The 144179-nt window shown below is 38.7% G+C and overlaps 2 protein-coding genes across 8 annotated transcripts; both read right to left on the bottom strand.

The window, feature by feature from the left end:
• Nucleotides 1–34788: 34788 nt before the first annotated feature.
• Nucleotides 34789–96686, bottom strand: LOC149201117 (uncharacterized). 7 transcript variants are annotated; one of them, XR_016253860.1, is made up of 6 exons: nucleotides 96161–96681; nucleotides 73672–73878; nucleotides 72999–73146; nucleotides 40524–40809; nucleotides 35595–35737; nucleotides 35286–35449 (listed from the first exon to the last, which is right to left on the bottom strand). XR_016253860.1 is itself a non-coding variant. In XM_089402881.1 (4 exons), exons 1-3 carry the CDS (start codon nucleotides 96659–96661, stop codon nucleotides 73003–73005), a joined length of 852 nt encoding a protein of 283 aa, XP_089259007.1. In that variant the 5' UTR covers nucleotides 96662–96686; the 3' UTR covers nucleotides 34789–35231; nucleotides 72999–73002. The 7 variants fall into 7 exon arrangements, 4 of the variants coding, with proteins under 4 accessions (XP_089259007.1, XP_089259006.1, XP_089259005.1 ...); XR_016253859.1 differs by having other exon boundaries at nucleotides 35286–35737; XR_016253858.1 differs by lacking the exons at nucleotides 35286–35449; nucleotides 35595–35737 and adding an exon at nucleotides 40200–40398.
• Nucleotides 96687–112311: 15625 nt separating this feature from the next.
• LOC149201116 (uncharacterized) lies at nucleotides 112312–113130 on the bottom strand. Its single transcript, XM_089401205.1, has one exon. It carries the CDS (start codon nucleotides 113128–113130, stop codon nucleotides 112312–112314), a length of 819 nt encoding a protein of 272 aa, XP_089257331.1.
• Between the last annotated feature and the right edge of the window lie 31049 nt (nucleotides 113131–144179).

The following is a 144179-nucleotide window of genomic DNA, read 5'->3' as shown; positions in this document are numbered from 1 at the left end:
TTCTTTACCTCGTGCACTAGTCGACACCGTTGGAATGGCTTTTATATTTTCTAGTATATTTATTCTAACTAATCTATATATTGGTTCCATTTTCTAATATATATTAGTCTAACAAATTTCTAACATATATGACCTATCAATTCACAACAATTTGTGATTATGATGACAATTTAATTACATATGTGTGTAATGTCCATGATGGGATGTATGAATCATCATCCCCAAATTTCCCGTCAATGATTATAACCTTCAATGGGCTAGCACTCATCTCTCTCATCATCTCAAAATGACCCAGAAAATGAAAAATTACCATGTTTGTCATCATCACTTCACACTGTCTCATAGATAACCCCTTCTATAGATTATATGCATGAATTTATGGTAGACCATCCCCTCTACCTAGCCTATGATTTATTTTGAGAATAGGTGAACAAAGTACAATTTATTAGTGGATCTTGTCAACAAAGATCCATCAATTGTCCTTTATTCACTTGTTGTCACAATCAATCATAGGATAGGTAGAGGGGATGGCCTTCCATAAATTCATGCATATAATCTGTAGAAAGCGTCATTCATGAGATAGTGTGAAGTGATGATGATATAAATTGTAACTTTTCATTTGTTGGGTCATTTTGAGATAATGAGATAGACCAGTGCTAGTTCATTTACGGTTATAATCATTGATGGGAAATTTGGGGATGATAATTCATACATCCCATCATAGACATTACACACATTTACTTAAATTGTCATCATAATCACATATTGTTGCAATTAGGCGTTGAAGCAGGAGTAGCTAATGCATAAACTAGGAGTGTGCTAGTGTGTGGTGGAGTGGGATAGGCATACAAATTAGTATATGCTTGAATTATCATGGGCACAGATTGTGTAAAGTCTTAGTTTAACACTAAAATCTGATTATAGGTTCTTGGTGTTCGTAACGGAGTTAATTGACTTATACCATGAATTTATCAAGTATATGGTATTCTACACCCTCATTGTATCACAAAAAATATGTTTACATAATATGAAACAAAATCGTTATAGTTTTTTGCAATGGAAAAAATACAACTTTATATAAAGATAGTATAAATCTACATGTGCACATGTCATGAGGCATTCAACCACACAATAAATGTGGTACTCAAAAAAACGAGCTCTAAATAAACAAGTGCATTTAACATGCTAAGCTGGATCTGTCTCTTCAACTTGTCCTGACGATGAACCACACTAGTTGGTTCGAAACGCGTTGATAAATGATTTATCTTGTGATTTACGCCGAAGAATTTCTCTTAAACAAGTGCATTCATATTTTATCACATTTCTTTCTCTTTTTTAATACGAAGTTAGCGAGGATGTCTTGATCTTGGCCCCCTTAAGTTGATGTGGTCTCTATTGAAATATTTCTTGTTGTTGGCCTAGTCCTATGACTATGCTGCTACAAATGGGGCCGAGCATCAACTGCAATAAGAAATAAAAGTTAAATGCATGTTTATAGTTATTATTATTACAAATTTTATATTAATAAAAAGAGTAGTAGAGTGTTCTTTACCTGCTTTCGGTAATAGAGGGAAGTAGAATACTTTCGGATGTGGCTATATGTTCCTCCTCTTCTCTGGCCACATCGTGTACATGATCTGGTGTAGAAAAAAAAAGTTATAATTAATACACCATTTGCATTTAAAATTATCAATTGAATTCCATTCTACAATTTTTTTATAGCACATGAAATACCTCTAATACTGAGCTAAACATTTGTCCCAAGATCAGTCACTCCACCGTCAATAGGCTCATTTGTTGTATCTACATTGCTTGCCTTCCTTTTACAATCAAGCACGTTACTTGATGGCCAAAAATAATAACCAATAGATTGTACAAGTAATTATTTATAAATGTTATTCGTTTCTTTTATTTTCTTGAGTGTTATGTTGGGTGGTGGAAGACTGTGAACAAGCCAAGCTTGTCTTCCTTCAACCATGGATTGATAGTCATACTTGAAAGCAAGCTTTAGGTATTCCTCCATGGGAACCTCTTTGAATTGTGCCCCCTACAATTTTGCATTAGAACATGATTTTTTCTTCTTATGTTATATTAAATTAAAATTGTTAACAATTTATAATTTGGATGTAATTTATTTTTTTATATACTTACAATTTTTATGGCTAGTTTCGGCTAACCACTTGGGCCAAGATGTTGTTGCACATGTTTGGCTATTCTAGCATGTGTGTATTTGGAAGTATCTGGGATCCTATATTTAAAACATTAAAAACTTGTTTATATGTTGCAATGATGATAAAGCATTATAATTACATTATTAAAAGCGCCTCATACCTTCCTGGTCTAGGTGGAGTCTTCCCTGATTTTCGAAGTTCCTTCTCATGTGCATCTACCACAAGCGCTCTCCAATCCATCTTTGGAATTCATGGAGGGCGCTCATGCGACCTGTCCCTTTCCAATTGAGACCTATATTGGTCCCGCAAATATTTTAAATGTAGGCCTGCCTTTGAGGTAACTCCAAATTTGTTGAAGGTATCATCACCAAACAGATGAACCATCATGTTAATAAGTTCATCTTTTAACTTGGAACTTTGGGATTTCCAATTTGTGTGAATGGTCAGCCCAAATATTTCCAAGATTATGTCATACAAACACTTATAAAATACATCATTTCCTGCAAAACAATATTATCATTAGTTTAAAATAATCACATACTATACGTTAATTTCATTTAGGTTGTACTTAATATTTAAAACACTTCTTAAATACCTGAAAGTTTCTCTATTTTCATAGGTACATTGTCATCATATACCAAAAACATGATCAACAGTGATCCCATGCTAGTAACATGGGAAGATCTAGGAAAACTCATTTCAAATTATGCAATTGTATCATGCTCTACATCCATATCATCATGTGTAGATCCTGACGTATGTTGTTCAGGAGATGCAGATCCTATTATGGGTGGTTGAGTGTTTGTATCGATCTTAATGACAGGTGACTCACTCACAAGTGGAGCATCGACACTACTACCAACATCGGCTCGACCCATAGTCATAGAATGAGAATTGTGCTCTGTCAAACACTCTTGCAAAATAAAGAGTTGTTTTTATAAAGGATGAGATAACTAAATCATAAACAAATAAATGGGATAATTGAATGAGTTTCTCACCCCATACTAATGAACTTGTTGCGGCAAGGTTCTAATTTTTCCTTTTATCTCATCTGTTTGAGGCTCAATCACCATGTTTATCAAATGTGTAATTTACAATTCATCCACAATTAATCATCATTATATTAATAAGAAATAGACTATTAACATATGTTTAAATTTATATAGATCCTTCACGTAGTAAATGAAAATCATAACATACAATAGACATTGGTTACAAGTTGGGTAAATTTGAATACATACTACCCCCATAATAGCAATAATTGAATTTATTCTAATCAAATTGTAATCAATGAGAAACTCTTTCCCTGTAGCTATTGATTTGATGGCACATATGAATACATAGTTTCCTTCATGTCCCTCTAATATGCAAATGGGTTGCTTATTTGTGGTGACGGCCCATGTACTATTTATAAACCCTGCAATATTCCTTGTTTCTTTTGGCCTTCCATCAATATACCTACTTGCGCCTTTATTTTCATCATTGTCTTTTAGTTGTATATAATTTGTGGCCACTCCATATCTTCGCATATTGTTGGTATATTATACTAGTTGCACCCAATCATTATAGTTGTAACAAGGTCTGACATACTCCATCAATTCAGTTAATCCTCCATAACATGCCTTTATTCCATCCATGGAAAATAACCCCAAACCTAGTAATGACAATGGGGCAATGCGCTATATCCTTTCATTAACAAAAATTTCAATATTTATTTCAAGAAGATCCTTGAGTGCCCATTATTTCACTAGATATTTGTACCTAAAGGGAAATTTGATGTTATCTATGCTTTCAATATCATAAGAGCATGAACCCCATTTAGCAAGAAAAAATTATATGCATCTATGGAATTTACTTCTAACCTTTTCACCTCTAGTTGATCTTCTCCTGCTAGATGACATAACAGATGTTTGGTCAATTTCTTCTATCCTACCTGAATTTCCATCACATAATAAAGATAGATCTAACAAATACCTATTTGGTTGAACGTCCTATAACACTCCAGCAAATGAGAGAAATTTTTGGCAAGTGTCATAACGGTTGTTGAGAAACGCCTTGATGAAACCACAAGAACATTATATTAGTACAAGTGACCTATAAGGAATTTCTTTGTGTTTAAAATATTCAAGTAATATTTAAAAACTTGAGAACCTATTCATCCTAACTAATGAACTCACTCGATAACTTGAGAACTCAACATAATCTGATAGCATTTAATCTTCCATTACAAAAAATTACCCACATACTTCGATATGTTGAAGAATGTAACTAGTTTCAGTCTTCATAATTGTCATTTGACTCATGTCATGATGTAATTCTTATGTATCTATCAAAAGAAGAAAGAAAATTATTTTTGTAAAGCATGGGTTTCATGCTCAAGTCACTTTGTCATTAGGTCAAGCATCCATTGAATGCTCCTAGGGTTTGTCATGAGTCAAGAGTCCTTGTCATATTGTAAAAGACCCTTTCAAGAATTTGTATTAAGGAAAGAAAAATTATTTTGAAATTAGAAATGTCTAGAAGGCTCCCAAGGCCAAGTCGGTTAGCCAAGGAAAATTTGGCCTAGAGAGGGCTAATGGAGCCTCTTGGAAAGGCTATATAAATATGGATATTCAACCTATTGAGAGACACATCAAGATTTTGAAAGTTTGTAATTTGTCTTCTAATGTTCACACATGTGAATACCCTAGGGTTTCTAGGGTTTCCTCAGGTCCAAAATTGCAGGAGGTGTTGTAGGTTTCCTTGGTGAGCATGAAAGGCTAAAAGAGCCATCATCTTCAAGAGATATTATTTTGTTGCCCATAGAGATGTTATTTCATTGCAATTGGAGGACTGGACAATCTCATCATGAACCATATTTCTCTTGTTGTCATTGTGTATCAAATGAAACTTTGTCCCAAACTGAGTGAGAAAATCAAAATGGAAACATAATTGGTGGTGCTCTTATGGATTTGTTGAATCAACATGATCTTGTCTATTGGAAATGTAACTAGTTTATGTCTTCATAATTTTCATTTGTCTCATGTCATGATGTAATTATTATAGATTGATAAAAAGAAGAAAAAAAAATTTATAAAGCATGGGTTTCATGCTTGAGTCTTTGGTTAATATGCCAAGCATCGATTGCATGCCTATAATATCATCTTGAGTCAAAAGTTCACTGTCATTATGTAAATACCCATTTGGGAACTTGTATCAAAGAAAGAAAATCATTTTATATTTTGGAAAAATGTTTATAGTGCTCCCAAAAACATGTCACTGTAGCTAGCTGAAGTTAGCCTCACATTGGGCTTAAAGAGCCCTTGGAAGGCAATATAAAGTAGACATTAGACCTCCTTTGAGATACATCACACATGAACTTCATTGCAGAGCAAGTCTGTGGATAAGAGGAAATGTGAAGTACTAAAGAAGGAGACACAAGTTTATTTGAGGAGTAATCTACCCTAGAAGGCATTGAAGTTCTATAACATGTGAAGTTCCTATTAAAAGTTGTAAATAGTATTGGTATTCCTAATTGTATTTAGCTTATGACATGATGTATCTCTTATGTACTTATCAAAGGAAAAGGAAAATTATTTTAAAAGCCAATTTATTTACTAAAGTGTGGGTTTCATGCTCAAAGTGTTTGGTTCCTAGGTCTAAGCACACATTGAGTTCTCTAGGGTTTTTGTCTTGAGTCAAAGTTTATTTCATGATGTAATAGATCTAATTGGTATCTTGTATCAAGACTGTAAATATTATTTTGATGTTAAGAAATTCTAGAAAGACCTCATGACTAAGTCAACCATCCATGATAAAGCCGGCCTAGAGACTCCCACTGTAGCCCTTGTGAAGACTATAAATAAGAGGACTTCAACCTCCTCTAGTGACACACATCTTGGCATTTGATTTGAAATAGAAAAGTAGTGTGAGGAAGATAGAAGACAAGAGATCACCTTAGCGGAGAAAAGAAGAATCTCAGCAAAAGAAAGAAGTTTGATATCCCACTATTATCAGCCCACTCGTGCGAGTTTATGTGATTCTTGGGTTACTGCAGGTTCGATTTTTTGGAAGCCGAAGTTGCAGACCTGATTGATGAAGTCGAAATTTAGAGAAGTTACATTCTTGGTAAGGTCAACCTTGTTGACTCGTTGGAGATCTTGTTTTTGTTGAAGTAAGATTGTTTGGTGGTTGACTTAGTCTTGAAAAGTCTTTGCCTGACTTGTTTGGTGGTTGGCTGGTCTTGGGAATTCTTTGTCTGAATTGTTTGGTGGCATTAATTTTATGACTACTTGGTATAGAAATTCAACCATTATTAAAAAAAAGATGTTGGAATTAAATTGTGTTTTGTTGGAATTAAATGTTCCTTTTACAAACATTTGGGCATTGTAAAATTAATTTGTTGTTTATGTGTAACCTGACAAAGCATAAGATGATATTCAAGTGTAACCCATCAGTTATTATGGCCATGTCATAGCATGTTACTACTGCCTCAAACAAAATTGTTTAGATTGAAACTCTAGAATATGAATTGGTCAAAGACATAAAGAGAACTATAACTAATATTTCTTTGTATGAACGATCAAAACTTACTTAACAGAAAGGGAAAAAAATATTTTAAGAAAAATGGATCAGATTCTTCCTATCTTCTTGGAGGAACATTTGGTTTTAACCTATGGCAAAATATGATACAAGATGTAGAATCTTTTCACATTGATGAAACAGAACGAACAGGTTGGTTCAATTTTTTCCATATCCTGAAACTCCATTGAATTGATCCATTATTTTTTTTTACGAAAACGGAATTGAAGCAAAAAAATATCAATTGACAGTTAGGGGTTACATACTGTTAAAATTGGAAACTAGGGCCAAACTCCATGTGGGTCATTTTATTCATGGCTGATAATATTTTTATTAGATTCCTCTCGTCGAGAGGTGTAGGATTGATCTAAAGATCATCCAATTCCGATAAGTATTTATGGAGATATGAATTTATTTTGATTATGGAATAATTATCAAGCCAACCAGCAACTCATGTAGGCTCAAAAGCCCAACAGCTGCATTTATTCAACATCAACAGTTGTGTATGAATACAGGGGGTCTTTTCCTAATTTAGACTCACTCAACTCATCACATCTCTCTCTCTCCTGCGCAGAAAAGAGGCTCTTCTCCTACTGAACAGAAAGAGACTCTTCTCTCACACGTGTGGAAGGAAGGTGCAGAATTTAGGGCTGCAACTGCAGATCAGAAGTTTGACCAGAATTTACCATCATTCTCCCTCCTCAGAATTGCATTGTAGGTGAATTTGGATCTCCTCTAAAGGCCACATTTTTTGGTGAAGGAATCAAGCCAATCTGACAGTCGGTTTGCAAGATACTGACTGCCCTAGTTTTGATGCTGATGTCGTTGATCTAGGGTTTGTTGCTGCTGATATAAATCAGGTTTTTGTACTATTTCACTCTGCTGAATTATTGAAGATAAAAAGATTTGATCAAAGGGTTTCCCCATATTGGGGTTTGTGGTTTGTCCCTGCTAGCCACCACATCTTGTGTCTCTTGTCTTGGCTTGTTTTTTGTTGATGATTTAATGTTCTATCTGCACTTTACTTATGTACATGTGATTTCTAATCTCTGGATAATAATAAGAGAGATAAGTAAACTGCTCTAAGCATAGAAAATACCATAATTTAACATGGAATCAAAGCTGAGGTGAAGACGAAGCTCAAGCAATAGCAAGAGCAAGAGCAATCACCGAAGAGAAGATTGGCTAGGCTATCCTAAATAACTATGGGGTCCTCAACACTCTTCCCTGCCGAAGACAAGCTCCGTGAGAAAGCTGACTATCACGGATGGAAGATGTCTATTGATCTAACCTTAGAAGATCAAGGAGTGTTGGACCATGTAAGAGGCAATATTGTTGAGCCTCCATCAAATGCACCCGTTGCTGCCAGGAACAAATGGAAAATCGAACAAGTCAAATCAAAGAAGATCATCTGGGACTCTATCGAAAAGTGCTTGGTGGCCTACATCTCCAACCTGAATAGCTCCAAGGAAATCTACGATAGACTGGTGAGTTTATTTAAAGTTAATGTTGCAAATCAAGTTTTGTTTCTTAGAAATAAGCTGAAGGAAATTAAGAAGGGAAAAGATGAGAGTATGCAAATATACTTCTTAAGAATCACCGAGATCAGGAACGATCTCCTATCTATTGGGGAGACTATTACTGATAGGGAAATGGCACTCGCAACTCTTGGAGGATTACCATCTGAATGGTACGTGTTTAGGACTACTCTTCTGAACAATAATGTAATTCCTGGTTTCGAGGAATTAATGGCTAGATGCATTCACGAAGAAACAAGAGTATAAGAGCAAGAAATGCCCATGCCTAAAGGTCCTCCTGATGCCTTTTCTTCTCATGCTAAGAAAAGAAATAATTCCAGAACTAAATCAAAAAGAGAGGTTGGACCTAAGGGTGGAAGAAAAGGATGATGTTACATTTGTGATAAAGCAGGTCACTATGCGAGGGAGTGCCCTGATAGAAAGGACTCACACCGACACAATGATCAAAATCCCTCTCATGGAAATCAAAGGAATGGCAATTTTAATAGCAAAGGTAAAAGGAGTGCTGGTAATCAAGGAAGAGGAAAACCATTCAAGAAGGCTAGAAATTCCAGGTATGAATCCAACATTGTTGAAAATAAGCAGGATGAATATTATCTACTACTTGCTTTGTCTAGCTCAGCTCCTTTGGAGTCAATGGGAATTTGGCTCATTGATAGTGGTGCCTCAAGGCATTTCACTGGTTACAAAGAAGTTCTCCATAATCTAATAGAGAAAGAAACTATCCTGGAAATTGTCCTTGGAGATAATACGAAATATCCCATGAAAGGTGTAGGCAATGTCTCTCTTAAATTGAATCAAGGTAATACGATCCACTTACAGGATGTGTTATATGTACCTGACCTCAAGAAGAACCTAGTGTCCATCTCGACAATGGAAGATAAAGGCTACAAGGTGACCTTTAGCGATGGCAAGGTACGTGTATGGAAAAATAATGTTAAAGATGCCTTCACTCTTGGGTTTCGAGTTGATTCATTATATCAGGTCAGTGGAAGTCCGCTAGGTGTCATGTCTTGTGACACATCTCTTCAGTCTAAACTTTGGCATCGAAGGTTTGCCCACCTTCATTATAAAGCTCTACCCGATGTAAGACAAATGGTAACAGGGATTCCCGAATTCCAAGTAGAGAAAGAAGGTGTATGTCTAGGATGTGCCGAGGTAAAGCTCAAAAGGGGACCATTCCCCTCAAGCCAAAGCAAGACCTCTGATATATTACAACTGGTTCACTCAGACATAACTTGTATGATGCCTGTGAACTCCTTGGGAGGATATTTATATTACCTTACTTTTACAGATGACTATTCTCGAAAGACTTAGATATAATTCTTGAAAAATAAGGATGAAATGTTCTCTTGGTTTCAACACTTCAAAGCCCTGATCGAGAATCAAACCGAAAAGAATATCAAGATCTTAAGGACTGATAATGGGACTGAATATGAGCCTAACGAGTTTCATGACTTTTGTAAATAGGTTGGTATCAAGAGGGAGACTACTACACCATATACTCTTGAACAGAATGGTGTGGCAAAAACGAAGAACTGTACGATTGTGGAAGTTGTCTGTGCCATGCTCCATGATCAAAGACTTCCGAAGTTTCAATGGGCCGAAGCTGCAAACACCACCGCATATGTACAAAACGGATGCCCTCATCAAGCATTGGGTTCCATGACTCCTAAATATATGTTCACCGGTAAGAAACCTAACATATCTCATTTTAAAATTTTTGGAAGCCCTGTATATTTTCATGTGCTGAAAGAGAAAAGGAATAAATTGGGTGCATCTGGAAAGAAAGGAATCTTCGTGGGATATGGTGAAAATACTAAGGGCTATAGAATCTATGTTGCCAGTCAAAGGGAAGTCATGATTAGTCATGATGTCACCTTTGACGAAGATATGGCCCTCAGCAAGGTGGACAATATTCTAACTTTGAGGAGCTCTCAAGAAGCCAACACCAAGAAACCGAAAGAAAAGGATGATGAAACAATGCTTGATGTGGTAGAACCCATGGATCCTATTGATCCACCTGAGCCCTCCTCTTCCAGGAAGAGGCCCTCTTAGATTAGGGGGCTACTCGATGATGCTAAAGGACACACTACACCACGAGGAACCTTCTGTGAAAGTAAGAAACCCAACAAGTATCAGGGATACCTGACCATCATGAGCACGAAAATGAGCCTTCATCATTCTCAGATGTCGTCAAGCATCAAGTATGGAAGGATGCTATGACCGAAAAATATGAGTCTATTATGAAGAATGATGTCTGGAAAGTAGTTCCTAGACCACAGGACAAGACAGTTGTCACTTCTAAATGGCTTTACAAGATAAAGCATGCAGCAGATGGAAGTACGAAAAAATATAAGGCTCATTTTGTCGCTCGTGGCTTCTCCTAGAAGGAAGGTATAGAATATGACGAGATATTTGCACCTGTTGCCAAATATACCACCATTCGCTCAATCATAGCCCTTGCGGCTTCACAAGGATGGAACCTACATCAGATGGATGTCAAAACAGCGTTCTTGCATGGTTCGTTCAAAGAAGAGGTCTACGTGGAGTAGCCCAAAGGATTTGAGATTCATGATCGAAAATCTCATGTATGCAGGTTGAAGAAGGCTCTCTATGGGCTGAAGCAAGCACCCCGAGCATGGTATGAGAGGATCGATAGCTACTTGATGAAACTGGGATTCACTAGGAGTGAATCCGACCCTAACCTCTACTTTAAGATTGAAGATGACAAACCTCTCATACTGGTGTTGTATGTGGATGACCTCTTCCTAACAGGTGCAAACCCTCTCATTCACCAATATAAGAGGGATTTGGCTTGTGAATTTGAAATGAAGGACCTAGGACTGATGCATTATTTCCTAGGACTTGAAGTCTGGCAAAAGCCAAGGGAAATTTTCTTATCTCAAGGAAAATATGTGGTGAAGATATTGGAAAGATTCGGTATGGTGAACTGCAAGCCTGTAACTACCCCGATGGAGCTTTACTTTAAGAAGCTAAGCAGTAGCGTTGTTGGACCTGTTTTAGAAATGCCACCAAGTATCATCAACTCGTCGAAGCAGTGATGTTCTCAGTGAACTCCCATCCTGATATGCTTCACAATCAACACGTTGAGTCAACATATGGTTGAACCTCACCACATACATTAGATTGGTGCCAAAAATCTGTTGAGATATCTTCGCGGCACAATTACTTATGGGTTAAGATACACTACAGGAGATGTGAGACTACTTAGATACACTGACGTTGATTGGGCAGGCAGTGTAGTGGATCGTAAGAGCACTTCCGGGTGTTGTTTCTCCTTGGGATCTGCTTTGATATCATGGATGAGCAGGAAGCAGAAGTTGGTGGCCTTGAGCACCCCCAAGGCAGAGTATATTGCTGCTAGCATGGCCTCCTATGAGGCAGTCTAGTTGTGGAAGCTCTTCAATGAGCTATTTTTATTTACACTGGATACCACTGTGAGATCCTATGTGACAACCAGAGTGGGATTCGTTTGTCAGAGAATCCCATATTTCATGATCGCTTCAAGCATATCAATATCAGGTACCACTATATTCGAGATATGGTGCAGCGGGGAGCTATAAGGTTCCAACATATCGGTATAGATGAACAGGTGACCGACATTCTGACAAAGCCCCTAGGAAAGGTCAAATTTTTTACTTTCCGAGAAAGACTTGGTGTCATTCAGAAACCCTCTGATGAGGGTCTTGTATGATGTATGGAGCTCTTGTAGCTCCGGGGGGGTGTGAGGTACTTCTTGGAGTGACATATGACAACAGGGTAAAAGAATAAAAACTTTCCCTGTAACACCCCATGGAGACTATATATCAAGATGATTAGTTCTCCTGTGAGGTCTAGATGATGTGTTATCCATGACGATTGTGTAACATGATGATTAGTTCTCCAGTGAGGAAAGGATTGATTAGTTCTCCTATCGAGGCATCCTACCCATGCAATATGGGACTCATGGGAAGTACCTCTCATCTAATCAATGAGCAAGGAAATGAGGATAGGGACCATAGTAGTACCGATGGACGCATCGTTGTATCTACCATACTCCCTATGCTAGGATGACCTTCATCGATTTGGGATCAATGATACTGGTATGGGACCAGTGGTAGGAGTTTTACCCACTATGACACTGACTTCGGGTCGGTTGAGACTGGTCTGGAACCAGTGGTAGGAGTGGTACATACTATGACGCTAACTTCGGGTCGGTTGAGATTGGTCTGCGACCAGTGGTACGCACTCTGAGACTGACTTTGAGTCAGTGGAGGATGATACTGGTCTGGGACTAGTGGTAGGAGTTGTACCCACTATGATGCTAACTTCGTTCAGTTGAGACTGGTCTGGGACCAGTGGTACATACTCTGAGACTGACTTTGAGTCAGTACGATACATCCTTGATCATTTCTTCTTCTTCATAATTCGAACAAAGCAGAGCAGAAGAGAACAGAGCAGAGCAGAGCAGATTAGTACAGGGAAGAACAGAATAGACCAGACCAAAATAGAATAGAGCAGAGCAGAGTAGGGGTCAAGCTGTATAGGGCAGTACATTTGATGGATGAATAGTAGCAACCAATAGACAGATTTCAGATGGAGTTCTACCTAGTTGAGAGGGAGTGTTAAAATTGGCAACTAGGGCCAAACTCCATGTGGGTCATCTTATTCATGGCTGATAATCTTTTTATTAGATTCCTCTCATTGAGAGGTGTAGGATTGATCTAAAGATCATCCTATTCCGATAAGTATCTATGGAGATATGAATTTATCTTGATTATGGAATTATTATGAAGCCAACCAGCAACTGATGTAGGCTCAGAAGCCCAACAATCGCATCTATTCAATCATCAACAGTTGTGTATAAATATAGGAGGTCTTTTCCTCATTTGGACTCACTCAATTCATCACATCTCTCTCTCTCCTGCACAGAAAAGAGGCTCTTCTCCTACTACGTAGAAAGAGACTCTTCTCTCACACAGGTGGAAGGAAGGTGTAGAATTTAGGGCTGCAACTGCAGATCAGAAGTTTGACAAGCACTGGCCATCAGACTCCCTCCTCAGAACTGTGTTGTAGTTGAATCTGGATCTCCTCTGAAGGCCACATTTTTTGGTGAAGGAATCAAGCCAATCCGACGGTCGGTTTGCAAGATATTGACTGCCCTAGTTTTGATGTTGATGTCGTTGATCTAGGGTTTGCTGCGGCTGATATAAATCAGATTTTTGTACTATTTCTCTCTGTTGAATTATTGAAGATAAAAGAATATTTGATCAAAGGGTTTCACCATATTGGGGTTTGTCCCTGGCTAGCCGCCACATCTTGTGTCTCTTGTCTTGGCTTGTTTTCTGTTGATCGTTTAATGTTCTATCTGCACTTTACTTATGTACATGTGATTGCTAATCTATGGATAATAATAAGAAAGATAAGTAAATTGCTCTAAGCATAGAACATACCATAATTTAACACATACGTATTCTCAACATCACGGATTGAATCCCATAATTTGTATTGAACCAATATCTATTCATGCAAATAATATCCTCTAATCAATAACTAGGCCAAAGAAAATGTTTAATTATTTGTGTTGTATCTACACTAAGATGTTGGCCTCTTCCCATGAGTTCTTCATCATTTTGTATGTATTTTCCATTGTAAAATCCTACATGATCATTCTCCAGATCAAACTGATTCAAGATTCGAAATTATCTAGGACATTTTGGAAGCAAAACATCTTCTAAATTGCGGGAACTAAAAATCCTTTTTTCATCCCCCAGAATTTTCCCACGTTGCACAAATCCATCATAAATATCTCCATCTATCCATTCCCTAGCTCTTTTTTTAAACTTAAATGAAATACTTCTGATTTTATACATCGGGAATTGGCCATCCACTATGCTTGATAAACAATATGGTCGGAAGACCATTATTTTTTTATCTTCCCTTATTTCATTGTCATTGCATACCTTTCCCGGAACATCCCTCTAAAGAACAAGTTCTTTTGATATTTTATTTGCATTGCTATTCCTCTGAAGAGCAATGCAAAAGGTCAATATTTCCCTCTTGGATTCGAAGATATGTTCACGGATCCTTCATTCTGGACATAACCCTGCAAATCTCCGCCATATGGAAGAAACAGTCTTTCCCTAGAACGTCTACTACTTTCATTGAAAAATAGCTTAATGATTTTTTTCTTTCCATCAGTTTTTTGATCTTCTACTTGACCATTTTGTTGATCTTCTACTTTTTTGTTCTGAACATCTGATCTAATACCTATTCTTTGTTCTAGAACATTTGTTGTTTCCTTCCGTTCTTCTTCCTCTATCTTTTTCCACTCTCGTTCTTACCGTAAAAAGTGAATTTCCTAGTATGAATTTCGATTTAGTTTCATAATATATGCTCTTTTTTCTTGAAAGTTCATGGAATAACCAAAAATTGAGATCTAATCGAGATCTTGTCTCCTCGATTTTCAGAGAATCCATAATGCCAACATTGTCTCTTCGCGTCTCGTCAATCCCCTGTTGATTCGTAATAAGATCAGTCTTTTTCCTTTGCCTCTCAATACTTGTTGTATGATCGTAAGCACAAGCATGTATGGAATTATAAATATCAACAGTAGAATGAGGACCATTCATTATATTGAAATCGATACCCTTCCAATCCTCCTTGATAATATCATGAAGAAACTTTTCCCTGAGAATTCCTTCACGATCAGTAATATCCCGCTCATTTGGTATAGCAGGTTGTACTGGTGGTCTAGGAATATTTGTCAAATTGAGAATATATGAATCTTTTGTAGAATTGAGATAACTATATGATAAGAGAGCGTATCTGTAACGTTTGTTCATTTTCCAAGGTAGTCCCAAAGAAGGTTCCATCACAATTGCAAATATAGAATCTTCTTGTTGTTCATAAGGAACGAATCGTTCTTCATAGCACGTACATTGCTTATTTACTCTATTTCTCCATTTCTTTGGGTTTATCCTAGACCATATCTGTGGGGATAAATTGTACCGGTCAAAACATCTCAACCATTGTTTCCAGTCATTCTCTTTCAGATCTTGTGGTTTTTCGTGATCCAATATTCTTTGTATATCTAAAAATTCTTTGATATTCTTCTTGATCAAGGGATATGATGTTTGGGCTCGATATTTAAAAAATTACTTTGAATAGGACCTGTCCATTGCCCTTATCTGCCATATCTTGTGAAACATATATGCTTGGGACATTGAGATGTTTCAAACAGGACGAATTTCAAAATCTTGTTATTTTTTGTTGATTGAATATTAGTTGGTAATTTTACCTCTATTTATTCTTGAAATATCATTATTGATAATGAATATTCATCCGTAAATTGTTGCTATATTCCTCATGGTTTAAATCCAATCGGATCGAATCCAAAATTTGATATTTGACTCAATGAAATGAATAACACTTGGTAAGAGATCTTGGTCCATTCTTTTGATAAAAAGTTTCATTAAATAGAACCTTTTTCGGATTAATTGGACACTTTTATTTCGAAATCGACCAGGTATTAGCCAAATCTGAACCAATCATTTTTTTAATGTTGATCCCAATATGTTAAAACTTCCCTTCGATTCGGTATGAATCTCTGAATCCACCAGAGACATTCCAGTTATAGGAGAGCTATTTATGATTGTGATAGATTTGATCCGCTCTTTCATTGTGGTCGTCCAATCATCTTGATCTTTCACACTAATTGTTTGGGTTTCATATCCAAATTTATCATTAACTTCGGATGAATCGCTTGCACTACCCATAGGGTTAGTCTCACGTACTAATTTATTTTGTATCTGGTCATTAAGTTCACTCTTGTCTATATATCTAACTCGCGGAATGCGTCTTATTCCTATATATCCCATCAATCGTCTCTTCACTTTTTGAATAGAATCAATTCTCTCTTCAATCATTTCTTCAATTTTTCGAATATAGGTTTAAAATATTTGGAAAGAAGTCCTAGCTTTGCGTTTGGATCACCGAAAGGTCTGTTAGTTTCTAATCCAAGTGTCGTTAAATAACTCCAACACAATATTTTTGCAAATTGGGGTTTGGATCTATGCCAAGGCTTCAAACAAAAAGGAAATAGAAGCTTTATCTACATACCTTTTTCATCCAAAAATGGATGTTAAATTAAGGAGAAAAGGTATTGCAGACTCATGTGCAGGAATGCCTATATCATTTGGTGCAACAAATTGAAAAAATTGTGAATAATATAGACAATAAGGAATTAGAAAACATAACAGTCACGCAGCAACACAAGCAAAATAATGAAGGAGTTCACCAGACCCCCCTAGCTACGTCTCCTGGTCCAAGATTTCAGTGTCGAACTCTACATTATGTCTTCAAGAGTAGATGATTACAAGTGTGAGCTCAAATAGAGTCTCAACACAACAGTGAAAAAACACAGGGATTCCGTCGAAATCCTCAAGTCTACAAGAGTACACAGCTTCTCCCTCTTGCTCTCTGTCTTCTACTTTCTCTTTCGCTCTCCTCTGACTTTGATTGTCTCTATTCTGTCATTGAATGACTTTTTAAGCCTAACAACGTTGCCGGTTCAATCCCCTTCTTGGGCTCTCTGGCTCCCGGCGTTGTCCCTTCATCTCCCTGCTGAGCGTTTAAACAATCAATGCTAAATGCTTAAACCACACAGAACTCCTTCTAGAAACGGAAGGATCGGTGGGCGCGGTGAAACCAACCGTTCGGTCTTCCTCCACACAAATCCTCAATATAATGCATATTTGGTCTATATACAATATTATCGGAATACAAAGAAATACATAGAAATCCCGACAACAAAACTGATTATCGAAACTCAAAATTTATGAAACTATGTATATAATCCTTTCGGGTCCACTTTATCACATGTCGCATGTCGCATAGTGCCGCTCCTTTGTATTGCCGCGATGTGCTGCTGCGATGCGATATTGCGATGCGATATCGCTATCAGCGATCGCATATCGCAAGTCCTCGAGCCCTCAGTAATTCCTCCCTTCGGCAATATTGTGATGTGATATTGCGATGCAATCTCCACCATTGATCTGCGATCTCCAATCCGAAAGAAAACAGACATTTCGTATGGCCCACTTACATGGAGATTACCCACCCGAAAAAAAATAAAAAAATAAAAATAAAAAATGAAAAAATAAAAATAAAAAAATCTCTCTCCTGCGGCGGGCTACATGTCGGCCAGTGTATGGAATCGGGCGAAGCCTCTCCAATATTGCTTACCACCTGAAACACTGCTTACCACGGAACTCAAATCCTTCGTTGTTTTATTTCATAACTCCTTCAAGTCCACCTGTGTTAAGTCCTCCCTTTGGTTCCATGTGATGCGATATTGGTAGTTGATCTGGACCATTGACCTGTGCGCTCAATCAACGGTTCACGTTGTTTCGCTTGTATTTCTATCACATTTCTCTTAAGGCTAAGGCCCGTTAACGCTACTTGCTTTCTCCGATGCGATTTTCCGCTCTTCTCCCTTTATAACTCTATTGGGTCTTTAACATTATGGAAGCCTTAGACTTAGAGGTTTTACTCAAGATCCATTTTGGATCATACCTTCCCACTAAAAAGCTTTTGGACCACCAAAATTTGGTTTTAGGCATCGATCAAGTGAGGATATAGTTCCCTCATTTGTCTAATTTCTATCCATCGTGCCTTGCTTGGATTTGAACCTTTGAGTCCTACTCTCAGGTACTCAACATCCCCTTGACGCGTAGTGCTTACCTTCCTATCCAGAACTGTGTCCTCCTGTAACTCATTGAGATATTCAAGCAACAACCCCCAATAGAAGGCAACTGACTTTGCTCTTCAGGGTCTTCAATCAATGAAGGTTCATACAATCTCAAGTTTTTTGCATTAACCATTGAATAGATCTACATATAAGCTGGTAAAGCAAGGCAAAAATCATTTTCACCAATTTTATCAAGTATCTTGAAAGGTCCATACCTTATTGGTTTTAGCTTCTTACCTTCACCCTGCATTCTGTCTTTGCTAATGTATAGCCAAACTTGATCACCCACTTGAAAACTATGCTCAACTTGATTCTTGTCATTTCTTGCCTTGTACTTGGCTTGACTTCTTTCCAGTTGTTCCTATACTACCTGGTGAATTCCTTAGATTTGTTCAATGAACTTGGCTACTTTGTCCACATCACTACGTCCATCAACTTCTATGTCTTTACCAAAGACAAAATCCAAGGGAGACTTTGGTATAAAACCAAAACAAGTCTCAAAAGGAGATCTCTGAGTAGAAGAGTGTTTGCCACGATTGTAAGCATGATGCACATAACACAAATGCTCATCCCAAAGCTTGGGATGCTTGCTGCAATAACCTCTAAGCAATTGGATCACTGTCCTGTTGACCACTTCTGTCTAACCATCAGATTGTGGATGAAATGATGTGCTCTTCTTCAACCTGGTGTCCATCAACTCCCATAGATTTGACCAAAACTTCCCAACAAATCGAGAATCTCGATCAGATACAATAGAAGTGGGTAACCCAAAATGAACCCATACGTTCTGAAAGAACAACTTTTTTGTTTGTTCAGCTGTAACCTGCTTGTTACATGGTATCAAAATACACATTTTACTGAACCTACCCACAACAGCATACAAATAACCATGACCTTTCCTAGATTTTCGCAATCCACCAATAAAATCCATGGAAACACTTTCCCAAGGACGAGAAGGAATTGGAAGTGGAGTGTACAAGCCTAATTTCCAATTATTGGGCTTGCTTGTAGCACACATAGTACACCCTTTGATATATCTAGAAACGGTCTCATGCATTCTTGGCCAATAACAGAACCTTTGCAATTGTGCCACTGTTTTACTTACACCAAAATGACCTGATATGAGAGAAGTATGTGCTTCTCGGATTATGTTAACTCTTTCAGTTTTTGGAATGCATAACTTTCCCAAATGATATAAGAGTTGGTCCTTCACATAATAATCCAATTCTTCTACATGATTGCCATGACTTAAAGTTGCATATACATCTTTAAAATCTACATCTTGAGCATATTGTTCAATGTAACTTTCATGCAGTATTGAGTTATGCTTAAGTATAGTAGATGCATTTATTATTGGTCTTGATAACATCTCTGCAACCTTATTATGTATTCCCTTCTTATATCTGATGACAAGATGAAATTGTTGTAGAAAACCCATCCACCTATAATGTCTTGATTGCTGCAATTTAGTTTGTGAGTGCAAATATTGAAGTGGTTGATGATTTGTATGTATGATTGTTTCTTTACCCATTAGGTAATGTTTCCACTTTTTCACACTTTGTACTAATGCATACAATTCTTTATCATATGTGGGATAATTAACTACTACATAAGTAAATGTCTCAAAATGATAGCATATGGGTTTTCCGTGTTGCATCAACACTGCTCCCATGGCATAGTCAATGGCATTTGTCTCAATCTCAAATGGATGTTGAAGATCTGGCAGTGCTAGTATTGGTGTTGTATTGATTTTCTCTTTTAAGGTGTCGAAGGCTTTCTGTTGTTTGCCTCCCCACTGAAACACCTATTTCAATCTTGTTAAAACATGTAATGGAGCTGCAATTAAAGAAAAGTTAGCAATAAACTTTCTCCAGTATTGTGCTACCCCTAGGAAACTCCTAACCTCTGTCGCAGATTTGGGTTTAAGCCAATTCACAATGACTTCAACCTTAGAGGGATCTATCTTCAATTCACCGCCCCCTACAATAGAACCCAAATAATTTAAAGATGTTCTGCCAAATTCACATTTTGACACTTTTACATAGAGATTTTCTCTTTTTAAAACATCTAAAGTCTACTTCACATGCTTTACATTGTCTTTCCATGTCTTATTAAAACCAAGAATGTCATCTAAATTAACAATTACAAAGTCATCAATAAATGGTCTGAGTACATCATTCATAACTCTCATAAATGTAGCAGGAGCATTAGTTAATCCAAAAGGCATAACCAACCATTCATAAAGTCCTTGCTTTGTCTTGAAAGCGGTCTTCCATGCATCATGTTCTGCAACTCTGACCTGATGATAACCACTTCGCAAGTCTAACTTAGAAAATTAAACTGCTTCTTTCAATTAATCTAATAAATCATCAATACGAGGAAGAGGATAACGATTCTTGATTGTTATTTTATTTAGTGCTCTATAATCAATGCACATTCTCCACGAACCATCTTTCTCCCTCACCAGCACAATTCGAGATCCACATGGTGATGTGCTTGGTCATATACCCTTTATCGAGCAACTCATGTACCTGCTTCTTTATCTCTGCATTCTCTAAAGCTGACAACCTGTACATTCCAATGTTAGGTAATGGAGCATCTTGCTGCAAATAAATATCACGTACTATTTCTCACTTGGGTAGCAGACCTTTAGGTTCTTGAAATAGAACATCATACTCTGAAACAACTTTAACAAAATTAACTTTCTGTTTAGAATCACAGCCTTCAAATGCATTGGATTTTTCAGGATCCTTTGCCTTTACAACCATTAGTAAAAATTGTTTACTTGAATTCACAATTCTTTTCATCTGTCCTGAATTTATGAGAGAATAGTTACCTTTGAGTTTATGAGCTCTTACAATATATTCTACTCCATCTTAAGTGAGTTGATACTTATTCTCAGCTCTATAGAAAATAGCTTTCCTATCATACAAGTATGGACTTCCCAAAACAATACCACATATATCCAATGGAACTATATCTAACTCAACCTCATCTACAAATGTTGATCCAATAGCAAACCTAAGTTTACATTGTCTCGTTACTTGTAGCTCTGTTTTATCACACACCCAACCTAATGGATATGGCTTCTCATGAGGTTTTGTTTGTAATCCCAAGTTCTTTACAATTGTTTTAGAAATCAAATTTACTTGTGATCCACTATCAAACAAAGTATCAATCTTATTGTGCTCGGAAATTACTCTAATACGAAAAAGCTCATTTTTACTTCCATTATCAATAGATTGTGCAAAATTACTTGTGGATGCTTCAGAATCTTTACCTTTAATACATGTGGTTGTAACTATTGTTTCATCACCCGAATCTGATCCCAAGTCCTGTTGAATAGCAGTATCATTCTTTTTCTTCTTACCACTGAACTTCTTAGGTTTCCGTTCTGGATGCAAAAACCAGCAGTGTGCCTCATCGTGTCCTTCTTTCTTGCAATGAGTGCATGAAGGTTTATCCTTCTTTACAGTGTTTGATTTCCTCTCATTCCATTTCAATTTATTCTTTTCTTTGCTCTTGCTTACAGAATATTTAGATGATCCCCCAACCTCTAGGTTTACATTCTTACCTCTAGCTTCTAGATGTGTGGCCTGAACTGATACATATCTAAGCTAGTGGGATTAAACATGAGAATAGTATGCTTTAAATAGCTATGAAGACCACTTATATACTTCAATAAAGTCACAGGTGAGTTTAATGATATACCTAGAGTTAAAGCTCTCTTTCTGAATTCCTGAGTATAACTTTGTACACTTTGACCCTTCAACTAACGAAGAGTTTTCCAACTCACCATTGCTTGTTGCATGTAAGCTAAAGGATAGAATTGCTTTTATATAGCAGAAACAAATTCATCCCAGGTACAAATGATTTTACCATGTTTTTGCATATCAGCTTGTGTCTTGCCTTCCCACCATACTATTGCAGTTCCTCCATGTCGAAGGCTAGCCAGCTGAATCTTCTTCCTTTCTAAATCAACGTTCTATACCCTACAATATAGATCAATTTGTCTTATTCAATTATCTAGCTTTTCTGAATTGAGTTCTCCATCATAAATTGGCAAATCAAACTTCACATTTAATTTGATTAAGGAAGTTCTCTTCTTCTTCTTAGAAGAGCTAGAAGATGATGAAGGTGATGATGGAGGAGATGGTGGAGGAGGCATTTCCCCTTTCCCTTTGCCTTCTAGAGGGGCAACTAGAAAAGGTTCCTCTACTCCTTTGTCTAGTTTGGGTGTTGAAGTGCTTTCACCTCGACCCTTCTTAAACTCCAGATACATCTCTTCCACCATAGCTCGGATTGTCATAAAACTTTCTATAAACTGAGATTCTGATCCCAATGGAGCTTCTTCTTCCATTCTCCTCTGAGAATAGACTCTTCCAATCTCTGGATTAGCCTCAACAAGTTCTCCTTCTCCTAGTCTAAGCTTTAATCTAGTTAACATTCAAAATTCAGCACAAGCTTGTCTAACCCTAACAAAACCAAAACCAAATGCTCTGATACCACTTGATCCAAAAATGCATGTTAAATTACGGAGAAAAGGTATTACAGACTCATGTGTAGGAATGCCTATATAATTTAGTGCAACAGATCGAAAAGATTGTGAATAATATAGACAATGAAGAATTAAAAAACATAACAATCACACAGCGACACAATCAAAATAATGAAGGAGTTCAACAAACCCCCTTGGCTACGTCTCCTGGTCCAAGCTTTCAGTGTCAACCTCTATATTATGTATTCAAGAGCAGATGATTACAAGTGTGAGCTTGAATAGAGTCTCAACACAACAGTGACAAAACACAGGGATTCCCTCAAAATCCTCAAGTCTACAAGAGTACACAGCTACTCCCTCTTGCTCTCTATATTCTGCTTTCTCTTCCGCTCTCCTCTGACTCTGATTGTCTCTGTTTTGTCATTGAATGGCTTTTTAAGCCTAACAACGTTGTCAATTCAATCCCCTTTTTGGGCTCTCTGGCTCCCGGCGTTGTCCCTTCATCTCCCTGTTGAGCGTTTAAGCAATCATTGCCAAACGCTCAAAGCACAAAGAACTCCTTTTAGAAACGGAGGGATCAGCAAGTGCGGTGAAATTGAGCGTTCGGTCTTCCTCCGCACAAATCCCCGATATAATGCATATTTTGTCTATATACAATATTATCGGAATACAAAGAAATACATAGAAATCACGACAACAAAATTGATTATCTGAACTCAAAATTTATGAAACTATGTATATAATCCTTTCGTGTCCGCTTTATCACATGTCGCATAGTGCTGCTCCTTTGTATTTCTGCGATGTGTTGTTGTGATGCAATATTGCGATGCGATATCGCTATCGGCGATCACATATTGCAATTCCTCGAGCCATTAATAAGTCCTCCATTCAGTGATATTGCAATGCAATCTCCGTCGTTGATCTGCGATCTCCAATCCGACGGATGACAGTCATTTTGGATGGCCCACTTGCACGGATATTACCCGCCCGAAAAAAGAGGTTTTCTCTCTCCTACGGCATGCTACGTGTTGGCCAATGTATGGAATCGGGTGGAGCCTCTCCAATACTGCTTACCGCCTGAAGCCCGCCCGAAATACCGCTTACCACGAAACTCAAATCCTTCGCTGTTTTATTTCATAACTCCTTTGGGTCCGCCTGTGTTAAGTCCTCCCTTTGGTTCCATGTGATGCGATATTGGTAGTTGATCTGGACCGTTGATCTACGCACTCGATCAACAGTTCACATTGTTTCGCTTGTATTGCTATCGCATTTCTCTTAAGGCTAAGGCCCGTTAAAACTGCTTGCTTTCTTCGATGCGATTTTCCGCTCTTCTCCCTTTATAACTCCGTCGGGTCTTTAACATTATGGAAGCCTTAGACTTAGAGGTTTTACTCAAGATCCATTTTGGATCACTTGTATTTCCCATTTGTCTGGGAATGTCGTTGTTGTTTCAGACAATTTGGTACCATTAGGAGCACATGTGACATGCATTTCTCTCCTCATTTCTTCCCAATCTTTGGAAAATTCAGGGACTTGAAATAATAATATACGACCCATATTTTTGGCTATTATAAGTGATGGTAATATTATCCTTTTTCTAATATTTGATTGAGCCACTAATAATAAACCTCTGTAATAGTGCAATTTTGGCCATGATAAACATAAGGACTTAGCAATTGTCTGGTGGGAGAATGTATCTTCGACTCTCTGGATTTTCTCCCTAACTTCTTCCTCGATTTTTTCCTTGTCCACTCTACCAGAATCAGACGTGTCATAATAATCTTTAGGATAAGCGAGTATTTCCATTCTTCTCAAAAAGAAAAGGGAATGTACATTCGGTTGTATCCTCTTCCATATCATAATTTTCCATCTTGTATCACATATGGATCCTCTGATTAAGCTTCAACGATAATCTGACTTGGCAGAATAACGTTTTTGAACTACTCCTATTTGTTTTTGCCCAATATCAGAGGTCGTTGTACCTTTGACCTTTCTTGAATGAATCTTATTCAATGGGAATAGAATTGGGTCTACATCATCGTATTCACCTATCATCAAACCAGATGACCATCGAGGCACATGTTTCCAAATTTCTCTAATTTGGAGAGGTTCATTTAAAAGTTCTTCCCTACTTATGACTCTAGTTAAACCAAATATGTGACGTAAGGCCATTACTTCCCTAAGCTCTATAATGGACAAGATATTTAACCCACCTTGATTTCAATCAAAGAGGTGAGAGTAAAAAACATTAACTCCATGGGTTTGATGTTAACCCAATTAGAGGGTTTGTAACTACAAAGCACAATTGGGTGAACTAAACCCAGTGTCCTTTCTCTCCGGTTATGCCTTTTTAAGGTTCAAATCCCAAATTATGTGGGTCTTAAGACCTTGCTTAACATTGTAAGGGTTGTGTCCTATCCTTTGACCCTTCTTTACCCAAGTATGTAGTCCACACAAACCAGTCCACTTCACTCCCATGGATTGGTCGGTATATATATTGTTTTTTATTACTTTTCTTAACTAGAGTGTGAAGTTCTTGATCATACATACTATTGATAATCGTCATAAATGTTACTTTGATGAATATTGTTATATTGGTGAATATGTTATTAGATGATAATATTTATTAGATGTTGAAATAAATTGTTGTGTAAAATAGGCATTTAATTTACATCATTTTATTTTCTTCAAATACTTAATAGATTGAGTACTGGCCTTTTGAAATATGTGATTTTTATAATTATGTAAATCAAAGATCGATGTCGACCCATGTTTTCTCTATACGAAATATCACTTCAACATTGTGAATAAACTTCAATTTTTTTATTTTTTAAAGAAAAGAAAACCATAATTAAATTATATAAATAAAAGTTAATTAAAAGAGAAAAAGAACAGAGCCATCTTTTTTTGTTTATAGAGAATGGAGCTATATTTTTGTTTATAGGCAAAAAATTTGAACATAATCTTAACAAAATATGACAAGGCTTATAAAAAGAACTCATATTAAAAAGAAGGCATTCTAGTAAGGTTAGGAAAGCTCATTTAAAAAGGCTAAAAATGCTAAGCTAGTACAATGAGGTAGAATTCCATTAGGAGTACGAAAAAAAGAGGAATTAGAGAAACTATAATTACATGTAAAAATGGAATTGAAAAGGATTCCCATAGAACCTATTGTTGATATAACATTAAGTTTAAAGGATTTGGTAGAGGGTTATTTCAGCAATTATGATGCTTCAAGGAGCAAAAGATGGTATTTTGTCCTCACTGTTGATGAATGTATTTCGCCCAACACTCGTACGTTTCACTCTACCTCTAGGTTTTATAGACCTAGTCCCAATGAAGTAGGCAAAGTATTACTAAAAAGGCACAATCCTTTGATGCTTCCATCAAAGGATCCTTTATGTCATGAGGGTTTACACATCCTTCCCTTAAGGACCACCACCATGCATTATAATCTCTAAGAGGCACCTCTTCACTCTTTTGGACCTCATCTAAGTCATATTCTCTTGTTCTTCCTATCTTAGTTTGTGGTATTGCTCATTACCCTGCATCCAAACCCTCATCGAGAGGTACAAAATCTTAACTACTAGTCACTTAAAATCAAGCAACTTTGAAATCACAATTAGAAAGCAAGAATCCCTCCTTGGGCCCTTAAGACCAGATTACCCACTTTCTAGTTCCAAATGAAAATTGTCCTTAAGTTATAGTGTATTGCCAACACCTCACACTTATGGCAATCAAAATAGTAAATGTTCATTCGCCCAACCCCCTCCCACCCCCATAATACTCTCACATGAAACCATAGATCCTTTGATTAGGTCTTTGCAATCCTTCCATCTTGAGAATTTAGTTCCCTAGATGCTACTAAACACTCTCGAGGTATTCTTATGGGATGGGTAAGAAATTGTTTCTAGATCAAGGATTGTAGTAGAACTACAAACTCCCAATTTGAACATTAACTTCATGTGCCTAAATATTTGACACATTAGGAGATATTTTGGGACTCAATTTTCTGATCTCCTAGCTTCACCATCATTAGAAGGGATTTTATCTTCTCTTTGGAAACTCGTAAATCTTAGGGTAGGGGTTTGCCCTAATCCTCTTTCTGACCATGTCGAAAACCATTTTATTGGTACTTTTGTGATGGACACTTTGACAAATGTATTGTTCTGTGAGGACATCATATATTAATGATCATGTATTTGAACTATGATGATGACAACATTTGACACACATATTATTGATTATCAACATAGACGTTACTTAACGAATATGTTACTAAACGATGATATTTATTTAATGTTGAAATAAATTGTCATGTGTAAAATATGACAAAACTAATTTACATCATTTTTTTCAAATACTCAAAAGACTTTGTACTTGCACCTTTTGAAATATGTGATTTTGTATATTTTATCTTTTCCAACTTTGTAAATATTGAATCGATGACAACCCATGCTTTCCATGTGATTTTGTATATTTTATCTTTTCTAACTTTGTAAATATTGAATTGATGACACCATGCTTTCCATGTGATTTTGTATATTTTATCTTTTCTAACTTTGTAAATATTGAATTGATGACAGCCCATGCTTTACCTATATGAAATAAGAAAACTCCAACTATTAAATTCTTCCAAAAAAGACGACATAAGTCAGTCTAATTAAAAGAACAAAACCGCAGATCCAACTCTTTTGTTTGTGGAGATATATTTCTTTTATAGGCAAAAAAGTAGAAAGTGATCTTAAGAAAAGCTGGCAAGGCTTCTAAAAAAACTCTTAGCAAGGTTACGAAAGCTCGTTCAAAACTATTAAGAATGATAAATTGCTACAGAAGGGTAAGGTTAAGAAAGCTCATTCAAAAACGCTAAGAATGATAAATTGCTACAGAAAAGTAGAATTTCATTAAAAAAGAATAAAAAATAAAAATAGCGAATAATAATAATAAAATTACGATTATATGAAACAAAAATTTGGATTGAAAAAGATTTCTATAAAACCTATTGGGTTATTTCAGTGGTGATGATTCGAGGAGCAACAGATGTCCTTACTGTTGATGAATTCATTTCTCCCAACAACACTCTTCACTCTTGTTTCACTCTAGCAAACTGTTTCCTTTATTATTATATTATTATTATTAGCAAACTGTTTCCTTTATTATTATATGATTATTATTATTAGCAGCTGCGGTTGCTTTCTTCAACACTTCTAAACTCAAGTTTCACTCAAAATATGTAAGGTAGAGTCATTAAGTTACCTGGACTATATTATTATTATTATTAGAAGCAGCTTTCTTAAACACTTCTAAACTCGAGTTCAGTCAAAAGTGGTGAGGTAGAGTCATTAAGTTTCCTGGAATATATCTTCAAACGTACTACTATAATAATAATATTATCATTATAAGCTTTCTTCAACACTTCTAAATTCAAGTTCACTCAAAAAAGGTTAGGTAGAGCCATTAAGTTTCATGCACTATATCTTCGAAAGTACTGATGACTCAAGTTCAGCCAGAGAGATGCGAGGTAAAGAGGTTAGGTAGAGCCATTAAGTTTCATGCACTATATATTCGAAAGTACTGATGACTCAAGTTCAGCCAGCGAGATGGGAGGTAAAGTCATCAAATTCTCTTGGGTCTCTCACATCTGGAAAAAGTTGAAGTCATCAGCTCCCTTGGTTCTTTCCACGATGAGATAGTTATCCCACTGCATATCATGTAAGTACTTTTACGTTCACATTTAGTTGGAGTAAAAACCATTCAACTTTTATTTTATTTTTTAAAGATTTCACCTTGCAAACAATATTATGGATTGAATACAGTGCAGTTGTTGGAGATAAAATCAGGCACCAGCATATCAGTTGTTTTCATACTTCTGCTAAAAGAAATCTTACCCTCTAAAAATCTTATGTTAATTAGTTGTAGATTACCTTCGAAAAGACCCTCTCTAGATGGCTGATTAGCATCTTGGATTGACAATCCAACACTCAAAAATGTTATATCACGTCATATAATAGCTGCTCTGGAGATAGGTTAGCTAGACATGCAAGTTTGTTTGAGAATCACCGATCTTGGACGCTTTCCCTCTTCAATGTGCTGATCAAAGTTGAATATATCTTGGGCACATTTCCTCGGCTTACAAAAAAATAAAACCTAAGATTGGTGATGGTTGAGCAAATTAACAGGTCGGAAACATGAGCATATTTTAATTGCGTTGTCTCACGTGAGACTTGTTTATACCGCTTGAAACTACCGATGTATGAGGAATTCAGGTGAATGATTCCCATATTGCAAAATTTGACGCTGGCCTTTAAGTTCCAGGTCAGTTGTTGATCTGATGGTTACTAAATAACTGCTCATCCTCTCGAGAGATCACCTAAGTTTCTGAACTGATGGCTCTCAAATAACTGTCCATCCCCTTACATGATTGTTCATCCTCTGCAATGTTGAAAAATGTAACTAGTGTCAATGTTCATGATTGTATTTGAGTCATGATTTGTCAAAAATATATATATATATATTATAAAATAAATTGACTTATTAAAACATGGGTTTCATGCTTGGATTAAAAACATTAATGTTTTTAGGTCAAAACGTCCATTATAGGCTTCTGGGGTTTATATTGTCCATATCATAATGTAAAAGGCCCTTTAAGTTTCATTTGTCAAAAAAAAGATTATTTTAATATAAAATAGGTAAATTAGGCTGCCTCCACCAAATAAGGTAGCAACTTGACCTTATTTGGTGCACTCACTCACCAAGTTCAATTTGCAGTTGTTTGGGGAGTAAAAAGTGTGATATTCAAGGAAGAAGGTGGAAAGAGCTAGCGAAGGAGAAGGAGATCTCTATCAAGAATAAGAAGTCGAAATTCTCGCCCTCTCACACGTGTGAATCCCCTGAGTTGCTAGAAGAACCGAAGTTACATTAATATAGCTAGGTGGAAATTTTAGATTTGTTGGGGACCAAAATTCTAGGTTGTTATTGCTCTGACGATGTTGGACAAGAAAAGACTACTGGAGTTTGTTAAAACATATTGGAACGCTGACTTGGTGGATGAAGGTCTTTTGGTCTAGGGTGTTGGTCTATCTCAACTTGAATTTGCTAGTGGAAAAGTTTCACTGGGTTCCCCCTTATAAAGGAGTTTTAGCCCAAGCAAAATGACTACATCTGGTATCTTGATCTTCGTGTTTTGCTTTTGATAATTGCTTGATAGAACAACGATAAAAGAAGAACATAAGAAAGTTTATAAGAACAAAAAGATATCACAAGTAATTATCAACATAAGAAAATATTTATGCCTCTCTGATTTTCTTATATGGTATCATAGCCAAGGTAAAGAAGGAAAAAAAAAAAAAGCACCTTGAAGATCTATTGAAGAAAAAGAGATCAAAGGAAGGTCTTTAAGAAAAAAGGATTATATAAAGAGAGAAGCCTATTATCTATAAGAACTATGTCAACTACAATGAAGGGAAAAAACAAGCTAGAAGGAGCCTCCAACTACAGGGCATGGAAAAAGAGGATAAATCTTATCCTTGCTGAACACAAAGTTTTGGATCTTGTTCAAGAAAAAGTCAATAAGCCCATAGATGATGCAAGCAAGTAGAGGTTCAAGGAAACCAAAATCTTGGTGATGAATCTGATAGTAGATGGAATAAAATACAACTTAATTGTATACATATGCAACATAGATTGCTCAAGAAATGTATGAAGCCCTCTCCAAATTATTCACCATCAAGAACATTGGTCAAATAACAAGTCTCAAGAATGAACTAAAGACAATAAGGATGACAAGAGATGACAATGTATCATCATATTTTGTAAGGATATCTACAATAAAAGATGAACTCAAAGCAATAGATGAAATTGTACTTGGAAAGGAGCTCGTAATTGTCGCTTTTCTAGGACTACCAAAATCATGGAGAGCTTTTGCATCAAGAATTAACAATCGAAAGGATACTCCGACATTCAAACAAATGTGGAATGCATGAACTCAAGAAGAAGTCTTATATCATTAGTAAACAACGAGGAAAATGAAAAATAACACATCTCTAATGTCTATCATGCTCATCACAAGAATAAGGGAACCTTCAAGAAGTTCAAAGGACCAAAGAAAAAAGTTGACCTATCCAAGGTTGAATGCTACAACTGTCATAAGATGGGTCATTACAAAAATCAATGTCTTGAGAATCCAAGGAATAAGAAGAGAGATAGGAATCAAGAAAATATTACTAATAAAGCTAAACCTAGAAAAAACAATACTAAAGAATCTAAAGCATAAGACTTATACTACTAAGTCTTCTCTTACATATCCTTTTTTAGTTTTGTATTGTTTTCCTTTGTTTTGATTTCTACAGTTTGTAAGTCTAACATGTCTTGTTAAAACATTTTTGAATTATGTTTTATAAATTGTAGGTATCCCTCAAGATTGAACATTCACCATTTACCAAGAGATAAGTATCTTGTTCCTTGTTTCCTCTCTTATGTTTGGCTTCCCTTTCATATCAAGATTTGTTTGTGTTATATGCCAATAACTTTTTCTCTGAATTTCTCTGGTAGGAAAGATTAAAGAATACACAAAGGTTATGGAAAAGACTTCAAAAGATAAACTTGAAGCATGGAAGAGATATGTTGAAAAATGAAACCCTTCAAAGAATTGAAGTCCTAAAAGGTTTGTTAAAGAACAATTCATGGTATGTCTTAAACTACAAGTTTTGTTACAAGGTTTTCTTTATAGAAAAGGTATGTTCATTCACTTTTAAAATTTGCTTTACCAACTAACATCGTTATGTCTAGGATTTTGAATCGTAAAAAATTGTGTTTGGGTGATTAATCATTAGATTGAATCTACTCTCATTATAATATCATTTTGATCATTCTTGTGAAACCCTAACTCTTAGGGCTCACTATAAAACCCGAGCATCTTGATGCTAAGGGTATGTCAATGTTAATAATGAAACCCTAGTCTTTTTAGGGTTTGTCTAGATCATATGATGAAAACTCTATTCTTTTGATGTTTGGGGTTTTGATATTGTTTTAGCAGAAACCCTAGTCTCTTAAAAAATGTTGTTTTTGTCCAAGTTATAAACCAAAACCTTAGATCTTCAAGTTTTTGATAAATTAGGGATTGTTGTTAATAAGTTGAAATCCTAGATTTTAAGGTGTGTATTCTTTTGCATAATTGTTGTATATCTAACTTTGATATATTGATGTTTGTATCTAGGGTTTACCAAAGTATTGATATAAGTTTCTAGTATATGATAATGCATCATATATATATACATGTTTGTGTGTGTGAACTTACTTATTGATGCTCATGTTTTAGTTTGTGAAATCTAGGAGTTGTAACAAAACCTTAGTAGAGATTGATATTTTAGGATATAATGATATTGTTTTCGATATGATAATAAAATCTAGGGTTTGCAACAAACCCTAATAGAGTAGTAGGATTCTTATTTGATTGAATTGCTAATATCTAAGACTTTGTATATCAAAGATGTATTCTAAGGTTTGTGATGTGACAAAACCCTAGCAAGAAGTTGAAGTCTAGTATGTAAAAAAATGTGACCCTTGTTGAACATGAACCTAAATAGGTTTAGGTATTAGATGTCTAAAGTTTGAATGTTTTGGTGCTTCCATTGTAATGACATGATTGACTTCATACTTTTGTATATTTGTATTTGGTTATACTTCTTGTTGAAGATTTGTAGGTCAAGATATTCATAAGTTGAAGATGATAATGATGAACATGATGAAGCTATAAGGATGATGATGATCAAGATGACCTTGATGCCATCAAAAAGAAATGAAGCCTTGAAAGAACAAAGTTTCTCTGATGTTATTTAGTTATTGATCTCCCCGAGTTGAGAGGGAGCCTGGATAGAATAAAGGGTATATCTCACCAGTTGAGAGGTAGGGTGTATTATGACAATCATAATGAATACCTTGGAGTAAGAATGACACTGAATGAATGAAAGTAGCACAGATGAATGTCTGTGATTCATGAAGTTATAAACAAGAGATTTAAGTATTGAGATTGTATTTGGTGTTGCTAAAGAAATGGAAAAAGTAAAACCTTTTATAAGATTGAAGATTATATAAGCAACATCTCAATGATTGAGGACCCCGAAGGTTTGTATTTACTTGTATATATACATTTGAAAGTTTATTACTGATTCGGGTTGTGATTGTGCAAGATCTCTCCATAAATTATTAAATGTTTGAAGCATGCTCTGATTAGTGGATATATCTAATTTAGTTGATTAGGAGAGATGAAGCATCTTATGGCAAGATGATTGGGAGGACATCTAGCTGGCCTATGTGTTGATGTCTAGATCCGAAGTAGGGAGGGTGGCATTGGTCATGGAGCTCCACCCTTGGACACGCACTTAGATCCCTAATTTGTGGGTTGTGATTGTGCAAGATCTCTCCATAAACAATTAAATGTTTGAAGCATGCTCTAATTAGTGGATATATCTAATTTAGTTGATTAGGAGAGAGATGAAGCATCTTATGGCAAGATGATTGGGAGGACATCTAGTCGGCCTATGTGTTGATGTCTAGATCCGAAGTAGGGAGGGTGGCATTGGTCATGGAGCTCCGCCCTTGGACACGCACTTAGATCCCTGGGTTGGTGGTAGCGCTTAAAAGCTTGATGGTACCTAGAGTGGCTAAAACTTGGGTCCATCTTAGTTCCACCCGATTAGAGTACCATGGTCAAGTATATACTCTGTAGCACTACGTGTTGTGACTTTTCATAGAACATATCATTTTGAGATCTTCCATGTAACTAGTATCAGTCTTCATAATTGTATGAGTTGTATGAGTCATGATGTAATGTATTTGCCAAAAAAAAAAGGAATTTTATTATTAAAGAAATTGATTTATTAAAGCATGAGTTTCATGTTTGGGTCAATGCTTTTAGGTCAAAGCCTCCATTGTAGGCTTCTAGGGTTTAAAAACAAGTGTCCTTGTCCATGTCATAATGTAAACCACGCTTCTTGGGCTTCATTTGTCAAAAAAGAGATTTATTTTAATATAAAATGTATCAACTAGGTCTCCTCCACCAAGTCAACCTAATTGAGAGACAAAATTTCCTATATCAACACAGCGACTCGACCTCATTCTCTGCACTCACTCACCAAAGTTCGATTTGGAGTTGTTGGGGGCAGTAAAAAGTGTGAAATTCAAAGGAAAAAGTGGAAGTGGCTAGCAAAGGAGGAAGAGGCCTCTATCAAGCACAAGTAGTCGAAACTCTCTCTCTCTCTCTCTCTCTCTCTCTCACACACACACGCCAAGTTGCTGACTACTAGAAGGGCCTAAGTTGTAGTAATATAGTTGGGTCAAAATTATGGATTTGTCGAGGGAAAAAATCTTGGGTTGTTGCTAGGTTGACACTGCTAAACAAGAAGAGACTACGAAAGCTTGTTGAATCGTATTGGAAGGCTGACTTGGTGGAGGAGGAAGATATTTTGGTCTAGTGTCTTTGATCTTCGTGTTTTGTTTTTGATAATTGCTTGATAAAACAAAGATAAAAGAAGAATATAAAAAAGTTAATAAGAACACAAAGATATCACATGTAATTATCAACGTAAGCAAAGAAAAATTGTGTTTCTGGTTTTCTAACATGCAGAAAAGGATCACCTAAATTTTAAATTTTAAATGATTCAATGATGATTAAATTTGATGTGTGCCATCTAAAATTTGGGAAACTATCTTTTAAGCCCTAGTTCCTACAAGATTCCATTGTACATATCCAACTTTACCTCAATATTTTTTCTTCACTTTTACACAGGAAGTTAAGAACAGGGCAGATGTTCTCACTTAAGCATGTCTACAACGGGAACCAGGAACACCGCATGTCCACGAATTCAAAAGGAGGATCAAAATTCTGGATATCTGCAACCATGTTTTTTCTGATCCGAGGATTATGATTTCTTTATTTTCTGTCACATCGCAGTATCTCCATCCATGTTTTTTCTCATATGGGGATTATATATCTTCGTCTATTTTTTTGATATATTGCATATGGAACCAGGTCTGTTTGTTCACCTACTTTTTGAGCTGTGGATTATATGTCCGGTTTTTTTGTGCCATATTGCATATGGAACCATAGAAAAGATCGGTTTGTTTGCATACTTTTTCAGCTCCGTGAGTGGAGTCCATTCATAAATTCTTAATGTTAAGATTTCAACGTCTGTCAATGGCAAACAATTGGTTTACAAGGGCCCTCCACAAGGCCTGTATCTCATTTCCATCTTTACATCAATTCGAGTGTAGCTCCGAAATGTAAGTCCATGATTTGCAGGTCAACAAAGAAATTACAGTAGGCAAGTCAATATTTCGTTTTTGCAGTCTTCCAATCTCATTGCCCAGTTTAGAAGGGTATATATTTCCTCAAGGTGACAGTAGCCGATATATTTGCAGCATTCAATCACCTTGTTCAATCAGCCGGTACACAAGCATAGGCTACGATACAGACCACGGACGAAGAGCAGAAAGAGTGGGACAATACGAATGGACTAACCCAACACGGCATATAAATAGAGGAAAGAGGAAAGGGCAACTGAAAATCTCCACGAACAAATCCATATGGCTCATCTAGAAGGGAAAGAATGTTATAAACCCAGACGCCATTGGGTCCTGCATCCATTCCAACAGAACCTTAATTTAATTCCATGGTTGTCAACTTGCGTAAAATCTCCATGTTTTACTTTCACCTGCCTCCAACCAAAAAGAAATAAATACTTTAGACCACAGAACTACGAAATTGATTCATTATCCAATATTTGCCTCAATCAAAATGTAGTAGTCCAATAGTTGAATTTTATCGAAATGTTAATAGTCCAATAACCGAATCCTTTCGTACATCTGGTCTACAGTTTCTGGATTTGTCCCTCTGGTACATTGTGATGGTGGTAGCATCTACAATTGCAGACTGAAAGATAATTTAATTAAGTATATGCACCTTGTACTGAAAAGTTAGTATTATGTTATATTATATGTCCAATGCTTATGATTTTTCAACCCTCTAAAAAGCTTAGCAGTAAAGCCCTGTCAATCTATACAGGTGATTTGCTTACTGTAAAGAGGGGCACTTAAACTGCACAGCTTGGCCAGCCGAAAAAAATATGTAAAAGCTTAGCAGAAAAGAGCAGGTGTAAAGCCCCAATCTATACAGGTGATCTGCTTACTGCGAGGCACTTAAACTGCACAGCTCGGCCAGCTGCAAGAAATATATCAATTAATGTAAATGTGAAATATAGCAAAAAGGTTATTCTTTTTATTATTTCACCTTCACTTCAAGTCAAACTTCAGAACCATGCAGCCAATGTTACATTTATTGCTATCAGAATTTTACTGTCAATTTAAATTATCTGCAATATCTGAGAAAATATCAAAAATATTAAAAAACATAATTTAAAAAAAAACAAACACACGGAAATAATCATTTTTTCCAATTGGCAACATCAAACAAACACATCGCTCCATAAATATGAAATAAATTTGATCTATAAGATGCATAAGATGTCAAGTAATAGTAAGTTGATATTTGTTACATTTATTGCTATCAGAATTTTACTGTCAATTTAAATTATCTGCAATATCTGAGAAAATATTAAAAAACATAACTTTAAAAAAAACAAACACACAAAAATAATCATTTTTTTCATTTGGCAACATCAAACAAACACATTGCTCCATAAATATGAAAATATATTTTTCATTTGGCAACATCAAACAAACACATTGCTCCATAAATATGAAAATAAATTTGATATATAACATGCATAAGATGTCAAGTAATAGTAAGTTGATATTTGTCCATAACATGAGACAAGATGATACAAAATCACATCAAAACAAGAAACAAAAAGTATCTCACCAAATGAATCAATGAAAACAACGGGTTTATTTGTCTCAACCCACAAGAACTGACAGGATGATACAAAATCACATCAAAACAAAAATAAATTAATCATAGCAATGAAATTAATGGATTTCTCCTTGTTCACTTAAAGGAAAATGGTCACAACATCATATCCTGATTCCTCACCAATATTACCCTCTAAACATTAAAATAAGATAGAAAATCCTTAGCATGCCTAATCAATGAATCAAAGTAATAAAAAACAAGTCTGCCTAATGGAAAATGCTCACAACATCATCCTCATCAATATAACCCTCTAATCATTAAAATAAGATAGAAAAAACTTAACATGCCTAATCAATGATTTTGCTTGACTGAAGGGTACATTTTTACTAGGATCATGAAAAAGGAGTTCAACTATCAATGCCACCAACATCGAGGTACATAAAGGCTTGATGCTCTTGATTAAACGTCAGTTCCATAACCTCATACATCATAGAATCCAATAAAACCATTGCAATCCTACCAATCTATCGATGCCATCAACATCGTGGTACATAGAGAGATCGGTGCTCTTGATTGAATGCAGTTCCATACCCTCATAGACTAGCCTAGTTCAAGTGCCAAGAGGGATCAAATCTCTCACAGTGCAAACCTCTTTTTTGAGTGCAAAACTTGAGGAAAGGTTTCCATCTGAGATTTTTTATCGTTCTCAGCACTTGATGGGTCTAAGCTGATTATATATATATATAGTTTTATTTTTTATATTTTTATTTTATTATGTAGTTTGACGGAGTCAAAATATTTAGATAACATAACATAACAGAACATTACAACATCTCTTCCACGCTGGGCTGGAGAGTGCCTCTCAGTGCAATCATAGAACCAAGTAGAACTGTTGCAATCCTACTAATCTCGAAAACCTTAAAACTGTTCAATCTGCTGAATTTTGAATAAGATCTAAAATTCTACATTCTCCATATAAAGTCGATTGAGGTTGGAACCACTCACACATCCTAAAACAATAAATGGGAATGTCAAAAATTCAAGTAAAACCGCCATTCTTTTTTTAATATTACCATTAACTAATAGGGAATTTATCTCATGAGATGAATCATGGAAAATGAAAAAAATATATTTCCTTTGTTTGCTTAATGGAAATTATCACAATATCCTCAAAACTCAATCCCCTAACTAACTTTTAATAAATAAGTTAGATTGCCAGAAATTTGGTTACAAGGTATAATGACAATGTTGGAGATATTAAATCCTACATGTCTTGTGCTATATATGTATTCCTTATCATAGAATGTATCGTTTATTACGTGATTTGTTTGCTTAGGTCATTTGTTACCTCCTAGATTAGTGTGTAGTGAGATATTCTCTCAACTAACTAGATTGTCTGGCTAAGATGGTCAATCTATCTTAAGGCCTAGATTCTTGAATAAATACATGATATTATGTGATAATAATATACGTAAAATAATTACCCCCTTGAGGGCACCTCAATTGGCAATCATCATGAAAATGAAGCGTTGCGTACCATGAGATTCCAGGTTCAAATCCCCCCGAGTTTACCCATGGCCACATGCTGGGGGCGGCATTGTTCACCTAGGGGTTATATTGATAGTGGTTGGAATCAACCATGTGTCACACGAGTATGAGACCAATCCAAATTGCCAATTCCTCTAGTCAAAATTATATATATATATATATATATATATATATATGAGAAAGTCTTGGTGTAATTCCCTTGCAATAGGGCCCAAGAATATGTGAGAGTAATCTGCCGTAGAAATAAATTAGAGTAGGAAATGGATTATTTTTTTGAGTGACTACTAAAGTGTGATTTCTGTGAAGATTTATGTGTTGTGTGGGTTGTTTGCTTGCCGTCAAATAAATCCATTGCAGAACTGAGCAGCCTCCAGTAAAAGAAGAAACTGCAGTACAAATTTCAGGGCCTGCACAGACCTGATTTATTTCTATCCATCACTTCTACTAGTTGACGGATTTTACGGCACAGAATAGGTCTGTAATTCGGGACAGAAAGTATTAAAAGCGAGCCAGAGCTTACTTGCATGATGAAATAGGGTGAAAGATGGAAATGTGAAGGTAAAATTGCTCACGCAAAAATCAGGTTCACTGTCAAGGCACGGAACTGATTTTCTGATGGTTGGCACCATGGACAGGGATCTCTTAAACAGGCTCTCTTTCGCGATGGCAATAGTCGTCATGGTACAATTAATGACAATATTTTTCCATTGGAGAAATGTTTCAAAGATATCATAGCATGGTGGTCCATGTGACTAAGCTTACAACACAGCTAATGGAATGTTGTTCAGCAATTGAATTCCAGAGATCCATGATTCAAGAGTTTGGTATGGTGGAATCCAGGAACTCGAAAATTCAACTTGGGAACTACAGCTTTACAAGGGTTAGGAGACAGCTTGATGGATTTCAGTCTACAAAAAATGATTAGAAATGCTGATGAAGACTTTCCCAGACAAAGATCAAGACAGGTACTCCTTAAGGGAGGATGTTGACGATATTAACTACTACTTGTCATGTGCTTAATTGGTGGTTGTTTGCTTAGAAGGTGGTTTGTTAGCTCCTAGATTAGTGTGTGGTTGAAACACTCTCTCACCAAACTGACTGTCTGGCTAAGATCGTCAATCTATCTGAAGGTCTAGCTTGTTATATAAATATGTGATAGCATGTGATAATAATATACGTAGACAAAGAGACAGACAAAGCAATAATTTCTAAATTATTGCAAATAATTACCTAAGTTATCACAATAAATTAAAATTATCATGATAATTTCGAAAGGGAAAATTTTCGCGATATATAATGGCAATATCATCGCCTAGGTTGGCTTTGGCAATATTATCACGGTAATTTTAATAATATCATGACAAGTCAAACATTGCATGCAGCTACGAAATTGTTTCTCAGAATCAAAGATTGCCTCAATCAAAAGGTGGTAGCCCAATAACAGAATTTTATTGCATATATGGTCCAGAGTCTATGGATTTGCCCCCGCTGGAATATGCAATTTGTACATGTAGTCATATAAATTATAGTAGTGCTAGCATACAATTGCAGACTGAAAGATAATATAACCAGGTATATGTACCTTCTAATAAGTTACTATCACATCAAAAACAATGTTCAATGGCAAGCTTTTCAATCCTCTCTGCAAAGACTAGCAGAAAAGAGCTGGTATAAACTACAAGCACTTTAACTACACAGCTTGGCCAGCTGGAAGAAAGACATGCATTAATGTACATGTGAAATGTAGTGAAAGGTTATTGTTTTCATTTTCTACTTTCACAAGCCTCAAACGAGTCATACCCTAGACTGTGCAGCTAAAAAATCATTCCTCACTATCCAAGATTACCTCAATCAAAATGTAGAAGGCCACTAATAAAATTATATTGTACATCTAGTCTACAATTTCTAGATTTGCCCGCTTTGGAACATGCATTTTGCACATGTACATTGTACTACTGCTAGCATCTACAGTTGCAGACAGAAAGATAATCAAGTATATGCACCTTGTATTCAAAAGTTACAATTATGTCAAAAACAAAATATCCAATGTTGGGTCTTTTCAATCCTCTCTGCAAAGCTTAGCAGAAAAGAGCTGGTATAAGACCCTATGACTCTATGCAGCTGATTTACTTACTGTGTGTAGGCACTTAAACTACACAGTTCGGCCAGCTGCAAGAAAAAAATGATTAATGTAATATGAAATGTAGCAAATGTCATTATTTTTATCTTTAACTAGATACTGCAAACAACAGAAAGTCCTGCCTTAGACTGCAGAGTTGAGAAATTGTATATGCACCTTGCATTCAAAAGTTACAATTATGTCAAAACCAAAATATCCAATGTTGGGTCTTTTCAATCCTCTCTGCAAAGCTTAGCAGAAAAGGGCTGATATAAGGCCCTATGACTCTATGCAGCTGATTTACTTACTGTGTGTAGGCACTTAAACTACACAGTTCGGCCAGCTGCAAGAAAAAAAACGATTAATGTAATATGAAATGTAGCAAACATTATTATTTTTATCTTTAACTAAATACTGCAAACAACAGAAAGTCCTGCCTTAGATTGCAGAGTTGAGAAGTTGTTTTACCATCCAAGAGGGACTTGATCAAAATGGAGAAGGCCAATAAGAGAATCTTATTGTACATCTCATCTACAGCTTCTGGATTTGGCCCATCTGGAATATGTATTTTATAATAGTGCTAGCCTGCACCTTGTACTGATAAGTTACAATTCATAAACAAACTGTCCAATCTCGGGTTTTTCCAATCCTCTCCGCAAAAGCTTACCAGAAAACAGCTGGTATACAGCCCTACTACTCTATGCAGCTGATTTACTTAGTATAAGTAGAAACTTGAACTACACAACTCAGCCAGCTGCAAGAAAGAAGTTGATTAATGTAAATATGAAATGTAGCAGAATTTATTTATTTTAAACACCTACCTGAAACAACAATAAGCCATGCCTTAGACTACAGAGATGAGATATTGTTTCTCACTATCTAAGATTGCCTCAATCAAAATGCTGTAGGTCAATAATAGAATCTATTGTACATCTCATCTATAGTTTCTAAATTTGCCCCCTATGGAATATGTATTTTTGTTAATTTTAGGATAACAATTGTATGTTCTATGCTTAGAGCAATTTTACTTCAATTTTCTTTATAAGCCCAATATCATATCCAGTATAGCAATCACATCAACATGAGAGTAAAATGCAGATAGAACATAAACAATTACAGTAGAAGACAAGCCAGCATAAGAGGACACAAGATATGGCACCAGTGAGGGATAAACCCCAATGTGGGGAAACCCTTGATCAATTCTTCTTATAATTCTTCAAAAGTTCAGAGAGAGTACAATTTACAATATTCACTTGCCCAAACAGATCAGTCAAAACAACAGAAACAGAAAGCCCTAACCAGAAAGTCAACACCGATCAACAAGGCTAAAATTGACCTCCAAAACAACTTGGTCAACCTTGGTCAACTCAGCCTCCAACACCAAGATAATGCAGCCCAAAACAGTCAGAAAATAACCAGCCAAATCTGGTCAACAAAAGTCACCACAGAAACCTGAATTAGGGCAGTCAACACTGGTCAACGCAGGGGTCAAACTGCCTCGGTTTTTCTGCCCAGAACAACAGCATGCCCTAACAGAAGTCTCCCTCACAAAACCGAAGTCAAGCAAGGTCAATGCTAGTCAAAGTCAGCCCCCTGAAATTTCGGTCAAATCTGGTCAACTCAGCAGCTAGAAATGACAGTCTTCCTTTCGCACGTGCGGAGAAGGAGAGGCCCAGAAATCCGTCCCCAATCAACATGAGAGAGAGAAAGATGAATGCTATGAGATGCCAAAATGAGGAGAAGGCACTTGTATTTATATGCAACGTTGAAGGTTGGAAGAGGCTAATTTGATGGCTGGCCGATCTTGACAATTTGTCCATAATCAAAATAAATTCACAACTTTTGTACATGTCAGAGTGGGATGATCTTTAAAACAATCCTACACCTTTTGGGAGAAATCCAAGAAAAATAGCAGCTGCCTCATAAGAGCTGTCCAAAGTGATGTTTGGCCTTAGTTGCCAAATTTAACACTCCCTCTCAACTAGAGAGAACATCACCTGTCAAGTTGTCTGACAATCTATACCATCCTTGTCACTGCTCTGCTCTCCTGAACCATGAAGAAAGAAAAAATGATCAAGAATATATCATACCATTCTCCACTGACCCGAAGTCAGTCTCCAACAACAAAGTGTGCCATACCACTCTTAACTGACCCGTAGTCAATTTCCATTGATCCCAGATCAATATCAACCTACACCTCTCGGAAAGAGGAATCCAAGAAAAATACCAGCTGCCTCATAAGCGTTGTCTAAACTGATGTTTGGCTCTAGTTGCCAAATTTAACATTCCCTCTCAACTATGGAGAACATCACCTGCCAAAATGTCTAACAATCTGTACCATCCTTGTCACTGCTTTGCTCTGTTGAACCATGAAGAAAGAAGAAATGATCAAGAATGTATCATACCATTCCTCCACTGACCCGAAGTCAATCTCCAACAACAGAGAGTGATCCCAAATCAATATCAACATCCTAACATAGGAAGTACGGTAATATGGTTCCTATCCTCATTTCCCTACTCATTGGCCAGATGAGAGGTACTTTCCATGAGTCCCAACTACATGGGTAGAATGTGCCGGAAGGAGAAGGTGAACCATTCATCTTGCTCTTATTCCATAAGGGAGGGTGAACCACTCGACCTATGCATATGCCACCGTGTGGTATCACAGAGGAAGGTGAACCATTCACCCTATACACAGGGCACCACTAGGGGAGGGTGAGTCACCCTATGGTACCCCAATAAGTACCCCAAGCTCTTATGTCATAGGGGAGGGTGAACCCACTCAACCTATGCATATGCCACCATGGGGTATCAGAGAGGAAGGTGAACCATTCACCCTATACACAGGGCACCACTAGGGGAGGGTGAGTCACCCTATGGTACCCCAATAAGTACCCCAAGCTCTTATGCCATAGGGGAGGGTAAACCACTCGACCTATGCATATGCCACCGTGGGGTATCAGAGAGGAAGGTGAACCATTCACCCTATACACAGGGCACCACTAGGGGAGGGTGAGTCACCCTATGGTACCCCAATAAGTACCCAAGCTCTTATGCCATAGGGGAGGGTGAACCACTCGACCTAAGCATATGCCACCGTGGGGTATCAGAGAGGAAGGTGAACCATTCACCCTATACACAGGGCACCACTAGGGGAGGGTGAGTCACCCTATGGTACCCCAAGAAGTACCCCAAGCTCTTATGCCATAGGGGAGGGTGAACCACTCGACCTATGCATATGCCACCGTGGGGTATCACAGAGAAAGGTGAACCACCACTCGACCTATGCATATGCCACCGTGGGGTATCAGAGAGGAAGGTGAACCATTCACCCTATACACAGGGCACCACTAGGGGAGGGTGAGTCACCCTATGGTACCCCAAGAAGTAAGGTGAACCATTCACCCTATACACAGGGCACCACTAGGGGAGGGTGAGTCACCCTATGGTACCCCAATAAGTACCCAAGCTCTTATGCCATAGGGGAGGGTGAACCACTCGACCTAAGCATATGCCACCGTGGGGTATCAGAGAGGAAGGTGAACCATTCACCCTATACACAGGGCACCACTAGGGGAGGGTGAGTCACCCTATGGTACCCCAAGAAGTACCCCAAGCTCTTATGCCATAGGGGAGGGTGAACCACTCGACCTATGCATATGCCACCGTGGGGTATCACAGAGAAAGGTGAACCATTCACCCTATACACAGGGCACCACTAGGGGAGGGTGAGTCACCCTATGGTACCCCAAGAAGTACCCCAAGCCCCCCTGAGCTCCCAGAGCTCACTATCCATCTCATATAGGACCCCTCATAAGAGGGTCTCTCCACGACTCCAAGTAGTTCACGAAAAGTTAAGAATTTGCCTTTCCCGAGGGGCTTCGTAAGAATATCGAGAACTTGCTCATCCATCCCAATATGATGGAGCTTGATTGCTCCCCATTGTACCATATCTCGGATAAAGTGGTACTTGATATCAATATGCTTGGAACGATCATGAAACACGAGATTTTCAGAAAGACAAATCCCACTCTGGTTGTCACAGAAGATCACGGTCGTATCTAGCACATGTCCAAACAGCTCACTAAAGAGCTTCCTCAACTAGACAACCTCATAGGAGGCCAAACTAGTGAGTTGTTTGGCTTCTTGCTCATCCATGATATTGAAGCAGAACCTAGAGAGAAGCAACATCCTGATGTGCTTTGGAATCCACCACACTGCCAGCATCAAAGTAACCATGGAGCCTCACATTCCCGGCAGTGTATCTCAGTCCATAAGTGATTGTGCCCCCGAGATATCTCAAGAGATTCTTGGCAGCAATCCAATGTATATGATGAGGCTCGACCATAAACTAACTCAATGTGTTCACTGCAAGACAAATGTTCGGATGGGAGTTCACCAAGAACATCAAGGCCCCGATGAGTTAACGATACTCAGAAAGATTTCCCAAATCGGGCCCGGCAACACTTCCGCATAACTTCTTGAAATTAAGTTCCATCAGCGTAGTCATGAATTTGCAATCCACCATCCCAAATCTTTCACGTAGCTTCACAACATATTTTCCTTGAGAAAGGAAAATCTCCCCTAGCTTTTGCCAAACCTCCAACCCTAGGAAGTAATGCATCAGTCCTAGGTCCTTCATATCAAATTTGGAAGCCAACTCTCTCATACATTGATGAATAAGAGGGTTTGTACTTGTCAGAAAGAAATTGTCCACAGAGTACCAAGATGAGAGGTCTATCATTCTCAACCTTAACGTAAATGTTCGGATCATCTTCACTTATTGTAAATCCCATCTTCATCAGGTAGCTATCAATCCTCTCATACCAAGCCCGAGGTGCTTGCTTCAACCTGTTGTTGCACAAAGTGTCCTAGACAAGAGGGGGGTAGTCCCTAGGGTAAATGAACAAGTCTAGGAGACATAAGGATGAACACCTTGATGATTATAAAACAAGTCCTGGTTAACCGAGATGGATAGATCAAACAATTAAAACGAATACAACCACAAAATAGAAATAATTTTATACCAATGTCTTAATATTCAGTTAACCATAAACCAAATGAAAACAAGTTATCGAGAGAAATTTGTAAATGTGATGAAAGTGACGATCATGAACAAGTAAATGCAAATGCTCAAAACTTTATCATGCAAGATTTTCTAGCAATTAAATACCATGAAGCGCTATGAAATTTAACTGCTAAGCAATGATTCTAGATTTACAATGATTTTCTTCAATAACCCGGATCTAGAATTTATCTTTTTTCCTATAGTCAATCTTTAGATAAGATTCTAAAACATTAATCGCGCTTGACAATAGAGAAATCAATACCACAAAATTCTCCCTTGAAAATTTTATACTTGACACAAAAAGACACCAAGGAACTTTAGATTATAATTTAATTATCCCTTATGTAAATTTTTAATGAAGCAAATTTAATGTGACAAATGCTTAATTAAATTTTTCAATGTGACCATAAAAAGAAATTCGAAAGGCTTTAATAAATTAAACTTTTTAATGGGCCACATGCCACATAAAAAATTAATTTCCTTTAAAATGTGAAAGTGTAGATCCTACTTTCAATTTAATTACTTTTAAATTTCAAAGTCACCAAATGAAAAATTTTTAAAATATATATATATATATATATATATTTTACTTTTTATTTTTTTTTAGTTTTCAGTTTTTGAAATTTCTTTTAAAACAAAAATCAAAATAACAACAAACAAGAAAACAAAAAAAATCAAAAACACAAATCTATGTCCTAGGTAAAATAAAATGTAAAACAAAATATCAAATCAAATCAAAATAAAAAATAAATCGAAAAAATAAAATGAATTAACATGAAGCCCATACCTAAGATAAAGTTTAAAAAAAAAATGAGATAAAAAAAAAAAGAAACAAAACCTAAGTCATAACAAAGAAAGGGAAAATAAAATTAAAAAATGAAGTCGAATTTTTTGTTTGGGTATGCAGGTTATGGCGGCGGCGGAGAGGAGAGGAGAGGAGACGAACATGGATGAGAGCGAGGGAGAGGACGCAAGTTTGCAAGTTCGACGAGGAAGAGTCAAAAACACAAATCTATGTCCTAGGTAAAATAAAATGTAAAACAAAATATCAAATCAAATCAAAATAAAAAATAAATCGAAAAAATAAAATGAATTAACATGAAGCCCATACCTAAGATAAAGTTTAAAAAAAAAATGAGATAAAAAGAAAAAAGAAACAAAACCTAAGTCATAACAAAGAAAGGGAAAATAAAATTAAAAAATGAAGTCGAATTTTTTGTTTGGGTATGCAGGTTATGGCGGCGGCGGAGAGGAGAGGAGAGGAGACGAACATGGATGAGAGCGAGGGAGAGGACGCAAGTTTGCAAGTTCGATGAGGAAGAGTTGCGGATGGCAGTGATGAGGACCATGCAAGTGATGAAGACGGTAGCGAGGAGCTACAGGTAAGGGAGAAAGGACGTGGTCTGAATAGATGTGGTGGCTACATGCCTCTAAACTGTGTTACAATGAAGATCGAAGGCCTATTTATTGTTGAGAAGCAATAGAAAACCCTTAACATCCCAAAATCTAACCCTAGAAGATGAAACACCAAATTGTGGGCCCCGTTTGGGTAAATCGGAACATCAATTTCTTGGGGTCGTAACTTTGGCACCTAATCTCCGTTTGACGCGTACAATAGCTCGTTAGAAAGATCTATACGAGAACTATAACTTTGGGAAGAGCAACTTCAGTCCATGGACCCATGTTGCTCCCAGATTTCCCAAAAAACGTCGTTTAAGGCCTCAAAACGGCTCCGGAAGTTCAGAGCCCGAAAACCTGCTAAAAATAGTAAATTGTGCTACAATTATGGAAACTGAAAAACTGAAAGAGACAGTCGTGGGGGTATAAATGGGATAGGTGGGTGGCCACCAACATCCACCTGGATAAACTTGTTCTGCAATCTCTTATGTGTCCAGTAATGGTGGGAAGCATGGTCGACGACGATCCACATTGAACACTTGGTGCAGCCAAAGGAATGGAGGAATGTTGTGTTCCAAATCATTGTTCCCCACAGCCTTGGTACTATTGTAAGGACCATGTCGGAGTGGTCTGAGCTTCTGATGGGCTCCTCTTGTAAGGCGTTCTTTCTGCAAATGTAACCAAACTTTGTCGCCCACCTGAAACTTGTGTGGTACCCTTATGGGTGAGGAGAAGTTGTTCTTGTGTTCTGTCATGACCGTATCCCTTTGTTGTTGTTGCTGCATGGAGAAACCCTTTGCGGAGGTCATGGATGTAGCAACGATCTTCCCCTTACTTTGGGAGCGAACCAGACAGAAAATAAATTTCCTAGTCTATCAGATGAGCTTGTTGCCTTTCTTAGCAGTGATCAAATAGGTGACGGTAGGTGGGGCTACCTCTGGTAACCTGTATAATGAATTATTCAAAGAAATAATGACAGCGTGAGGCCTTGACTCATACACAGCATGTCACCATCACAAGTATGGTTGGCCTAATAATACATCACAAACATCCAGAGGTGTAACATCACACAATACTTCGTGTGTAAAAACCCTTTGCGGGGGTCATGGATGCAGCAACGATCTTCCCCTTACTTTGGGAGCGAACCAGAGAGAAAATAAATTTCTCAATCTATGAGATGAGCTTGTTGCCTTTCTTAGCAGTGATCAAAGAGGTGGTGATAGGTGGGGCTACCTTTGGTATCCTGTATAATGAATTATTCAAAGAAATAATAACAGCGCGAGGCCTTGACTCATACACAGCATGTCACCTTCACAAGTATGGCTGGCCTAATAATACATCACAAACATCCAGAGGTGTAACATCACATAATACCTCGCCTGTGAAGAGCTTGATGCTATAGGGAAGGCAGCATTGTTGGCGAACTTTGAGATCTCATCCTTCATGAAGCCACCTGATACTGTACAGCTGCGGGTGTGGTGTAGTCCGTAGGCCCAACCGCTTCACGACCTCTGTTGAAATGAGGTTCTTTTGGTTGCCACTGTCGACAATGAATTGTAGCAGCGAACCCTTCACCCACATCTGTGAGTGGAAAAGACGTTCCCCCTCTGGATCTTTGGGCTCATTTTTCTGGATCTTGGCGATGGCAACAGTGGCGTTGGGATCCGCATCAATGATCTGCTTCCCTTTGCATTCCCCTTGTTGGGTTCTGGCTCAAGGTCGGAACATGCATCTGATTCAGAAGCCTTCAACTCGGCCACCAGCGACTGCTTGGTTCAACACTCACTTATGTTGTGAGTGGGGCTCTTGTGGAACTCACACCACTTTCCTGTGTCATTTTTCGACTTCGTGGTGTTGTTCTTTTCTTGCGGCTTCGACGGGTTGTCTTCAGTCACTCCGCCTTGGCTTTGTCCTTTGGTCTTCGGATTCGCTGATCCAAAGTCTCACTTCTTCTGTTTGAACTTTTTGCTCGATTTTGACAACGTATCGGTACATCGTGCCGAGCGAGGAGATATTCAGGAACTCCATCTCTTCTTGGATGTATCTATGTAGGCAGTCGCAGTATTTAAGTACCAGATGCAAATTAGAATCTTTGATACCCAACTGTGTGCGAAGGGTATGAAAATTGTTGGTGAACTTTGGCACATCTTGGTCCCTTCCCTTGCCGCAGTGTGGTCCATTTGATGTATTTGTCCTCATAGCTTTTGATAGAATAGTACTGCTCCTTGACGGCATCCCGGAATGAATCCCAAGTGGGTGCGGCTAAAAATAGTGAGCCTGTGCTTTCATTCTTCTACTCGCAGTAGGTTTCCCACCAGTCCTTGACGTGGGGGGCTGCTTTGAGAAGAGAGAAAACAACCGTTTCCTGACTCGAAAATTCATGAACAGAAAAATACCCTTCTAGCAGATTTAACCATTTATCCACAACATCCGCGTCTATTTAACCCTCAAATATGGGGATTTCGAAATTAACTTGTACCTTAAACGGTGTGGTGTTTCCAGAGTAGCTGTTGGAAGCCCATGCGTCGCCTCTGGGTAGCCGCTGAAGGATCTACGCAAAGTTGTCCATCATCGCATTCCTTTGTCGCTCGAGGGCTTCTTCAAACAAAGATTTTGATAGGATCTCCTACACCCTCGTCTTTCTTTCCGTTCGCCATGGGAGGGTGCGGCTAAAAATAGTGAGCCTGTGCTTTCATTCTTCTACTCGCAGTAGGTTTCCCACAGTCCTTGACGTGGGGGGCTGCTTTGAGAAGAGAGAAAACAACATTTTCCTGACTCGAAAATTCATGAACAGAAAAATACCCTTCTAGCAGATTTAACCATTTATCCACAGCATCCACGTCTATTTAACCGTCGGGATTTTCGAGGTTGGTCTTGCAAAGGTTCGACCAGTTCAAGTCCTAACTCTTTATATCTCGACCTCATTGGAGACATGCAAAGAAAAACAAAGAGAAAGCAGACCGCTCTAATACCACTGATCTAAATTTAAACGAGAACACAATAAATTACAAAGATAACCATAAATATAGATATGCAGCAGAAATAAAACTTCATTTCATTACTATAAAATACTGAAATATGCTTACAAACAGAAATGGAAAGAAACCAACTATGGCGATGGTAGCTTATCTCTAAGAAGAGATGTGGCGGCTACATGCCTGTGAACTATGTTACAATGAGGTTCCAAGGCCTATTTATTGTTGAGAAACAATGGAAAACCTTATCCCAAAACCTAACCCTAAAAGATGAAACGCCAAATTGTGGGCTCCGTTTGGGTAAATTGGCACATCAATTTCTCGGGGTCGTAACTTTGGCACCCGATCTCCGTTTGACACGTACAATAGCTGGTTAAAAAGATCTATCCGAAAACTATAACTTTGGGAAAAGCAACATCAGTCCATAGGCCCAAGTTGCTCTCAGATTCCCAAAAAACGTCGTTTAAGGCCTCAAAACGGCTCTAGAAGTTGAGGACCCAAAAACCTACTAAAAATAGTAAAATGTGCTACAATTATGGAAATTGAAAAATTGAAAGAGACAATCGTGGGGGTCCAAATGGGATAGGTAGGTGGCCACCAACATCCACCTGGTTCATTCCTCCCCCCTTAGGAAGCAATGGTCCCCATTGCATTGAGTTCCTCCATCTTCTAAACTTGTTCTGCAATTTCTGATGTGTCCAATAATGGTGGGAAGGATGGTCGACGACGGTCCACATTGAACACTTGGTGCAAGCGAAGGAAGGGAGGAATGTTGTGCTCCAAATCATTGTTCCCCACAGCCTTGGTACTGTAGTAAGGACCATGTCGAAGTGGTCTGAGCTTATGATGGGCTCTTGTAAGGCGTTCTTTCTACAAATGTAACCAATCTTTGTCGCGCACCTGAAACTTGTGTGGTACCCCTGTGGGTGAGGAGAAGTTGTTCTTGTGTTCTGTCATGACCCTATCACTTTGTTGTTGCTGCTACTGCGTGGAGGAACACTTTGCGGGGGTCATTGATGTAGCAACGATCTTTCCCTTTACTTTGGGAGCGAACCAGACAGAAAATAAATTTCCTAGTCTATGAGATGAGCTTGCTACCTTTCTTTACAGTGATCAAAGAGGTGGCGGTAGGTGGGGCTACCTCCGGTTCCTGCATAATGAATTATTCAAAGAAATAATGACAGCGCGAGGCCTTGACTCATACATAGCATGTCGCCTCCACAAGTATGGTTGGCCTAATAATACATCACAAACATCCAGAGGTGTAACATCACACAATACCTCGTTTGTGAAGGGCTTGATGCTGTAGAGAAGGCAGCATTGTTGGAGAACTTTGAGATCTCGTCCTTCATGAAGCCACCCGATACTGTACAGCTGCGGGTCTGATGTAGTCGATAGGCCCAACCGCTTCACAACCTCTGTTGAAATGAGGTTCTTTTAGCTGTCACTGCCGACAATGAATTGCAGCGGCGAACCCTTCACCCACATCTGCGAGTGGAAAAGACATTCCCCCTCCTCTGGATCTTCGGGCTCATTTTTCTAGATCTTGGCAGTGGCAACAGTGGCGCTGGGATCCGCATCAATGATCTTGTGTTCTGTCATGACCCTATCACTTTGTTGTTGTCGCTGCTACGTGGAGGAACACTTTGCGAGGGTCATGGACATAGCAACGATCTTTCCCCTTACTTTGGGAGCAAACCAGACAGAAAATAAATTTCCTAGTCTATAAGATGAGCTTGCTGCCTTTCTTAGCAGTGAACAAAGAGGTGGCGGTAGGTGGGATCTTGTGTTCTGTCATGACCCTATCACTTTGTTGTTGCTGCTGCTGCCTGGAGGAACACTTTGCGGGGTTCATGGATGTAGCAACGATCTTTCCCCTTACTTTGGGAGCGAACCAAACAGAAAATAAATTTCCTAGTCTATGAAATGAGCTTGCTGCCTTTCTTAGCAGTGATCAAAGAGGTGGCGGAAGGTGGGGCTACCTCCGGTATCCTGCATAATGAATTATTCAAAGAAATAATGACAGTGCGAGGCCTTGACTCATACATAACATGTCGCCTCCAACGATCTTTCCCCTTACTTTGGGAGCAAACCAGACAGAAAATAAATTTCCTAGTCTATAAGATGAGCTTGCTGCCTTTCTTCGCAGTGATCAAAGAGGTGGCGGTAGGTGGGATCTTGTGTTCTGTCATGACCCTATCACTTTGTTGTTGCTGCTGCTGCCTGGAGGAACACTTTGCGGGGTTCATGGATGTAGCAACGATCTTTCCCCTTACTTTGGGAGCGACCCAAACAGAAAATAAATTTCCTAGTCTATGAGATGAGCTTGCTGCCTTTCTTAGCAGTGATCAAAGAGGTGGCGGTAGGTGTGGCTACCTCCGGTATCCTGCATAATGAATTATTCAAAGAAATAATGACAGCGCGAGGCCTTGACTCATACATAACATGTCGCCTCCACAAGTATGGTTGGCCTAATAATACATCACAAACATCCAAAGGTGTAACATCACATAATACCTCGTTTGTGAAGGTCTTGATGCTGTAGAAAAGGCAGCATTGCTGGCGAACTTTGAGATCTCGTCCTTCATGAAGCCACCCGATACTGTACGGCTGCGGGTGTGATGTAGTCGATAGGCCCAACCGCTTCACGACCTCTGTTCAAATGAGGTTCTTTTAGCTGCCACTGCCGACAATGAATTGCAGCGGTGAACCCTTCACCCACATCTATGAGTGGAAAAGACATTCCCCCTCCTCTGGATCTTCGGGCTCATTTTTCTGGATCTTGGCAGTGGCAACAGTGGCGCTGGGATCCGCATCAATGCTCTGCTTCCCTTTGCCATTCCCCTTGTCGAGTTCTGGCTCAAGGTCGGAACCTGCATCTGATTCGGAAACCTTCAACTCGACCACCAGCCACTGCTTGGTTCGACACTCACTTGTGTTGTGAGTGGGTCTCTTGTGGAACTCACACCACTTTCCTGTGCCCTTTTTCGACTTCGTGGTGGTGATCTTTTCTTGCGGCTTCGACAGGTTGTCTTGGGTCACCCCGCCTTGACTTTGTCCTTTTTGGTCTTCGAATTCGCAGATCCAAAGTCTCACTTCTTCTGTTTGAACTTTTGCTCGATTTTGATGGCGTATCGGTACGTCGTGCCGAGCGAGGGGATGTTCAGGAACTCCATCTCTTCCTGGATGTATCTATGTAGGCAGCCGCGGTATTTGAGTACCAGATGCAGATCAGAATCTTTGATACCCAACTGTGTGCGAAGGGTAGGAAAAATGTTGGTGAACTCTAGCACATCTTGGTCCCTTCCCTACCGCAGTGTGGTCCATTTGATGTATTTTTCCTCATAGCTTTTGACAGGGTAGTATTGCTCCTTGACGGCATCCCGGAATGAATCCCAAGTGGATGCGGCTAAAAACAGTGAGCCTGTGCTTTCATTTTTTTGCTCGCAATAGGTTCCCCACGAGTCCTTGACATGGGGGGCTACTTTGAGAAGAGTGAAAACATTCTTTTTACGACTCGAAAATTCATGAACAGAAAAATACTGTTCTAGCAGATTTAACCATTTATCTATAGCATCCACGTCTATTTGACCCTCAAATATGGGAGTTTTGAAATTAACTTGTACCTTAAACGGTGTGGCGTTTCCAGAGTAGTTGTTGGAAGCCAATGCGTCGCCTCTGGGTGGCCGCTGAAAGATCTGCGCAAAGCTGTCCATCATTGCGTTCTTTTGTCACTCGAAGGCTTCTTCAAGCAAGATTTTGATAGGATCTCCTGCCCCCTCGTCTTTCTTTTCATCCACCATGGGAGGCCGTCGAGATTTTCTAGGTTGGTCTTGCAAAGGTTCGACCAGTTCAAGCCCTAACTCCTTATATCCCGACCTCGTTGGGAACATGCAAAGAAAAATAGAGAAAAAGCAGACCACTCTGATACCATTGATCCAGATTTAAACAGAAACACAACAAATTACAAAAATAACCATAAATACAGATATGCAACAGAAATAATACTTCATTTCATCACTGTAAAATACTGAAATATGCTTACAAATAGAAATTGAAAAAAACCAGCTAAGGCGATGGTAGCTTATCTCTGAAAATAGATGTAGCGGCTACATGCCTCTGAACTGTGTTACAATGAAGCTCGAAAGCCTATTTATTGTTGAGAAACAATGGAAAACACATAACATCCCAAAACCTAACCCTATTGTGGGCCCCGTTTGGGTAAATTGGTACATCAATTTCTCGCGGTCATAACTTTGGCACCCTATCTCTGTTTGACACGTACAATAACTCGTTAGAAAGATTTATTCGAGAACTATAACTTTGGGAAGAGCAACATCAGTCCATGAACCCATTTGCTCCCAGATTTCCCAAAAAAAATATAGTTTAAGGCCTAAAAACAGCTCCAAAAGTTCGGGACCCAAAAACCTACTAAAAATAGTAAATTGTTATAATTATGGAAACTAAAAAACTAAAAGAGACAATCGTGGGGATGAAACGCCAAATTATGGGCCCCATTTGGGTAAATTGGTACATCAATTTCCCGGGGTCATAACTTTGGCACCCAATCTCTGTTTGACGCGTATAATAGCTTGTTAGAAGGATCTATTCAAGAACTATAACTTTGGGAAGAGCAACATCGGTGACCCATTTGCTCCCAGATTTCCCAAAAAATGTCGTTTAAGGCCTCAAAACGGCTCCAGATGTTCGGGACCCGAAAACCTGCTAAAAATAGTAAATTGTGCTACAATTATGGAAACTGAAAAACTGAAAGAGACAATCGTGGGGGTCCAAATGGGATAGGTGGGTGGCCACCAACATCCACCTCGATCAAGGATTCAAAGGTCGGGCAGCAAGGATATGGCAGTGATAGAGCCACATCAATGGAGGAATAAGGGGTTTCTGGGGAAAAAATCAAAATTTGTAGCAGATCGAAAACCCCAGGCAGTAAAATAAATTTTGAAATTTTCTAGAGAAAGAAAAACATAACCAAAAGTTGGTATAACTCAAAGTTATAGCACGCCTCTACTCATGTTAACGCAACATCAGAATATACGAAATCCCCACTCAATCAACACCATAGATAATGCTACTAAAAGTTCAGTTTCTCTTATAATAAACTACAGTTCATGTGAACTTCTTGAAATTTTGACATAAGTAGATATGATGTTGAGATTATATAATATAGCACTCGGTACAAAAAACATGCATATGTTAAATCGCAAAAAGATTACGTTGTACATATGAAATCCCCACTCAAACAACAGCATGGCATACTTCTAAATCTAAATATTTACTACAATATAAACAACCTACTGCACAACCAAAAGGATAAACCAAAATATCAGATATGCCCCCACACAAGTTGGTACATGATTAGATTTAAATAAAAAGACTTCTGCTCAACTTGATATAGTTTATGCAAATCAAAATTACTGGATATGCCTCTACACAAGTTGATATGTTATAAGCTATTACTTATAGACTAGATTAAAATGTAGCATAATTCTGCTCAAGTGAGATACTATACTAGCATAATCAATCTTGAACCATGATTTAATAAGCACTGTGAGTAATCAGAAAACTTGATGTTGGAGTTAGTAAACTCAAATTAACTAGACATGAATTGGGAAAAACTCAGATAAGACAGAATCGCTGACATGAACTCAATTTCATGTATTAATAGGTATGTCACAGGTGGCTTTCATGTATCAATTGGTATGTCACAAATGATGACTCCAAAAATGATCAACACCAAGAATGCACCCAGCAGAGGTTAAAATGATAATGTTCAGTCAAAAGAGGGGTTGGTATTATGGGCTCTTAAACCATGCTTCTGCTCAATTGAAGACAGTTTCGTGTATCAATTGGTATGTCACAAATGATGACTGCAAAAATGATCATCACCAGGAATGCACCCAGCAAAGGTTAAAATGATAATGTTCAGTCAAAAGAGGGGTTGGTATTCAAAAATGATCATCACCAGGAATGCACCCAGCAAAGGTTAAAATGATAATGTTCAATCAATAGAGGGGTTGGTATTATGGGCTCTTAAACCACACTTCTGCTCAATTAAAAAGATACTATACAATAGCATAGATGCATCTTAATCCTCAATTTATTAAGCATTGTGATGAAGATAACAATAAAACCATAGAAACCAGAAACAAACAAAAAAAACTTGAGGTCAAAGTTACCAGACTCAAATTGGTAACGTGATTTGAGAAAAACTCAGATTAGGCAAAAGAGACAAGCTTGACTCAGATTTCCTGTATCAATAAATAATGAGCCCAAAAATGACAAAACCAGGTACAACCTAAGTCACAAGGTTCGTGTTCGAATTCGAGTTCGGCTACCTTCAAATTTGATAAAGTTCGACATATAGAAATTCGAAAAAAAAAAATGTATATATATATATATATATATAATATTTGAAGTCAAATTAAAAGTCCATAATGCACATTGCAAAGACATAAGAATATTGCTCAAACATTTAAATCATTTCGACATAATTTTAATTTTTATAAACCATGAAAGCGAGTGCCAAATTCCAATAAAGAACCAAGTTCCAACTTACCACAATGCCAATGAAACACCAATTCAATTTAAGATGTGAAAGAACAATATGCTTTCCAACTAATCAACTTCAAAAAATATACCAGATCTTTAAGTAACAAAGGTAAGCTCACTGTAGCTTATTACCAAGTATATACCAGTCACTTAATGATGAGATCAGTCCATAAGGTCATGTCCAAGATGCAAAGGAAAATGCCAATGCTTAGGATCCAATTTTAGTGCCAGAAGCAGAGTAAAGTTACCACTGTAATGTTAGATCAGATTGTTGTAGGTTACGATCGACTCAGAGAATACAAGACAATTACATAAAATTCACCAAGGTTTCAAGAGATAAGAGCCAGAACATTTGTCAACTTTTTTTATGATCATTGTGTGTTACTTCAGTGACAAACAACCATATGCGAGACCCCCAAGAAAACCCCACAGCCAAGGTAGATCAGTCCATAAAAGGCGATGGCTTAGCAAGAGAACAGAGGCTAGAAAATTTATTAAATTTTATAAATTATGTGTGATCAATTTTGGTCATTTTCAAGCCTTTTAATGTTAATTTTTATTGTAATTATCCTCCAAATTATATGCTTCAAATTTCCAATGATTTTCAGCCTTCAAAAAGAAAGAGTACAGTTAAAAATGCCCATGGCCTAGGAGACAAAAGATCACTACAAAACTCTAAAGTTCAAACTCAGAAAATGAATAAAGAATCTCTACAAATACAATGGCTCAAATTCAACCAATTAACTAAAAACACTTCAGAATTTTCATATGATTACTGTGTAGTATTCTTCTTATGAAATCATAAAACAACTTAATTGAACATTAACCAATGCCAAGAGCCTTTATGATAGCAGTGAACTTTAATACCAAGTGCTCAAAACAATCCTAAAATCACCACTCCTTTTCAGGTTAGATTGAAGCAAGCAAACAATGGAAATAAACTTAAGCCTCTGATATGTTTTCAGACCTCTTTTCATTTATGACAGTGAGCAGTAAACCATGAAGTGAACCAATAATGAGAGCAATTCGTTCCTTAATATATCAAGCAAATTTTATGTAGTTGTAACTTCCATACATAGTAAACAAGGTGAGAAATTCATCATAGAAATTGGCAATTTGGCACACATATCAAATTCAACAAAACCATGGGCCATATCACATTTCATATATTGAAAAACAATTTGATAAAAAAGTATTCAAAATATATGAACTCGAAAGTTTAAACTTTAAAGTAGCTTGGCAGTTTTAGAAAATTGTTCATGCAAAAAGTAAACTAGAAATCTAAAACAAGAACAAAAGTTTTATTCTTGATGTTCCTGTGGCCCACTTGTTATATCAAAAAGATCTGTGACATCAACAGCAATAGGAGTTGTGAATCCGCTAGATGCTTCAACATCAGATTCATCAGTCAATTCCCTGTCAATGTCACTATCAATGTACAAATCAGCGTCATCCATTGATGCATTTGGAACAGGATCGTTCCATGGAGTAGAGGAATTGGATGACTCTTTAGCCACATTCTTCAATGCCAACTGCAAGTTATTATGAACATAAATAAGATCTTCTAATCTTCCAGATAACAATCTATTTCTTTTCTTGGAATGAATGTGGTCAAAGGAACTCCAATTCCTTTCACACGTTGATGCACTTGATCCCTGGCTTAAGATACGAATTGCAAAATTTTGCAATTTTGGTGCCCCTGAATCATAAAATTCCCACCATACTGCTAGATCACTTCTGCTCCTATCATACTTTGCTGATTGTGTTCCAAATAACCCTTCTTTTAACATGTATGCCCTCAACTGACTTTTGATCAAACCTGCAATTTCTAGATCTGGATTTAGCTTCTCAATAGACTGGATAAGTCCATTCATGATTTATTCATCCCTATGTCTTGGTAACCCAAACAATCTAAGGTCCAAATAGCATGCTGCTGCATGTAATGGACTATGCATCATCTTCCATCTTTGATCAATTAAATCCCATATCTCCTTGTAATCAGCTTCCACATTATTAAAAGCAGTTGCAATGGCCTCTTTGCAACGATCAATGCTTTCATAAACAAAACCCATACAAGGTTTGTCACCATCAACCATGCGGAGCACATTAACAATTGGGCCACAAATTTTTAAAACCTTATTTGCATTTTCCCAAAAGCCATTACTGAGCACTATTTGTTCAACATTTTTCCCCTTAATTTCTTTTGAAAGGGTAGATCTCTCGCACTCAATGTTGCAAAAAACAGCGCTTAGCCTCGCTTTTCCCTCAACAACTCTTTTCAGAGTAATACAAAAAGTGGCAAACCTTGTATCACAAGGCCTCAACAACTCTTTTGATGCATTCTTCCTGCATATGCTCAAAGTGAGACGATGGTTGATGATGAAGTTTGCAATTGTTTTGGCTCTTCGGATTGTCTCATTGACCCAAGGAAATTTGGCTAAGTCATGCAACATTAAATCCGAGCAGTGAGCTGCACAAGGGGTCCAATGAATCTGATTATACTTTTCCATAATCAGCTTCCCTGCACCAACACAATTTGATGCATTATCTGTAATAACATGGACAACATTTTCCACCCCAACCTCTTGAATCGCTTCATCCAAAATTCCAAAAATAAATTCTGATGTCTTCACTCGATCCATTGCATTTACTGCCTTCAAGAAAAGTACCCCTTGAGGACAATAAACAAGCACATTGATCAATGGGCGATGACACAAATCTGACCAACCATCACTCAAAATTGTGCATCATGTAAGCTTCCAAAACTCTTTAATCTCAGCCAACTTTCCTGTCACTTTGTCTTTTGCTTTCTTTAGCAAAGTTGTCCTTAAAGCGCTTCAGATCCGGGAGGACCACAGCGCTTCCCAAAATCAATGGCCTTTTTAATTACATTTTTAAAATATGGACTCCTCGCCACATTAAAGGGAATTGCACATGAATAAAATAATTCTGCAACAGCGTCATCAACTTCCTGTTTCTCAACAAGTTCCCAGAATTGATTTAATGTTTTGGTTCCACTTATTTTTTACTTGAGTAGAACTTGATCCACCAATGTTTGAGATTGAATTAATGGTGTTGGAGGAAGACATGGCAATCTCCCTCTCAATTCGCTGCTTTTATTTACCCTTTTCTCCTTTTGCATCTGCGAATTGGAATGGTCTTTCTGCACTATGGCTTTTTGTTCATCAGTGATCTTAGTGCAAGCTTTAACACCACCTCCACTTCCATTGCTAATACCGAGAAGGTGATCCACTGCTCTAGTTAAAGTGCCAGTGAAATTATGTCCACACAGCGAACATGAAAGATTATAACCGTCTTTTTTAACAAAATTCCAAGCTACAGCGGTTTATTTTGGGGGTGCCATTGAAATTTGAAGGTTCTGATCCTCTGATTGTTGAAAACTGGTGAAGGCTTGAAGTCTGAAATATCTGCAATTGTTTTTGAATTTACATTTTCAATAGTTTAAATTTTTTTTTTTTTGCAGAATTAAATTATGAAAATTTGAAACTATATTTTATATAAAAAAAAAATTATCAGTTCAAGCAAATTTAGACCAATTCTGAGGCTCAGTTTCAGCCCTCTTTCTGAGGCTTGTTTTGGCCATCTCTGAGACTATTGAAGGCCAAGTCTGCGGCTAGTTCTAGGCCACACTTCGGCTGGTTCTGAGGCCTAACTTTGGCCTGATCTGAATCATGATTTCGGACCTCTTCTGAGCCTGCTTTAAAACCTATTTTAGGACATATCTGAGTCAGATGAAAAGGCATGCAATCGATTGTCTATGATAGATATGAGGGCATCTTTTAAGTGTAATTTTTACTGTCTAAAGGTCATCCTAATCCTGAGAAAAAGGTCACATTATTTTCATATTAGGCTGCAGTATAAGTTACTGATTAGCAGCTGAGTTTGAAGATTATCTATCTCAGATCACAGTGATCCTGAGAGGCATATCAAGTCCGATTTTGGCAGCAGAAAAGGAGGAAGTTAAGGTCATAGTTAAAGGGACTAAGATCAGATTAAGGCTTGCTTGAAAGGGCAAATTAAGGTACGTGCACGGTGACAGCCTATCCAAATCCATGATGACCAAACTATTTGATATCATCTAAGGTATGAGCCCTTTGTTATTTGTACTGTACTTTGAAAATATTAAAGTGAAGGGTTAAATCTACAGCAGTCATCTTATATGAACGTACGCAGTGGTATGATCATACTGTAGCAGAGCTGATTACTCATGATGGCGTAAATTTATAAACTTACAAGTTATTGTGCAGTGTGCACTGCTCGGCATGCACGGTGCAAGGGTCAACTTCAAAGCCGAGCTGAAGGCTGAAGCTTGAGAGCCTAAGGCAGCAGGAGTCCTCAGTCAAGAGCCGCGCTGTGTTACGTCACTTACGTGTATCAGTGTGTTGCTCACGTGGAGACTCGGAGTTCGGTTGAGGACCAAGGTCAGTGGTCGACTGGTCAACGATCGTCGGTGCTCGATGGTAGTCTGTAGACTGGGAGTGTAATTGTGTATCAAACGATTCAAACCCTCTGCACGGCGCAAACAATGAAACTAACAATCTAACCCTCCGACGAACAATGAAACCCGCAATTGATTTGGAAATTTATTTAAAACAGCAAAACAATTCGAACCAAAACGATTTTCTTCGAACCCTAAACGAACTTAATCGATTTTGTTCGTCATTAAATTCGCGTTTGTTATTAAATTCGAGTTCGCCATAAAATTCGGTGAACTTGAACGAATAAGTTCTTGTTTGAAGTTCGGCAAATTTCAAACTTATTTGTTCAAATTCGCCGAACTTGGTGACTAAGGGTGCAATAGGAGAGTTCAAAACCGGAAATGCACCCAACAGAGGTGAAAATTACAATGTTCAGTCAAAAAAAAAGTTGGTTTTAAAGGCTCTGTCACCAACTTTGACTTAGTCAAAGTAAGTCAGACCTGCGATCAGAGTTCGACTCAAGACAATCCAAAAAGAAAATGTTAGGTGCCCAATCCAAGTCAAACTTGCCAAATCGTGATCCAAATCACTTATCGCTGGAGGTGCACCTAACAGAGGTGAAATTAACAGTGTTCAGTCAAAAGGGAATTTTACAGGCTCTCTCAACAGAATTTGACTTGGTCAAATCAATCAGACTCCCAATTAATTGTTATCAGGGCTTGACTCAAAAAGATCAGAAAAAAAAGGTGTGGGGCCTGATCCAAGTCAAATTTGCCAGAACACAAACCAGATAACTAGGCTGGAGGTGCAGTTAACAAATCTAAGGATTGGATGGATCTATGCTACCTTTTTATTTTATAAGGCCATATATATAACACTCAGAACAGAATAGTATGCACGTTAAAATGCACAAGATTATGCTACACCAGATATGGAAGCCCTTCTCAATCACCAACATGGCATACTTCTGCAGTTGAGTTTCTATTAGGATAACAAAAATATCAGATATGCCCCTACAAAAGTTCATATGTTATTGGAATTAAATAAATCCCTATCCTGTATTTTTTAGTATTGTGCTTCTGCACAAACGAGGTCCCATAGTAGCCTAGATCCATCTTAAACTTGGATCTCTTACACACCAGAAGGGATCAAAAACCTATCTGTCCACTAAAGAAATTCAAGGTTAAGATGCATCTATGTTTTTCCCTTTATTTTATCAAGCAAAAGAGATGAGCTCGACTCTGATTTCATGTACCAAATAGCTGTTACACAAATGATGAATCCAAAATGGTCAAACCCAGAAATAACAAGAGAAGAGATCAAGACTGGGAATACACCAGGCACTAGAAGAGGTAAAAATGATAATGTTCAGTCGAAAGGTGGGTTTTACAGGCTGTTTCAACCAAATTTGACTCGGTCAAACCAAGTCAGGTTTCCAATTAATCACAATCAGAGTTTGACTCAACGATCAGAAAAATATGTTTGGGGACCAAACCAAGTCAAACTCGCCAAAAGACAATCCCAGGCTTAGTGGAGGTTCACTCAACAAATCTAAGGATTAGATGGATCTATGCTAGTTTCTTATTACACCAATTGTTACACAAGGGTATACATGCACACACACATGCAAAGTAGCTAGCATATCCCGCACCAATGATGTAGAGCACCTCGTTTCTCTCAGCACAACCAGTCTATCTTACATCTAAAGTTTAAACAGAGTTCTCCTCAGATCGAGTTGCTATATTATAGCAATCAGAACAGAAAATATGCATGTTAAAATGCAGAAGATTATGCTACAACAGCTATGGAAGCCCTCTGAATCAACAGCATGGCATACTTCTACAGTTGAGTTTCTATTACGATAACAAAGGTCCCATACTAGAATATACTAGAATATACTAGAATGCTTATTAGTTAATAGAGAAATTTGTTTCATTGCAAGATTCACCATGTTACATATTTCATACTAGCGAGTTTCATCAGCTATTAGGCTTTACCCCACTAATTTAATCTAATCTCACAACTAATTTTAAACACAACCAATACTTTAATACATCCTCATTGCAATGATTATCTTAAAACACTTACCACACAACAAACTAAATGATACAAGAAAAATGCCCCCAGTTAGAATGTTCAATGTGCACTTAGAAGCATTCTGGTGAAATGCCACATGGAGATTGCAGTTCAATATGCAAGCTCCCTTTGCCCAAATTAGTGTTTATTCGGTGTCTTTTCAGCTTGTCTAGAAATCACTACAATTCCCTGGCCATCAGAGCCTACGATTCCAGTGATAAATGGATGAGTGGGTTCTCATACATTATTCAGTCTCAACTCTTTGTGTGTCTTCTGTAAAACTCTCAAAATTACCCAAAAATCAACACTCTTCTTACCTTTCTCCAGACCTTTTATATCAAATTTATAATATATGAAAACAACAATAAACGTTCTTCACCTACTCTTATATAACCTTCTATAAAAGGCTCCAAATCATCCAAAGACCAACAACCCTCTTTTAATCATTAATATGTTGGAAATTAAAAATAACCACATTTTCTTCTAATTTCCAACAGATTGATTAATCCACCTAGAGGTCAAAGATGCAAACTATTTCTATGACCTCTAGGTATATTAATCAATCTATTGGAAATTCTAAGAGAACATATAGATGCACCTATTGATGTGGTTATTGTTATCGCCCAAGATATTAATGATTAGAAGAAGGTTGTTGATATTTGGATAATTTTAAGCCTTTCAAAGAAGGTTACATAAAAGTAGGTAAATGTCATCGGTCAGTGAAGACCTAAAGTGAAGAACATTTATTGTTATTTTCATCTATTAAATTAAAAATAAAATGACAGGAGAAAAGTAAGAAGAGTGTTGTTGATCTTTTGGGTAATTTGGAGAGTTTTACAGAAGATACCACTCTTTCTACCTAGAATTCATTGCAGAGGTGAGTTTTACAGAAGATACCACTCTTTCTACCTAGAATTAATAGAAGATGTGAGCTTGAGATTTATAGAAGATACCACTCTTTCTACCTAGAAATGATAGAAGATGCGAGCTAAGCTCACATCTTCTATGATCTCTGGGTAGATTAATCAATTTGTTGGAAATTCAAAGAAGGGATATGGAAGTATCTATTAAAGGTTAGCAGACACGTTTAAATGTCACATGGTTGCCATCAAAAGGTTGGGGCAGCCACCAAAGTTTGCCAATATTAAGAGTCAATGAAACAAAGTGGTGTCATTTCTGCCAGAATATCTGGGCATATCTTTAAATAGAGTAGCATGTAAATAGTGAAAAAGCCAATGTCATCTTACTAGGCATTGTTGAGAATTATAGCTCAGACAGGAACTTCTGCAGAGGGGTTCAGTGTGAACATTCAAGAAGTAGTTTAAGGCGTTTTCAACAACTAATTATATTTTCAAATAATAATTAATTTTATTTTGCAATTCACTTTAAAAAAGTGAGTCTTCTATTTAGTTGTTAAGTCTAAAAAGGAGTATGTCACACATGCACGCCTTGGACTAGGAGTAAACTCAAAACATAGATTAGGTCTCAGATAAAAGTATAAAGACAAGTCAAAATAGAGGTTTTCACCTTAGTCACTAGGTTCGGCGAATTTGAACAAATAAGTTCGAAATTCGCCAAACTTCAAACAAATATGAACTTATTCGTTCAAGTTTGGCGAATTTTATGGCGAACTAGAATTTAATAACAAACGCGAATTTAATGACGAACAAAATCGATTAAGTTCGTTTAGGGTTCGAAGAAAATCGATTTGGTTCGAATTGTTTTGTTGTTTTAAATAAATTTCCAAATCAATTGCGGGCCCGTTTTACCAAATCAATTGCGGGTTTCATTGTTCGCCGAAGGGTTAGACTGTTAGTTTCATTGTTTGCGTCGTGCGGAGGGTTTGAATCGTTTGATACACAGTTACACTCCCAGTCTACAGACTACCACCGAGCACCGACGACCGTCGACCAGTCGACCACTGGCCTCGGTCCTCAACCGAACTTCGAGTCTTCGCGTGAGCAACATACTGATACACGTAAGTGACGTAACACAGCTCGGCTCTTGACTGAGGACTCCTGCTGCCTCAGGCTCTCAGGCTTCAGCCTTCAGCGCGGCTTTGAAGTTGACTCCTGCACCGTGCACGCCAAGCAGTCTTGACTCCTACACGCCGAGCAGTGCACACTGCACAGTAACTTGTAAGTTTATAAATTTATGCCATCATGAGTAATCAGCTCTACTACAGTTTAATCATACTACTGCCTATGTTCATATAAGATCACTGCTGTAGATTTAACCCTTCACTTTAATATTTTCAAAGTACAGTACAAATAACAAAGGGCTCATACCTTAGATGATATCAAATAGTCTGGGCATCATGGATTTGGATAGGCTGTCACCGTGCACGTACCATAGTCTGCCCTTTCAAGCAAGCCTTAATATGATCTTAGTCCCTTTAACTATGACCTCAACTTCCTCCTTTTCTGCTGCCAAAATCGGACCTGATATGCCTCTCAAGATCATTGTGATCTGAGATGAGATAATCCTCAAACTCAGTTGCTAATCAGTGACTTATACTACAGCCTAATATGAAAATAATGTGGCCTTTTTCTCAGGATTAGGATGACCTTTAGACAGTAAAAATTACACTTAAAATATGCCCTCAGATCTATCATAGACAATCAATTGCATGTCTTTTCCTCTGCCTCAGATATGTCCTAAAATAGGTTTCAAAGCAGGCTGAGAAGAGGTCCAAAATCATGCTTCAAATCAGGCCAAAGATAGGCCTCAGAACCAGCCGAAGTGTGGCCCAGAACTAGCCTCAAACTTGGCCTTCAATAGTCTCAGAGATGGCCAAAACAGGCCTCAAAAAGAGGGCCGAAACTGAGCCTCAGAATTGGTCTAAATTTGCTTGAACTGATAATTTTTTATATAAAATATAGTTTCAAATTTTCATAATTTAATTTTGTAAAAAAAAAACTAATGAAAATGTAAATTCAAAAAAAATTGCAAACATTTCAGACTTCAAGCCTTCACCAATTTTCAACAATCAAAGGTTCAGAACCTTCAAATTTCAATGGCACCCCCAAAATCAACTGTTGTAGCTTGGAATTTTGTCAAAAAAGATGGTTATAATCTTTCATGTCAGCTGTGTGGACATAATTTCACTGGCACTTTAACTAAAGCAGTGGATCACCTTCTCAATATTAGCAATGGAAGTGGAGGTGGTGTTGAAGCCTGCACTAAGATCATTGATGAACAAAAAGCCACAATGCAAAAGGACCATTCCAATTCACAGATGCAAAAGGAGAAAAGGGTAAATAAGGGGCAGCGAACTAAGAGGGAGATTGCCATGTCTTCCTCCAACACCATTAATTCAATCTCAAACATCGGTGGATCAAGTTCTACTCAAGAAAAAACAGGTGGAACCAAAGTATTTAATCAAATCTGGAAACCTGTTGAAAAACAAGAAGTTGATGATGACGTTGCAAAATTCTTTTATTCATGTGCAATTCCCTTTAATGTGGCGAGGAATCCATATTTTAAAAATGTAATTAAAAAGGCCATTGATTTTGGGAAGGGCTATGTTCCTCCCGGATCTGAAGCTTCAAGGACAACTTTGCTAAAGAAAGCAAAAAACAGAGTGACAGAGATGTTGGCTGAGATTAAAGAGTCTTGGAAGCTTACAGGATGCACAATTTTGAGTGATGGCTGGTCAGATTTGTGTCATCTCCCATTGATCAATGTGCTTGTTTATTGTCCTCAAGGGGTACTTTTCTTGAGGCAATAAATGCAATGGATCGAGTGAAGACATCAGAATTTATTTTTGGATGGAGCGATTCAAGAGGTTGGGGTAAAAAATGTTGTCCATGTTATTACAGATAATGCATCAAATTGTGTTGGTGAAGAGAAGCTGATTATGGAAAAGTATAATCAGATTCATTGGACCCCTTGTGCAGCTCACTGCTTGGATTTGATGTTGCATGACTTAGCCAAATTTCCTTGGGTCAATGAGACAATCCGAAGAGCCAAAACAATTACAAACTTCATCATCAACCATCGTCTCACTTTGAGCATATACAAGTAGAATGCATCAAAAGAGTTGTTGAGGCCTTGTGATACAAGGTTTGCCACTTTTTATATTACTCTGAAAAGAGTTGTTGAGAAAAAAGCGAGCCTAAGAGCTGTTTTTTGCAACACTGAGTGGGAGAGATCTACCCTTTCAAAAGAAACTAAGAGGAAAAATGTTGAACAAATAGTGCTCAATAATGGCTTTTGAGAAAAAGCAAACAAGGTTTTAAAAATTTGTGGCCCAATTGTTAATGTGCTCCGCATGGTTGATGGTGACAAACCTTGTATGGGTTTTGTTTATGAAAGCATTGATCGTTGCAAAGAGGCCATTGCAACTGCTTTTAATAATGTGGAAGTTGATTAGAAGGAGATATGGGATTTAATTGATCAAAGATGGAAGATAATGCATAGTCCATTACATGCAACAGCATGCTATTTGGACCCTAGATTGTTTGGGTTACCAAGACATGGGGATGAAGAAATCATGAATGGACTTATCCAATCTATTGAGAAGCTAAATCGAGATCCAGAAATTGCAGGTTTGATCAGAAGTCAATTGAGGGCATACAGGTTAGAAGAACGGTTATTTGGAACACAATCAGTAAAGTATGATAGGAGCAGAAGTGATCCAGCGGTATGGTGGGAATTTTATGGTTCAGGGGCACCAGAATTGCAAAATTTTGCAATTCGTATCTTAAGCCAGGGATCAATGTTTGGGTTACCAAGACATGGGGATGAAGAAATCATGAATGGACTTATCCAGTCTATTGAGAAGCTAAATCCAGATCCAGAAATTGCAGGTTTGATCAGAAGTCAATTGAGGGCATACAGGTTAGAAGAAGGGTTATTTGGAACACAATCAGCAAAGTATGATAGGAGCAGAAGTGATCCAGCGGTATGGTGGGAATTTTATGGTTCAGGGGCACCAGAATTGCAAAATTTTGCAATTCGTATCTTAAGCCAGGGATCAAGTGCATCAGCATGTGAAAGGAATTGGAGTTCCTTTGACCACATTCATTCCAAGAAAAGAAATAGATTGTTATCTGGAAGATTAGAAGATCTTGTTTATGTTCATAGTAACTTGCAGTTGGCATTGAAGAATGTGGCTAAAGAGTCATCCAATTCCTCTACTCCGTGGAATGATCCTGTTCCAAATGCATCAATGGATGACACTGATTTGTACATTGATAGTGAAATTGACAGGGAATTGACTGATGAATCTGATGCTAAAGCATCTAGCGGATTCACAACTCCTATTGCTCTTGATGACATAGAACTTTTTTATATAACAAGTGGGCCACAGGAACATCAAGAATAAAACTTGTGTCCCTGTTTTAGATTTCTAGTTTACTTTTTGCATGAACAATTTTCTAACACTGCCAAGCTACTTTAAAGTTTAAACTTTTGAGTTTATATATTTTGAATACTTTTTATCAGATTGTTTTTCAATATATGAAATCTGATATGGCCCATGGTTTTGTTGAATTTGATATGTGTGCCAAATTGCCAATGTCTATGATGAATTTCTCACCTTGTTTACTATGTATGGAAGACACAACTACATAAAATTTGCTTAATATATTAAAGAACGAATTGCTCTCATTATTGGCACACTTCATGGTTCACTGCTCACTGTCATAAATGAAAAGAGTTCTGAAAACATATCAAAGGCTTAAGTTTATTTCCACTGTTTGCTTGCTTCAATCTAACCTGAAAAGGAGTGGTGATTTTAGGACTGTTTTGAGCACTTGGTATTAAAGTTCACTGCTGTCATAAAGGCTCTTGGCATTGGTTAATGTTCAATTAAGTTGTTTTATGATTTCATAAGAAGAATACTACACAGTAATCATATGAAAATTCTGAAGTGTTTTTAGTTAATTGACTGAATTTGAGCCACTGTATTTGCAGAGATTCTTTATTCATTTTCTGAGTTTGAACTTCAGAGTTTTGTAGTGATCTTTTGTCTCCTAGGCCATGGGCATTTTTAACTGTACTCTTTCTTTTTGAAGGCTGAAAATCATTGGAAATCTGAAGCATATAATTTGGAGGATAATTACAATAAAAATTAACATTAAAAGGCTTGAAAATGACCAAAATTGATCACACATAATTTATAAAATTTAATAAATTTTCTAGCCTCTGTTCTCTTGCTAAGCCATCACCTTTTATGGACTAATCTACCTTCGTTGTGGGGTCTTCTTGGGGGTCTCGCATATGGTTGTTCGTCACTGAAGTAACACGCAATGATCATAAAAAAATTGACAAATGTTATGGCTCTTCTCTCTTGAAACCTTGGTGAATTTTATGTAATTGTCTTGTATTCTCTGAGTCGATCGTAACCTACAACAATCTGATCTAACATTACAGTGGTAACTTTACTCTGCTTCTGACACTAAAATTGGATCCTAAGCATTGGCATTTTCCTTTGGATCTTGGACATGACCTTATGGACTGATCTCATCATTAAGTGACTGGTATATACTTGGTAATAAGCTACAGTGAGCTTACCTCTGTTACTTAAAGATCTGGTATATTTTTTGAAGTTGATTAGTTGGAAAGCATATTGTTCTTTCACATCTTAAATTGAATTGGTGTTTCATTGGCATTGTGGTAAGTTGGAACTTGGTTCTTTATTGGAATTTGGCACTCGCTTTCATGGTTTATAAAAATTTAAAATTATGTCGAAATGATTTAAATGTTTGAGCAATATTCTTATGTCTTTGCAATGTGCATTATGGACTTTGAATTTGACTTTAAATTGATTTTATATATATATATATATATATATATATACATTTTTTTTTCGAATTTCTATATGTCGAATTTTATGTCGAACTTTATCGACAAAATTTTAGTTGCCGAACTTTATTCGAATTTCAAGGTCGCCGAACTCTATTCGAATTTCAAGGTCGCCGAACTCGAACTTGAACACAAACCTAGTGACTTAGGTTTTCACACACACTTGAGCAGGATGAGAGGGAGAGAGAGAGAGAAATCAGCCAGGAAAGAGACAATACCAGGCACTGCACAATCCCATACATGGATCTGTGCATTTCCGTACAGCATGTGGAATAGTTCTTCACTGAGCTGTGCAGGCCAAACAACAAATGTACACCCATGCAGAAGGCCATTCTGCTCAGTACAGGGTGATTTTCAGCACCAGTGCATGCTGTTGTTTAAGTGGGCAGCTTGGGGAGGTTTTTCTTTGTAAGTTTTTCAAAGGAAAGAAAAGCTGATTTGAAGGAGTAATTATCTATGCATGTGTGAAATTGATTTTATGTTTCCACTGTTTAATTTCCAGCTATAGTGTTATTGATGCTATAGTCATGCAAAGCCTTGCTCTGCAGGACTGCTTCTCTTCATAATCCATTTCCAACACTGATGCAAATCCCCCTGAGGTGGAAATTTCCACAAGCCACGGGGTTTTTTTTATGGGGCTTCTCAGTCTAGCCCTTTATAGGAGGAGCAGGGGAACTCCTTTTCTTCTCGGATTCACACTACCTCTCCTTTTCCTGCAACAATGGGCAGGCCTCCAATAATTATACAGAACTATTCACTCTTCAGCTCATGATTCAACTTGCTCCTCACAAAAACATTCACTCATTGCATATTTATGGTGATTCAAGGCTTGTAATTGATTGGATAAATGGAGATTCCAGGCTCAGGAATTATACTCTGCTTCCAATATTTCAGAAAACTGTAACAAGTATCACATTCTTACTTCTGTCTCCTTTGATCATACATAGAGATGTAGGAATTCAAAAGCCGATGAGCATTCAGAGAGTGGATTGGCGCTGGACAAAGGCAGCTGGAAGATTACAGAATATAAGGAATGCCACTGCTCAGAATTTTCTCTCAAACCTTGGGAGTGACCACTAAAATTTCTGCTCTATATTCTTTGATGATTTTTTATATAACTGTATGATGCAAATATACTATTCGACCAGAGTATTCAAAACCGGAACCGGTGCTGGATTGGTCCACCTATCAAACTGGAACCGGCCATCTCAATGAACCGGTTTTAAAATAATACATGAAATAATTAATTTTTCATGAACAAAACTATTTGTAAAATTTAAAATCATTATTCCAAACCATTAGAGACAAAATATACAAATTGTGTTCCTCTATATACCATATAAAGGTGAATCAAAATGTATCAAAATGGCATCAAGTGCAATATATTTCAGAAACATAATACACAACCAATGAGGCTCTAAATGGACTCTAGAGTCCAAAAAAAATGCTACAAGCTATGGGGCCACTGGCCTACTACAAGTCTATATATCAGTGATCAACATGATCACGGCTCATCATGATCAAACTCATCACCACTACTAGACATGGGATCATCAACATGAACTATATAAACATCATCTGGCTCAGAGTCTGAGGACTCCTCAAACTCCTCTGCAACCTCAGTAGTAGTAGTAGTAACAGAAAAACTAGACATGGGATCATCAACATGAACTATATAAACATCATCTGGCTCAAAGTCTGAGAACTCCTCAGACCCCTCTACAACCTCAGCAGTAGTAATAGTAGTAACAGAAAAACTAGACATGAAAACTACAAATCATTGATCGACATGATTTAGCTATCATTGATCACTCATAAAACTCATCATTGATTCAGCACCATTTAAAATTGGATCATCAACAAGAGCTACATAAACATCATCTAGCTCAAAGTCTTCAGACTTGGATAGTTCAACCTTATAATATGGTAGAAATTGAAAAAGTTTAGAATGCCTAACCAATGAATTTGGCTTGAGTTAAGAGTTATCTCCTCAACCTTGTAATATGATAGAAAAAGCTTAGCATGCCTCACCAATTATTTTCCTTCTAGTGAAGGGTGCATTTTGTTGAATACCATGGTAGAGGAGTTCAACAATCAATACCACCAGCATCAACAAAATTCAACAATCAATGCCACTAACATCAAACGTATTTAAAGGGCTTCATGCTCTTGATCAAATGCCAATCTCGTACCCTCACGGATGAGTCCATGACAGAATCAAATAGAAACATTGCAATCCACCAAATCCTGAAATCCTGAAAACTATTAAGTCTGCTTGATTTTGAGAGAGATATAAAATTCTAATTTCTCCATATGAAATCCAATGAGGTCGAAACCACTCTCAAACATCCTGAGTCATTTCATTGTAATGTTAAAAATTTAAGTACTTTTACTTTAAAAAAATTATTTAACATTACCATTGATTGCCAGCATTAGGGTTGAGATGTGTGAGGCAAATGGGAGGGGAGGTATGGCTTTTAAAGGCTTGGAGGGGCTGTTTTTGGAGGGAAACAGCCCATTGTTTCCCTCAAAACTGCCTTCTGTGGGGTCCACCACCAGCCTGGCAATAAATCAACCAGCTTATGGCCGGTTAGGGCCAGAAACCCTAGCCCACAAGGTTCAAAACCGGTTTTCTGCCGGTTGGATAGATCAGCCTAATGAACCATCCAGTATGACCGGTTTATGGTTCAAACAGGACAGTTTTGAATACTATGTATTGGACCTACTGGTTAGACACTCTACACGACTGTTTCTGAACAGATAGAATATTTGAGTCATTGGATGTACTGTGAATGGACTGATATCTAGGCAGTGCAGTATATATATGTACACTGCTTTTTGAGGATTAGAAGATCATTCACTGTTGTATACATGCTAATCAGCACAACAGATTTAAGGGCCTATTGGGCTGCATTTTTGTACAGGATCTAGTAGGATCAATGGAGCTTATTCTGCTTCTTCATCAAAGAACTGTTCAGGTTATAGTCATTGGAATGCCTTGGCATATACAGATGTAATCTTATTTACCATAAATAATATTACACCTTCTTTCCTTGGAAAAAAAAATGTTACACCATGTGCTCTAGTATCACTCATATCTGTTCATTTGAAACTAGGGCATTGGCCCTATTTTTACAACAACAACAAAAAAAACAGTCAAGAAGAGATCATTGATTTTTGCATACATAATGCACCATAACAAAGCCCACACAAACGATGCAAAAAACTGAAACATATTTATACTGAAACATGGTTTTAGGCAATTAGTTTCGTACAAATACAAGACATTTCATTTATATTTATCAAAGCCAACTACTTCAGTAAGAAAGATACTTAACACTGCTTTCAATCAAAGAAATACATCAGCAATAATTGTGACTACAAAACACTTAAAAGAGACAAATTTAATTATAAGTCACCTTCTGAAACCCCAAGAATGTCCATTGATTGCATAATATTGCTAACCTGATTTCCTTCTACTACATGATTATTAGATAGCATGGCAAAACGTGGAGGGAAGATATTCACAAGTTGTCAGATAGAGGTAATTAACAACATGCTCAAGCACTTCAGTTGGAAATTTTGTGAGAAGATAAGGATTCATAACCTGATTAAGAAATGTTAGCATTCTTCAGGGATCTACAGGAAACCAGGCCAGATGATGTTCGCATTGGCCTTTCTCCAAACATAGCGACACAATTATTAGTTGTCTTAAGGTGAGGCTGCACAGTTTCCCATATTTTTTTCTTTTGGACCTGAATGATTGCATCAAAAGAAAAACCAAAGGGTGTGAGCTAATATAATCATACTGTTCAAATATAAATTCAAGTTGCATTTCATCAAAATGTTAGAATAATAAAATAATCAAGTTTAATTTGGTTGACTAATGAAAAATCCTAATGATGGGTTCTCTTCCATATACTAATGAATACAACAAAACATACCCATGACATTTAAATGAAAAGGATTTCTATCCTAGAACGTTTTATTTATTAACACAAGAAGCTGATAGGAAAGATGTGATATCTGATTTTTTTTTATGGTTTTTGATGGAGTAGGCCAGATAGGATCTTTTCGATCATATAAGTTGCCATTTGGGAACCAAGGATGACTATTTATAAGTAGATATAAGTTCGATCAAGCTTGTGAAAATGCTCTACTTTTGTCATGTACATGCAATAGGAGCTTCTAAGGCTGCTCAATGTATATTCTGATTTCACACTTGAAATACCAAATATAATGATTGTTTTCTTGAAAAAAAACCATTTAAATGAAAATACCTGACTAGGTGAAGCAGCATCAGACTGACTGTTTGATTCTTCTTCCGAACCAAACCAAATCCTCTCCCCAAGACAAGAACCTTCAGGCGGTGTAAGAAGCTCTACATTTTCATGAGATGCATCTGAGGCAGCCAGAAGCATGCCATTAGATTTGATACCCCTCATATTCCTTGGCTTAAGATTTGCAAGGACTACCACATTCCTGCCCTACATACACACCACAGTAAGGCCAGCATATTCAAGAGTCAAAATCATGGCCACTTTATCCAAAATTCCAAAAAAAATATGATTACTAAAAATTAGGAAAAAGTTTATAAAATACTATAAAGAACAACCAAAGGTATTTTGTAAAAAAATTATAAATGCAATGTACATACATGTAAAACATTAGTCTCCTTCCATTACCCTTTCCATAATTTCTCATTTGTTTCTTCTATTCTGCCGAGGGAGGGAGAATTGGGAAGCATCGCGAATGCTCATAATTTCACTATTTAAGGCAATGGCTCGAAAGCCTCGAGCTTTAGAGATAAAAAATACTAAGAACTTCATTATTGAGCTGGGTTGCAAGATCCTGCAGTAGCACAAACCCATCTAACCCAAGTCTGAAATGCACCTCAAGGTTATCAAGCACAATGTTGCATACTTTGAGTTTCTTCAAGCACACATCACACGCAAATTTAAATGGGTTTGTATTAGTCTCCAAATTCAATGCATCATCAACATTAAAGGCACCCCCCCCGCACCCCCCCACAAACACACGCACACACATAGTTGAAGATTCAAACCCCCAACTTGGGCTGTATTATGCACCTAGTTTCTCTCAATGCAATGATTCAAGTAATACAGACTTGAATTAATTTGTAGTGACAACATTTTAGAATTCACTCAAGTCGCCTAGCAACACCTGATAACCACAATAGCACATGACACGAGGACCTGGGACATGAATGACAAGAAAATACGAGTATCCAACACATGACACGGAGGACATGTTATATATTAAAAAATATAATTTATATTAAAAATGTAAAAAATAGTAAATTACACAAAATATGAAATATATAAAACATTTACATGATGATGATACAAATTCGATCACACTACTAAGCAAATAACCAAAATAGCAGAGTGCAATCCATCTCTGAACCAAAAATATATCAACAAAGAGGCCCTAAATGGCCTATATAGTCCAAAAAAAATCATGCTACAACAAATAGCTAGAACTACATATCATGAAAATCAATGCCTATAATGGGATCCCCATCATCAATATAACCCTCTAAGCATTAAAATAACATATAAAAAGCTTAACATGTCAAATTGAGATTCTATTTGAGTGATGGGTGCATTTTTACTAGGGTCATGACAGAGAAGTTTGACAATCAACGCCACCAACATCGAGGTACATAGAGGGTTTGGTCCTCTTAATTAATTGCTAGTTCCATACCCTCATATATGACAATCTCCAATGGAAACGTTGTAATCCCCCAATCCTAAAATCCTGAAAACTGGTAAGTCTGCTGAATTTTGAGTGGGATCTAAAATTCTACTTTATCCATATGAAATCCAATGAAGTTGAAACCCCACTCCCAAACATCCTGAGTCAATTAATGATAATGTTAAAAATCTAAGAATTTAACACTACCATTAATAGTATTAGTAGGGCCCAAACAAGTCCACTTCACAACACTTGGAATCCCTTCTAACATTGCTTAATTGCCCTTGGCATGAGAATGAGGCAATAAATCGATTTGGGATGTTTTTTTTCACTAGACACGTGTCCAAATTTCGAGACACCAAGAGAGCTCGGGTCCAACACCAGTCAAACTCATGTTGGACACGTGTCGTGTCCAACATGTAAAATAGGAAACACAAGGGGGGGAGAATGTGTGTTGTGACTTAGCCACATAGTACTACCAATGATAGATTTTTCACATTTTTAGCATTTCCACAGTAACCTGAAATATGCATTTATCCAATAGAGTAATAGAAATTAAACATTGATAGGCTTGACTATAACCATTTTGCCAAAATCTACATCATCTATTTTGTAAACATGATGTGGAGGTGAGGCAAACCACAATAAGAATGGAACTCTGTTATACACCTTACTACTCACCCAACCAATCTAGTGAATCAAGGCCCCACTAGTTCCCTAAATAACTCTCTAGAAACCTTTATAGACAATTGTTTAGGCTTACAATGTCCATGTTGGAACCTTATTGTACACCCTCATACTCACCGAATAAAAGCAGTGAATCAAGACCCCGTTACTTCACTAAATAACTCTTTGAACACCTTTATAGAAATTGTTTTAGCCTTATAATGTCCATGTCTACACCTTTAATTTTACTCCAATCAGTAATCAAATAGTCGGCCATGACACTTACTTCGGCCTTATTTAAATACCCCCTAGTGTTTAAGTTGTACAACACTATTAAGGCTTCAAACAAACAAAGCCTTCTTCAAACATACCAAGTGAAAATTAAATCAAAATAAAGTTTATATAAATGGATGGCATTCAAATCCAATGGATTAATTATCAATTAGTAGTGTTCAAGTGGATATATTAAAGCATCTTCAATGCCTAGACCCAAGTTCGAACCCCCAATAGCATGTTGTTGTGTTAAAGTGGCCACTGGCACCTAAATTAATTACCCACTAGAGATTTAGAAAAGACCATGATGACCCACAAATGTTACATATCTCAACTGAGGCTAGCTACAATTTAGTAGAAAATTCGATCATGACATCTAAGTTGAAGGTACAATAATAGATCCTCAAGAAGGTACGATACACAACTAGGATATATGGCAATGTCCTTGGAAGAGGTAGGAGAGGAACAATAGTGGTGGCAAAAGCCCATCTGGAAAATAAAATCTCCTTTAAAAACCAAACTATTCCTTTGATTAGCTCTTTCGAACAAACTCCAACTTGAAAAATATGTAGGAAAAGAATATGGCAAGGGCCAAGCAAATGTGTACTCTGCAAAAAGGATTAAAAAATATAATAAAAATAAAAATAAAAAAGATGATGCCACTATAGATCACTTGTTGGTTCATTGTTCAATCACAAAGAAGAATGGAAGGAAGCTTTGTAATTGACTTGAAATTAAGGCTCCTCGCATGGCATCTTTGTAGTAGTGTATTTGGAAGAAAGTTTAATGGCAAAGCAATCAAAAACCATAAGGCCCTACCATGCATAATCTCATGGGCGCTCTAGCTTGTCCAAAGCAAAAAGAATTTTCAGAACAAGGATTTCCTCCCCTTCAAGCTAAACCACCAACGTACAAACAGGTGTGGAAATAATGGAAGAAAAAACCTCCAAAGATAATTGTCTGCTCAAATATACAGTCTAGACAAACCCTACAAGTGGTGATATTTTGATGGAGTTTGACAAAGAGATCTTGGGAAGTGTGAGGCAAAAGGAGATTTATTTCTGAGAGATCGCAAAATTTGCTTCAAAGATGCATTGCAAGAGGGAACAAATAAATTGGGCAAAGGTGAACTCTCTATGATCGTTGTTGAGGCTAGCAAAAGAAGGAAGCTTTACATGTTCAAAATTTATGAGACTCTAAATTGGTCAATGGCTGGATCATGGTAAGGTAACCTTCAAAAGTTGACCTTTTTTCCAATCCTGGAAAGAATCAAGGAATTCAAAAAAAAACTCTAAAATTTATTTTTCAACAAATTTAGAGTTAAATGTTTGAGCTAATTAAACTTGTGTAAGCCAACTCTATGTCTACTTTCACTAGAAAGGAGGCACTAGCCAAATCCCAACTCCCACACACTCTCAATTCCTTGGATGACACACCCAACAAGGAGATAGCCACAGCAGCTGGCTTAAAATGTCAGAGGGACGCTGATAAAGTGGTGGCAAAAGCCCATCTGGAAAATAAAATCTCCTTTAAAAACCAGACTTAGAGTTAAATGTTTGAGCTAATTAAACTTGTGTAAGCCAACTCTATGTCTACTTTCACTAGAAAGGAGGCACTAGCCAAATCCCAACTCCCACACACTTTCAATTCCTCGGATGACACACCCAACAAGGAGATAGCCACAGCAGCTGGCTTAAAATGTCAGAGGGATGCTGATAAAGTGGTGGCAAAAGCCCATCTGGAAAATAAAATCTCCTTTAAAAACCAAACTATTCCTTTGATTAGCTCTTTCTAACAAACTCCAACTTGAAAAATATGTGGGAAAAGAATATGGCAAGGGCCAAGCAAATGTGTACTCTGAAAAAAGGATTAACAAATAAAATAAAAATAAATAAAAAGATGATGCCACTATAGATCACTTGTTGGTTCATTGTTCAATCACAAAGAAGAATGGAAGGAAGCTTTGTAATTGACTTGAAATTAAGGCTCCTCGCGTGGAATCTTTGTAGTAGTGTATTTGGAAGAAAGTTTAATGACAAAGCAATCAAAAACCATAAGGCCCTATCATGCATAATCTCGTGGGCACTCTAGCTTGTCCATAGCAAAAAGAATTTTCAGAACAAGAATTTCCTCCCCTTCAAGCTAAACCACCAACGTACAAACAGGTGTGGAAATAATGGAAGAAAAAACCTCCAAAGATAATTGTCTGCTCAAATATAGACAAATCCTACGCATGGCGATATTTTGATGGAGTTTGACAAAGAGATCTTGGGAAGTGTGAGGCAAGAGGAGCTTTATTTCTGAGAGATCGCAAAATTTGCTTCAAAGATGCATTGCGAGAGGGAACAAATAAACTAGGCAAAAGTGAACTCTCTATGATCATTGTTGAGGCTAGCAAAAGAAGGAAGCTTTACCTGTTCAGAATTTATGAGACTCTAAATTGGTCAATGGCTGGATCATGGTAAGGTAACCTTCATAATTTGACCTTTTTTCCAATCCTGGAAAGAATCAAGGAATTCAAAAAAAAACTCTAAAATTTCTTTTTCAACAAATTTAGAGTTAAATGTTTGAGCTAATTAAACTTGTGTAAGCCAACTCTATGTCTACTTTCACTAGAAAGGAGGCACTAGCCAAATCCCAACTCCCACACACTTTCAATTCCTTGAATGACACACCCAACAAGGAGATAGCCACAGCAGCTGGCTTAAATGTCAGAGGTATGCTGATAAATCTAAGCTTGATATGAGAGGAGGAATTGGCCAAATCCCAACTCCCAACTCTCCACTTTCAATTTCTTGTATGCCAAACCCAACAGAAAGACTAACCACAGTAGCAATCTTAAAATGTAAGGGGGTTGCTGATAAAGCGGAACTTGTTATTTTTATGTATCTGTGGAGTTGATCTGGAAACCAAAAAGGACCATTCTGTAAGTGTTTTTGAAAACCCTATATATGGCAAACTTCTCTGATTTATGTACTTTCTTGATAAACGACAAAGGTATCATAGTCTTTTGATCGGATTTGTTGCTCGCTAGGTTTCTGAGTGCCCCCAAGCACATTGCAATGCATGTTTTAATTTCTGCTTGAAATATTAAATATAGAATTGTTTTTTATGGAAGAAACAAAAATGAAAGCAAATTATTTTTGTTGTTATCATAATCAAAAATTCAATGAAGTTATCAAAGTTATTTGTACTTTGGAATTCTAACAAAAACATTACCAAGATCTGCATAAATAGCCATTGTATAAAGTTGTTTCCAGAAACATGAACCGAGAGCAAGGACTGTGTTGAAAATAACGGTACCAAGGAGGTGTTTCCTAGTGCATTTATCCTTTTGGCCTTGGAAGACACATTAATGACCGTTTTGCCTAGTGACATTATGAGTTCAATTAATGTCATGGAGTTAAAGCACTTTTTATGAGATATGTACTATGTACTTTAATTTATTAAAGTCGCATGTGTTATGAAAGTGACTTTATGAGAAAAGTAGCAAGTACACTTTATATTATTAAAGTGACTTTTATGTTTTAAAAGTAACTTAATGAGAGAAAAAAACACACATGGTACAACACATTAAAAAATACTAGGAGGCTCATTAATTGCATTAATTGAGGGGGACCAAATGAGGGAGGAGATCAAGTGGGATGCTTGATCTCATGGGATGAAATTTAAACTTAGCCCTTGATTTCTATGGGTTAGGGTTCTCATCTTTTGGAGAGATAAAAGAGGAAAAAAGAGAGAAAGGAGGCTCATTATTCTAATGTGTGTTACTGAGGAGTGGAGAGCTAACAACTTAAAGGGAGGTAGAGATTGTTGTGCATAAGGAGGAGTTCAAATTCCTAGAGAGACTAGTAGCTTGAATTTCCAGCTAAGAACACAGGCTCGAAACCCGAGATTTTCTCTCCAGGAGTTCAAGCAGAGTTTGCAGGGTCCTCAAACCGAGTTCAGGCCAAAACATTTGGTGGTTGCTAGGTTGAGTTCAAGCCGAAACTAAAGGGAGAAACCATGCCGAGATTGAGTGAGAATGCCCAAAAAAATATCAGTTTGTCAGTGAGTTTTCCGAGGCCCTAGCAATGCAGAAATTGAGGTATTCTGTCAGAGTTTGAGGCATGAATTTCCAGAAGAATTTCTACTATATTTGACTCAAAAATCGAGGCATTGTCAGAGAGTTCATGCACAGAATGTGAGGTTAAAATTCAGTCTAAGTTTATGACTGTGTGGAGGCTCTAATTTCTCTGTATTCTGACAGTGACATCAGCAAACACAAAAAGGGAGATAAGTTGACTATTCTTTGCTATACAAATTTCCTTAAGAAACAATTAAAATCCTCCTTTAGAACTGGTTTTCCCTTTATGGATTTTTCCAGGGTCTTAGACCAAAAATAAGTGTCTAATTTTCTGAGTGTATGCTTGCATTTAAATCTTACATCAGCCGTGTAAAATCAGAGAGTGTAGTAGTCCTTCTTGTTTTATGTTAAATGCATGCTAATATATATATATCAGTTCACATGTTGTGATGGGGTTTGGGCATTAAACCTATGCAAAAACTTGAAACTGGGAAGGGCTATAGCAATCACAATTTTTCTACATGGTGTAAGAGCCTGAGACACTTCAGATCTGAGTTTTTTCATCAGCTGATAGAAAGACCAGCAAGCAAACCTCTGCCATATCAATGAACAACAGTCACTTAAACCTCAGTCAAAAACCCAAAGATTTGTTGGTTGTGAGGGCCATGGCAACTGGTTTGAGGGTGGAGGATAGACTGAGTGGGGCTGGTAATTTTGGCCCTTGGAAGGAAAGGATGATGCTTTCGCTAGAGGAAAGTTGAAGTGTGGGATATAGTGGAGAATCTTGTGGAACCTCCTATTGATTAAGCTTAGTTGGTGGACTTCAACAAGAGGAATGTAAAGGCAAGGAGAATCATCCTTGATGCCATCAAAGATCATTTGTTTCCTCATGTGACCGGGAAGAAGTTTGCCTACGAGACGTGGGAGTCCCTAGTCACACTACACCAGAGTTCTAATGAGAACAGGAAGATGGTGTTGAGGCAAAAGCTAAGAAACACCAAAATGACCCAGATTGACAATGTGACCTCATACCTCACCAAGATCTCACAGGTGAAAGATAAGTTGGTTGTCGTGGGAGAGGCTATCTTTGAGGACCAGTTGGTCAAGATTGTACTAGATGGTTCGACCAAGAAATGGGATGGATTCATTCATGATATTGTGACCAAAAAGCACTTTCCAGACTGGATGATTTAATCTAGGAGGAGACTAGTAGGAGTGCCAAGGCTGGCAATCAGAGTGGTGGGGAGGGTGAGGAGGAGAATGTTGCCCTTGTTGCTAAGGGCAAGAAGAAGGCAAGAAGGGGTCTTATAGTGGAGTAAAGCAAGAGAAGGGGAAGCAAAAGGTGAAGGAAGGCAAAGGAGAAGGGCATGAGCAAAGTGAAATGCTTTGCTTGTGGGAAGATGGGTCACTATGACGTTCAGTGTCCCAACAAGAAGGGAAGGAAGAAGGGAGTTGCAGCTTCAGCAAAGGTGGACGAGTTCACTTCCAGATTTGACACAGAGTTCACCTTATCGAAAGAGGTGGATGAGTTTGCCTTGTTGAGAAATCAAGGGGGCAACAAGTGTAGGTGATTTCTCTTACTTTAATAACTACTTGTGATGTATTTTTACTTAAGTTGATCAACTTCTTCTTTCCTTTATTATTATTAGTGTTCTCTATCGTCAAACAGCTACCAAATCATAAAGAACAATGAACCAATAGGACATAAGATATAGGTGATGAGCGAGGGCCAAAACCTCTCCAACTAAGGAAAACCCACTAGAATCCCTCTCTTCTTATAGAACTTCAATTGACAAATTCCAAGACCTATGAGCCTTGACCAAGACCCTCCAAGACCAAGCCATCCTTCTTGATGAGCTTTCCTTACACAACTTCCAATAACAAACTTCAACCTTCCAGCAACTTCGACCTAGTAGCTTCAACAACTTTGACCTAGCAACTTCAACAAATTTAACCTAGCAACTTCGACCTTGATGTAGCTTTAGCAGCTTCACAGCTTTGATCTAAAAGTAGCTTCACAACTTCAACATTGCAACTTCAAAGCTTTGACTTCGCAGGAATTTCATCTAGCCCGAAAACTGTAGAAACCCTAACGAAAGAGAGAAAAAGAGAGAGGCCCAAAAACTTCGATCTTGATCTTCTTCTCCTTCTTCTTCGTCCTTTTCTAGCTTCTATGTTGAGGAGATCGAACTTGCTTAAGTGAGTCTTTAAATGAGCTTGAATTCCTTCTTATTATAGGCTTGTGAGGGGTACAAATTGCTATCTTGAGGCCGAATTGTCCCTTCATGTAGGCTGACTTGATCTTTGTGCCATGACAACGTCTTAGAGGGTCTTTTAACTCTATTTTGACTAAATAAATTTTTCTTGACAATATGTATAATGCCCAAATGGGTCTTCAATACATGACAATGACTCAATTGACTTTATGACAAACCTAGAAGCACCCAATGGGTGCTTGACCTAAAAATAAATTTCCCTTGAGCATGAAACCCATGCCTCAAGAACACAAATAATAAATTTATTTTTTTTTCTTTTCATTAAATACATAAAATCACGATTACATGTGCCACTATGAAGACCAAACCTAGTTACATATTTCAAGTTTCAACATGCCTTTGTGGGGATTTTAGCCACTCATGGCACATTTTCCCATGTGTAACCCTAGTGGAGCATCCTGCCATATGACTAGAGTGAGAGAGCACTTCACGAGTCTCTTGGAGGATGATATTGACTTGGAGATTGTGCTTGGAGATAACTCCAAGGTCAAAGCAGCAGGAGCGGGAACAATGTCATTCCAGAAGGAGTCGTTACCTCCTCTAAAAGTGACAAATGTTGTTTATGTTCTAGGGTTGAAGAAGAACTTGATATCAGTCTATGAGGTGGTGTCCAAAGGAGGACAGGTGTTGATATATCTTAGAGGATCTCGTATCAAGTTTGCTCGTGTGATTGGAGTCCACAATGGGAGACTATACAGGTTTATGTTTTAGCCTATTAGATCCTTGGTGGCACAAACCAACAGTAGTGAGTCATGTGAGATTTGGCACAGGAGGACAACCCACTTGCACCATGGAACTTTCAAGATGTTGAGGGAGATGGTTACTAATTTACCTGAGTTCAACACAGAGCATCATGATGTGTGCGGGGGTGTGCTTTGGGAAAGTACACTAAGACACCTTTCCTGAGCAGTGACACCAAAGCTGCAGGTATCCTAGACTTGGTACACTCTGATGTTTGTGGTCCTATGTCTCATGTATCTTTGAGTGGATGTGAGTACTATGTGACTTTCATTGATGACCACTCCAGGAAGACCTGGATTTCTTTCTGAAGACCAAGGATGAGGTCTTCAAGATGTTCCAAGAGTTTAAGGCTCTTGTGGAGAACCAAACAGGGAAAAAGATCAAGGTGTTGAGATCAGATAATGGGGGTGAGTATACCTCCAAAGAGATGGACTTTTGTAGGAATGTGGGCATCAAAAGGGAGTATAAAGTGTCTTATAACCCCCAGCAAAATGGGGTGGCGGAGAGCAACAACAAGGCTATAGTGGGTGCAGCTAGAGCTATGTTGCATGATCAAAGATTACCTTTCTTCTTGTGGGTCGTGGCGTGTAACACTACAGTGTATTTGCAGAACAGGAGCCCACATAGAATTTTAGGGAGTAAGACGCCCAAGGAGGCTTTTTCTAGGTTGGGTGCCTTACATATTCACACATCCCTGACGAGAAGAGGAGGAAGTTGCAACCCACTGCAGAGAAGGGTATTCTTGTGGGTTACAGTAAGACCAACAAGGCCCATCATATATATATTCCTACACTTAGGAAACTTGTCCTGAGGCAGGATGTGAAATTTGAGGAGGAAAGGGCTTTGAGGAGGTCTCAGGAGGTTGATAAGGAAGAGTAATAGGCTCCTCAGCAGGGGGCACACCACAATTTCAAGATCTTCAGGTGGTACAGCAAGATCAGGAGGATCACCTACTTCAAGGGTGGCAAGTTCACAGAGTCCAGTATCATCGAGTGCGGGATCACCTTGTGCAGAATCTCAGAGTCCAAGATCACCACTACTCACAAGAAGCGCCAAGAGGAGAGGCTCCAATTAAGAATCTTCCCATACCAACAAAGGAGGCTTTGAGGAGGTCTCAGGAGGTTGATCAAGAAGACTAATAGGCTCCTCAGTAAGGGTCACACCACAGTTTCAAGATCTTCAAGTGGTACAGCAAGATCAGGAGGATCACCTACTTCAAGGGTGGCAAGTTCACAGAGTCCAGCATCACCGAGTGCAGGATCACCTTGTGCAGGATCTCAGAGTCCAGGATCACCACTAATCACAAGAAGGCCTTCCTCGCCAAGAGGAGAGGCTCCAATTGAGAATTTTCCCATACCAACAAAGGAGGCTACTAAAGGGAAGAGGAAGCCAAGATGGCTTTGTGAGACCCTAAAGGAAGCCCAGGAGGCAGTGGGGAAACCCAAGTGGTCAGTGAGGGAGAGCAAACCACTAGAGAGGTTGGGTGGCTTTGTGGTAGATGTTGTGGAGACAGAGCCAGCTAGTTATGAGGAGGCCGCGATTCAACAAATCTGGAGGGATGCCATGGTGGAGGAGTATGCCTCCATCATGAAGAATGATGTCTGGGAGTTAGTTATGAGACCTGAGGGGAAATCAGTTGTGACATCAAGGTGGCTCTACAAGATCAAACATGTTATGGATGGCCTCGTGGAGAAGTTCAGAGCTCATTTTCTGGCACGGGAGTTCTCACAAGTAGAGGGAGTTGACTATGAGGAGACCTTTGCACCAGTTGCTCATTACACTTCCACCAACCTAGATCCATCTTAACTCTGGACCCATTATGCGTCGAGAGGGATCAAATCTCTCATGGTGCAAACCTGTTTTTTGAGTGCAAAACTTGAGGAAATGTTTGCACCTCGAGAGATTTGATCCCTCCTAGGGCATCTAGGTTTGCTTGATATATATAAACTCGACAGTAAAGACCGTCTACATGAAGCTCTATTGTTACACCGTAAAAAGTAGTAAGCTCCTCTGTTATACCGTAAAACCCAATAAGAATATATACCTCTATCTTTGCAAGAGTGGAGGGTAACATAATAAAGTTATAAAGTCTATTGTCAAATTAGATATGAAAGTTGGTCAGGGTTATGATATTTGTTGTGGAAATTAGGATTTATTTTGATCTAGCTAAAAGCTTTTATTGGAATGAATGTCTCAAATAAGGGAAGAATACCTTTAAATAGGCTACATTAGAGAAGAATATTGCAGGCAAAACCATGGGTTGCAAAAACTTGGGGCCCAAAAACCTCCATCCATAACTATTTCATCTCAATTTTATTTTAATTATTAATCGTTAAATACATGGGTTGCAAAAACTTGGGGCCCAAAAACCTCCATCCATAACTATTTCATCTCAATTTTATTTTAATTATTAATCGTTAAATACTTCTTTTTTAATGTAATTTGGCAATTAGAGAAGAATATAAACCTCTATCCATAAATTTACTATTTTATCTCAATTTTATTAAAAAATATTAATTATTAATTATTTCTTTTATTGTTTTATTTTTATTTTTTATTTTATTTATTTTTATATAATTTGACCATTAAAGAAGAATACAATGGGCAAAGCCATGGGTTTCAAAAACATGGCGCCCAAAAATCTTTGGTAAATTTACTATTTTCTCTCAAATTTATTTTAATTATTTTATTTTTTTTATATTTAATGTAATTTAACCAAGTCAAAATGTTTAAATAACATAATATATGCTTATGAGCCCAACATATAAAAAATATTCACATATTTAACTCCTACATGTCTAACATCTAAAGTTTACACATCTAACATCTAACACACACACATCTACCCCATACTGGGTTGTAGAGCGCCTCTCTGCGTAATTAGAGCAGTCATATCTTTAGCAACTGAGGTGTGGTTTGGAGGATTCACTAGATAGATGTGAAGATCGTCTTTCTCAATGGAGTTATATAGGAGGAGGTGTACATTGAGAAGCCACAAGCTTTGAGGTGCATGGGAGGGAGTCTCATGTGTACAAGGTTAAGAAAACCTTATATGGACTGAAGCAGGCGTAAAGGGCATGCTACGACAAGATTGATGCCTACTTGCAGCACATGGGTTTCCGGAAGAACTATGCAAATCTGAACCTCTATTTCATTATGGTTGGTGATGATCCACTCATTATGGTTCTGTATGTGGATGACTTGTTTATTACAAGAGAGGGCAAACTCATCTAGCACCGCAAGGGAAATCTTACTTCAAAGTTTGACATGCCGATATGGACCTAATGCATTACTTTTTGGGGTTGGAGGTTTCGCAGGAGTATGGGCATATATTCATTGGCCAAGGCAGGTATGCCGGTGACATCCTGAGGAGATTTCATATGGAGAGTTGCAAGCCTATAGCTGATCCTATGATCACCAACTACAAGAAGTTGTGTGCTTCAGATTCCGAGATGGTGAACCCCACCTTGTATCATCATTTGATCAGTTCTGTGAAACATGTATTGAGGTACCTACAGGGCACAGTGGACTATGTCGAGGGTGATGGAGTTAGATTGATTGGTTGCACAGAGTTAGATTGGGTTGGCAGTGTTAGTGACAGGAAGAGTACTTTTGGATGTTGTTTCTCGTGGGGCTTAGTTGTTGTGTCATAGTTTAGCAGGAAATAGAGGTATATGGAAGCTAGTCGGGCTAGTTGCGAGGCACTTTGGCTTCGTAAGATGCTATATGGGTTATTTGGTCAAAGGCTAAGACCAACTACGATATACGGTGATAATCAGAGATGTATCAAACCCTCTTAGAATCCAATATTTCATGATCGACCAAAGCATATTGAGAATTTGAGATCAGTTACCACTTCATCAGACACTGGGTTCAGAGTGGAGCTGTGAAACTTGAGTATATAGCCATTAATGAATAGGTAGTAGACATTTTCACCAAGCCATTGCCGGGCAAGCATGTATTTTTCAAGGACAAGGTGGGAGTGGTGAGAAACACCTTCCTTGGTAAAAGGGAGAGTTGAAAATAAGGGTACCAAAGAGGTGTTTCCTAGAGCATTTTATCCTTTTGGCCTAGGAAGACATATTAATGGCCCTTTTGTCTAGTGACATTATGAGTTTAATTAATGTCATGATCCATGAGCTAAAGTAATTTTTATGAGATATGTACTATGTACTTTAATTTACTAAAGCCACATGTCTTATGAAAGTGACTTTATGAGAAAAGTATTAAGTACACTTTAAATTATTAAAGTGACTTTCATGTTTTAAAAGTGACTTTATGAGTGAAAAAAGTGCACATGGTACAAAACATTAAAAAGTACTAGGAGACTCATTAATTGAGGGGAACCACATGAGGGAGGGGGTCAAGTGGGGGACTTAATTTCATTCTTTGGTCTTATGGGCTCAGATTTAATCTTAGCTCTTGATTTTTAAGGGTTAGGGTTCTCATCCTTTGGAGAGACAAAAGAGTAAAAAGGAGAGATGTGAGGCTCATTATTCCCATGTGCGTTATTGAGGAGAGGAGAGCTAACAGCGTGAACGGAGGTTTAGATTATTGTGCATAAGGAGAAGAGTTTGAATTTCTAGAGAGACTACCAACTCGAATTTCCAGCTAAGAACACGGGCTCGAAACCAGAGATTTTTGCTCCACGATTTTGGGCCGAGTTTGCAGGGTCCTCAAGCCGAGTTTAGGTCAAAATTAACGAAAGAAACCATGCCAAGATTTATGGGTGAGAAGACCCAAAAAATATCAATATATCAACGAGTTTTTCGAGGCCCTAACAGTTTAGAAATAGAGGTATTTTGTCAAAGTTTGAGGCACAAATTTCCAAGAGAATTTCAGCTATATTTGGCTCGGAAATCAAGGCATTGTCAAAAAGTTCATGCATAAAATTTATGGCTAAAAATCAGTTTGACTGTGTAGAGGCTCTAATTTCTCTGTATTGACAGTAACATCAAGAAACACAAAAAGGGAGATAGGTTGACTTTTCTCTGTTGTACAAATTTCCTTTAGAAGCAAATAAAATCCTCCTTTAGAATTGGTTTTCCCCTTGTGGGTTTTTCCAAGGCCACCAAACACAAGTGTCTAATTTTCTAAGTGCATGCTTGCATTTAAATCCTGTATCACCTATGTAAAATCAGAGAATAAGAGTAGTCCTTGTTGTCTTACGTTAAATGTGTGTGTGTGTATATATATATATTAGTTGCATGGGTAGCACTCCCAACTTGTAGGGAACCCATCCCAGAGATTTCTACGTTCCCAGGAGCTTTGGAACAGGAGCTAAGGGACGTTTCTGGCACATGGAATACTTTAATCTTGGAAAATGGGAGTGGTGTTTTCAAGTTTCCCACCATTGGGAACGGCCACGCGCCTTGAGCAACAAATAAACGCCCCAAAGTGTCCCTATCTATCCCATAGTTTTAAAACTCCGACTCCGACTCTGAAACGGTAATGACTCGGCCGGCTCGATTTCAGTGACTCAGTCGTTGTAAAAAATACATTAAATATTTAATTTTTTTTAATAAAAAAACATAATTTTAAAGATTTTAAACATAATTTTAAAGATTTTCATTCATGTTTCCAAACACAGCATTATAATATAGATGGAAGACAACATATGATCAAAGTAGGCTCATGAACCAATCCATTATATCAAAATGGTACCCAATGGCAATACATAGTCAACTGTCATACATGATCAAAGACTCAAAACAAAAAACACATAACCAAGGAGGCTATAAATGGCCTCTACAACAAAAGTAAACTGTGACCAAACTCCAGTACTAGTACTATAGCTACTGGCTAGTAGCTACTGCCAGAGGACCCAAGACCATGTCGATCAATCTCTGGATCATCATCAGAGTCGGACAGGGGGCCCCATGGCTCCTCCTCATCATCATCATCTCCAACTGCAGCTGTAGAAGTGGTACCACTAGCAGGGTGTGCAACTGTAGCAGATGCAAGCTGAGATAGAGTAGATATGCAGCTGCGGTTCTGTCGTGGCTGAGCAGAGGAAGCACCTACAACTGGAGTCCTTGCTGGGTGTGAGACTGAGGCTGGTGGATTGGGATCTGCATTCAACTTAACAACATGTTCAAGTTCAACTGATGTCTCGATATCTAAATCTAAATCAAGATCCTCATCAAGATCAAACTCTGTTGGACGACTCTCCACTACCCAACCTGATGTTGGATCAATGTCTTCCAACACAATGGGATCTGAATCAGGTATTTTGTTAGCAAATGGTTTCGTCTAAGTTGGAGGTTGTATTGGACATAAACTAGATCATTTAACCGTTTTTTATCCAAACGGTTTCTCTTCTTTGTGTTACTTGGAAGCATGAGCGAAAACGGGAGCGGGAGCGACATTTTCAGAAGCTCCTGGTTTGGGAGCGAATCCTAGAGGAGTTCGACAACCAATGTCACTAACATCAAGGTACATATAGGGATTGGTGCTCTTGATTAAATACAAGTTCCATACCCTAATACATGACAAAATTCAATGGAAACATTGCAATCCTTCAATCCTAATTTTCCTGAAAAACTGATAAGTCTGCTGGATTTTGAATGAAATCTAAAATTCTACTTTCTCCATATGAAATCCAATGAGGCTGAAACCACTCTCAAACATCCTGAGTCATTTCATGGGAGGGGGAATGGACCCCAAATAACATTTAGCTAATTCATAAAACACCTTGAAGTCCAAACCAATCCGCAAACCCCTTAAAGTTTCATTAAAATAATGTTAAATCGTTGTTTTAGTGGGTTACGGGCCGCTGTTTGTGACTCGGCCGAGTCAGTACGGGAAATCGCCGATTTGGCCGAGTCATGGCTGACTCGGCCAACCGAGCCGTTTTTTGTACCGAGTCACTCCGGAGGGCAATGGAACGGACCAACTCGGCCGTTTCCGTTTCGAAACTGCCGTTTTTTAAAACTATGATCTATCCTTGTCATAATTGGACAATTGACTTCCATGTACAAGGCATTTCTGGGCGGAGTGTTTGTGGGTTGTGGACGCTCAAGAATCTAGATCTAAGGAGTAAACTGAAATGGAAACTAAAAAATGCATGCATGAAGTGGAAACTAAAAAATGCATGCATGAAGTGGAAACTAAAAAATGCATGCATGAAGTGGAAACGGTCACACATCTTTCCATTGTTCACACTCTTTTTTTCGTGTGGTTGTCAAACCAATGGAGGGTGCAACAACCCTGCAATTCTTGTTCACTGTTGGTATTCTTAGGGACTCGTTTTTATAATAAAGTAATGGCACTAGAGAATTCCCCAATCTCATATGAACTTGAAAGCATTTTCATATTTTAAGAGTGTAGTCTGGACCAGTGTTGCAGGAATCGCCCCCCCCCCCCGGATCCGAGGCCGGAATCGCGTCCCGTACGGAAGCGTTCCGGAACCTCTAGGCGAAGCGCGATTCCAAATTTACTGAAGCGCGATTCCTTTTTTTTTTCACGATTCCTGGAATTATGGAAGCGTTGGCCCGGATCCGCGCTTCGGAGGGCGCTTCGGGCCTCCGGAAGCGCAACGCTTCAGGCCCGGAAGCGCACGCTTCACGAGGCCCGGAAGCGCGCTTCCATATGAATCCGCGCGGTCAGCTATCAAACTCGGTTTTTTTTTTATTTTTTTTAAAAGTTCACTTAACTTAGCATGAGGGGGTGGGTTAGGGTTAGTTTAGGGTGAGTTTAGAAAAGAATAAAGCCCCCATTCTCTTCTCATTTTCTCACTTTGAGTTTATGAGAGTTGGAGAAGAGAAGAGAGGAGAGGAGAAGAGAAGAGAGGAAAGGAGAGGAGAAGAGAGGAGAGCTTGGAGGAGTGAAGAAGGAGGAGCTAGGAGAAGGAGGAGGAGCTTGGAGCAAGAGCTTGGAGGACTTCATCTACAAGAGCTAAAGAGGTAAGTTCAAACCCCAAACTCCCTTGTTTTTTTGAAAAAAAAAAATTGTATTTTTCTCCTCCCTCTCCTACTCTTTCCCATTGTTTCTACTTGCTCCTTTATTTACAGGTTGTCCACCACCTATATCCATATTCCAAGATGGTGTTCTTTTGGCTTCTATGTATCATTCCACTCTTGGTTTTAATGATGGCAAAGGTGAGGAATAGAGGGGAAGAGGAAGGGGATGAACTTGGTGACCCAATGTATGATGAGGAGGAAGGGTTTGAAGAGGAAGGGGATGAACTTGAAGGGGACACTGAAGCACAAGATGGGAAAGGTACAACAACACCCTTGTGGAACTATGTGACCAAACTTGATGGGGGAAAGGGTGGTGGATCTTACAAATGGATGTGCCCTCATGATTGTCATGGAGGAAAACCATATTGTGGTTCATATACCCGTCTGAGGAGGCATCTTTGTGGGGTGTTGGACAGTGATGAAAAAAAGGGTTCTGTGGGGGTACAAATTTGCCCAAAAATTTCAGCTGAACAAAGAACAAAATACATCCAAATAGAGATGGCTGCACAACAAAAAAACAAGAAACAAAAAACTCATTCTGAATCAAGTGCAACCTCTAAATTTGGTAGTTGCCCATCTCCTCATGGTACTTCTGCAACCTCTGGAGGTAGAAAAACAATAGGGGATTTCCTTAATGTTGCTGGGAGGGATGATGTGGATGGAAAGATAGTCTGTTTTCTTTGTGCTTGCGGTGTACCATTCAATGTGCTTCGCTCTCCCTATTGGCATGACATGGTAAAGGCCATCAATGAAGCCCCAAAAGGATACAAGGCCCCCAACTATGAGAAAGCTAGAACAGTGTTATTAGAAAGAGAAAAAGCTAAGGTTCAAAGAGCTTTGACACGTTTTACACATGAGTGGGTGGATTCTGGGGTATCCATTGTATCAGATGGGTGGACAAATATTAGAAACCAACATTTGATAAATGTTCTTGGTGTTTCTTCTAGTGGTGCAGTATTTATTGCATCTCATGACTCCTCCTCCATCAGTGCAACTGCACAAAACATTGCAATCTCCTATTGAAATCAATCAAAGATGTTGGTCCGAATAATGTGGTTCAAGTGATCACAGATAATGCAGCAAATTGTAAGGCAGCAGGAAAAATTATTGAGCATACTCATCCACACATCTTTTGGTCTGGGTGCCTGGTTCACACATTGAACCTTTTGATGCATGATATTGTGAAACACAAAGATTGTGGGTGGATTGCTGAGGTTTACAGGAAAGGGAAGCAGCTCATTAAATTCATCACAGGGCATACAAGGGTAAACTACTTCTATGGCACTTACTCCAAGTTGCAATTGCTTAAAATTGCAAAGACAAGATTTGCTAGTTATTACCTCACCTTTAGGCGGCTAGTGAGGGTGAGACAAGCTTTAACTAATCTGGTGTGTGCTGAAACATGGGATGAAATTAACACTGACACAGATGGTGCTAATGCAGTCAAGGAGACTGTTCTTGACAGTTACTTTTGGTCACAGGTTAAATATGTTTTGCAATTCACCAAACCAATTTATTACATGATCAAGTTTGCAGATTCAGATCGACCAGTAATTGGGGAGGTGTATGAGCAAATGGATAGCATGTTGGGGCAGATTAAAGACATTGTTGAGCCTAGAGATACCACCTTGTACAATTATATTCGTGAAGAGGTGCAAAACCGATGGGAAATGCTAAATATTCCATTGCATGCATTAGCATATGTTTTGACACCTAAATACTATCATCCATCATGGCTTTCAACACCAGCACCTGGGGGGGGGGAAGCAGGAAAAAACCACACCAAGATAAAGAGGTTCACGAAAAATATATGGCTGCATTGAGTAGATTAATCCCTGATAATGAGGAGGCTGCATTGGTACGGAGACAGGTGAGCAACTATACGAGCAACACTGGTCCATTTGGGAGCATGCATGCAATTCAAGATCGAGAGCATTTTTCTGCTCTTGAGTGGTGGAACATGCATGGAGGGCCTACTCCACTTCTACAGAGTTTGGCATTGCGGGTGCTATCACAGGTGGTAAACACTTCTTCTGCAGAGAGGTGTTGGAGCTCTTATTCTTTCATCCACAGTGTTAAAAGGAACAGGTTGAATTTAGACCGGGCAGAGAGCTTGGTTTATGTTCATTACAACTTGCGATTGTTGTCCCATTACTGTGAAGATGCAAAGTCTAATAAAGACTTGTTGACTTGGGACAAGAATCCAGAGGAGCCCAATTTGGAGGATGGAGTGTTGCGACTAGAGCAATTAGAGGATTCTCTTATCCAGGTATGTCCATTATGGTATGAATTTTCCAATTTTCCCTTATAAAGCATTTCTCTAATTCATGTTTTTAATTTTTTTGTTAACTAGTGTTTTTTTTTTGCATGAATTTTTTGAGCGATTCTAGGATGATGACACGGGTGTTGATATGCCACCACCCCCACCCCCATCTGGTCCCTTGGTTTCTAGGTTCCATGGTTCAACACCAACGGCAGGGGGTTCTTCTTCATCAGTTCCAGTGCCACGACTTACACAGGGACCATCTTCTTCATTGCCACCACGTGGAGGCCTGCCATCACATTCTATTTGTGGTGGAAGGAGGAGAGATTAGTAGATATATTCACAATCTACTTCTTTTTGTCATAGATTACTCATTAGACTTGTAGACTTGTGAATTTGAATTTTGAACCTTTTTGACTTGGCGGTGACCAAGTGACATATTTTGTAAACATTATTATTTGAATTTTGGACATGACAAATGTTGACAGTTGCTCACTTGCTAGATAAATCATAATATGCTCTATGTTTTATGTTTTATAATATGCTTAAATGTTTTATGTTTTATAATATGCTTAAAAATTTGATGTATGTTTGTAATAGCTAGAATATAGATGATTGTTGTACATACTAGTAACTACAATGGAATCATGGATGCCATATCTATCTTGATTTATGCAAAAATATGCATGTTTTCATGTCTTCTACAATTAATTTGGTATTTGGGATGTTTGTTTTGAGTATAAATGCAAAAAAATATAAAAATATATATATATATATAGCAGACGCTTCCGCGGACGCTTCGCTTCCTAGATTTTTGGAAAATGACGCTTCCGCGCTCTGCGCTTCCGCTTCGCTCCCGCTTCATGCAACATTGGTCTGGACAATGCATTGTCTAGAAATTGATTGGTAGTATGCATATTATGCGTCTTTTTTCACATTCTATACTTTCGTGCACTCTCGTACTTGTAAAGAAGCAGCTAACACTTAATCTAAAGTTTAAAGCATTCTCGTCAAATCTTTCAAGAATATTTCATGACTTGACATTTTCGTTGGAAATGTACATGGTGTTGTTAAATTAGGTAATTTTTAAATATATGTTTCCTTAAATCTCTATAAACATATAACCCTTGCATTGCTAAATTTATTCAATATTTAAATCTCTATAAATTGATTTTAAAATGGAGTTGTCTTTAGTGCGACTTTTTGGACTTTCAGGTGCCCAAATCCGGCAGAAAAAATTGAGGTGAAATCTTGATTTGTGCTATTTAAACTGGTTTTTTAACTGTATATATGGATTCAGCACCCCGAAAAACCCCTTGGGCACTTCGATTGTGTAGGGGTTACCCATCAAGCTTGTGATTTCAATAAATTCCTATCGGAATTTAGAGAAATTAGACCAGAATAACCCACCGGAAAAGATTCCAAAAAGTCTCACTAAAGACAACTCGTTTTAAAAATATAGTTGTTACTTAAATCTCTATAAATTGATTTTAATATATTTATATAATAGAAAATTATTTTTTATTGTCAAAATTATTTTATATTTAATGTAAAACTTATTTTATTTAGCTTTAGTTAAAGGCATTATGTTTCATTGAATCTTGAATGTTGTTCTAAACTAATTTTAATTATTATTGAATGGATATTATTAATATATTTAATATTATTATATTAAAAGTTAATTTAAAACTTTAAAAATATAAGAATTTTTTATTATATAATTATTTTTTATATATTTTTTCAATTTTTTATTATATAATATTATCACTCTGGATCAACCGTTTCGGACACCCATACCCAAGTTCCAAACGTTCCCCGTCGAACGTTCCAGAAACATGTGATATATATATATATATATATATATATATATATATATATATGTCAATTCACATGTTGTGATGGGATTTGGGTATTAAACATATGCAAAAACTTGAAACTGGGAACGGCTACAGCAATCACAATTTTTCTGACAGACTGGATGGCAGAACACAGATTTCTTTCAACTTCCAACTTCCAGGCCTGACGGTAACTATTCTGTAAAATCTACCTCATCCATTTTGTAAAATGATGTTGAGGTTGGGAAACCAGAAGAAGAGTGGAACCTTATTGTACACCTTAACACTCCAACGAGAGTCGTGAAACAAGGCCCCGGTGATATTCGATGAGTAACTCTTTCTGGAAGCCTTTACAAAAAATGTTTTAGCTGTAACAATGTCCATGTGTATGCCATTAGACTTCCTTACGGTTTAATGAAATACGACCTACCATTCAAATTGTACCACCCTATTTCTAAAATTTAACTCAGACAAAGCCTTCTTCAACAATACTAGGAATGGAAAGAAATCGAAATAAAATGTATACAAATCCATCGCATTAACAATGGGTAGCGTTCAAGTGGTTATAAACTTATATGAAAGCGCCTTCAGAGCTCAGACCCAGGTTCGCGCCCTCCGAGATATATCCCCGCGTTAATGGCGTTATTGTGGACAACTGAGTCAATTACTCCACCAGGGATGCAAATAAAGCAAAGCCGTTGATGGCCCGCAGATGCTGCATATCTCAACCCCTACAGTACTAGTTGCAAGTTCAAGATTATTTTGGTCATGACATCTAAGCTGAATGTAAAGCCTGCTTCCATAACGAAAATCTATTTTAAAAGAAGGGTTTAACGAGCCCAAAGATAATTCCAGACATGCATGATTCCTTAACAAAATCCGATTTTAAGACGAGGGTTTAATGAACCAAAAAACCAATAAATTAATTTGAAGAGGGTTAACAAACCTAAAAAACCCATAATTAATTTACCTGGAGCTCGTCTTGCGCAATGTAATTGACAAGGCCGCTGCATATGGTGCGGGGTTCCGGCTCGCCCACATCGACTTCTTCGACGTACAAGGAATCCGCCTCTGGGTGTTTCCACGCCTTCAGAATGCGACCCACTCGGATATCCAACGCCTCCACTGCTTCCCTCGAAACGTCTGCTGTTGCCTCTTCTGTTACTGACGGTTTGCAAGCAGTTGTAATGTTCTCTTTTGCATTGACAGAAGGAGAAGAAGCAGAGCAGCAAAGGGTTTTGAAATGAGGAAACGAAGGAAAAGAAGGGGAAGGAATGGTCACACGCAACTTCCTACTACAGTGTGAAGGGGAGAAGAAAGGGATGTTACGCCAGGTGCATGAGAGGAGAGTTATGCTGCCTGCTCTCATGGCGCCAGCCATTTTTCTGTACCTATTTAGGGTTTCCAAGGAAGTACTGCAGACTTGCTCATGACTTGAACGTCCAAATAGTGCTTCGGTCGGCCACGTCATATTTATTTGTTTATCCTAAATTAGGTTTGGAGTCGACACAAAACCATCCCATCATTTTGTGCTCCATGGTAGCGTACTTCAGAGGTCATAATCGTTTTTTCACAGCATGATTTAGGTTGGGGAACCGTGGGAGGGCACCGATGTTGGTGAAAGTTTGAGAGTGTTATATTTTGCGGTTTTCTCTAGGTTAGGAAGTGACTTAATATAAGTAAACAAATTGAGTTTTTTTTGTGTTTTTTTTTTTTTTTTTTTTTTTTTCCTCCCCCTCCTCCTTGGTAAAAAACTAAACTATTATATTATGTACAGGAGTCAAAAATTACACCATGGTAAATCAAGAGAGAATCAGGCTCTGGGTATGTTACCTGAGAGCAGTTGAGGCAACCAGGATAAGCGAGACTGTCCACAAGAGCAAGCCCACGCAGGGGAGACTGACCTTACCCATTCCATTAACAAAATTTCAGAAACAGAAACAACAAAACAGAAAGCGAAAGAGACCAGAAGCATTGATGTTATAACTGAGCCAAAACAAACAGCGAAAGAGACCAGAAGACCAGACAAAAAAGCCACAGGAACCTTGTGCTCGAGCGTCATCAATCATCCATTTGCACTTCCTCTACCCGGCACCAACCATAGGCTTCCCTTTCAGCAGCAGTGGGAAAAGTATCTTCCTCTTCGCCGATACCCGTCCTTTGATTGTGCTTTCTTTGCTTTGCGTTTTCCGGGTCTGAAGCCGGACCTTTAACCTCCTGCTCTGTATTAGCTTCAGGAACCTGTGCTTTGTGCATCTGGTTATCAGTCTTCCTCTGCTCATGTTCATCCAGGGAATCATCATCTTCCCGGGCATTTTCAATGAACAGGACTGAGACATGCGCACTAATCCGCGGATTATTCATGGAACTGCTAAAATTGAAAATAGCAGAGCCGAAGGCAGGCAAGGCAGTCGAGCTCGAAGCCCCTGCATCCATGAATTGACTGGAATGGAGGGGATTAGCTCCAGTGGAGCGAGCAATATTGCAATTGCAGCAATGGACAACATTGTCCGCTTCATGACTGCGAGAGATTCCCCCTCTAGAAGTGCCTCGACGGCTAAGTAGACGTTGTCGAGGTCTCACCATTCTCACAGGGAGCAAGGGGAAGAAATTCCAACAGACCACGGGGTAATGCAAACCCCCTATTACCAGAGCCGACTGAGGGATGAGCCAGACAGACGGAGAAAAAATCCCGACGGAGACGGAGAGGCCAGGCAACTGCGTTACCACCAACATTCTCTAATCATACACTGTAATATCCCTTATGACCTCACCTACCCTGCTTTGGAGCTCACTCGTCATAACTGTTGTCGTCGCCTGAGCCGATTTACCTCGCCGGGCATTAACTATCCCCTGCAGCTTCACCTTATACTAGTTGCGTCGTTTACTTGTGTTTTCCACGGCTGCCACGTGATGGCCAGTGGCCGGCATGTGGCCATCCACCCACGCCTGTCCCATCTCATTTAGCACCCGCATCCGGGGACAAATTGAGATAGGTTATTGGTTTGATGAATTTAATTTAAAATTTATTTATTTTTTTGGTGGTGTGATGTTAAGCTTATTTTTAATATGTTCTAGTGGTATTTTGGTATTTTATTAGATATGTGAAATAATCTGTTCTATTGATATGATATTTGTAGGTATTAGGTATAAGGTAAGAAAGATAGTATGTCAATATTTTTTAAATATAAAAGCAAGTTACATCTACATAATGGATAGTTAGGTGGTCTCAACTTGTCTTGAGGGAAACCAAGTTTGTTGGCCACTTAACAGCATGATATGCCATCCAGTAACAAGAAATAATAAGTCTTTCTAACCAAGTTAGATAAGTCGAATGTCTTTGCCTTCCTTGAATACTACATGCCTAAAAACAAAATGATCAATATTTTGAAAACTAAAAACTTCCTGCATACAAAAAGAAAAAAGAAATTGAAATACCAACTAGCAAACTATGTTACGTCCTCGGTAGACGCATACTCCACTGGAGCTTGGTCCTTAGCATTGGAACTCGTGAGCTCTGTCTGTGAGAGAAAGCAAGGGAGGTGTTATTTTATTCGTCGAAGGCAGTGATCCTGTTTTTGCATTTAAAACTGGAGTTTCTAAAATTCGTGTTTATAGTTAGGAAAATCTTGCATAGTTGTTGTCATGTCCACGGAGACCTGCTCCAAAGCCTTTCCCAAGATACTCTTCATGGACCAATACAAGAATAAGGTCTGTTTGAACTGAGTGACGTGACCATGGGTGTGCCCTGGATCTGGCACCATAGCCCACCAGTCCTCCACCTCAATTTCCATCGAGCCAGCCTGACGGTTCAAGTCTGCTTCCCATTCCTCAATTAATTGTCGAATTTCCTCAGTTGTTCGTTTGTGATAAGTTGTAGCTGCATCATTTATGATGATGGAAACTGGTTTTCGACCCCTCAAATTGCCCCCAAAGGAGTTGGGTTGCCCTGTCGTCGCGGCCCACCTAGTTCTTCTGCCTTGGTCCCTAAGGGTTGGGCTTTATGCCCTTGTAGTCGTCGACCAAGCCATTGTCCTGTGCTTACAGTTTTCAGTGGAGAAAAAGGTAAGTCGAATTGCTTGTATAGGTGGTAGCCCGAGCCCATAAACTCCCAGCTTCTAGGTGACACTATTGCCCCGCACACCTGCCAAGGAAGAAGCATGAAACAATAATTTCCAATAAAGAACCTGAGGGACTTCCTCCCTTCTCTTCCATTGCATACCTTCCTTACTGACTGACCCAAACAAAGATACAACTGCCACAACCCAGAGCCCATTAACATAATAGTCAGAAAATGATATGGAGAAAACACCGGAGCTTATGCCATAAGGACAAACCCAGTACCCAAACCATCGCAGAGCCATAAACATACGCCCAAGAAGACTCCCATAGGGGCAGAGGTCATGGAATCCACATAAAATATTCCAGAGAACAATTTGGCTCTAAAACAAACAGAGAAAAAGCCCCGACCCATCCCCAAAAAAAATGAAAAGACAAAACCCGTAAGCGAAACTACAAACTACCCATCCCCAAGTCCCAGTGATGCCAGGTCGAGACAGAAGGATGTCCTAGGGACCGACCGTAGAGACAGATACCCCATATAACCCCAGTCTGGATAAGATAATCCCGAACAGAACATACACGGAGACCATGTCGAGCAGATGGACCTATTTCAACAGGCAAACACACGAATGCAGATGCATGGAGCCTCTCTTTCTTACAAACCTCGACAATTCAAAACCATATAGTCCCAATTCAATCAAACAAATAAGTCATTGCATGGAGGAGAGAAAGGAATGGCGGATCACATACTAGTTTACCCACGCAAGGAGAAGACTAGACCGCCGACTCGCCTAAATCTACGTCATTCCACGGAGCTCGTCACCACCCTTCCACACTCCTTTATTGTGAACTGGACACTTACCAACTTCACTCACGGAGCAACTGACCAAATGCCAAAACCAAAACACAATATTGTTGTCACCTCCTATAGGAGTATTAACACCATGCATGCAAAGAGTCACCACACCATATGCCTCAAGCATGTGGAGGGTGGTGGGTTTGTACCCCAAGGGTGTCTTCATTAATTTGCCATAATGGAAATGTTGCCCAGCTCGCACCCTGATCGGGGGAATATTTTTTAAATGTTTACTTTATATTTATTTATATGTTATTTCTATCAATTTTATGTAAAGATTTGGTGGGAAATGATTACTAGTAAATAGTGAATATGAATTATTTTCAAGGATTTTATTTTTGCATAAAAAATCACTACACAAATATCTAAAAATCATGCATGAATATTAGAACCATATCCATAAATTATGGCATAAAGTATGTCATGAGGTTATCCATATAGCATTATATTATGCAAAGGCTACAATAAGACCTTCAAGTTCTAGTCCAATCAAATGATTAAAAAATAGTTTTTTTAAAGGTGACAAGGTGGGTGCGATTCTCATCCTTGATAAGAAGGATTACATTGATAAAATGTTGTACAACCTCAATAAGAGTGGTAGTTATAAAAAGCTTAGCAGAAATCTGTTTTGAAAAGCTTCTAAGGAAGTCTCTAATATTATTATGTCTCAGTGTTTGTTCCTCTATAAGTAAAAGCTTATTGAGAGCAACTTGCTTACCTCGCGGATCTATGGCCTTCCTAAAATCCATAAAGAAGGTGCTCCATTGAGACCTGTTGTAAATATAATTGGCGGTTCTACTTACCTCCTTAACAAGCATTTAGCCTCTTGTTGGTAATATTGACTCCTTCATCAATGACTCTTTGGAACAAGAGAATCTTTGTTCACTGGGAATTTTCAATTGCATAACACACTTATGTGATATATATATATATATATATATATATGATGGTTAACGTCCACTGAGACCAAAATTTGGTCTTTCGAACCTAAAGAAACGAATTATTTAGTTTGATTTAAGATTTTATTCCTATGTTCAAAAAGCTTGGAGAGAAGCCTCACGAGCTCACTATAATTTTGACATCGTAAAAGGTTAGGAAGGTCAATATTGCAACAAAGATTATGAAACTGAGATCTAATGTGGTTGTATGCGAGGCACTCTAAGAGGAAGTGATTTTCATCCTTGATGTTCATATTCTCACAGAGATGGGGATTCTTTCCATCCATGGTGTTTTAGGAACTACCCAACGACCCGTTTCACTATGGAGCTCATGAGAGTTCGTTCTAATCTTGGCTATACGAATTTTCTTGTTTGAGCTAGTTAAAACAGAGAGATAATTTTGATCTTCTAGGGTGGGATTGATGACCTCCTTATGATATCTTAATTTTCTTTTAGCTGCTAAATCTTTCTCACACCACATTTTTTCTTTGAACTTAGAAGTAACAATATTTTTAATGTTATTAATGTTTTTCAATGCAACATTATTGTCGATCTCCCAATGGTTTAACCAGGCCCTAGTGTCTTTATACCAACCTCGTTTGAGCCTTAGGTGGTTTTGGCTGGAATTTAAAGCTAACTTAGGAAGTCCATGGTCTCCTATGTTATTGAGTTTGTGCTTGTACAACAGAAGCCTAGTCATAGATAGGCTCTCGATAGGGGAAAGACCCACTTCTATAAGGAGAATAAGATAGGGGAAAGACCAAATTATATATATATATATATATACACACTTGGATGATGATTTACAATTCCTTGGGTGGTTCGCCTTTATAAGCGATGACTAGCCATAAGGAGTAAAGATCGTGTCCTTTGACATATGTGACATTTCATAATTATTGGACAACTAATTTAACTAATTTATTAATTATTAATATTTATGAATTTAATATTTTTATTTAATTAATATATAATTATAAATATGTATTCATAACATTGTCTCTCCCTTAAATTTTTTGTCCTCAAAGCATAGGTAATGTTGGTTGTTGTTGACGAAAACGTTTTATTTCCCATGATGAATCTTCTTATAATAGTCTCTTCCATTTGATAAGGTATTCTTTAATAGTCTTGGATCGTAGTACTTTTTTTTATAGTAGTGAGTATGCCCTCAGGTTCTAATATGATCCTTCCTTCTTCGTTAGTCTCAAGTATTTTCGTTTGAGTTGTTTGATTTTTTTCCTAGTACTTTTTTGAGACTTAATACATGAAATGTGTTGTGGATTCGACAACTGTCTAGTAACTTCAATCCATAAGCTAAGCTACTTATTTTTTTTATTATTTGGTATGGCCCATAATACTTAGGAGCTAGCTTATTTTTCCCTTATCGTTTTATAATTGCTTATAGGGTTGCAGTCTGACGAAAACCCAATCTCCTTCTTCAAATTCTCTTTATGTGCAGTGTTGGTCAGCTTGTTGCTTCATTCTATTGTGTGCCATTGTTAAATTTTCTTTTAACAAGTTAATAATTCTTTGGTTTTCTCTAAGTGGTTCTTTGTTGTTTGAACCTTAGAATTGTGTAACACAAAATCCTTCAACTTGGGTGGTTCATAGCCATATAGGGCTTGGAAGGGAGTCATTTTGGTTGAAGTATGATAGGTGGTATTGTACCACCATTCCGCTAGGTGTAGCCATTGAGACCATTTGTTTTGTTTGTCAGTGAAGAAAAAACGTAGATATGTTTCCAAACATTTATTTACAATTTCAGTTTGACCATCTGTCTAGGGATGATAAGTCGAACTCATGTTGAGTGATATTCCTGCTTGGTGACAGAAATCATTCCAAAAATTACATTTAAATTTTGTGTCTCTATCACTGACAATAACTTTGGGAAAACCATGTAGTTTATAAATGTTTTTGCAAAATACCTCTGTGACTTGTTTTGTTGTGTCAGTTTTTTTATTGCCATGAAGTGGGTATATTCGATGAGCCTATCTACTACGACAAATATCTTGTCCTTACCATACGACATAGGTAGTCCTTCAATGAAATCCATTGAAATATCTTCCCATTTTTTATTTGGAATATGTAACGGATGTAGTAACCCAAGAGTTGGAATATTTTCACTTTTATTTCTCTGACAAATATCACATTCAACATCGTACTTTTGGATTTCCTTACCCATACCTTTCCAGTAGAATTATTTTTTAATGTTGTAGTAGGTTTTGAATAATCCAATATGTTTGGATGCAGGAGAACTGTGAGATTCTTTTAGAATTTTCATTCTAAATTTGGACGATGGAGTTAGATAAATTCTACCTTTGTACCACAATATGTCATTTTTCCATTCAAAGTTGGCATATTGACTGATATTTTCAATCATAGAACAACAGTGCAAATCCTTGGCATACTTAGCTCGTATTTCTTCTAACCAATCAAGAGCAACTACCAAGGCGGCGCATGTTGTGTTGTCATCATCCTTTTGTGAGAGTGCAATGGTGATGACATTTTCTTTTAATTTTTTGTGCAATATTTCCAGGTCGAATGTAGAAAGATTCTCCATCTATTTTTGTTGTTCTAATGACAAGGTTTTTTGTTAAAGTAGGAATTGAAGATTGTTGTGGATGGTTCCAATTGAGAACTTATTTCCGAGTAGGTATTGTTGCCATTTGTTAAGCTTCCTGCTTTCAAAGTGATCCGGATTTAAACAGGAACGCAACAAATTACAGATATAACCATACATATTGAGATGCAACATAAATAATACTTCATTTCATTACTATAAAATACTAAAATATGCTTACAAATAGAAATTGAAATAAACTAGCTAGGGCGATGGTAGCTTATCTCTGAGAAGAGATGTGGCGGCTACATGCCTCTGAACTGCGTTACAATGAGGCTCAAGGACCTTTTTATTATTAAACAATAAGAGAAAACCCTAAACAACCAAAACCCTAACTCGAGGAGATGTAACACCAAGAGTTTATGGGTCCCGTTGGGGTGAGTTGGACAACCAACTTCCCGAGGTCGCGACTTGGTCATATTTTCTTCGTTTGACGTGCATGATAACTCGTTGGAAAGATCTCTTTGAGGACTACGACGAAAAAATATGATTTTAAATAGAAAATTGTTGGCGGTTCCAAAAAAACATCGTTTAGCGCCTCAAAACGACTTTGGAAGTTTAGGACACGAAAAAACTGCTAAAAATAGTAAACTGTGCTATAATTAAGGAAACTGAAAAACTGAAAGAAACAATGGTGGGGGTCCAACTGGAATTTGTTGGTGGCCACCAATATCCACTTAGATCACGAAGGCTATAAGATGGTTGTCTTGCATTAATACTGCACCAATTCCAAATCCTGAAGCATCGCATTTGACTACGAATGGTTTGGAGAAATCTGGAGTTGTCGATATCGGTGTGGTTGACATTCCCCTTTTTAGATTCTCGAAGCATTCATCTACCTGTTTAGTCCACTAGAAAATGTTCTTTTTTAACAAGTTTGTTAATGGCGCAATCAAATGTGCGTAGTTCTTTATGAGCCTTTTATAATATCGAGTTAACCCTATAAATCCTCTTAGTTTTGATATGTTATTGGGTTTTGTCCATTATTTAATCGCTTTGATATTGTTGGGGTCGACTTTGAATCCTTCCTTGGATTTGATGTTACCCATATATTCGAATTCCTTTTGTCCAAAGGTACACTTTGATAATTTTGCATAAAATTGATTCCTTTCTAATACAAAAAGTACTTCTACATGTTTGAGATTTTCCTTCTAAGTTTTACTGTAGATAAGGATATCATCAAAGAAAACCAATATGAACTTTCGTAAGTATGGACAAAAGAACCCATTCATGGTTGCTTGGAAAGTTTTTGGTGAATTTGTTAGCCCAAATGGCATTACTTTAAACACATAATGTCCTTCATGAGTTATAAACGCAGTGTTTTCAATGTCTTATAGTCTTACTTGGATTTGATAATAGCTCGATCTTAGATCTAATTTTGAAAAATATTTTGCTCCATGGAGTTTATCCAGCATCTCATCAATCAATGGAATGGGAAATTTGTGTTTAAATAATTTTGTTTAGTCCTTGATAATTTATACATAGTCGGAAAGACCCATCTTTCTTTCGGACCAACATTATTGAAGCTGCATATGGACTTCGTAATGTCTCCACACTCTAACAAATCTTGTATTAGCCTTTCTATTTATATTTCATGATGATGGGGGTAGCGATATGGTTTGACATTTATCAGTGTCGCATTTGGTTTGACTTTAATGATGTGTTCGATTTTCCTTTCGGGAGGTAACTTCATGGGTAATTCCCGAAATACTTTGTCATATTTTTGAATTAGGGATGTAACTTCTAGTTGTTAGTGAGTCCCTTCCATAGATAACAATTCTAACTGTTGGCACTGTGCAATGAATACCGATACTCCTTTGCGAATAAGCTTCTTCATTTGTTGAGAATAAATTATTTTGGTAGGAGGGGCTTCGAATCTGAACAACTTATACTTTTTTCCATCCATTTTGAACTTAATGAAATGTTTTTTGTGATTCGCAGAGTACATCCCTAAAAGTTTGTAACCATTGTACTCCCAAGACAGCATCTACACCTCCCAAGGGAACTGTATAAAAACTAGACTCCATTTCATAGTCATTTAGTTGCATTTTGACTTTATGGCACTTCCCTACTCCATCTATGATTTTCCCATCTGCCACCATAACCTTTAAATTTTCTACGCGATAGGAAAAAATGTTTAGCCTTTTTGAGACATTGACATCTATAAAATTGTGTGTGCTCCTTGAATCTATTAACATGATAACATTTTGTTTCTTAATATGACCCTTTAGCTTCATTATTTGTGGTTGGGCTATCCCTGTGATAGCTGCTAGTGAAATTCTTGTCATGTTTTCTTCATCTTGATCTGGATTAGGGGTCTCATTTTCTTCATTATATTCTTCGTCGGAGTCACTATCTGAAGATTCCTCTTCTTGTCATTCTTTGAGATTGTAGAGTTTTTGTGTAGTGCATTTGTGTCCCGGAGAATATTTGTCTCCGGATGTCCAACTTTTGCCATCCCTTTTTCTTTTCGAAATTTGATTGTCATTTTCCTCCTCGCAACGAGGGTGGAATGTACTTACTAGTGTTTTCTGAAGAAGACTTACTTGACTTTCCTTTTGAGTAGTTGCTTGCTTTTTCACTACTGGCATATGGTGTTTTATGGAATTTATATTTTCGCTCAACAATTATTGTTGCATGTCTAGCTTCTTCAATGGTTTTGGGTTTATATAGTTTTAATTATGTTTAGATATACTCTTTAAACTTGCATCTATACATTTCTAGAAGCTCTTCATTAGAAAATCCCCTTTGTCTTACAACTAATACTTCCCACTTGCAGGTGTATTTCCTTACAGACCCTTTTTGTTTGATATGAACTAATTTCATAGACATCATCATGGAATCTTTTTAGCAGTGCATCCTCAAAAAAGTTCCAAGTCAATGAAGGAGCCTCACATTTGTTGGACCACCATAAGAACCAATCATATGCTTCAGCTTCCAGGTTGTTGGATGTGGTCATGATCTTTTCTCACTCACCGATTGGTGGGTTTGATTCAAAAATAATCTCCATTTTATTTACCCACACAATGGAGCCCCTATGGTCATTACCATCATACTTAGGTAATTCCCTTTTAATTCATTGGCAGTCTCTTTCGGGAAACTTTGTATAGTACTAACTTCTTTGGAACTATATATGCAGTATTTGTGGGATTTCGTGCATCTGTGGAAATACATGATTTGGAAAAACTTCGCCTTCTGGAGTCTTGGGACTTTGTGATGATTCTTGCGTGATTAAGGGATTAAAAAATGGGTTGACTCCTCCCATTAACTGGCTTTACATTCTTTCAATGTTCTCTATTTTTTTATATCATTTGTCATTTTTTCTTAAGTGATAATTAACCTAACTTGGCCTTTTCTAAATTCTTCTTGCTTCTTTTCGACATTATCAAGGCGTCAACTCATTTTATCGAGTTCCTCTTGAAATTTTCTTGAATTTGCGTCATCATTATTACTCCCAATTTTTTTCTTTTTCTTGGTATCACCACTAATGGAATGTAAATTTAGCATGATGATTGGGCATGACTTTTCGGTCAAACGAAAACAACGGAGGTGAGGTAGCACGACGGAAACACAGTGGAAGGACACGGTGAATAGAAGAAGACTGGACAAAAAAGGGTGCCAGCGGGATGATAGTCGACAGTGGGTTTGTCGGTCTATTGGCGGTGTCAGGGAATGAAGATGATGCGAAACAAGGATAACGGAGAGAGGCACAGTGTGGTCGTGGGAATGACAGGCATCAGATGGTGGTGGAAGGTGTTGGGTCAACGACAAAGGCAAACTATAAGGTGGTGGGGGGGGAATAAATGATAGCGACGATGGGAGGAAAATATCGATGAAGGGTGATGACCAAGCTTGGATAGTGGAGGAAGATTGGAAGGTGGTGGAAATAAATCTTCGGGGATTGAAGGCTTTGATACCACTGGAACAGGAGAACCTTTTTCAATGGGAATTTTCAATTGCAGAACACACTTATGTGCACAATATATATATATATATATATATATATATATACTTGGATGATGATTTACAATTCCTTGTGCGATTCACCTTTATAGGTGTTGACTGGCCACAAGGACTAAAGATCATGTCCTTTGACATATGTGCCATTTCATAATTAATGGGAAATTACTTTAACTAATTTATTAATTATTAATATTTATGAATTTAATATTTTTATTTAATTAATACATAGTTATGAATATTTATTCATAACACTCTTACTCTTTCATTAGTGAAATTAAAGGTTTTAAGCTCAAGCCCAAGGATATTTTGGTTAGTTTCTATGTTGTCTCTCATTTTACTAAGATCCCCATTAATGAGGCGATCGACATCATTAATAACATCACCTACAGCTAAGTTAGTCAGCATTTACTTAAAATCTATTTTCTTCAACTTTCAAGATGAAATTTATGAACAAACCTGTGGAGTTGCTATGGGCTCCCCTCTATCCCCTATTGTGGAAAAAAATTCATGGAGGATTTTGCGAATAAAGCCCTTGCTCCGCCCCTTTCTACCCTAAGATTTGGAAAATGTTTATTGATGATACCTTCGTCATTTGGCCCCATGGTCGGGAAAATCTTGAAACCTTTAAGCATCATCTTGATAGCCCTTATGAATTCATTAAATTCACTATGGAGATTGAAGTTGATGGCAACATGCCCTTTCTTGATGTCCTCATCACTAAGAAGGAGGATGGTTCCATCTCCCATCAAGTTCTCCACAAGAAGACTCACATCGAGCAATATCTCCATGCCAATTCCCATCATCACTTGACTAAAAAATTTGGTGTTTTAAAAACCCTTGCTACCAGAGCCCTGAGGATTTCTGATGATTTCCATATCAATGAACTGAAAGCTCATCTTTTGGAGGTTTTCATGAACAATGATTATAGAAAGCATCAAGGCCTAAAAACCTTCCAAAAAGTGTAAAAATGATTGAGGGTTAAGACTAACCCCAAAAATCCTATTTCCGGTGTGCATCTTCCTTTTTTTCAAAGAACCACTAACAAGTTGGCTCGTATTCTTAGGAATAATAATATATCTGTCACCTTCAAGCCACTTAACATTATTCCATCTTAGAGAAAGATTTCGGCGCATATCACATAGAATTTCATTTGTCGACGCGTTTCGAACCAACTAGTGTGGTTCATTGTCAAAGATTGGATTGACCCCTCTAACTCCAAGGGTGTTTACATAATCGCTTGTTCTTGAGGGAAGCCTTATATAGGTGAAACGGGTTGTTCTATCGAGTGTAGAATTCAAGAACATGTTGTTGATATTAAACATAATTGATCTTCCTCTTCAACTCTTGTTGAGCATTCTACAAAGACTAAGCATCACATTTGTATTGAAAATGCTCATATCCTTGCTAAGGTCTTTCATTATCATCACAGGAAGTTCCGAGAGGCCATCGAGGTAAAGAAGTGGTGTGCCAACAATCTTAATAAAGATGATGGGTGAAGAATCAATAGAGACTGAATCCTCATCCTTTCTTCACGTCCTTCTTCCTCTTTATTTTATTAATATTTTATATCTTTATCTATTTTTATTAGTACTTATTTTTATTCCCATCCTTTTCTTTTTTACTTTTATTTTACTCTTTACTCATATAACTATTAATTTATTTTCTAATAATAATAATAATAATTTATTTATAGCAATATTTTTTTTAACAGAAATGGCTATGAGACTTCATTAACTGGGTGGCCAAGAGCCACAAATTCGGTTACAAAATGAGAGGTAGAGTTCTGCACGACTTTTCAGCCAGCGAAATATACCACCTACCCTTAACAGGCTCCTCTTTTTACATTTAACAAAGTGTGCTTCTGCTGCTAATTTCCCGAGATGGAAGATACAAACAAACTGTTGTAAAAGGAGGCAAAAAAACATGTCACTTTAGGGAATTGGGTCCCAAAGAATTTCATTGTCTCTGAGAAGGGAACCAACATCTAACTGAACTGCCCTGTTTGCCTCGTTGTCTGCTTCTTTGTTATTCATTCTCAAAACATGAAAGTACTTCAGATTCATGGACTTTGTCATACCTCTGATCCTTGAAATTATTCTTGCAAGTTGCAGGTCCTCTAGATTGGATTTGTTCGCCAAAGCTTGGATGATCACCTGGGAGTCTCCGAAGACATTTGCCTCCTTGCAGCCTAGTTCTTTGAGGAATTTAGTTCCTTGGAAGAGGGCCATCGCTTTGGCTTGCATGCTTGAGGAATGGCCTAATCCCCAAGCGAATCTATGGACAACTGTTCCATCTGGAATGATGATAATACCTCCGGCTCCTGCAGTACCTGGGTTCCCTTTAGCAGCCCCATCGAAGAAGAGGGAAGGGAGAGTTTGATTGGACATCCAGATTTGAAAATTGTTTTCATTTTTTCTGACTTGCCAACCTTTGCAAGGAGAGGGAGAGTTGTTTGCTTTTGGAAATTTGAAATTTAGAACAGTTCCCAGCTCTATGTCCTGTTGACTTAAATTTGTGTCGTCCCCTTTATCTTCCAGCCACTCAACTAACTGACATTTTACTGCATTAGCCACTAATCTGAAGTCCTGTTCCTTGTTTCGAAAAATCCTTCAGTTCCTTTCCAGCCAGACTTGCCAGCTGATGAATTTTGGTAGTGCGCTCCATGCTGACCTGATTGTTTTATTTTTTGGAGAATAGCCTGGGTAATTGGCCATCCAACCTGCAAACAATTCCGAAACTGATGATGGGAAGATGAATTTATGATTCCAGGAGGCAAGAAGCTCCTGCCATATGGAGACTGCGAATCTGCATTCAATCATGATGTGGAAAGTAGATTCTGAATTTTCCTTGCAAAGAGAGCATCTAGACGGCCCATAGAAGCCCCTTTTCTGAAGCCTGTCTTCAGTCAGAATTTTCTGGTGGCAGAGGAGCCAACATAAGTGATCTACCTTGGGGATTGAAGGGATTCTCCAAATGCCAGTCCAGGGAGCAGGGTTGGGAGGCACGTGGGGCCTCTCAAGGCATTTGACATAGCCCTGGGCTACAGAATATCATGTTCGACTTGTTCCCCAGCCTCTCACGTCATGCTTGTTTGCTTGAATTGGAGCTAGTCCATGCAACTGCGTGGTTAACGTTTTCAGGTCAAGGCGTAGATTGGATGGAACTGCGAGCTGCTTCCAACCAGCCCACAAATTGCCATTCCATGTTGAAAGATCCCATAGCGAGTTTATGCTGGCCTCTGACATCCAGCGCTGCAATTCAGGCAAGTCCTTTGTCTCTGCCAGCGGGGGTCTGTTTAGGATGCTGCCATTCTAGATTTGAATGCGTTTTCCATTGCCTGGTATCCAGAATGAGTGGTTCCTTATCAACGAAATGGTTCTGCTGATGAACCTGCTGAAAGGAGAGTTGAAATGATTCTTGGATTGATCCAAACATCTGGTTCTCATCCCTCTGAAATATTTCCTCCACAACGCAATTTGCACCCAACCAGGATTTGGAGCTATGATTTTCCAAATTAATTTGGCTCCCATGGCTAAGTTTTGGGCACTTAGATCTTTAAAATTCAGACCTCCCTCCTGAAATGGTCTGGTGACTGTGTCCCAATTTACTAGAGAATTTTTTTTCTCGTTTTGTTTGCCTCCTTTCCAGAAAAAAGTTTTGATTAATTCCTCCATCTTTTTAATGATTCCCACAGGCGCCAATAGAACCGAGAATTTAAATAATGGAAGGCTGTTGAGCACTGCTTTTATGAGCACTGATTTTCCAGCTATATTTAGCCAGGAGGACCCCGAGGCCTACATTTTTTATTTAAATTTGTCTAACTGTGGCAACCAGTCTTTACTCAAAGCCCTTGAATGGAAAATGGGTAGTCCCAGATATTTGAAAGAGGACCAAGAGGTTGAGATTGCGAAGCCGAGGCAACGGGCAATGGAGCTTGCAGTTGAGGCAGGAATATTCCAGCAGAAGATATGGCATTTGGCATTGTTTAGAACACTTCCCGAGATCTTACAATAATCTTCCAGAACTTCTTTGAATTTGGACGCTGAATGAGGAGTTGCAGCCCCCAGCAGAAGAGTGTCATCTGCGAAGAGAGCGTGATTGATACTTTTAACTCCTCTAGCTATGCACAGGCTAGTGATGTCTTGTTCTTGTTGCTTTTGTTGTAGGTAAAAACTGAGGACAGAGGCCTGAAGAACGAATAGGAGTGGTGAAAGGGGACACCCCTGCCTCAGCCCTCTTGTGGCTTTGAAGAAGTCAGCTGCCCTTCCATTCACCAAAGGGGCAATCCATGGCTCCGAGATGCAGGCTCTAATCCACTTAATGAAGCTTGGACCAAACCCCATTTTTTGCAGCACCTCAAACAAAAAACTATGTCTAACACGATCAAAAGCATTTGCAAGATCTAGTTTGATAACCATACCTTTTTCCTTTCGGTGCAGACTGGAATGGATCGCCTCTTGGACCAGAACGAAGTTGTCCACCAATTTCCTGCCATGTATAAATCCACCTTGATTGTCTGGGATGATTTTGGGGAGAATTCTTTTCAACCTGTTGGCTATCACTTTAGTTATAACTTTGTACCCAATATTGCATAAGGAAATTGGGCGAAATCTACTGAAAGTGTTTGCTCCTTTCTCTTTGGGAATGAGAGCTAGAAAGGCTGAGTTTGTACAGCCACCTATCTTCTAACAGTCTTGAGATTTCTGTATCATTTTGCATAGTTCTTTTTCTACTATTTGCCAATAGGCCTGGAGAAACCTAGGTGTAAAACCGTCTGGTCCCGGGGCTTTATCGGGATCCATTGTGAAGAGAGCTTCCTTAATTTCATTCTGCATGATTTTAGCCTCAAGAGTCTGATTCATTTTAGAGGTAATCATATTGGGGACTGCGTCCAGCAGGGCAGCGTTATATTCAGTGCCTGGTTCTTCTCTGTACAGCTGTTCAAAATGATCTATTGCTGCCTTTTTTATGCTGGTAAAATCCTTCAAGACGTGGTTGTCTTCTTTTATTTCGCTGATGGAGTTGTGGCCTTTCCTGGCTTGGGCTTGTTTATGGAAAAAGGAGGAGTTTCTGTCCCCAGCTTTGAGCCAGAGGCTCCTGGACTTGAGCCTCCAGTATTCTTCCTCTGCCAGACATGCCTTGTGGAAGCTTTGCTGAAGTTTGGCCTCCTTATCCAACTCATCTTTAGTGATTTCAGTTGTTTCAATATGTAGTTGTTGTCTTTCTAACGCACTATGAGTTTTTTTCCTTTCTGCTGCAGGGTTTGGCAGGGTCTTAGCCCAGTTTTTTAGCATGCCTTTAACTCTTCTGAGCTTTTCCTCCCACACAAAAAACGCTGATCCCTTAACTGGCTCTTTCCAGCAGTCTCTGATCTTTTCCATGAAATCTTTTTCTTTGATCCAAAGGGGGCTGAATCTGAATGGTATAGGCCCCAGATCCTTGGGGGTCAACAGCTCAAGGCTGATGGGCTTGTGATCTGAAACGCTGCTTTGGAGAATTTTCATTCTTGCATCTAACCCAAGGAGAAGGAAGGAGCTTTGAACCAAAAATCCAGTCTTGCTGCTATGTGGCCCGGTCCAATTCTTTTATTTGACCATGTGAACGTGCCTTTGGTCGGCTTTATATCTAGCAGATCCCAGTCTTGCATGAGATCTTCCACCCATTCTCTAGCCGGATCTCGGACTATACTCCCACCTTTTTTTTCTGATGAGAGAAGAGTGAGATTTAGGTCCCCGGCTATGATTATGTTTTCCAAATTTTCTAGATCTTCCTGACTTTTGATGGAGTCCCAACAATTTTTTTTCTCACCTGCATTGTTAGGAGCATAAACATTGAAAAGACATATAATCTCCTTTGATTCTAGATGCTGCATTTTTAAAAAAATCCAATGGGTATTCAGGGACTCAGAGATTAATGAGAACTTATTTGTGTTCCAGAGCGATCCAAGTCCTCCCGATGCTCCGCGGGCAGAAATTGCATGCACTCCACTTTTGTTCCAAAATTTTTTGCTTGCTTGGAGGAAAGTTGTGTCCTCCAATTTGGTCTCCTGGATGAGGAGGATATCTGGGGCTTCCAGTCTTATTAGGCTCTTCATTGCTTCTTCTTTAGTTGTGGTGCCCATTCCCCTACAATTCCAGGAGACTATCTTCATCATTTATTTTTGCCTTGTTGAGCTCCCTTGGAGCTCTGGTTTTGAATCCTCGTCGTCTTCGGAGTTTTTGCTAGGAGCTTCTCTAATGTTGGCTGGCTACCTTGGAGCTTGTCCTTGTAGGTTTCCTGTTCTCTTTTTTCCTTTGCAAACTTACGTCCTCTTGTAGATCTTCTAGGAGAGGATTGGGATTCGCCTATTTCCCCTTCTTCTTCCGATTCCTCAGACTCTTGGGTTTCCTCCTCCTCTTCTGACATCTTCCCTTTGGATTTCTCTGGAACATTTTTGGTGGAGGGGGAGGTTTTGGAGGGAGAGGCCTCCTTGATGTTTTCTGCCTCCTGGGTGATCATGGTTTCAGATCCAAGGATTTCAAATTTATTCCCTTGGCTTTCCATGAATGGTTTCTGAGCAGGGCCCGCTTGAGGGGCTTTGGCGTTTCCGTTTGCATTCTTCTTGTGAGAGGTTTTAGAGCGCTTTGCCTGGTTCCATCCTTCTTCCTTTCCTTTTTCTTCCACCCCTTTGGACGGGCAGTCTCTGGCAAAATGCCCGTAGACGTGGCACTTCCGGCATTTGAATGGCAGCTGCTCATAATCCAGTTTCTGTATATGGGTCCAGGGACCTACAACTATTTTGATGGCTTCCGGTAGTCCAACCTCTAGATCTACCTCCACACAAATTCTGGCACAATTGTACTGGTCCTTACTATTGGCCTTGTCTATAAATTTTCCAAGGGTATTTCCGATGTGCTTCAGAGAATCCCAGTTCCAGCAATGAACTGGGAGATTGGGGAGTCTCACCCACACCGGGACCGCTGTAGGCACATCCACCGCCGGATCAAAATCTGGTGTCCATTTGTTTAAATACAGCCCTTGGGGGCCCATGAAGTAGGGACCATTCCTGAAAATGAGATCTTTGTCTTCTTTTGCAGAGAATTCAAACAAAAAATATCCTCTCCCGAGGAAGTAAGAGGTTACCTTGTTTTGAATCAGAGGTGCCCAGTTCCTGGCTACCCAGTTCTCGGTCGTCTTGGGGGCCGGCCAAAGTCCTGTAAACTGTCCAACTAGAGCCTGATCTGCCAGAGAAAGAGCTACTTGGATCGGTCCTTCTGGCGGGAGGGCGATCTCAGGAATATCATCAAGATTTTTCACAAACTTTGCTGCTTCCGTGCATTTCTTCTTAGGCAAGGAGGCCAGCAGGGATTTGAAGGCCTCTGCTGCGGAAGATGAAGGAGGAAGGGGCGGTGGCTCCTCCATGGAGAGCCAGCAGACCCAGCCAAGGAGGCCGCGGCCTGCAGCAGATCTCTCGGCGGTCCCTCGCAGGCCAAAGCAGATCCTTCCGCGGAATCCCTCGCAGGCTCCAAGCAGAACCCTCTGCGGACTCCCTCGCAGGCTTAGAACGCGCGAAGAGTGGGCGCGCTCGCAGTCTCAGATCGCGCAAAAAGCGGATCTCATAGGTTGTAGAGCGCTTGGCTTCAAGCTCCCTCTTTAATTTATTTATAACAATATTATTATTAATATCTATGTATCTTTTGTTTTAATTTATAATAATTATATTTTATGAATTTTTAATATATACTTAAAAGAAGTTTTATTAATTTTATATAATCTTTTAATTATATGGTTAAAATATTAAAATGGTTTATATAATTTATTAAAATTGTTTATATAATTTGTTAGATTATGTCTTTATTTATCATACATATTTATTATCATGTTATTGGCAGGTATTATGCATTCAATATACATATCACCATCCATTAATTGATATTTTGACTAAAATTTGAACACTAATATGAAAGGTTAACATTATCAAGATTTTTTTTTTTTTTTAAACTAGCCTCAAGTCTTATTGAGTAATCATGTTTCTGCCTCCATTTGCGTATTGGATCATATCGTTTGCAGTGTTGTGCACTTCGTACTCTTCAGCTTGTAAACAAATATTATTAAAATATTTTATGCAGGAGTTTTATACCTTTTGGAACTGGTCACTCTTGACCTGGGCATTATCTTTTCAAAAGTAACTTGGAATAACTAACGAAAATAAAAATTAAATTGGATTGAAATATTTCAAAATTTAATAACATAAATACATTAATTTTTATTCTTATTCTTTTAACGCGATCAGTTTAAATATTACGATAAATAATAAATTATATTCGTTAAAAATAAAGCATGAATGAACTCAAAACTCAATATTAAGTGGAATGAAGGTCTCAGGTCAGGCATAACACAGATTTTTCAATGAAATTCATAAAGAATGAATTGAAAAAGTTTGATGCAAAAGTGAGAGCAAGTATATTATTAAATATTACGATTCATAATAAATTATATTGGTTAAAAATAAAGCGTCAATAAACTCAAAACTCAATATTAAGTGGAATGAAGGTCTCGCATAACACAGATTTTTCAATGAAATTCATAAAAAATGTTTGATGCAAAAGTGGGAACAAGTATATTACTGAATTTCCGATATGCATACATATTGTGTATGTAATATTGGTTTATGATAGAGTAACAAAAGCTATATATAGTTCAAAAAATTACAAGTATATTACTGAATTTCCGATATGCATACATATTGTGTATGTAATATTGGTTTATGATAGAGTAACAAAAGCTATTTACAATTCAAAAAATTTCATAATAAATAAAGCTTAAATTTTCACGATTAATAATATTATTTAAAATATATATTAATTATTTTTATAATTAATAATAATGTAAAAAAAAATTAAGATTTAGTTATTTTTTAATGTGAATTGTACTTTAAGCATTTTAATACTTATCATAATTTATACCTATCAACATTTTACTAAATGAGTGTGCTATTAATTATTAGTTATTATTTTATTTAATGTGTTAGAACCAACACTCAAATTTTTATAAATTTAAATTTGATTTTTTTTTAAATAAATTTAGAATTATAAAATTTCATCAAACACTAATGCATGGTGCAGTAATTTTACATTATATTATATTTTAGCTCATTCTTAAAATAAAATAAAATTTATATACTATATAATTAATTTACTTTAAAATGTTGCACATAATTTTAAATTCTAAAATACATTTATTCTTTTTTAAAATCATTTTCTAGAACATGGTTGAGTTAAAATAAATGAATAAATTAAATACATTTTTGTTTTTCTTATTGTTTTTTAACAATATATTGAAAATGTACTTAAAAAATATAGATATTTCTATCTTCCAACCAATTATATACATGATAAAGATTATAATATATAAACAACAATAAAAAAATAATTAAAATAATATATTAGAAGTTAATGTAATTATTATTTACAAAATCGATATAGTACCATAATGACTTTGATGGCATGTTCATTACGAGTGGTACATGAAAGAAATTTAATGAAACTCCTCCAAATGACAATTTACCCACAATTAAAAGATATTTTTAAAAATAAAACATTATATAAACAAAACTGCAGAGAAAAAATACATGAACACCACCATAAAAAGTTGTAAATAGAGTAAAAGCTCACATAAAGTTGTAATAAGAGAAAAGACTCACATTGTAGATACAATTTCCCAATGCCACCCATGAGAAGTACAAAAGTTATTGACCTAACTTCCTCGGTAGATGACACATTAAAGGAAAAAGTGAAATTGTTATATAGCATCTTGGAAAATAAACAATATGACAACAACAATACTTCTTACCAATTTTTTAATTAATTACATTTAAATGATATTAATTACATCATAACAATACAAAATAAACTAGTAGCTAAATTAAACTAGAATACTAACTACGCAGCCTTGTTCATAATAAAATATTATTATATTAATACTCAATTATTTTTATTTATTAAAATCTTCTATTAATATATTATTTCCCTAATGGTTATATTTTTTACTTATTATTTTTCTAATTGTTATATATATATATATAATTATCTCCCAATGGTTATTATATATATATATATATATATATATTTTCCTTAAGGATTGTACTCTTTGACTTTTATTCAAGTTATTACTTCCTAATGGTTATTATTTACTTTGATTAAATTTATTCTTTTTCCTAATGGTTTTTTTTGTTTATGTTGTTGTTTTCTTTGACTTCTTCCTCCTTTTAAACCGTGTTGAATCAGAGTATTTTCATATAATCTAATCGCCCTGGTGATGAACCACATTACATGGTTTGAAACACATCGACAATCAAATTGTTTATGTGATGGATCCAAAGACAATTGTGTAAAATATTGAAAATTAAATATTTATTTTTCAAAGTTAAACATTATAAGCTGCATTGGTTAATGCTAAACTAATAATGGTTGTTGAGAAATCAATAGGGCAACAAATTAGGGTTGATTTCTCTTACTTGATATTTGCGTGTGAATATGTGTTGTCTTCTTATTACTTTTATTATGTTCTCTTCATCAAACAATTACCAAAACATAAACCATGAAGATCACAAAAGACATTGAACACAAGATATAGGCTCCAACCCAGGGCAAAACAACACAAGCGGGAAACCCCAACCAATCTTCTCTTGTTGTAGAATCAAATCAAAGTGAGAAATCCAAGACAAAGACCTCCCACAAAACCCAAGCAGCCCTCGTTTAAACCCTCCTTAACTAAGTCAAATCCAACCAAGTCAACAATGGATGCCCATGATAAAGAAATGGGATAAAGTATAAAAGCAGAGAAAAAAAATGAAATTACTTCTAAAACTGTGCATATGTGAAGAGGGTGAGTACTCATGAGAGAAGAGCTAAAGTTAGTGATACTAAGAAAACTTTACCAAACCAAGAAAAGTGAGACGAAGACCAAAACATAGTGCTAAATGATCTATAAGAGTAGTGATAAATTCTTACAGTAGACAAATATTGTAGTGAAAAAACACATTGACTGAGTAAGAGAGTACAATGTAGAGAGAAATGTTGAGTGTTGAAAAATTGGAGCTGGAGTTGTCCATGGAACCAGAGAGCGGAATTGAGATGAACAAGGCATAACTAAAACTTAGAATCATTGTATACTAGGGGATAGGAGTCTCCTTCAGGTTGGCACCTATAAAATAAGGAGATAGGTGTCTCCTTAAATTTGGAGTCTATAAAATAAGGGGATTGGTGGCTCCTTTTGGTTTGTGCTAGTAAATTGATGTAACAGTACGTTGGTGCTTATAAAAATATTATTACACATAATATGTATGGTTTTCTCCCTTTAAGGGCTTCCACATACATTCGGTGTTCTCATGTGTTGCTTGTATGATCAATACTTAAAAGACTTATTTTAATTGTTAAAATTGACCATTATATTGATTCACCCCCTCTTAGTATAATCAAAATCCAACACAATATTTCAAGTTTAATTTTGTATTTATCTGCTTGCATAGTTCTAACTGAATTTAATGAGCTAAGTTAATGATTTCAAGAGAACCATATTCATATAACATCTATTGGTATGAAATTAGATGTTTTTGTTGAACTTCTTCAAAGAAGATTCTTGTGAGATGTGTTTGAAGTAGGTTCTCAATATTTTTCATATTTCTTAAAAAAATATGAGCTTGGAAAATTGGAATTTATTGATAACTCAGTTGCTTCACATATACATATGTTAAGATTCAAACCTATAGCTAATTCACTTGGGTCAGGTACTAGGGAATATGATTTTCACTTGGTAAAGAATTAGTCCAAAAATTTATTGATTGCCTGAATGAAAGGTTTACTAATTTTTTAGTATTCAATTTGTCTAGGGGATATGCTCAAAAATGAAAATGCTCAAATTCTCTCAAAACCTACACCAAATTGGTGATCTCCAGTATTGTAGCAATAATGCTACAACTCCTGGGGCTTCCTGTCTCTTAATTTTATCAACCCGGTAGTTCGTACAAACTTGGAAGCGACGGTGCTGTATGCACAAGTACTAGCCCTTGTCGCAGCTGTCACTTGGTCAGCTGGCACAAGTCCGCTAGGGCTTAAGCCAACTTCTATAGGCTCACAGAAGAAGCTTTATCAATGATGGACGAAAGCTAACTCAAAGGAAGGCTACGCTGCTTGACAAACTGAATCAAAAGCAATTTAAAGCATGTGAATCCATGAAACCCTAATTTAACTAGTCTATCTTCTATAATGCAAAGAATGTGGATGCAACTCCTATGAATGCTGTCATTACCTCTAACAAGTGTAAACGCATGGGTCTAAGCTACTTGCATCATGAGAAATGTGTTTTTGTGTTTTTCCTTTAGGTGTGTGGAATGAGTGTGAACTTGGCCTAATTAGGGTTTGATTGTGCAGGTGGGATGGAGAAGGAAGGAAAGTGTGGGACAGGTTGGGGAGGCTAGGAGAGGTTCCTAAGGATCCTTAGCACCCATCCACAGAGGTCCCTCGCGTTCAGAAGCTCGGCAATGAAGTGAATGGCCTCCTACAGGAAGGCTGCAGGGGATCCTACAGGATACTCTGTTTTCTACAGGATGGCTGTGCACGTCTACAGGATGGTTGGCCGTGGAGGTTTTTAGGAGTTGATGGAGTGTTGGAGTGGTGTGGGAGGCTAAGGGAGATGGAGATGGACCTAATGATGTCTTAGGAAATGGCAAGTCAGACGAAGGAAGGGTGCATGCAATGGGTTGATGTTTTGGAAGGGTGGAATCAACGAGAGTGAAGGAGATGGAGCTGTACGTGAAATGAGAGAGTTGGAGGGCACGTGAGTGAGATAGAGGGTGAATAGAACTTGCAGGTGGATGAAGAAAACGACGAAGGAAATCGCTTGAGCAAAAGCAGTGTAAATAAAACAAATGACCTGTGCATGAAAACAAGGAATTCATTAACCTATTATGCCATGAAACCTATAAATCCAAAATGGAAACCAAGCCATAAAACTAATGCCTGAGAGTGCAGTATGGATCAATGTCGAGAATGTATGAATAAATCCTTAATGAAAAACGTTCATGTGGCAACTTGCGTGGAGATGAAACGACTGCTGTTCTTTTTGGTGGCTGATCATGGTCTACACCCCAATCCCAAACAGTGAGATGGCAGTGAGCCTTTACAACCTGTTTTTGTTGGAGCTCCAAGAGATTTATTCTACCAACCTATCAAACTTGAATACTGAAAGCAAAGCATCATACCAGTCCTATCTATGCTAATGAAAACAATTAAACTAACAAGCTGGAAATCCGAATTGCATAGGAAACTAAACAAACTCAAGTGCTGGACCTAATTGTAAATGCATTACAATACTGAGGAGGTCTATGGCTCTCAGGTTGGGCCCTAACCTGAGAGCTATAGCTCCTTGAGAAAACTCAGAACTAACTCAAAAGTGGCCTTCTTTATTCATAATCTGATAACATGCCAAATTGGCTTACAAAAGAGAACGAAACTTGAGCTGTGCTCCAAAATTACAATAGTAATACGAGAGTTTCAACAACCTAACCAAGGCTAAGGCCTCTATACTTATACAAAACGATGATCCAACAAGTATCCATGATTCTAGGAGCTCGGCTGTTTAATCTAGAGTTTAACTGCTGATCCTGTAGGATGGTCATAAATGCTGTTTCCTGTAGAGCAGTTTTGAACTGCTGTTCCTGTAGAACAGTTGGCAGTGTATTAAGCTCGGAGGGAGGATGGAGTGGGGCTCGGAGTTCTTGGTGAGGATCACGAGGAATGTCCCCCAAGACCGTGGACAACCTCTCCTTACGTCAGCAGTGCCAACTCGTTGTCTCCTTGCCACCTTTTCGTTGTCTTTTGCTCCCTTTTAATGCCAAAACCTGGAATCACAATGCATTAGCTACGTAGATAAAGTGCCTATCCTTTCTCCTACAAACAACATGAATAAACTAAGAAGTGTATGCATAAACAATAAAAATGAATGGTTTGAGCAAGCAAAATAGGCCAAAAATGAGCCCAAATTGTACCAAAATTGGGGCTCATCATCACCCCCCAGCTGAACCATTTGCTCATCCTTGAGCAACCTTGCCCCTGCTCCTTGTCCTTGGCCGAGGACTCGGGACCAGAACAGGCTGTTTCTTTTCTGCTTTTGATGGCCCTACCTTTTCTGCCCCTGATGGTGATGAGGGTGATGCTTCCTTCCCTTTTTCTATTTCCTTGAGTCGGGCTTCAGAAGGCGACTGGCCTATCTTTCGTGTCCAGGAAGTTATTTTTGGGCTCCCCTTTCCGGGGGTAGCTGATGGTTTAGAGGGGGTTCTTGCACTGGGTGAAGTAGGTACATCCCCTGAAGTGGTATGGCCGCTGGGTGAAGGCTGTGGCTTGCTCGGGGACATCCTCTTGCTTCTCCTGGCTTCAGGTGGCAGAGGGGTTTCCCTCTCCCTTTTCTCTTTCGGTTTTGGAGGTGTGCTGAGGGCAGCCAGTGCCGCTGCTGCCTCCTTATCGAGGATGTCAGCCTTCTCTTTCTTGTGTTTTGCTCTCTCGGAGCTCCTTGTAGAGGGTCCCTCCTTTTTAGATTTCAGGCTTCCTGTGGAAGACCCTGCTTTGCCCGCTTCCGGGCCTCCGGTAGAAGATTCTTTCCTTGTCTTCGGGCTCTCTATAGGAGGTTGTTTCTCAATGACCTTCGGGCCTCTCGTAGAAGCTTGTGGGTGTATTGTCGGGCTTCCTGTAGAAGCCTTTGTCTTCGTCTTTGGGCCTCCTGTAGAAGCCTGTTTTCCAACAATTTTCGGGCTTCCTGTAGAAGCCTTGGTCGTTGCTCTTGGGCTTCCTGTAGAAGCCTGCTCCTTACTGATCTTTGGGCTTCCTGTAGAAACCTTTGTCTTTGTTTTCGGGCTTCCTGTAGAGGCCTGTGTTTGTGTTTTCGGGCTTCCTGTAGAAGCCTGTGGTTGCGTTCCTACAGATGCAACTCCCACCACCTTCTCTTGTCTTGCTGCGTGGCTTTTGCTTTTGGCTTTGACTGCAGAAGCTGACAAGGTGCTTGGGCTGGCAGGGGCCACCTTAGCTTTGACTGCCTTGCTCTTCAACCTCTTTTCCCTTGCTGATAGGATGGGGGTGTCGTCTTTAACTCCGTCATCTTTTCCTTCCTTCTTCTTCTTTCGTTCTTTCTTCTGTGCTGGAGCCGGAACTTTTTGGCTTTTTCCTTTCTTACTCTCGGCTGCTGGCTCTTCTTCTCCTCCGTTAGAGGATTCCGCTTCTTCAAGCAACGTTTTTATGTTCCCCGTTCTTGATAAGTCCCTAAATGATTCCCAAGCGAGGGGGACTTTATATGAGCGGAGAGCATCCTCCACGAGGAGCTTGACTAGCCCATGGTGGGCTATCTGGTCCGGAATTCCGTCCTTGAGCTTGGTGGAACACTCCATTAAGGACTGTAGTAGAAAGTAAGGAATGCTCAACCTCTGTGCTGCAGGGAGGTCAATCTGGTGTTTTAGTTCGTTAAGCAGCCTGAAGTGATACGCATATACAATGCTATATCGACCCTCACAGGTGATATATTTCATAATTTGTAGACTGACTTCGTTCCATGGCGGCAACAGGCTTGCCCTTTTGACTCCATTTTTGTCTTCGGTGAATGACTCTTCCGGTGGGAAGAACTCCTTCTTTGCTTGCTGGCTCTGCTTCCGCTCTTCTTTGTCCCACGGCAGACCCATGGGCAGCTCTGTAATCCGACTGATATGCTCTAGGGTGAGTTTGAGGCTGAGACCTCTGAAGGTTACCGTGGCCAATGTCTGTGATTTAGGCTGCAGAGCCCGCAAAAATTCCTCGGCTACTTCATCATCGTAGCCCTGTAGTTTATCACAGAAAGGCATCCATTGTGCTCTAGTGAAGAGCTCAACCACTGCCGGGTTTCTCCTTAATGCATTTGAATTAGTGGGCTCTCGCCTGATAAACCCGCCAGGCATGATGAACACAGTGGTTTATACCAGAGGTGGTGGATACACAGGAAATTCGGTCTTAAAGACAGAACATGCAATGAATTTCATACCACAGTTTGATTATACAGCTATCCTGTAGGAGCGATAGTATAGGCACGGCAATCCAATTCTTTATGACCACACTGTGACTAATGGCCTTGCCACCTTTAAAAAACCAATTGCGGAAGGAGTTGCAGGGTTACCTCTTTTCTGCCACCCTTTTTTACGTGAAGACTTCACCTTCCTGTAGAGCCGCGTTCCTGTAGGAGCAGTGCGCAGGCTTCGGGAAGAGCTTTAGTTGGCTGGTGGTCGAGAGGTACTTAACCAGCGTTCAGGTAGCCGAGAGCTCGGCGTATCAACATGCAGAGGTAAGCAGAGGATCTACTCGAGTTTTGAAGTGAGGTTGATGGAGATACACGCTTAATCGAGCCGATTAGATTTTGAATCAGCGCAGCTCGTGGCGCGGGGGTGAGCTGTCCCCGCCGGACCGTTGGGTGACGTCACCCATCATCCGCCTGCACATTCGTTTGTTGCCGCATTCATTCCCACAGATCTGCCGCCGCCCTCTTCGGTTAAACTTCACTTCTCGGTTGACGGGACTGATCTTCACGTGCTTGCTGCGTGTTTCTTTCGTCGTGGCTGCCACCTCGTCCTCTGACTAACCCTTTACTAACCGACGTGGCCAATCACTGGCCTTTAGGCCGCTCAACCATTCACCTTTATGCCATGCAAAACAAATCGAAGTAATAATCATGCAGTTTGATGGAGAGAAGGATTAGAACACTTACCTGCGCGCTGCTGCACATGATTTCCAGTTTTTTTTTAGCGATGGATCTACCTGCCGCCTGTGGCTGCACATTCCTGTAGGCTCGTGGTTACAGGATGCCGGCGATGGAGTGAATGGTTCTGCGTTCATGCGCCCGTGTTTGATCTCAAATGGCAGTGCTGTGAACGGTCTTCACTTGAGCAGGTTGAACTGTTACAGGATCCCCGCGAGGGGTCTTGTCACCGTTCTTTCTCCTCGGGTGTATGCTGCATGCTGGCGGTTCTGGCTTCTCGATCACGATCCCAGCGCTTCTGATGTATCAACGTGGATGTGGTATGGTTCTCGGTGCTTAGTTTTTCTTTGACAGATGCTTCCTCAAGAGAACTGATTACTTTGTTGTGCTGCTGCAGGGATCTTGGTTGCATGGCGACGAGGATGGTGGAGGACGATAATGGCAATGTTCAGGGGTGCCATCATTGGCATGCATGCATTCAATCCACTCCTCAGTCGCTAGATCTTCATTTGAAACACATTTCGGCCATCGTAACCTTCTACAGGAAGTGTCCTGTAGAACACAGAGTTTCCTGTAGAAATTTGGCATTTTCCTGTAGAAGATCCGCGTCTTCCTGTAGGAAGACTGTCTGTTCCTGTAGAAAAACTGTATCCTCCTGTAGAAGATCCAAAGCATGATAATAATTGCACATACCTTAAAAAACATTGCTGTTCTTGGAGGAGGTGCTGATGACATCCTTTTCTAGCATGATGAAGGCCCCTGGCTTGGAGTGGAGAGGCTTCTTCTCCTCCATAGAACATCTGCATGCAAACCTTTTATTGTGCTGATTGCTTTTTCCTGTTTTCTTTCTTTTTTCTTTTTTTTTCCTTTTTTTTTTTAGAAAGACAATAGGAGCGCCTCAATGAGGTTTTCACCCCTACTGCCTGCCTTGGGCGCCTCAGAGAGGTTTTCACCCAAGGATCTTTATTTTCCTCTCTTTTCTTTTTCGAAAGACAATAGGAGCGCCTCAATGAGGTTTTCACCCCTACTGCCTGCCTTGGGCGCCTCAGAGAGGTTTTCACCCAAGGATCTTTATTTATTTATTTATTTATTTATTTATTTCTTTTTTCTTTTTTGTGTTTTAGATCCTTCAGGGTATGCCCAAAGCGGAGGCAGAACCCTTCTCTATGACCAAAACAGATTTCTCCATAGTGCTGATAAACTCTTGTCTTGAGAGAGGTCTTCTATAGATCTTCAATCGGTGCCCATTGACAAGCATGGGAATGGATTCCTCATCAATGGTTCGAATGAGGACAGATCCATTGTCATGGCACTGTTCCACCACATATGGTCCTAGCCATCTGGTTCTCAACTTCCCCTTGAAATCTTTGAATCTGGAATCATACAACAAAGCCCAATCTCCCGGCTGAAATTGCTTGTCATGGAGATGTTGGTCATGCCACACCTTCCTCTGAAGTTGAACCATTTCTGAGTGAAGGAGGGCTTGCATGCGGTGTTCATCCAGTCCATTCAGCTGCAATAACCTTTCTTGCTGTGCATGGCTAAGATCTAGGTCCAGCTGAGCTGCCAACCTCAAAGTGTTATACTCAAACTCAATGGACAGTAAAGCTTTCTTCCCATAGACCAGCTCATAAGGTGTGAAACCGGTGGTGGTCTTCCAAGTGGTGTTGTAAGCCCATGTGGCTTCAACTAGGCGATCTGCCCAGTCTTTTCTGCTGCTGTTCACCACTTTGGTCAAGATCCCTTCTAGAGCTCTATTGGTGACTTCCACCTGCCCATTTGCTTGAGGATGATAGGGGGTGGAAGTCCTATGCTTGATCTTGTGATGAGCTAATAGATCTTCAACCAAGTTGGAGGTGAACTGGCTCCCTTGATCGGTCACCAACTCTCTTGGGTGGCCAAACTTGTAGAAGATGTTCTCTCTTAAGAACTCGACCACCTTTTCTTCTGTTGCTGCTTTGATTGCTTTAGTCTCTGCCCACTTTGTCAAGTAGTCAGTACACACAATGATGTAGGATCTCTGCCTCGAAGAGGGATTGATTGGGCCCACAAAGTCCATGCCCCACTTCTCAAATGGCTCGAGAGTCACTTGAGGTTGGAGAGGCATCTCATCCCTTTGGGTCGGTTTCCCCATTCTTTGGCATTGGTCACACTGGCTAACATATCTTCTGACATCTTGATGAAGTGTGGGCCAATAGTAGCCTGCCTGCAGGATCTTGAAGGCAGTTCTCTTTGATGCAAAATGTCCTCCACAAGGCCCATCATGACAGGTGAGGAGAATGTCAAAGACTTCCTCCTCCCTTACACAACGCCTTAAGATCTGATCGGGGCCAAGCTTGAACAGGTTGCCCCCAATCCATGTAAATGAGGCACTCTTTCTGATGATTTTGCTCTTCTCTTTTGAAGAGAGGTGCGGAGGGAACTGAGCTGAAACAAGGTAGTTTGCTATATCAGCAAACCATGGAGAGAGTACTGAGATAGCAAACAGATGCTCATCAGGCATCTGGTCATCCACCGTCCCATCTTCATCTGCAGACAAATCCAATCTAGACAAGAAGTCAGCAACAACATTTTCTTTTCCGGTTTATCAACAATGGTTAGATCAAACTGCTGCAATAAAAGTAACCATCTAATAATACGAGAATTCACATCTGGTTTATTCATCAAGTATCTAATAGCAGCATGGTCAGTATGTACAAAAATCTGGTAACCAGTAATGTAATGTCGGAACTTGTTCAGTGCATGAACCACAGCTAAGAATTCCTTCTCGGTTACAGTGTAATTCAGTTCTGCTTTGGACAAGTTTTTGCTAACGAAGTAAATGGCATATGGAAGTTTTTGCTCAACTTGTCCTAAGGCTGCACCTATGGCTTTGTTCGAGGCATCAGTGTGGATGTGGAAAGGTAGGGCCCAGTTTGGACCCCTTAGGATTGGAGCTGACACTAACTTGTCTTTTAATTCATTCAAACTCTTCTGACAATCGTCAGTCCAATTAAACTCCACATCTTTTGCCAACAAACCAAACAATGGTGAGGCTAACTTGCTGAAGTCTTTAATGAACCTCCGGTAGTATCCTGCTAATCCCAAGAAACTCCGGACATCCCTTACTTTTTGAGGAGGTGGAACCCTCTTGATGAGAGCAATTTTGTTAGGATCCACCTGCAATCCTTGAGAAGAAATGGTATGGCCTAGCACTGTCCCTTCAGTCATTAGGAATTCACATTTGTCAGGGCTAAGGGATAAGTTCATCTCGATGCACTTGGTTAGGACCTTTCCCAAGTTGGACAATGCTTCCTGGAAGTTGGCCCCATAAGGGGTAAAGTCATCCATGTAGATTTCCACTGCATCATGGACCAACTCCGAGAAGATGCTCAAGACAGCTCTCTGAAAAGTAGCAGGAGCATTGTATAGCCCAAAGGGAAGGACTCGGTAGGCAAAGGTACCCCAAGGACAAGTGAAGGTGGTCTTATCTTGGTCTTCCGGGCTGATTTGGATTTGATTGTACCCGCTGAACCCATCCAGGAAAGAGAAGAACTTCTTTCCTGCCAGTCCATCCAACACTTGATCTATGAAAGGTAGAGGGAAATGGTCCTTCTTGGTAGCTTTGTTCAGCTCCCGGTAATCTACACAGATCCTCCACTTCCCATTCTTCTTGGGAACCAACACTAGAGGGGACACCCATTCACTATCTGAGATGGGGTAAATGAATCCGGCATCCAACAGTTTTTGCAATTCTTCCTTGACAATGTCCTTAAGGGCTGGATTCATTCTCCTCTGGGGTTGCCTAACTGGTTTACAATCCTCTTTGATGTATATATGATGGGTACAGACCGAGGGGTGGACTCCTTTCATCTCCTTATAGCTCCAAGCAAAAGCATCTAAGTGGCTGGCCAATAGGCTACACAACTCCTTCTCCTGGGAAGGAGATAGAGAGGAGTTGATCTTTAACGCTCTCTCAGGGCCGAACTCCACACTTTTGACTCTGGGAGTGACAGGGCTGGTTGTACAAAGGTCCACTAAGGTGCTAGCTTGGGCATCCTCCACCAACTTCTCTAAAGATAGTGCACTGGAAGGTGGATTCTGGATCAGGGTCTCAATTAAATCATCCTCGGTAGGAGAATTTCTTCTAGCGGTATCTAGGGTGCACAGAGGTGCAGAGTACACCTCGTCTTCCTCTCCGTCCTCCAACCAGAGTGGTAAATCATGCTCTAAAGAGGGTTGGGCAGGAGGGTATAGGACTAGCTGCTTGGACATGGGACCATTCTTGATGGTCATGTTTCCTGCCCGACAACTTATGTAAGCATCTGCAGTAGCTAACCAAGGCCTTCCCAAGATGAGAGGATATCCAGTAAGCTTGGCCTTTGGTTGCAGGACCAGGAAATCCGCAGGGTATTCCCAAGAATCAATTGAGACCAAGACATCCTCCACAATCCCTTCGGGAGTCACGGTGGAGCGATCTGCTAACTGCAGTACTGTCGAGGTCTTTCTCAAGGAACCCTGAAGATTGAGTTTAAGCATGGTATCCCTGGTCATCACATTGATGGCTGCCCCCAGATCAATCAAGGTGTGGGGGATAATGGTGCCATTGATGTGTACATCTACTACAGGACTTCCAGGATCTAGGTACTTTGGGCAGATGACTTGTCCTAGCATAAGGTCAGACAGTTGTCCTATGACATTGATAGTTGAGGCATATTTCTTCCGTCTGCCTGGGTGTTTGAAACACTTCTCCTTAATCAGCTTGTTATATATTGGCACATCCTTGATGGCTTGGAGAAGTGGGATTTTTACACACAACTGTTTGAGCTCACCCAAAAGCTCATCTTCTTCTGGGTTCGGTTGTGTGGTGGCTGTTAGTCTCTCAGGAAAGGGTGGAGTAGGCTTTGGTTCACTCTCCTGATGGGTTTCCTCATCCTCTGGGGGAGGAGGTTGGCGATCTGGAAGAGTCTTTCCAGATATAAGATTGATCTCCTGGATCTCCACAGCATAGGTAGGGCATGAGGTCGCCCCAGTATATACCTGTTGAGCCTGTCTATTGTTGGGGTTCGGGTTCGGTTGAGCAGGCATCTGAGGTTGCCTTGGAGGAGCAGGAGGTAAAGGCTGAGGTTGAACTGGTGGTGGAGGCAAAATGGCAGGAGGAGTGTTGTATTGGGGCCTCCACCCCGACTGAGGAGCACTCCATTGAGGCTGCGACTGGGTATGTGAGTGATATGGGTGAGAAGTAGGTTGAGTAGGGTACTGAGGTGGATAAGACCATGGAGGAGGCATGGACCAGGAAGGATGAGCAGGGGGACCCCAGGAAGGCATGGGAGTCAAGTGGTTGGGGTTGTAATAAGCTTGAGATGCCCCTTGCATCCCCTGCTGATAAGGTCTAGATCCTTGAGGCCTCCTTTGGTTGACGAAGTAGAGAGGTTCAGTGGGGGCTTCAGTTCCTTGGTACATGGCTTTAAACCCAGGCAAGGTTGGACACTGATTTGTTGGGTGGTCCTCCTCACAAACGAAACACACTTCGACCGAATGCAATGGACATTCGTTCTTAGGGTGTCTTCTGGTGCACCTAGGACAGAAGACAGCCAAGGCTCTCTCAGCTTCCTCTTTCTTTTGCAGGATCCTGAATGTGTCCAGCTGCATGGCGATGGTATGTCTCACCTCACTCTTAAGATCTTCTAATTGGTTTGTAAGCTCATGTTTGGAGAAAGGGACACCGGTGGAGAGGAGGTTTCCTCTACCTCGTTTTCTAGCTGCCCTGGAATGATTTCGAAACACAGTCTTGATGTCCTCATAAGGCAGTTGGTAAATGTCCCCCCCAGCTAACATGTGAAGGGTGTCTAGGAGATCTTCAGGGACTCCTCGGAGTAGAACCAACTTGAGGGATTCAGGGTCAAGTGTGCATCTGGCCCGTTTATAGCTAAGTTGGAACCTCTCCTCATAGTCCTCTAAAGACTCGTCATTCCCCATGGTCATTCGAAAGATCTCTCCCTTGGTTTCCTTGGACCTACAATAATCCCTATACTTGGTATTGAAGGCTTGCTGCATCTGAGCCCAAGTGGTGATGCTATTCCCAGGTAATCCCATGAACCAGCGTAGTGCTGCATCCTTAAGAGTGGAAGGGAAAAGCTTCAACTTTTGCTCATCCTCAGTATAGTCATAGGTTCGACAAAGGACAGCAAACTCAAACAAGAAGGTATCAGGATCCTCAGTGGTCAGTCCATGGAAGTGAGGCAAGGCAGAGGGGCTAATGTTTTTCATTTTCATATCCCCATTGGTCTCTCGGATGGGGAAAGCTCCTTCTATTCTCTCATCTTCTCTCCTGTTATCAGCCATGGCTTCAGATGGAGTGGTTTCTAACTCTTCTTCTTCTATAGGGTCTTGGTATATCTCGGGATGTTCACCTATAGGTTCCTCTGGGTCGCTGTCACCAAAGAAGAGAGAAGGGTGACTTAGTGATGTGGTGGGGGTGTTTGGTAGGAATTTGCCTGATCTATCTCGGTTCCTACGAGGCATGAAAGGGAAAGGACTCTTCTCTGTTTTTAGTGCTTTTGTTTTTTCTTTGTACCTGCAAAACTGAAACAAAGTGATCTACAACTAACTAGATTACTCAAATGAAATTTGCGGAATTGGAAATATTAATCTAGGAAAGCAGGAAATATTAATCTAGGAAAGCAGGAAATACTAATCTAAGAAAGCAGGAAAGATTAATCTAGGAAAGCAGGAAATACTAATCTAAGAAAGCAGGAAAGATTAGTCTAGGAAAGCAGGAAAGTCTATGCTACTTTTGCAGAATGGAAATGAAGCAAACTACTTAGCAGAAGGTAAGAGTAGGAAAGTAGAGGAAAAGCAACAGGTGCTAATACTCTGACGCTTCCCCGGCAACGGCGCCAAAAAGATGGTGAGCTCCAGTATTGTAGCAATAATGCTACAACTCCTGGGGCTTCCTGTCTCTTAATTTTATCAACCCGGTAGTTCGTACAAACTTGGAAGCGACGGTGCTGTATGCACAAGTACTAGCCCTTGTCGCAGCTGTCACTTGGTCAGCTGGCACAAGTCCGCTAGGGCTTAAGCCAACTTCTATAGGCTCACAGAAGAAGCTTTATCAATGATGGACGAAAGCTAACTCAAAGGAAGGCTACGCTGCTTGACAAACTGAATCAAAAGCAATTTAAAGCATGTGAATCCATGAAACCCTAATTTAACTAGTCTATCTTCTATAATGCAAAGAATGTGGATGCAACTCCTATGAATGCTGTCATTACCTCTAACAAGTGTAAACGCATGGGTCTAAGCTACTTGCATCATGAGAAATGTGTTTTTGTGTTTTTCCTTTAGGTGTGTGGAATGAGTGTGAACTTGGCCTAATTAGGGTTTGATTGTGCAGGTGGGATGGAGAAGGAAGGAAAGTGTGGGACAGGTTGGGGAGGCTAGGAGAGGTTCCTAAGGATCCTTAGCACCCATCCACAGAGGTCCCTCACATTCAGAAGCTCGGCAACGAAGTGAATGGCCTCCTACAGGAAGGCTGCAGGGGATCCTACAGGATACTCTGTTTTCTACAGGATGGCTGTGCACGTCTACAGGATGGTTGGCCGTGGAGGTTTTTAGGAGTTGATGGAGTGTTGGAGTGGTGTGGGAGGCTAAGGGAGATGGAGATGGACCTAATGATGTCTTAGGAAATGGCAAGTCAGACGAAGGAAGGGTGCATGCAATGGGTTGATGTTTTGGAAGGGTGGAATCAACGAGAGTGAAGGAGATGGAGCTGTACGTGAAATGAGAGAGTTGGAGGGCACGTGAGTGAGATAGAGGGTGAATAGAACTTGCAGGTGGATGAAGAAAACGACGAAGGAAATCGCTTGAGCAAAAGCAGTGTAAATAAAACAAATGACCTGTGCATGAAAACAAGGAATTCATTAACCTATTATGCCATGAAACCTATAAATCCAAAATGGAAACCAAGCCATAAAACTAATGCCTGAGAGTGTAGTATGGATCAATGTCGAGAATGTATGAATAAATCCTTAATGAAAAACGTTCATGTGGCAACTTGCGTGGAGATGAAACGACTGCTGTTCTTTTTGGTGGCTGATCATGGTCTACACCCCAATCCCAAACAGTGAGATGGCAGTGAGCCTTTACAACCTGTTTTTGTTGGAGCTCCAAGAGATTTATTCTACCAACCTATCAAACTTGAATACTGAAAGCAAAGCATCATACCAGTCCTATCTATGCTAATGAAAACAATTAAACTAACAAGCTGGAAATCCGAATTGCATAGGAAACTAAACAAACTCAAGTGCTGGACCTAATTGTAAATGCATTACAATACTGAGGAGGTCTATGGCTCTCAGGTTGGGCCCTAACCTGAGAGCTATAGCTCCTTGAGAAAACTCAGAACTAACTCAAAAGTGGCCTTCTTTATTCATAATCTGATAACATGCCAAATTGGCTTACAAAAGAGAACGAAACTTGAGCTGTGCTCCAAAATTACAATAGTAATACGAGAGTTTCAACAACCTAACCAAGGCTAAGGCCTCTATACTTATACAAAACGATGATCCAACAAGTATACATGATTCTAGGAGCTCGGCTGTTTAATCTAGAGTTTAACTGCTGATCCTGTAGGATGGTCATAAATGCTGTTTCCTGTAGAGCAGTTTTGAACTGCTGTTCCTGTAGAACAGCTGGCCATGTATTAAGCTCGGAGGGAGGATGGAGTGGGGCTCGGAGTTCTTGGTGAGGATCACGAGGAATGTCCCCCAAGACCGTGGACAACCTCTCCTTACGTCAGCAGTGCCAACTCGTTGTCTCCTTGCCACCTTTTCGTTGTCTTTTGCTCCCTTTTAATGCCAAAACCTGGAATCACAATGCATTAGCTACGTAGATAAAGTGCCTATCCTTTCTCCTACAAACAAAATGAATAAACTAAGAAGTGTATGCATAAACAATAAAAATGAATGGTTTGAGCAAGCAAAATAGGCAAAAAATGAGCCCAAATTGTACCAAAATTGGGGCTCATCACAAATCGTAGATCTTTTCGTTCAAATCCCAACAATGTTTGAATCGCCTCAATTCGACATCATATGAGAAAGTTATCGTGTTATGAAGTTTTGGCAAATTGTTAAAAAGTCAACTTGCACGGTTGATTAGGCAGTGTATGATTGCAACATGGTAGTCAGTACAATAACGTCAGCAGGATGACCAAGCAGTATGGATCCAATAATACCATGACATGTGGTCAGACATACAAGGGACAAATGACGCGCTCTTATTGGGTGAAGGTGACATGTGACCCAATCACAAAGTGCCACGTGGCACTCCTGATGAGTTGAAAATTGGTTGGTTTAATCGACAAACACTCTGCAGGGTTTGAACTGCTGACCTCCCACAAGCCAACAAAATGCTTTATTGTTACGCCACATATGTCTCTTGTTAAACGTGGTTGGTGGGCTTTTTTATTTAAGTCTTATTGTATTGGCGGTTAGGGGAAGGCCCATCCCCATGTCTCATTATAACCCTGTGACTGGTGAAAAAGGATGGGAAGGGTGGGGTGTGTGGCACACTTCCCATGCCCCAACCCATGGTTATGTTGACCAAGTGATGATCGTGGGTGGACAGGCGGCAGGGACATAAGGAAAGGGGCAACAGTTGAGCGTCGACCCCCGATTCCATTATAACATAGTGACCACCGGTGAAAGGGCAGGGGTTGTGGGTGCATGGCACCTCACCTGCACTCAACCTCGAGTCATATGGACCACATGATCGAGAGCGCGATGATAGAAAATGGGCTCGACCTAGTTTTTTATTTTATTTTTTTATTCAACTAATGGTTCGAGAAAATGCACCTAATTCGATAGGATTTGTGGGTTGAACCTGAGAAATTCAAGTAACCAATTCCATGCCTTACCAGTCTGCCAACAGACAAGTTAGTTGTCTGTTTTGCAAAGGGATGAATTTGTAGAGTGTTTTGCAGATAGTTTGGAGAAGGAGGCCTATCCTGGTCATTTTTCAGCCTTTTTGAGCCCAAGAAGAGCCTATACAGAGGTTTTTGGGCATTATGTACACAATGACAGTGTTATTTTTGCAATTTGAGCATTGTATGTTGATGTAATTTAACATTTGAGCATATAACATAAAGGGCCACCATTGGAAGTTAGACCTAGAGATGTAGCATAGGAGGGGTGAACTCCGTCATCAATTTGATGTGTTTTGATGTTGCTTGTTGTCCATTTTTAACTATTAAAATCTGCAAAAATTAAATTAGTTTGTGTTCTTTTGCAATCACGATCCATTGTCTAAAAGACATAAACTAGCCTGCAAAATTTTATATGACACCTTCAATTTTTTTATTTTATTTTAGATCGGTTTGGTATCAAAGCATGGTTTTTGTGAAGGTTTGATAGTTTTTGCAAGTGTTTTTCTTGAATGATTACAAGGCCTAAATTGAGAATAGGAGAAGGAGTACTTAAAGAACCAAACCCTCAAATTGGTTCAAGGAGGCCACAAACTCCACAAGTCATGGCACATGAAGAAGGACAAGGAACAGAGTTGATGTTTTAGAATGAGAGAGCTTTTAGAAAAAATTTCTATGAGATGACTGAGATCGTGAAAGTGTTATACAATGAGAGGACAACAAGGTAGCAAGGAGAAAGTTATAATCAACCAAAAGGTAATGGTAGCGATGGAAGAAATCCTCCACCTCCACATCCTCCTTCACCTCCATCTACACCTCCATCCCACCTTCTTCTTCAACCCCTTCATCTCATAGACCTACTCCTCCTCCATCTCCAAAAGGACATGCTAAGTCTCCTTTGATTAAGCTTGTTGTCAAGTTTGAATTGCCTATGTACAATGGGGAAGTAAATGCTGAAAAGTTGGATAATTGAGTTCATTAAATTGAAGACTATTACAGGATTCAAAATATTGATGATGATGTCACAGAAATCCAGCTTGCTTCTCTTTGCTTGGAAGGTGTATCCCTCATCTGGTTGAAGGCCAGAACTCAAGAAGATTTGAAGAAAAGTGTAAAATTATCTCTTCTTGGAATGATTTTATAGTTGGTTTAAGAAGGCAATTTTATCCATTAGCTTGCATGCAAAAAATTTTTACGGATTGGCAAAAATTTAGAAAAGCTAAAGGTCAGAGTGTCCAAAGCTACACACAAGAATTTAGAAGAAGAGCTCTAATCTTGGGTGTTGATTTGAGTTCACAAGGTACTCTCCTTCAATATATAGGTGGGTTACATAGTTATTTGAGACATACTTGTTGGTTATGATTGAGCTGACCTAGGTTCGATCTATATTGTGCACCAAAAAAACCCTCAATCATTGGCCCTTTCGACAACGACTTACAAGAAGATTGCAGTCTCACCCGAAGTGACTATGGGAGGATGCAAAACCAGGTTTCTGTAGCCTTGAAGGATGATGTGATGCAGTTTTTTATATTATATTTTATCTTTGAAATTCATAAATCACTTCACCGTATTCATTTAATCACTTAAACATACCATATAAAGCCATAAATCGTCACTATACTGAAATAAAGTGCAACTATAATAAACTACTACACTACAACAGATAATAAGCAAATATACACATGAAGACACCAAATTACTATGGTTCACCCCAATGTGGGGCTACGTCCACAAGAATTGTTGCTAATATAATGATTCTTTGTACAACAAATAGTTCTTGACTTGTGCACTAAGTTGCAGGTCATTTGCACACTCAGCTGCAAAGCGTCACCTTCTTTTTCCAAAAGGCAGATCACAAAAGTTCAACCATAACACAGATCTGGATCACAACTAATTATTTTCTTCTTATTATTTGACCCTATATATACTATTACATCAAGGGTTACATCGTTACAATACCATGGTCCAAATACCATGGACTCCCTAAAACAAGAAACTATGGTCCCAAAACCCATTGATCTTTTATATTATTACAAAAAGAAAGGGCTTCGCCCTATCCCGAAGCCCTTATACCGCACAGTATATTCAAACTGATCCATTGTGCGGTCCACTTCACACTCTGCCCCACAAAATGCAGAGTCTTTGCAAAAAACTAGGCCAAGTTGGGTTGCACCCAACAGGCCTCAAACATTCACATGTGACTCGTCCTGAGTCACTTAGCTACTTTGCCTCTGATTTTTGCTGCAATACTATTGTAAGTATTATTGAACTATTGTAGAGTCTCTATGAATTGCTTTTCTTCGCTGCGCACCTCTTCTAACAGTGCTTCTGTCACATGTTTTGCAACCTTCTGCACCATCGTTGTCTCCCTCTGTTGAAGCTCTTGAAGCTTCTCATCTATTTCTTGCGGTAGTTGGAGAGCCTCAGGCTGAGTCTTCTCTGTTAAAACCTATTCTTCCTTCTCCAGTTCCTCAATCTTCTTCTAGAGGGCCTTTCCCTCATTGATTTTAGCGAGCTTCTGTGAGATTGGTAAGGTCTTCGCAATTACCTGAATCTCTTCCAACTATTGTTGCCTTTGCTGAATGTATTCTTGCAGTTTCTATACATTTTGATCTTCTTGCAGTGAAGTCCAAATCTGTAAACTCTCGTCTAAAAGTTTCCCACAATTTGCCATTGTTGCGAAGATGTTGACCATTTCAGCCTTTAGATCAGTCTCCCTCTGCTCTCGCACTTCCTGTGGCGTGGTTGGCTACAGCTTCATTTGCAACTCTTTGATCTGCATTTCATATTTAAACTGTACTGCAGTGGTCTTTTCCTTATATCCTTTCATTGCAAGGCCAAGCTTTGCGACCTTTTCCTCTACTAGCTCTTCTTCTCGGACATCAAGGTCTAGGATCTCTCTACATGTTGCTTCAATGACCTCCTTGATCTTCTATTGCTGCTGAACTGCTTGATCCCTCTCCTGGATCATTTGGTTGAGCTTCTGTTGTAGCGAAGCCCGCTCTCTTTCTACTTGAATGTTCAGTTGCGAGGTGTGTTGTTCATGCAACTTCAACTCCTCTATTATTTCCAAGTGCAACTTGTGTAATCTTTGCAATGTATTGCTGCGATGTTCATTTTGACATCCCTCCATTCCTTTGCATGTTGTTGAACCTCGACGGAGTCAAACTGTAGGGCTCCGACAGGTATCAATGTTATCCTTGCTGCAAGTGTAGGCTCTATTTGCCTTTCTTCTCTAATCCTCTCCACTACTTGCGCAGGTTTTCTAACTGTCTAGGCCAAAATTTTAAGTTCTGTGATTCACTCCTGCACACCTGTGAGAAGTGCATCATAGAAATCTTCCCACTTATTCCACGATTCTGTTGTCGCCTCCTGAATCCTATCCCCAATCTGCTCCAGGTCCCCATCAGTAAGGACCATTCGTATGATATCCTTCGTCTTATCTACCTTCTGCTTCTTCTTGATCTTCGTGATAACTTCACCCTGTGCCTTCCTCTTTTCTACGACAATTTGTTCTATTTCTGTCTTTTCAAACTCCTTATTCTTCTCATCTCCTTTAGGAGGATCCCGATGACCCTTGTCATGTTGCTCCTCTTCCTCTGATTCCTGCTCATCCTTATCTTTGTCCTTTCCACTTGCTTCACCATGTTGCGAGGTGTCCTCCTTTGTCGCACTATCTTTTGCCTCGGCCTCCACCACAATCATCCATTCTACGGGCCACTGTTGTACCTATGCGAGGAGATAATCCTCTGTTACTAAGTATGGCAATGGATGCCATTTCTTCTATATGTCCATGTGAGCCTTCATATATACTTTGTGGAAATCGACCTTAAACTTTGTAACAACGCTATATTGCTCGTATAAGCTCAGCGAAAGGCGAGGATGTTGGTTCACTAACATATGTATGTCCATATGATATAATACGAAAAACATCTTGTTCTCCATTTCTCACGACAATTGAGTGGTATATCATAGTGAGGCATACACGCAGCTTCACAAACATATGAAGCTACTGGAGGGAACTACGAATCCTCCAGCTCTCTCCATGCCAACATTGCAATTATCAATATCAACTATGCATAATGGAATGTGGTACCTTTCTCCCGGACCTCGTGGCAGTCGTCCAAAAATTATTTGCAAAGGTATTCGGCCCAGTTGTACTTAACCCCATTGGCGCACTGTGCAACTAATGAAATTACCGTTGCAAGGACTCCATTAGCCCGATACTTTCTCATGATATTCCCAACCAATATGTGTGTTGTAAGTGAACTACCTGGTCATTGGTTAAGTTTATAACATATCCTCTCTTTCCTTTTGTCAGACCAAACTTCTTATTCGTGATGTCGGTTATGGCGCAGTCCTAATCTTTTCCAATGAATTATTTCGCGAGGTTTCACCCTTGATACGACATTCAAGTGATTCTCCATATCAAATTCGATCTATAGGGATATTATTTCCCATTCATAATCATCCATCATGCACCAGCACGAGAAAATTTCGCATACAAGGCGTGTTTCCCAGACCTTTGCCGAAGTGCGACACATTCAACATGTTCATCAATCCTAACTGCGCCAATCCAATTGCCCACTATTGTGGCTCTAACCTCGTCACACCACTCTCCGGGTAGTTTACTTATTTCAAATATCGGTCTAATGCGAATTGTGGGTATTTCTTCCTATCATTGAAGTCGTAGTCTGTGAACTTGAGCTGCGAATTTTCCCAAGTATTTCCCCAGTAAATGGTACATCCTTTGGCAATAGGGGTATGAAGGTGACAAAATTTACATCCTTCGAGTCATTTAAGGGTTTGGAATTCAATTTTCTTAGTGGAATGTGTGGTGGTAGAGGCAATGGAAATGATGCACCATTTGTTTCCATCTGTACGTCCTTCGCTTCTTCTTTGTTGTCTTTGACTTGTTCGACTTCTTGTTGAGGCTCGACAGGTTTCTTGTCTTGTTTCTTCTTTGTTCTTTGGTTAGTTTCTTCTATGGAGATCTCCGTTGTTTTTGTGATGATGCTACTTTAGGCATACCAGTGGTTGTTGCGACTACTTCCATGATTCCAGGTAATCCCTTCTCACGAAAATTACGAACAATTTATTTCCAAGAACGCTTAGACAGCATACGACAGTGAAAATTTCTACAACTTCTTCGCACTATCAGCACTCAAACTCTCAATTCAGCAAAGTTCCAAATATGGGCGGGACATGACTTTTTATAGCAAATATGAATATCTAACCCTGTCATTAGCTTAGATTTTATCCATATTGTGTTCATTAATTGCATATATGTCCTTAGATCTTCTCAGTTTGTCCTCATAAATGCAACTTTCCGCGTGATTTACGTTAACTTTCCCTTATAACAGTCATATTTTTTTTTTTTCGGCGAACTTCGACACATCCATATTGCAGTGAACAACCCTTCTTATGTCACAACTCCTAAGTACTTCGCCATAATCTAGGTTGTAGTGAAGTAACTTCCTATCTCGAAGCTCTCTTTTTGCATCACAGTTTATAGTCTAGTGCCGACTTTCAACTGCAGGTGGCACTAAGGCTTTTTCCTCCTTTCTTCTTCAAAGCGAGGCTGTAGGGTCAAGGTTGTCCCTGTACAACTTCAACCTGCTGCCATTTATTTTTCCTTGAATCAATTCTCCATTTAACTTTGCTAATTGAACTGCGCTCCATCAGTGATATTCTTGATAATGTATGGGCCCAACCAATGCATCTTGAACTTTTATGGAAATTTTACAAACTTACTGTCATAAAGTAGAACAAGGTCTCCTACTTGGAACTTCTTCTGCTTAATATGTTTGTCATGCCATGCCTTTTCTCTTGCTTTCTGTACTTGTTGATGAAATCCTACTATAAATATGTCTTCCTCCAAAGCAATCAATTGTGACATTCTTTCCTTCATTATGTCAAGGTCTGCCATATCTGTAAAAGTTGCAATCCTCAAGATAGGGACGATGTACTCCATGGGCATCACAACTTCTTGCCCGTCAACCAATATGAAGGGTGTCTAACTTGTCAAATTTTTGCACGTGGTCCTATAAGCCCATAACATTGTTGGAATTCTAAGGTCCTAGTCATCTCTATTCAAATTGCATACCTTAGTAAGTGCACTCTCCAAAATCTTATTAAATGCTTCTAATGTTCCATTGACCTGAGGGTGATAAGGGGTACTCCTCTGATGATAAACTTGAAATTCCTCAGTCAGTGCTTCAATAGTCTTTTTCAGGAAGTGTGAACCTTGGTCACTCATGAAAATATTTGGACATCCAAATCTAGACAATATGTATTCAAAAATAAACTTTGCAGCAATCTCTATGCTACAACACCTTATTGGTTTTGCTTCGGCCCATATTTTCAAGTAATCAGTTGTTGTAATTATGTACCTCGCACCAGTCCTCTTTCTAGGTGGGTTGATACGTCCAATAAAATCAATAACCCACTTATCAAAATCCTGCAATGTAACTTGTGGTACTAATCTCTTCTTGAAGGTTTACCTGTTCTTTGACACATATCACATGCTTTTTAGTACTCCTTTGCATATTTATATAGTGTAAGCCACCACAATATTGCTCTCAAAATCTTCTACGCAGTATCTTTTCCTGCATAGTGTCCACCAGCTGCGCCACCATGAGCTTATGCTAGAATCATCTATCTTTCATGTTCAGGAACATATCTGCGCAATATTTCATCTGGTCCCATCTTATATAACTGTCCTACTATTAATGAAAAGTCAACTGCCTTAACCACTAATTCTTTCTTTTGTTGTGTAGTATACTCTGAAGGAGCCATCCCTGTGGTCAAAAATTGAATGATATCTGCAAAATGGTCATCTGCAACTCTGATTGCAAATAATTGCGCATCAGGGAGATTATCTTCTATGTTGGTTGGTTCTTCCCTTGTTTCCAATCTTGATAGATGATCAGGTTATGCATTCAGTTCTCCTAGTTTAACTATGATTTCAAAGTCATATTCCTGGAATAACAGTAACCATCTGCAAATCTTTCCTCCTAAGGCAAACTTATTAACCAAATACTTCAGTGCAAAATGATTTGTAAACATTTTAAAGTGTGACCCCAGCAAATAATGTCTAAATTTTTGCAAAGCATAGCCATTGCCAATCCTTCCCTTTATGTATTGGTGTAATTATTTTCTTCTTTAGATAAATTTATACTTGCAAAAGCTATAGGATGATCAATTTCTCATGCAATCGTTTGCGCCAATTCTACTCCCAAAACCATACAAGAGGCATCCACATGTACATCAAATTCCTTAGTCCAATTAGGGAACACTAATATAGGTGCAACTACCATTTTTTCTTTCAATATGTCGAGGCTCTTCTGACATTCTTCATTCCACTAAAAAGTTACATCCTTCTTCAACAATTTCTCCATAGGCGCATTGATCTGCACATATCCCTTGAGGAACTTTCTGTAATACCCAGTATGTGTCAATGTAGTGCAAAGTTGTCTTATTGTTTTAGGTGGAGGAAAGTTCACAATGATAACAATCTTAGCAAGGTCCACCATTATTCCTTGCTTACAAAAATATGTCCCAACAATATTCCAAAAGGTACACAAAATATCCACTTCTTTAAGTTCAAGGAGATTTGATATTGTCTACATGTGTCAAGCATAAGCCTTAAACTTCCAATATGTTTGCTTAACAATCCAAATATTTATCCAATCATCAAAATATACCTCCAAGAACTTGTGGATATATTCCTTAAAAGTTGTGACCACCACCCTAGAAAATATAGCAAGGGCATTCTTTAATCCAAAAGGCATTACTATGTATTGATATGAGCCCCATTCTGTAGCAAATGTGGTCTTATGCCGATCTTCAAGTGCAATCTTAATCTGATGATAACCTGAGAATCCATCTATAAATGAGTAAGCTTTCTGACCTCCTACATTGTCCAACACTTCATCTATGAAAGGGATAGGGAAGGGGTCATGTAAACATGCATCATTCAACCGCCTTAGATCAACACAGATCCTAATTTGTCCTTAAGTCTTCTTCTCTCGCACCACCATAGGACTCACCCATTATGATTCTTCTATTGGTTCAATAATTCATGTTGCTATCATCTTATCAAGATTTGTATTTACTTTCTCCTTATACTTCGATTTCAGCTTGTAAGGTCCTTGTTTGTCTGGCTTCGCATCAGGCTTAAGGGGAATCTTCATGACTCCTAGATCTCCTATTATACCCTTCATCTCTAAAAATTTAGTGGGAAACAGTTCTTGGTATTCATGAAGTAACTTTGTAACTTTACTGATTGTCTCTTCATCCCATTAATCTCCTATTGTGGCAAACTTTGGTTCCTTCTCCAATCCTATGTCCACCTTCTTTGTCTTTAGTGGCTTCATTATATCTAGTATTTTTGGCTCAGGTCCAGTTACTTCGTGGTATATTTCTGATTCTTCTATGTCGATGTTGTGAGGATATTCTTCCTCTTCTGCAATAAGGTTATAACATTCTAGTGCATTTTCTATTTGCGTAACCCAATCAGGTTGCTACCATGTTAATGGGGTTACATTCTCAAAGATATTCTTTTTAACTGTCTGAAGGGCCAAATCTATGTATGGGAAGTCATCCTCAAAGCTTAATGTTATTATGAAGCCATCAACCATGTCTGCCCAATTTACTGTATCATGTCGAAGCTATGTTTCTAGGTACCACTTCTTAGGGATTGTCTCTAATGTATGAATAAATCCATGTACCCATTCTTGCCGTGGAATCTCCTTCCATATTGTAGTGTATGGAAATTCTCCCTAGGATTAGTTTCACCATCATATTTTATCTCTATCTTTATATCCATCTATCCAAACCTTATCCACATCAATATTCGACATTCCTACCGACCTTCTATATTCTTCTTGTGTGCACCCCACCATCTAGCAGGGGTAGCTTTTAGGGCTATATCCAAGGTTGAAAATCTTTTATTTTTTGGAACTTGTTCTTCATATTCATCAAGAAAAGTATTTACATCACCTAAACCATCATAAGAAGGTAGGTTACATACCTCAAATATCATATAACGAATTGATTTAGTAATTCTTGCACATCGCCTTGTAGATACTTCGTAAAGCCTATTCTGCCAGTTTTCCAATTCTTCTTTTGAGTTTGAGGTACAAGAACTATCATGCTCCCAAGTCAACTTGCCTTCTATAGTAGGGTTAACCCAATCTTGTTCCTTTACTATCATTTGATAGATATTATCTATATCAGTTGCGCAATATTCTTCTCTAACTAGTTTTGTATATCTTACCCCTTCTAATGGATCCAAGGGAACAATTACTCTCATATTATTCCCTTAAAATATCATTTGTATCTTCTTTAGATTAATTATAGCCATATTTTCAAATGCCCAATCAAGTCCAAGCAATGCAGGATAGGGGTTACTGTCATCAACGATCTCTATTACTTCAAAATCAACAGTAGTGTGAACTCTTTCAAAGTCCACTAGTACACTTGATAGTTGATCCAGGTGGATGTTGGTGGCCACCCACCTATCCCATTTGGACCCCCAGAACTGTCTCTTTCAGTTTTTCTGTTTCCTTAATTATAGCACAGCTTACTATTTTTAGCAGTTTTTCGGGTCCTAAACTTCCGGAGCCGTTTTGAGGCCCTAAACGACGTTTTTTGGGAAATCCACCGCCAACGATTTTTCTATCTAAAAAATCGTCTTTTCCGTCGTAGTCCTTGGATAGATCTTTCCAATGGGCTATCATGCGCGTCAAACGGAGATAGTACGACCAATTCGCGACCCCGGGAAGTTGATGTACCAACTTACCCAAAAACGGGGCCCACAATTTGGCGTTTCATCTTCTAGGGTTAGGTTTTGGAATGTGAAGGGTTTTCCATTGTTTCTCAACAATAAATAGGCCCTCGAGC

The sequence above is a fragment of the Pinus tabuliformis genome, chromosome 2_1, assembly GCF_031772625.1.
Source record: "Pinus tabuliformis cultivar Carrire ecotype Pingquan chromosome 2_1, CPIR1, whole genome shotgun sequence".
Taxonomy (NCBI): Eukaryota; Viridiplantae; Streptophyta; class Pinopsida; order Pinales; family Pinaceae; genus Pinus; species Pinus tabuliformis.
Note: the sequence above shows the minus strand (reverse complement) of the source record. Positions and strands in the feature narration are given on the sequence as shown.

Excerpts from the sequence above, each read along its gene's own strand:
- LOC149201116 (XM_089401205.1), bottom strand. The coding sequence starts at position 113,130 with ATGAAAATTCTCCAAAGCAGCGTTTCAGATCACAAGCCCATCAGCCTT.
- LOC149201117 (XM_089402881.1), bottom strand. The coding sequence starts at position 96,661 with ATGACGTGGCCGACCGAAGCACTATTTGGACGTTCAAGTCATGAGCAA. Across the intron at positions 73,879-96,160 it reads TTGCGCAAGACGAGCTCCAG|GGCAGGAATGTGGTAGTCCT; the intron begins GTAAATTAATTA and ends GTGTGTATGTAG. Across the intron at positions 73,147-73,671 it reads ATGCTGCTTCACCTAGTCAG|GTCCAAAAGAAAAAAATATG; the intron begins GTATTTTCATTT and ends GCAATCATTCAG.